The sequence below is a fragment of the Phoca vitulina genome, unplaced genomic scaffold (assembly GCF_004348235.1).
Source record: "Phoca vitulina isolate PV1807 unplaced genomic scaffold, GSC_HSeal_1.0 scaffold1, whole genome shotgun sequence".
NCBI lineage: Eukaryota > Metazoa > Chordata > Mammalia > Carnivora > Phocidae > Phoca > Phoca vitulina.
The window spans coordinates 37,334,505-37,478,683 of record NW_022589704.1 but is presented as its reverse complement, the minus strand read 5'-3'; the positions used below and the strand labels follow the sequence as shown (position 1 = coordinate 37,478,683).

At 39.4% G+C, this 144,179-nt stretch overlaps 4 protein-coding genes across 14 annotated transcripts in view; 2 read left to right on the top strand and 2 right to left on the bottom strand.

Annotated features, from left to right (window-relative positions):
• Positions 1-35,104: 35,104 nt before the first annotated feature.
• On the bottom strand, positions 35,105-96,539 carry SF3B1 (splicing factor 3b subunit 1). Of its 5 annotated transcripts, none has more exons than XR_004299579.1 (26): positions 73,884-74,012; positions 62,405-62,571; positions 60,281-60,385; positions 59,751-59,865; positions 57,837-57,916; positions 56,745-56,915; positions 52,295-52,532; positions 51,174-51,386; positions 50,583-50,704; positions 49,465-49,662; positions 49,265-49,366; positions 48,527-48,706; positions 47,503-47,589; positions 47,112-47,382; positions 46,696-46,841; positions 46,443-46,589; positions 46,173-46,298; positions 45,014-45,235; positions 44,556-44,738; positions 44,358-44,469; positions 43,269-43,338; positions 42,750-42,870; positions 42,271-42,402; positions 39,741-40,013; positions 37,796-38,012; positions 35,105-37,516 (listed from the first exon to the last, which is right to left on the bottom strand). XR_004299579.1 is itself a non-coding variant. In XM_032405570.1 (26 exons), exons 2-26 carry the CDS (start codon positions 73,909-73,911, stop codon positions 37,358-37,360), a joined length of 3,915 nt encoding a protein of 1,304 aa, XP_032261461.1. In that variant the 5' UTR covers positions 73,912-74,061; positions 96,426-96,539; the 3' UTR covers positions 37,037-37,357. The 5 variants fall into 5 exon arrangements, 4 of the variants coding, with proteins under 4 accessions (XP_032261461.1, XP_032261470.1, XP_032261493.1 ...); XM_032405570.1 differs by lacking the exon at positions 43,269-43,338 and adding an exon at positions 96,426-96,539 and having other exon boundaries at positions 37,037-37,516; positions 73,884-74,061; XM_032405579.1 differs by lacking the exons at positions 43,269-43,338; positions 59,751-59,865; positions 60,281-60,385; positions 62,405-62,571; positions 73,884-74,012 and adding an exon at positions 58,224-58,285 and having other exon boundaries at positions 37,037-37,516.
• A 374-nt stretch (positions 96,540-96,913) lies between these two features.
• Positions 96,914-120,869, top strand: COQ10B (coenzyme Q10B). 4 transcript variants are annotated; one of them, XM_032405529.1, is made up of 5 exons: positions 96,915-97,140; positions 103,187-103,336; positions 112,950-113,142; positions 117,607-117,708; positions 119,415-120,869. In XM_032405529.1, exons 1-5 carry the CDS (start codon positions 97,019-97,021, stop codon positions 119,580-119,582), a joined length of 735 nt encoding a protein of 244 aa, XP_032261420.1. In that variant the 5' UTR covers positions 96,915-97,018; the 3' UTR covers positions 119,583-120,869. The 4 variants fall into 4 exon arrangements, with proteins under 4 accessions (XP_032261436.1, XP_032261420.1, XP_032261428.1 ...); XM_032405537.1 differs by lacking the exon at positions 96,915-97,140 and adding an exon at positions 97,191-97,415 and having other exon boundaries at positions 119,415-120,077; XM_032405556.1 differs by lacking the exon at positions 96,915-97,140 and adding an exon at positions 97,438-97,537 and having other exon boundaries at positions 119,415-120,077.
• A 4,256-nt stretch (positions 120,870-125,125) lies between these two features.
• HSPD1 (heat shock protein family D (Hsp60) member 1) lies at positions 125,126-136,633 on the bottom strand. 3 transcript variants are annotated; one of them, XM_032405479.1, is made up of 12 exons: positions 136,546-136,633; positions 135,234-135,409; positions 133,794-134,046; positions 132,118-132,200; positions 131,460-131,555; positions 130,972-131,065; positions 130,545-130,713; positions 127,932-128,031; positions 127,122-127,367; positions 126,331-126,505; positions 125,857-126,035; positions 125,126-125,755 (listed from the first exon to the last, which is right to left on the bottom strand). In XM_032405479.1, the coding sequence occupies exons 2-12, from the start codon at positions 135,405-135,407 to the stop codon at positions 125,603-125,605; spliced, it is 1,722 nt and encodes a 573-aa protein (XP_032261370.1). In that variant the 5' UTR covers positions 135,408-135,409; positions 136,546-136,633; the 3' UTR covers positions 125,126-125,602. The 3 variants fall into 3 exon arrangements, with proteins under 3 accessions (XP_032261370.1, XP_032261359.1, XP_032261380.1); XM_032405468.1 differs by lacking the exon at positions 136,546-136,633 and adding an exon at positions 136,328-136,475; XM_032405489.1 differs by lacking the exon at positions 136,546-136,633 and adding an exon at positions 135,685-136,291.
• Positions 136,634-136,787: 154 nt separating this feature from the next.
• LOC116633125 (10 kDa heat shock protein, mitochondrial) overlaps positions 136,788-144,179 on the top strand; it is a 39,903-nt gene continuing 32,511 nt past the window's right edge. The window contains exons 1-4 of one of the 2 annotated variants that reach the window (XM_032405509.1): positions 136,788-136,986; positions 137,598-137,762; positions 138,820-138,909; positions 139,161-139,411. In XM_032405509.1, the coding sequence (XP_032261400.1) occupies positions 136,984-136,986; positions 137,598-137,762; positions 138,820-138,909; positions 139,161-139,211 (309 nt within the window). In that variant the 5' untranslated portion in view covers positions 136,788-136,983 and the 3' untranslated portion in view covers positions 139,212-139,411. Of the gene's footprint in view, positions 136,987-137,597; positions 137,763-138,819; positions 138,910-139,160; positions 139,412-144,179 lie in introns of those variants that run through there. The other variant, XM_032405518.1, reaches the window with a different exon arrangement.

Below are 144,179 nucleotides of genomic sequence, written 5' to 3'. Positions count from 1 at the left end.
TAATCTCAAGGTGATGGGATGGAGTGCTGTGTTTTTTAAAAATTTTAAATAATTAAAAATAGAGCTACCCTATGATCTAGTAATCTCACTACTAGGTATTTACATAAAGAATACAAAAACACTGGGGTGCCTGGGTGGCTCAGTCGTTAAGCATCTGCCTTCGGCTCAGGTGATGATCCCAGGGTCCTGGGATCGAGCCCTACATCGGGCTCCCTGCTTGGTGGGAAGCCTGCTTCTCCCTCTCCCACTCCCCCTGCTTGTGTTCCCTCTCTCGCTGTGTCTCCCTCTCTCTCTCAAATGAATAAATAAAATCTTAAAAAACAAAATAAAAAGAATACAAAAACACTAATTTGAAGGGATATGTATACCCTTATGTTTATTGCAGCACTATTTACATAGCCAAACTATGGAAGCAGCCCAAGTGTTTATCAATACATGAATGGATAAAGAAGATGTGGTGTATATATATACAACAGAATATTACTCAGCCATAAAAAATAGTGGAATTTTGCCATTTGCAACAACATGGATGAATCTAGAGAGTATAACGCTAAACAAAATAAGCCATTCAGTGAAAAACAAATACCATATGATTTCATTCATATGTGGAATTCAAGAAACAAAACAAATGAAAAAAAGGGAAAAAAGAGAGAGACAAACCAAAAAAAGGACCCTTCACTATAGAAATCAAACTGACGGTTACCAGAGGGAAGGTGGGTGGGGAGATGGGTGAAATAGATGAAGGGGATAAAGGAGTGCACTTGTCTTGATGAGCACTGAGGAATGTATGGAACTGTTGGATCACTATATTGTACACTTGAAACTAATAAAGCACTGTATGTTAAAAAATAAAAATAAATAAAAATGAATAGCGTAAGGATATCAATCTATCACAAATTTATAGGTTTAATATAATTACATTTTTTAAATCTCATGGAATTTTTCAGGGTTAATTACAGGACTCAAAAATTCGTCTAGAAAAATGAAAATGTCAAAGAAAATGCATTAAGTAATTTTTTTAAAACTTTAAAATCTTAGCGTGAGCCTACTAGAAACCTTTGGTGGTAAGAAATCTTTTAATGGGGTTCAGAAATCCCTTAGGTTTTACCAAAGCATTTCCTTCTGATAAATTCAGGTAAAATTAAACTCAATATTCTTTTTGTTTAATGGGAAAAAATATACTTCCATCCATTTTTAGAAAACTATGTGATTTGTCCATTTGTTGAACAAGCATGTCAGCACCCTGCTGTCTGCTGGACACTGTTCTAGATGTGCCGATAAGTGGTGAACAGAACAAACTAAATCCTTGCTCCATCTCTCTAGCCAGCCAGCTACCGAACTATCTTATGTCTACTTATATGCTAATGGGTGTTTTCAAACGGTACAATGTAGTTTGATTTGTCCTTTCTTGGCTGTATCTCTGGACTGCTTTATTATTTTTTTGCACTTTTTAAAGAAGATTTTATTTATTTATTTGACAGAGAGAGAGCACAAGCAGGGGGAGCGGCAGGCAGATGGAGAGGGAGAAGCAGGCTCCCCGCCAAGTAGAGAGCGTCTTGCGGGGCCGATCCCAACACCCTGGGATCATGACCTGAACTGAAGGCAGACGCTTAACTGACTGAACCACACAGGCGCCTCCGAACTGCTTTATTATTTAATAATAATTGTCACTTGTGTTCTCCAGGAAGCAGATGTCAAAATGAAGATAAAGGTGCCAGAGATTTGGGGCTGCCTGGGTGGCTCAGTCAGTTAAGCGTCTTCCTTCGGCTCAGGTCATGATCCCAGGGTCCTGGGATGGAGCCCTGTGTCGGGCTCCCTGCTCAGCAGGGAGTCTGCTTCTCCCTCTCCCTCTCTCTGACCCTCCTCCCCGCTTGTGCTCTCTCTCTGTCTCAAATAAATAAATAAAATCTTAAAAAAAAAAATAAAGGTGCCAGAGATTTGTTGTGGCTAATGCCTATGGGAGCGGGAGCAGAGTAGGCAGGGAAAACCTGCAGACCTCCATGTCAGTCTGACACCTGTGAGGAGAGAAGGAAGGAAGACAAGGGGAAAGAGCTCCAGACTGCACTACAGCTCTGAGGACATTTCCCTTAGCACACAGACTGCTCATACAGGGGCCCTGTGTTGGGCACAAATGGCCAGGCCTAGTGGCCCTGCCATGCTCAGTTATTGGCTGGTTGCTGCCTGGAAGGGGACTGGTCTCCACTCAAATGCTGTGGCAGATCCTGAGGGCATTGCTGCTAGAGAGCCAGCTCACGGAGCCCCTCACCGCTGAAAGGTGAGCTCTTTCTTGAAGCAAGGTCCAGGCAGAGTCTCCACGGCTGCCACACTAATGATGGAAGATTTCCATTTTTAAAAGCCATTTCTTCAAAATATTTTTTGTAGCCAACTTATAAAGACAAAAGAGCAGAGTGGCCTTATTTCCTGCTAAATTTAAGAGCTGTGAAAGAAAGCACAAATTCAACTGCATAACGTTTTATAATTTTTGTATCTCCAAAAGCACAATAAACAGAGTTAAGAACAAGCAACCAAGCTGGGGAAAACATTTGAAATAGATAGGACAGGCAAATTAACAGTCTTTCGTTAGAGAAAATTCATACAAACTGATTTTTAAAAATTGATTAGATCCCAATAAGGATAATAGGTAAAGGGCATAACTAGAAAATTTACCAAAAAAGAAGATATAAAACAAGGGTGCTTGGGTGGCTCGGTTGGTTGAGTGTCTGATTCTTGATCTCAGCTCAGGTCTTGATCTCAGGGTTGTGAGTTCAGGCCCTGCGTTGGGCTCCACACTGGGTGTGGAGCCTACTTAAAAAAAAAAGATATAAAACAAATAGAATTGGAATATTTTCAACCTTACCAGTAATTAAAAATAAGTACTTTTAAACAAGATTTTTTTTTAACTTAAGAAACTAACAAAGGTTTAAAAAATGTATTACAAGTATGTACACCATACTTGTAAGAGTATGGTGAGTTATTCTTATACATTCTTATACATTCTTTTTTTTTTTGTAATTTTTTTATTGTTATGTTAATCCCCATACATTACATCATTAGTTTTAGATATAGTGTTCCATGATTCATTGTTTGTGCATAACACCCAGTGCTCCATGCAGAACGTGCCCTCCTCAATACCCATCACCAGGCTAACCCACCCTCCCCCCCCCCCACATTCTTATACATTCTTATACATTTCTGGGGATGGTGTAAATTGGTGATAATCTTGGACCCAATATTTTCCCTTAAAAGAATATGTGTTGGAAAAAATAAAGTAGGAAAAAAGCTTTAGGCACAAAGATGTTGTTTTAGTTAAGACTCTTGTGAGAAACTCAAGTGGTTTAAGCCAAAAAGGGGAAATTACATGTTCATATAAACAAACCATCAAGCCATGGAAAGTAGGGTTTAAAACAGGCTTCAGAGTAGACTAGATACAGGAACTCCACAGCATTAAGTCGTTCTCTCTCTCTGTCTCTCTCTCAGTTTCTCTCTCAGTATCTCTCTCTCTCTCTCTCTGTTTCTCTCTCAGTATCTCTCTCTCTCTCTCTGTTTCTCTCTCAGTATCTCTCTCTCTGTCTTTCTCTCTCTCTCTCTCTCTCTCTCACACACACACACACACCCCACACACATACTCCATACCCCTTGTTCTCCAAGCTCTGAGAGAAAAACAAAATGAAAACAATGGTGTACATTAACAGTTAGGTATTGAAAGATGGTCTTTCTCAGCAATAATCAAAGTGTTTAAAAGGAGCCCATGTACAGTCTCTCCACATGGTGGAGAACAAGGGAGGCACTCACTTTGGGATCACATTTTTACATCTTGTGTTCAAAGAGAAGGAGACTCTGCTCTACTCAGCCTGGGTCACAAGCCCATCACTGAACCAGTTCATGGCCATGTTTCCTTGTTCCATCTCTCTTTCAATAACCCCACCTGCCACAGTCTTATTTTAGATCTTCATATTCTCTCACCTAGACTGTCTGTGTTATCTCCTAAAAGGTCTCACCACCCTTCCCCTCACATGCTATGCACACCCCATTAATCCATCCTTTGCCCTGTGACTGGTGTTGTTTGCTTTTTTCCCTAAAGCACAAATCTGACTGGGTTCACTCTTTTGCAGTAACTTTTCACTGGCTCCCTATTGCTTTCAGGATAAAGTCCATAAGGCTGCACAATCTCACTCGACATTCTTTTCTCCCTCTGTTCTCTTGGACATCCACCATCCAGGCAGACACACGGCCATTTCCCAGGAATCTCTGCTCTTTGGCACGCTCTGTTTTACTCGCCAGTCGGGGCAACCTGCTCTGAGCAAGTGACAGCCCAAGGCCATCTTGTTTCTGTTCCACACCAGGAGCCTTTTGCTTTATGCCCTGTGGCTGCTCTAAACTCACAAGGTAGGACATCCATGAGAACCTGCTGTTAAGTTAATTAAACAAGGAGGCCATTAGACTGAAATGACTCTAACGTGTGGCAGCCTGGTAAGCAAACCAAAATCTAAACCTATAAATGCTCAAGGTTAAGAAATGGAAACCTAAGGACAGCCAATCGCAAACAGCCAACTAGGCTTTAAGCTACAGTCAAATAATTTCCTTGCTTTGCAGCCACATCTTCTCTATAAATACCTTTCCACAGTGCCTGGTAGCACAACGCTCCTAGTCACTTCTGGTTTGGTGCTGCGTAACTGGAATCAATTTTTGCGCATATAAACTCTTAAAAGTGTTAATATGCTTCAGTTTATCTTTTTACACTGCTCAACTGTCAGATGAACACATGCCAAAAAGCCCAGAATAATGACAGCCTCTGAGACCACCCTTGACCCACTAGAAGACTGGAGCCAATGAAGAAATGCTTTCCCTTTTTGTTCCCTAAGAGGATAATTTTGAGAAACATTTCATAAAGCTCCTCAGAAGATCCCACGGGACTGAACACCAGTCACCATACCAGCACCAGCCTCAGTGGCCACAGCCATGTACTGGCTGATTCTTCCCTGCTTCACTTCCTCTGGAAGCACAATCCCAATTAATCTACCTGAACTCAAATCTTTGCCTCAGGATCTGCTTTGGGAGAATCCAGGCTAACACACTAAGCTACTTCCAGGCCAACAACTTCCTGGAAGATCATACCCTGACCAAATCAGGATGGAATCCCCAAAGTCTGAGGCAAGAAGAAAGACTATGGGGAGACAACTGCCTTGTTCCAATATCAGACTTGAACTTAGAACTGGGGTCCCAACAAGCCCAATCTCAGAGCAGTCTGGCACTCAAAGAAACAGGTCAGCACACAAACTTAAGTAAATAAAATCATTACTATTATCTCTCTCAAAAAAGCATCAAGGATATGAAAGTATATTTCTGATACAAAACAAAATACTATTGGGCACTTGGGTGGCTCAGTCAGTTAAGCGTCTGCCTTTGGCTCAGGTCATGATCTCAGGGTCCTGGGATCGAGCCATGCGTCAGGCTCCCTGCTCCGTGGGGAATCTATTTCTCCCTCTCCCTCTTTTTAAAAATCCTCTCTCACTGCCACACTTTCTGTGACCTCCCCATGGAAAAGATCTGCCCCTCCAGGCCATATTCTCTCTCCTGACCTTCAGCTCTGAATTACAAAACTCTTTAGTAGGACACGATGTAGTTCTGGACTTTTCCTTTCTCCTCCTGCCCCCTTGCTCCTCCCTCTTTCTCCTCTGCAGTCAATAAATCTTGCCCTTTTTCCATGAAACTACCCCACCCCATCTCCTCTTCTCTGTTCCATCGATTTTCTACCATTGTCCCAGTTCTGCCTCACAAGGGCAAGAAACCAATCTAGCAAAGACAGAATCTCCCTTAGCACTCAGGGGAAAGGAAAGGTGGAGACTGCTAGACTCAGAATTCTCCTTTGTGGGCAAAAGAGGCTGCGAACACTTGACTTTGATACATTTGTTCCTAGTCACCCAATATATTAGCTAAACACAGAGGTAGGTGCATCTCAAGGTTCCTTATTCCTTTACAAGGAAAAGAATAAAGATGAGTGAAGAAAACAGTCTTTAGAGATTGAAGTTAACAGAGGAATTATCATGGTCGATGGGCAATCTACCTACCTATAGTTTTGGGTTATGTGTTAAGTATTTTTTATATTCATTAAATCCCTTAATATATCTTTGTGACTGAAAAATTGTCTGGTAATTCAGATATTCCCAGAATTGCTGGAGTAGGGACTACCTTATGCTGCAATATTCCCATAATGCTAAATGGGAGGTGGGGGATTAATAGAAGATGACCTGTATCAGCCTGCCAGCACTAGAAGTCAGATTATAATCACATGCTGTCTAGAGAACTCAAAAACTCAGGGCCATGTGAGCATCATGGAGCTATGATCACTAGACACTTCCAACTCAACTCTAGGGCTTGATCTGCCATACAGGTGAGATGGGTGTCCCAGGTCAAGGTGTATGCTGTGCAGGAGAGAACTTGCCAGGGTCTACCTCCCTATTTCTCCTTTTCCAAGGCTAGTAAATCTCTTTCTACTTCGCTCTTTCTTTTGATAGATGAATACCTTTAGTCAGGCCTTGTCCTATCAACGGGTGGGGGTAGCCAGGAGGGGATGTGGCTTAGGCATCGCTTTCACAAAGGGCCTCAAGTGGAGGAGGCTATTCAGACAGCCAAGGAATACTCGGGCTGAAGAAAGACATCTATTATATGCCTTATGCTTGAACCCCAATACCATTCCACACTGCGTGAGTGTACCATGAAAGAATAATTTAATAAATCCTATAATTATCTTGTGAATAGCAAATTATATTGTATTATATGTTAAAGTGTTAATTGTCTCAATGTAAACATTTAAAATAGCACAATTTTTTTACGTCTGTTTTGCATATCTTTGTTTCTTTTTAATGAGTGGGAGTAACTTAGGCCTCAGATTCTAAGCCGTTCTGGGTCAAGTAGCTCTTGTCTGGACATTATGTCTTTAAAGATGGACTTTGGGGGTGCCTGGGTGGCTCAGTTGGTTAACCATCTGTTTTCAGCTCAGGTCATGATCCTGGAGTCCCAGAATCGAGCCCCACATTGGGCTCCCTGCTCAGCGGGAAGTCTGCTTCTCCCTGTGTCTCTCCCCCTGCTTGTGTCTCTCTCTCAAATAAATAAATAAAATCTTTAAAAAAAGATAAAGATGGACTTTGCAGATCTATACACTGCTCAGCTATATGTTAACTAATTAGCAAAAGAGAGAAATTAAACAATTACTACCTGAGTGCCTACTCTTTGTAAGACGGTGGGCAAAATGAAAAAGTAAAGGACATAGTTCCTGTCCTCAAAAAGTTTACATTCCAGAGAGAGAGATAGACATTAATCATGGAATCACATAATTAATGTAAAATTATATTCATGGTAAGTTACAATAGGGGAATTTGACCTTTGGTGGGAATCAGAAAATTATTCATGAAGAAAGAACAGATACCTGAGAGGAGAACAGAAATAAAGTAGGAAAAGTGGCAAGGATGGGGAAGAGCACCCTGGGGAAGGGAAGAACATGTTCAAAGGCCCTGAGGTAAGAGGGAGCAACACAGATTTGAGATTTTTTTTAAAAGATTTTATTTATTTATTTGACAGAGAGAGACAGAGTGAGAGAGGGAACACAAGCAGGGGGAGTAGGGGAGGGAGAAGCAGGCTTCCCACTGAGCAGGGAGCCCGATGCGGGGCTCGATCCCAGGACCCTGGGACCATGACCTGAGCTGAAGGCAGAGGTTTAATGACTGAGCCACCCAGGCACCCCACAGATTTGAGATATTGAAAGATGGTCTGAGCCACCGGAGCAGAAAGCCAAAGAGAACAGGGTCTAGATGAGGCTGGTTGAGGGATATTACTTTGAATCTCCAGGGTTTTGATCGGGGTGAGTCATCTCACTGCTGTCCACACATACCGCCTTCAAAGCCCTACCCAGAAAACCACTGCTCCCTACCCCATATCCAAATCCTCATCATCTTTCAGAGCTCAACTTGAGCCTGAGCTTTCCAGAATAAACCAATCACTTGAAAGTCCTGAAGCAGGACTTTATCCCTGTGTTTCAGGCTTTGAACAGCAATAAAACTGAGAAGTAATGTAACTGAGGAAAGTGTTGTCCAAAGGAAGAGAATTCAAACAATATTAAACGAGTTTACAGAAGCAGACAGAAAATAAGGAAATACACCCACACAGGAAATTTTTTAAAGTTTTTCCAGATAAGGGGACTTTTTATTCATTCAGAGCAACAGTTTTGAGTTAAGAGGGGAGTTTTCACATATAAATTTTGCAATGCGTGCCAAGGGATGTGGTGTAAAGAGGGATTATAAAAAAGCTAAAGTAGAGAATCAACAAAACCAAAATTTGTCTCTTTTAGAAGACATTTTAAAAAATAGACAAAACTCTGGCAAATTGGTAAAGAAAGAGAGCATAAATAGGCAATATTAGGAATAAAAAGGGAACATGACATAAATACAAGGATTTTTAAAGATAAGAGAATACTAAGAACATCTTTCTGGCAATAAACCTGAAAACAGATTAAGTGCATAAGTGACTAGGAAAAAATATAATTCTTCAAAACTAATTCAATAAAAAAAATAAGTAGAGACTGTATAACTGGAATTAGGCAGAGAAAGTAGACTTGACCTCAAATAATACAGTGCCAGGGACGCCTGGGTGGCTCAGTCGTTAAAGCGTCTGCCTTCGGCTCAGGTCATGATCCCAGGGTCCTGGGATCGAGCCCCACATCGGGCTCCCTGCTCCGTGGGGAGCCTGCTTCTCCCTCTCCCTCTGCTGCTCCCCCTGCTTGTGCTCTCTCTCTCTGACAAATAAATAAATAAAAATCTTTAAAAAAAAAAAAAAATAATAATACAGGGCCAGTTTAGCACAAATGACAGAAAAGGCATTCAGGAATTCCTTTAAGAAGCAAAATGGGTCTTTTTTCCCCCATGCCTATCTGTAATGCACAAAAAGAAGACTTAGTAACTAGGATTATCAATGATGAGGCAGCTTTTTTTCTCACATTAATATCTTGTTGGCCTGCAAGTTTCCAGAAATTTCCACTAATAATATTACCCGTAAGGCCCTCTATTTTAAGCAGGTGTGGGCATTGTCAGTGGCCTCAAGAATTATGTTGGCATTCTGAAACTTTTTGGTCTGCAGGACATTTCTGAATAGCAGTGGCTCTCTTGAAAGGAGTCTCAGACGATACTAGACAAATTAGCAATAATTACAATTATGCTCCAGTGTAACAATGTCATGTTACTATTTGAACACACCCTCTTACTGCCTAACCATGCTCTGTTATATATTTTTGAGGCAATGACCTTATGTCTCACATCCAAGCAACAGAAGAGCTTCCTTTACACCTGTCTTACCCATGGCAAGTTCTATGCCGTTATGCGCCGTGTCACACAATCCCCTCAGCCCACTCCAGTTGACAGATGTCAGATAAATATATGTATGCTGAATCCCAGGAAGAATTACCATTACACATTAGTCAAAGTTTGACAATTCCACCTACCCTTTTATGACAATACCTTACACCTTACATAGCTGAGAACTGCCAGGAGCTCCCAGCAAGCCAACCTGCCACAGAGACTTGTTCCCAGAACCTGGCATACACCTTATCGGGGGTCAATGAGATGACCGTAGACAGCATTTTCCCCCATTTTAATAGTTTTTTTTTTTTTTTTTAAAGATTTTATTTATTTGAGAGAGAGAGCATGAGAGACAGAGAGCATGAGAGGGAGGAGGGTCAGAGGGAGAAACAGACTCCCTACTGAGCAGGGAGCCCGATGCGGGACTTGATCCCGGGACTCCAGGATCATGACCTGAGCCGAAGGCAGTCGCTTAACCAACTGAGCCACCCAGGCGCCCCATTTTAATAGTTATTAAATGTATCTTTAATATGTATTAGGAAGAAATGTAACTAGCACCTCCAATTTGGATTTTCGCAGATATTAATTCAATAGAACCAGCACAGCAGAAAATGGAAACAGCAGTAGAATGTGAATTTGGTATTAAAGATGCACGCACGTTCTTAGGAAGAATGAGGACGTTTACATATTTTTAGCAAAGCAGTAAACCAAGCACAGCCTTCACACAACCTGGGAAGGGAAGAGGCATACTCACAGCAGATGAATCTGTGTTCCATTTTGTTACAGAGACATGTGCAGAAGGACTGCCTATCACGGCAACCGGAGGCAGGAGAAATTGCCAAATCCTGCAGAAGAGTTGAAAGAAATCTCAAAGCACCAAGATGCTGGTGCGACTGATCCATGATGGCACGGCACTGTCATGCGTCACAGGGCTTTCTTTCTTGCTGGGATGTACAGGAATGGTGAACCTCAGTCACGATGTCTTTGATTTGATCAAATTGCCCCAAATTCCAAAAGCCACAGTCACGTCTGGCTGTCCCGTGGAGCTGCCGATGCTGACCGAGCAGGATGGGAGGAAATGCTGCCACGAGGGGAGAGGAGGCAGTACAGTGAGGACAGGCCTCATGCACCTGCCCTGGGTGACAGCAGAGGGCGAACACTGGAAGCGCCTTACGACTGATGTGGAGGAAACCTCTAAGTATAAAACAGAGTAGTTAGAGATGGAATATAGCAAACAAAGCCGTGAATTCTAGAACGAGCAGCCCTGCCTCTGCCCTACGCTCACTAGGTGTTTCTTCTCCTCAGGGATGATATACAGAGAATTAGTAATCCCTAACACTGCCCAAAAAGAAGGCCCTGGAAGGGCTCCTGAGGGGCCCTGCTAGACCAGGGGTGGCCCTCTCGTTGCTAAATGAGGGGCCCCGGGGTCCTGGAGAAGGGCAATGGAAAAGCACTGGGGAGGAAGGGAGAGACTATGGGCAACACTGTTTACAAATTAGTGTGGAAATATTTTAGTATTTAGAAAATCACTGTGGCCACACTGGTGCTTACGAAGTGAAGAGACCCGTCCGTGCTAATACGCTTTCTTCCCACCTTTCTCTTCTCTGTACAACATGGAGAGACCGTACTACAATGTGCAAAGTAAGAGCCAGGCTGTGGGCTCTGCTGTGGGCCGGAATCCCTGCTGCATGACCTTAAGCAAGTCATTAACTTCTCAGAGTCTCAACTGTTTGATTTATGTAATGGAGAAAGCACTTGATTCTATAGGTTTCTTGGAATTAAATGAGATAAGGTGGGTATAATGCTTAAGCATGGTGCCCAGCACATAGTAAGTTCTCCACAAACTGCAGCTATGGCATAGTTATCTGTTTCTCCCGCACAGAGGAACCCAGGTACCTTACCCAGGCATGGGTGGGTGACTCACATTAGCTGGGCCACATTGGAGATTTGGGTTTTTGGGTTTGACTGCTGATAGCCGTTAAATACAATCACAACGAGAACATCTGGTTTCAATTGAAATTCTAGTCCCTGTGTTCTGTGAATCAGTTTAGGGTTTCTTCCCCCACCCACCCAAAAAAAACATTGAAAGCTTTGTACTAAATTTACCATTTCTAAGTGGGTTAAAGTATGTTCTTTATTTAAAAACAAATAGGCCCCAGGACAGTATGGGAGTAAGCTATCTATTTTGGCAAGTTGCCTTTCCATTAAGTGCATATTACACAGTCAACTCACCACGGCAAAGCAGTTGAGACGTTTCTCACTGACCTTTCTGGCCCCAATTATCTAATGCTCAGCAAAGCTTTTATGGAAAATATCACAATTTATAGCTAATGGGTGAGCTGGGCACTGTTTGTGTCTTTAAAATATGCCTCCTCATCTTATATAATGCTCACTTAGTACTATTTTGTACTATTATACATACTATTACAGTGAACATGCTTGTAGTTTTGTCTTTGTGCCTTTGTCTAATTATTTCCTTAGAAATTCTTAGAAATAGGATGCCTAGCATAAATGGTATACAGATTTTTTTTAATTAAGTATATACTGCCTTCCACAAAGTTTTTACCAATCTACACTTTCAGCAATAGTATATGAGAGTATCTTTCCTCATGCTTTCATCAATATTTAAATCTTTACCAAACTGGTAGGTGAAAATATCATCTTACTGTTTCAATTCACATTTTTTCAGTTACTCATTAGTTAAGCATCTTTATGCTTGCTTATTAACCACATGGATTACTTACTCTGAGTCCTTTGCTTATTTTTCTATAGACCCTGGCATTTTTATTGTTATAAACATTTTAAAATATAGATAATAAATATATATAAATATTATTTATGTAGATATAAATACAAATGAAGAACTCATATTATTATATAGAGAGGGTATTTTAAGTTTTAAGCTACTATAATCTTGCCTGGTAGAAAGAAATTTAGAGTCATTCTTACATTTTAGTTTCAAATATATTGTTTATAGTAAAATATATATATATTATTTATAGTAACCTAGTCAACAAGACCTGGCCACAATATATTAGTTAGTACTTTAGGAATCAAGACAAGCCAAGAAGCTATTATTAGTTAATCTTAGTTCCTCTGAGCAGGTCTAGGAGTAGTTAAGGCCCTGCTTTTGATGTAACAACCTCAGGGAAGGGAGAAGGGAAAGACTTGCTAGTATTTCTCTGCTCTTAATTGATGAGGACATAAAATTAGTGACTATTATTCTATGGCATGAGACCCTTCAGTACTTGTTACTGGGGGGTGGGGATGGGCATAGTGGCATTCATCCACCACCTGGTTTTCTCTTGAGTGAGAATGTGCATGTAAGACCGGGAAGAGAGGACAGTTAGGATCCTCTTTGGGGAGACAAGAGGTTGAGAGCAGGAATAGCCATGAACGGAAGAGGGCTAAGGTGAGCATCCTTCACAACTGGCCAGCTTCCTCCAGCTGTGTGGTAGAGGCGGCAATGAGCCTCCTTTGGGGGTTCTGGTGGGGCCGTAGTGCTAGGAAATGTGTCTCGTTCTCCATTGATTAAGTCACCTCAGGAGTAAATCCATGTATGTGCTAAGGTCATGGGTCCTTCTCTGGTCTTGTTTCTGTGCAGTGATGAAATTATACTTTTGGTTTCGTTTTTATTGCTCACCATTTTATTGATCAGTTTATATGTGAATCTTCATTCTTTTCCAGACGAATTATAAACTCCTTCAAGGTGGAATTTCTTTTTTAGAATTCTTAATATTTAGCAAAGTTTTAAGTACACAATATATACTCAAATATTTATATCTACATATCACACAGCCTACTAATAGAAAAGAATTTTTAAAAGATTAAATAATACAATGTAAATTAAATATTTTATTACTGAACTATCATTAGTTTCCAAGTCTGTGAAATGGGAAGAAAGAAGAGACCACATAGGAAGCCAAAAGGAAAACAAGGTATTTTTTCTAGGTCACAGAATTTTATGATTAGAAGGAACTGTAAAAATTAATAAAAGGAGGGGCACCTGGCTGGTTCAGTCAGTGGACCCCACCACTCTTGGTCTCAGGGTTGTTTGAGCCCCACATTGGGTGTAGAGACTACTTAAAAATAAAAAATAAAATTAATAAAAGGAAACCTCATTTAGAATGGAGCCAAGAGGCTGGAAAGGGGAGCTCTCATGCCCTACCACTCATCAACTGCAAATCCAACAGGAAGAGAAAGATCTTCACAAGGATATTACTTTACTATCCCAGCAGGAGGAAGGAAGGCTTTCCTCCTCCCCCAGCAACAGCTGAGCCAATGAGAGACTGTCACAACCCAGCCAGTGAGAAGCTACCATACTCCAAACTCCCAATTTACTCCAATGGTTATTTTATTTATAAGGGTCAACCCAACCCCCACCCTTTCCTCTATAAAAGTGTTCCTCTCCTTTGTTCCCTGGACATGCGGGTGGTGTTGCTACAGCTTGCTTGTTCTGGGTTACAATTCTCTGCTATTCTGAATAAACCCATCTTTTTCTGGTAAAATAACTGGTAGTTTTATTTTATTTTTTTTAAGATTTATTTGTTTATTTCAGAGAGAAAGCAAGTGAGTGGGGGCAGGGGCAGAGGGAGAGAGAGAATCCTGAAGCAGACTCCCCACTGAGCATGGAGCCCAAGGAGGGGGCAGGAAGGGCCCTCCATCCCAGGGCCTGAGATCACAGCCTGAGCTGAAACCAAGAGTTTGGCCACTTAACCTACTGAACCGCCCAGGCTGGCAGTTTTATATTTAAGGTTAACAGAGTCTTTGACATCATTAATCTAATACCTTTATTTATTTGTATGGACTCTGGATTATGTTGGCATCCTTTAAAGGTACTAAATTTTTTCTGGCAAGTGGTTAAATAACTGTCAATTCCTCTTGGTCAGGGCAAATTTAAAAATTTTAGGTGTTGTTAGTGTTGGGTTATTTTGGTACTTTTTTGTCCTGAATCTAGTGTGATTCTTATTCCTATGGCATGGCATTTCTGGGGTCTTAACTGAATCCCTGAGGTTTTCGGAGAGGTCTCTCCACTCTGGCTTAGCTAGAGCTCAGCATCTCCAAACCCTGCACATCCCTATGTCCGGTCAGTTGTGCTTTTTCCACCCTCACCCCCAGAATCCTCTCTCCACCAGGCGCTGTGGAGTCTGTGGAGTCTGGCCTGTGGGTGATCAGCCAGCACTAGCTAAGAATCCTAGGAGAATGCTCCTGCAGACCTCAGGGGCCCTCTCCTGTGCCCAGCTCCCTCTTCTTCAGTTTTCTGCTGCACAAAGTCTCCCTCAGCAACTCTGGATGCTGATCTCTGACTTCTCAACTCACTAAACTGCCACTTAGTGAGACAACCACTCTGCTTGGTCTCCAGCTCTGCACCACAGTCCAGAACATGTTCTCAGACAGAAAGCTGGGGTGAATGGGGACTTGTCTTTCGTGTTTCTCTTAAGCACATTATCTGAAGGGTAATCCAATGGCTGAAAACAGTTGTTTCATGTATTTTATCCACTTTTATCACTATTTATGGTAGGGGAATAAACCCATTATCTAATATTTTATTTTACTGAAGAGGAAAATGAAACTCAGAAAAAAGGAATGACTAATCTTTTACTTCGGTTTGTTTTTCTTTTTTAAAAAATAAGATCATAGGGGTGCCTGGGTGGCTCAGTTGGTTAAGCGTCTGCCTTCAGCTCAGGTGGTAATCTCCAGGTCCTGGGATGGAGCCCTGCATTGGGCTTCCTGCTCAGCGGGGAGCCTGCTTCTCTCCCTCTGCCCCTCCCCACCGCTCATTCTCTCTCTCTCTCTCTCTCTCAAATAAGTAAAATCTTTAAAAATAAATAAATTTTAAAAATAAATAAGATCATTGATATTGTTTTGTAGTACCTTTTCTCCGCCCCGCCCCACCACTTATACAAAATGAGCTATTCCCCATATCATCATATATTCTTCCATGGCATCATTTTTAATGACTGTGGTATTTTAGTGTAGGAATATGCCACAATTTATTTAACCGATCCTGGGAAAGCATTTTTAATAAACAATAGAAATATTACCAATTCTAAGTAGTAAAAAAAAACACAAAAAACTATAAATCACGAAAGATTATTTTCAAGAAAATGAGCATTTTGTCACCTTAATATAAAGACTTAAACTAGGTCCACCAGTGTTTCCTAGCAGAGGCCACTGGACTTTTGCTTTTATAGCAGATGATCAGTATGTAGATGATTATCTGTGCATAAAAGAAAACCATGTGTTCCCCCCAGTTTTGCTTTGCCTTCTCTCAGTCCCTCCACAATCTCATTCATTCCTGCAACTTGATTTACCCTTAAAAAATTACCCTAAAAAGGGGCACCTGTGTGGCTCAGTTGGTTAAGCATCTGATTCTTGGTTTCAGCTCCGATCATGATCTCAGGGTCATGAGATCCAGCCCCATGTTGGGCTCAGCCCGGAGTCTCCTTGAGATTCTCTCCCTCTCACTCTGCCCCTACCACCCCCAGCCCCCACTCTCACTCTCTCTAAAACAATTTTTTTAAAAAGCTTTCAAAAAATTACCCTAAAAAATAACAGCAAATACCCATTTGCTACTATTGGTATTACGTAAGTGCTTTCTTCACCTGGCTGGGACCACCTCTTACCCACACCTGTCCCCTCACCTACCCTCCAGAGTCCTGCACTCCAGTTTCCATGACCTTCCTTCCAATTCTCCCATGACCCCCACTTATTCTCCAGGTCACTCTGTAGGTGCTGATCACTTTGCAAGCAAGCCTATCCCCCAAACCTCACATGCCTGTCTTTCAAAACTCAGTTCACATATTTCTTTGCCTGAGGCATTCTGTGGCATCACACCAACCCCCACCTGGAGTGGAGCCAAACACACCCAACCCTTTTGTGCACTACATGCAGCCTGTGCTTTCTCTCCATGACTTATCACATGGAATTATAATGTTTCCTTATCTTTCTCACCCATTTACTTGTAACTCTTCTGGGTACTGGGGTCCTCAGCATCTTGGGCATGCCTGGTGTGAAGTAAAGTGCTCAATAAATGTTTAGTGAATGAACTGGAAACTGCTCTTTTAAATTTCTCACGTCATTTCATTCTTTAGCTCCTTACTGCGACTGCAAATATCCCTGCCTGGTTTTCAGTGTCACAATGGGTCCATCCAATAATTGTATCCCCTCCACTCCTGGCATGCACCCTCCCTCAGCTGGACAATCTGCTTGTCATCCCTGATCCCTACCCACCTCATTCCCACCTCAGCTGCTCTCCAGCCTTGTTTGTTCTCCTCATAGCCAACATTCAAGGGCAAACTCAAGATCTTCCTCCTACTTAAGTTTGTCTATGATGATTCTTTTCAATTTGTTTAATGATTATACAGACTTTCTTTTTCTAACACAGTCTGGGTTCAAATACTTGGTTAGTAATCTTTTATTTGTGTTCTGATATTTTGTATGTAAACCACGCTTTCACTGTATTCACTAGGGCCCCCTTTTACTGAGTTTTCCTGACAATTAGCACATTGTTTTCTAATTTCACTCTATTTTGTAAATACATAAGATACAAATAAACATAACTTCTGGTTCACTTATTGCCTCATGGGTTTATCAGATTGTCCCATATAAACTGTGACTACTCCTGGGAGAATGTATTTTCCTTCGACATTCTGTTCTTCCAATTTATGATTGTGAAATATCTTCCCATTTATTTGTGTCTTTTTCAATTTCTTTTATTAATTTCTTATACTTTTCAGTGTACAGGTCTTTCACTTCCTTTTTATTTTATTTTATTAAATAAATAGGCATTTTATTCTTTTTGATGCATCTACATTCTGTTACTGCTCCATAAAACTTCTGGAATAGTGTTATACATGACCAACAATAAATTATCTTATTAATTGGTTTTATGTAGTTAAAACCTAAAATGTTTTAGAAAAGTTTATAAAATGCTATAAAATCATAATATTATATTATAAAATGTTAAAAAGGAAAAATTCTTCCACCCCACTAACAGGATTTATACTCATTCTAAATCAGTGGAGGCCAAAATAATGGGGTTATATTTTATTTCACAAAATCAGAGTCTTACAGTAGGAAGGGAACTTCAAAAGTACTTAATCCAACACACCCACTCAATAGTTAGATCCCCTCCTGCAGCTCCATCATGAAGCTTTGCAGCAAAACATCTAGTGACAGGGAGATCCCTACTTTCCCAAGGCAGCTCAGTAAGAAAGGGCTTCCTTATGCTGGTACAAAATCTATTTCCCTGCAACATCCTCTCACTTGTCCTGGTACTACTCTTTTGGGACCAGCCAAGTCTAATTCTTCCAAATGGCAGCACTTCTAGTATTTGGAGACAGTCAGGGTGGGCTCTCTCATCCTTCCCCAGGCCCATCTTCTCTAGACTAAATCTCCAAACTCCTCATATGGTGGCATTGTTTCTCTTCTTTTGCCATCTGTGTTGTTTTTTCCTGAATATGATCCAGTTTGTCTACACTCCTCAAAGGGTGGGCCCATGATACTCTTGAGTAGGGGTTGCAAATTCAGACACTTCCAGAGGCCAGATCCCAATGAAAGGTAAATGTGTGGCTATAGTGCAGTATAAAGACAGGAGCAGTAGAAGCTGGACTTAAGCCCTGACTCCAGGCTTTCATATTCAAGACTTTAAACCCATGGGCTGGCCAAATAATAGTGAGGCCTGGGAGCCGCAGTTGCTCTTCTGAGCCAGCAGTTATCTGACTAAGATAAAGCTAACTGTCACCTCCCCAAGACTAAAGGGGCAGCTGACATTACACTATACCAGCTGTTATGTGTGTGTGTATATAACATGTTATATACATATTTTATATATAACAGCTATATATTATAATTAAAATTGGTACACTATGCATTATATAATTTATACATTATATAAATGTTGAATTTTATCTGAATCCTGTGATCCTGGAAAACAATGAAGGTTAAGAAACCTCTCTGTGTTTTGAAGAATGGTTTACGGCAAAGAACCACCTTTCCCCATATGACTTTGATAAGACTCATGGATGTCCCCTTATTTAAAGGCCAAACACAGACCCTCAAAATTCTCTTTGCCTCATAAATGATTAGCTAAACTGCTCTTCCCAACTACACTTTGGTTCTCTCCTTCCTCCAGGTTCCTGAACTTCAGCCCATCTCCACCCGAGTCAACATATGACCCCTCCTGAGAAGGGACTGGCCTCAGGGTAAAACATTTTTCTGCTCCACTACCCACCATATCACCCTTTTATCCTGCTTCCCCACACCTGGTTCTTTGTTTACCTCTGTGTGTAAAAGAAAACTCTCTTCACTGGATTCTGGAGGCACTTGCAGGTCTTAAGGTCAAAGCAGTCTCCCTGTTGCAGCAGTGGTCTCCCTCCCCTTATACTGCAGTTGTCTCTTTCCCCTCCTTGCAATAATCCTTTCCAATACAGTGTCCCCTTACTAAGTCTGGATTTGTTTTTTATTTGACCATCGTCATGAAAATATATTAGCTATTAATAATATAGCAATATTATTAGATTAGCATTTCTAAGTGTACTTTCATCTTAGTAATAAATATGGCATACTATTGAGTCACAGTGATTGTAATTCTAAATCTTTCCCAATATGTTACTAATCAACGTCAGTTCCCTTCTTGGAGCATGTCTTCTTACCAAATGATTTTTTCTCTTTGGTGGGATATCTCATTACTACAGGCTGGTAAAGACATTTTAGGATCCCGATTCTATAATACCACTGAGTTAAGTGGTTCCCTATCATTTACTAAACTGGTCAAAGAGTTTCCTATAAGCGTCATTCATGTCATCAATAAAACATGTTCATGAAACGGGCCAAAAACTGAGTCCTAAGGAATGTTTAGAAACCTTTCTCCTGGTCCCTGGTCCCTTTTATTAATAGTTAATGTAGAGTTAACTCTATAGGGAAATATAGCTAGAACACATTAAATATGGAAAATCACTGACAACTTCCTTAAGGCAGAAGCACTTCATAAATATTTGTTAAATAGTTTAAGGAAGGACCACATTTCAATGTAACATTGTTTGATTTAATTGAGAATTTTTATTTTTATTCTCATAAATTAAATAAAGTACCAGTATACTCATGGGAAAAAATAAACAACTGCCCAACTAGCTCTGATCCACTTATTAGTCTTCTGAATAGATGATAGTTGAACCAGTTTTTTTGAAATTCTTATTCATCCATCCAACAAATACTTATTAATATTTATTGTGTAGCTACTGATACCAGACACCATTCTAAGCACTAAGGATAAAGTGAACAAACCCAAGTTCCTGCCCTTGTTGAGCTCATATTCTAGAAGGGAACACATAATAAACAAGTCAACCAATAAATATATAACATAATGTCAGCTTAAAATAAGGGCCTTGTAAAAAAAAAATAAAGCAAGTTAGAGGACACAGAAGGATGGCGTGCAGGCAGGGGTGATACTTTACACAGAGGTCGTCAGGAAAAACTCACTGAGAAGGTGACACGTGAGCAGAGACCTGCATAAAGGTGGGAGCAAGACACATAAGTACCTGAGAACAGAGAATCCCAGGCCAAAAGAAAGGCAAGGGCAAAGGCCTGAGATGGAAACATGGTTGACTTATTTAAGGGACATAAAAGAAGGCCAGTGTGGCCACAGCAGAGTGAAGAGGGCTAGAAAAATGTGAGAGACAGGCAGGGTCCGGGTCACCTAGGGCCCCGAAACCCATCGTAAGGGGGTGACTAGAAGCCACCAGAGGACTGAGAACAGAAGCATGACACAGTCTCCTTTTAGCTGTTGCATAGAGACTAGACTGAATATACCAAGAGGGACAAGACATGATTTTTTTTTCTTTGTGCCTTTCTTGTATCTCTTTTACAACTCTGGTAAGGACCCTTTTGGAGTTTTTAAATATTTAAGCACCAATGAAATGGATGGGATTAGCCAAGTGTCCAAAGATGCATGAGCTTTTAAAATAGTTCCTTCAAAAGTGATTGTAAAGTTCACCCATCCATGAAATGTGAACGACTTAGATTGAAAATTACTTCCAGCTGTTCATGAAGATATATGTACCAGGAAACTAATGTAGTTCTGACAAGCACATGTCAGAACCCTGGAGGCAAACAGCTGGGATCGGTCTTAACAATGCTTTCTTTTTTTAAGTAAGCTCTATGCCCAGTGTGAAGTTTGAACTCACGGAGTCACATGCTCTACTGACCGAGCCAGCCAGCACTCCATTAACAATGCTTCTTTTAAGAAAGTAGGTGCCAGTGGCCATTTCAAAGAAAACTGTATGGAAACTATAAGGCTATCAAGAGAGAGGTAAAGAAGCAAGGGGAAATAATGTAAAAGTCTCTGCATTTTAAATATGCAGTGCTAACAGTAACAATCACACTTGTAAATGTATGAAATTGGAACTCCATTGTGTGATGCACAGTGCTAGTGATTACTCAAATCCACCGCTATCCTCCACCTTCTACCTTGTTGATAGAACAATGATTTGGTTTAGAGAAGCAATGCCACCCAGTCTCAGGTGGATCAAAACTGGTCTAAACTAATCATGATAATCTTTCCTTGCTTTCCCACCTTCCCATGTAGGTGGAAGTAGCCGTATGACCCACTAATGGCCAAAGAGGCACAAGCAGAAATCTGCTTGGGAGCATGGTCTGAGAAAGGTTTAGCTTTCCTAATAAAAAGGATTGGTCTCAGCTGGCCTCCTCTTGGTCCCCTTATTCCTGTCTTCTATTTAGGCATGTTGGTCACTATTTGATGTATGCAACTATAAGGGAAAGGCCAAGACATTTACCAGGACACTGGCCACCATCTTTAGCTAGCAAACCACCACCATCAAACTCCTACTTCGGACTTCTAGTTAAGTGAGAAATTGAAACACACGTGTTTAAGCTTCTATAAACTGGGTTTTCTGTTATGTGTGGCCAAATAGATTTTTAATTGAGATACTTTAAATCACCAATATTCTAGGGAAATAAAATATCCATCATTATCACTTATAATCTAAAATGAACAAAATATACCTGTTCATGTTCAGCAATAATTGAAAAATCTCACTCACACGAACTAAATCTCTTCAGAATATCATCAAAGAATATCTATCCTCATCTTCCAGGCTTCTCTTAGATTTATTCTGGTTTAATTTTTTTTTAAATGCCCAGTGGGCTCTCTTTCTAAAAATAAATAAATAAATCTTTAAAAAAGAAAGAAAGAAAGAAAGAAAGAAAGAAAGAAAGAAAGAAAGAAAGAAAAGAAAAAGAAAGAAAGAAAGAAAGAAAGAAAGAAAGAAAGGTGGGGGGGCGGTGGCAGTGGCTGGGTGGCTCAGTCAGTTGAACGTCCAACTCTTGGTTTCAGCTCAGGTCATGATCTCAGGGCTGTGAGATCGAGCCCCGCGTTGGGCTCCATGCTCAGTGTGCAGTATACTTAAGACTCCCTCTCCCTCTGCCCCTACCCCTACCCCCACCCCGTTCTCGCTCTCTCTCCAAATAAATCTTTTTTTTTTTTTTTTAATGTCCAGTGGGGAAGGTAGCTAACTATAGGGGGAGTTTACTGCCAGGCTGAATAGGGAGTGGGTACCTGGTGTAAAGAGATGGGCAATCCCAAGAATAGACCTGCATCTGCTCTGACTAGCTTGACAAGTTCAAGTCCTAGTCCTTTCACAGCAACTAGTCATACACCAGCCCTTCACTCTGCTTGGGATTCTGAGTCTGATTCTAGATTTGTGAAGAAAGAACCTGCAGGACAAGAACATCCACTTTGATTAGCTCAGAACTAGGATGAAGAGGTGCAGAAGTCTTCTGAACACAAAGCATGTGTCATATATACTCTACTGTCACTTGTGCCAAGTGAATAAATACTCAAGAAGGATTCTAGTGGGCATGTTATTTATTAGCATTTGATTTCTTTTACCTGGTTGATATGGAAGGTAGAAAGGTGTACCCTGATTCAAGACTGCCTTTTCCTCTGTTTTCTTTCTTTCCTTTTTTTTTTTTTTTTTTTTTGTGGCATCTGTAAAGCATTTCACTTTCTAATTGTGGATCACACAGTGTTTTCATGGCTCATGTTACTGTCTTTCAACTTCCAGCCCTTCTTTCCACCCCCACTCTTAAATGAGAAATAAAATAAAATGAAAAAGGAGGCCAGTTGGAATTTATTTTCCTCCCTCTGTAGCAGAGATTAAATGCAAACTTTTTAAATGAGGGAATATTAAAAGAGCCTTCTTTTTATCCCAGAGCAACTGCCCTGCATCCTAAGTCTCAGGCTCAGGAGGGAACCTCACTGATCTTCTTATCCAGGGTGCAGACAGAGAACACTGGAGCTCAAAGCCGGCTCAGCCCCCTTCCCATCGAGGGCCTTGGGCAAGACTTTGAATCTCTCTGGTCTCAGTTTACTCATCTGAGGGGGGTTGGATGAAAGAATCTTTGAAGTTATTCCAGCTCCTAAGAGTCAATGAATTGTCTCCAAAATTCAAATGTAAAACTACTGACCATTTTTATGAGAAAAATCACTTTCCCTTTTTTTCCCAGTTCCTTCTCTCAGTAACCAGGGATCATCTCATTAATTTGGTTTTATGAGGGATTTGTAGCTAATCTCAGTCACTTGGGGTGAAAGTTCTCCGTTAAAGTAGATGTTTGAGAAGCTGCCTCTTTAATTCGGGTATGTGGTTTTAATCTGTTTAGAGAGCTTCACATGACAAATATCAATACATCTCTGCCCTGCTTCAATACTTTTGGTGTGAGAACTATTAATTATTTATATTTGACCAAAGCACCTGTATGTTATTAAATTCTAACCCCTTCTCTTTTTCTCTCTCCCCCCACTCCCCATATACACCCACACATTTGTTATGGTACTTCTGGCTAATTCCATTTTCCAAATTGAGGTCAAGAATCTTTTGATTTCCCTCCTGCCTAGCAGCTCCACCTGATTCACAAGTGTCTGTCCTGTTTTCTTCATTCACACTCTCTGATAAATGCCATTACCTTACAACCCTTAGACAACAGATCCATATGGATGAAACTATTTGTCAGAGAGAGAAAGAGCACAAGCAGGGGGAGCAGCAGGCAGAGGGAGAGGGAGAAGCAGGCTCCCCACTGAGCAAGGAGCCCGATGTGGGACCTGATCCCAGGACCCTGGGATCACAACCTGAGCCGAAGGCTTAACTCACCAAGCCACCCAGGTGCCCCTGCAATTCTTATTTTTAATCTAGAAAGTGCCTAAGGCCAATTCACTTAAGACTTATTTAAATTTTATAGCTCATTTTTACTATAGCATCCTGAGCCTCTGATTCTGCCCAATTTTGTCACATTTCAACAAATGAAATGTGATTTTGCTGTTAAGCTGCCTAAAGAACAGAAACATTTGCTTAAGAGAAATACAAGAAGTCAGGGAACATAGGCTTGGTTCATATTTCTCATCATCATCACCCAATAACATCTAGCACATTTTCTTCTTCCTTGTGGGGAAGTTTAAAGCTTCAAGGCCCAACTCAGAGCCACATGGTTTTCCTTTCGTGGCCTCCCCCCTCAGCCCCTGCAGCCCCCCCGGCACACACAGAGGCCTCATCCTCTATTTGAAGACTCAAGATACCATCACTTGTACAGAGACATAAAAAGTCAATACTCTGCATACATATCAGCCCAAATAATAAATAGCTGCCTGCTGGCTCCACTTGTTCCCTTGATTTGTACTAATCCTTACGTTTGTTCAGACCTTCACAGCCTACAAAGCACTTTCACATTCATTAATCTCACAGAGTCCTCACCCTAAGCCTGAAAGAAGAGTATACCCTTCTCCTCATGTTACAGACACGAATGGCTATGAGAAGAGGTGTGATGACTGGCCAAGGTCGCGCACGTCAGGGGCAGACCCAGGACTCAAACCTCAGGCTCACTCATTTTTTCTACCCCACCACCATAAACCGTGTCATGTTTTTTCCTGTTGGATTGAAGACATAGATGAACAGGGCCTGACTGGGCAATGTTAGGGTCCAGAAAAGTTGTCTTGGGAAATGCAGTAGGAAGGGGTGCTAAGAACCTGGACTGCAGGCCAAGCAGCCTAGGCGTGAATCTGGACTCTGCCTCGTAGTAGCTGTGTGACATTGCATCATTCCAGGGGGCTTCATTCACATGGTGTTTCATGTGGATGGTGTCCCAAGAGGTCTTCAGTGCAGCTAGCCTGGGAGTTACTTGGTTGCCCTGTGATTCAGTAGTCCCATCTCAGAAATGGGAGTAATGATACCTACTTCCAAGGCTGTGGTGGCAACTGAATAATATAAAATACATAAATCAGGGCACCTGGGTGGCTCAGTCAGTTAAGCATCTGCCTTCGGCTCAGGTCATGATCCTAGGGCCCTTGGGTCAAGCCCCACATCAGGCTCCCTGCTTGGCAAGAATTTTTGCTTCTCCCTCTTCCTCTGCCTGCTACTCCCCCTGCTTGTGCTCTCTCTCTATCAAATAAAGAAAATCTTTAAAAAAAAATCACATAAATCCTGGCCCAGTAAAAGATACCCCAAAATGCTCTGTGCCTCTGAAAGACTATTCTCCTGATCGCTGCCTTCTTGGGTATGTCTCTACCCATATCCCTTTCTGTGAATATCCTCTATGCTCTCTACTAATCCCATGGCTGGGACACCCCATGGCAGTCTGCCACGTATTGAAGACAGCACTGAGCCAGGCACTGTGCTAAGCCCAAACATGCACACCTTCCCTCCATCCCGTATTTCAGAATCTCCCCCACCCTACTGCTAAACCAGGTCCCACTGATGAGTGAGCATCATGAGCTGCTCCAGAGGAGTCTGGATAAGGGTATTCTCATCCCAGTTCTACCATTAACAATCCAGGTGACCAATAGGCCCAGAACATCCCCTCTCTGAGTCTCATCTAACTCATCCACTAGGAGAAACTTCTAATACCTTTTCTGTCCCTTAAGAGAATCATTGTCTCTACAAACAGGATGAATCATATGAAGCTGTTAAGCAAATGGAAAAAAAAAAAAAAAAGGTGAAGTCAGTATAAGAGTGATTATTAAAAGAAATGGCCAGGCTCTTATTAATTAGCAAGAACCCAGTTTTGAAATCTGCCTCTGAAAATTATGAAGAGAACCTAACAGGGATGGGGGACAAAGGTCTAATCGTTAACATAATAAAAAGATGGAAAGCCCCTGTGTAACAAAGATACAGCAACAAAGATACAGCTGGAAGGAGGGAGAGTTGAAAATTAGAGCTGATTTCTAGACTAAGAGGGAGAAGGACATCAGAGGACTTAATGACACCTTGCTAATTTCTTTTGTTATTCCTGATTTCAGGCTGTGTGGCTGTGGGACAAAGTTCTGCCAGCTAGACCCAGCTCACCTGCATGTCTCTTACCTGTGCAAACCCACCAGGCAACCACGTGGAATCTTGCCCATTTTCCATCCCCTGTTCATCTTTGCATCTTTTTAGATATGACACATTGGGGCCCCCATCTGGCTCAGTCAGTAGAGCATGTGACTCTTGATCTCAGGGTTGTGAGTTTGAGCCCCATGTTGGGCATAGAGATTACTTAAAATTAATAAAGAAAGGAAGGAAAGAAGGGAGGGAGGGAGGGAAGGAAGGAGGAAAAAACAAAACAAAACACATTAACAGAGTCTCTAAAATTAGACCTGGGATAGTATATGCCTACAGTGATCATGTTTCTGAGTGCAAATTCCTCACCCATATGTATTTATGGGACAACTAGATGTGGTATACAGCTCAGGAACTCCCCTGGAGAAGTTACATATGATCAGGCCAGAGTGTCTGTTCAACCATACAAGTTTGCTGAGCCTGCTACATGCCAGGCCATGCACTGGTTACTGCACAGAAAGGTGTGAGCGACATGGGACCGACACCAAAGGACTCATTTCACAATGGGCAGGGGAGGGACAATTTAGGCTCTGGCTTTTTGGGGTAGTTATCTCAATTGCTTTCATTACATTGTGTTTTTTCTTATTTACTTTGTCTTTTTTTCCCCAAGGTGGGGTGAGGGGAGGATTAGCCACAGAATCAGGTAATAATTTACCAATGCTGACATTCTCCCTAATACCAACTAGAAATATCTCATGCCTTAGCATTATAAGTCACTGGCAAAAATAGGCACCCATCTTTTTTAAGACCTTATAATTGTGAAAAAAAAAATATGTATATATATTGGCCTCTGCCCCTTGTTCCTGGCACAGAGCTCCTAAACTTCCTAAATGATAAGAGCACTAGGAACACCTTTTGCTGTAATATTTGGTCTTTGACACCAGTTCCTAACACAGAGTTCCTATATCCTTTGGCATGTCCTAGGTGATAGAAGCATCTTTTGTTCTAATGAGGAAATGTTTGTAGGGCTCCTGGGTGGGAACTGGTCATCAGAAAGACCAAGTCACGACTAGATGCTTAGAACTTTCAGCCCCATCCCCTATCCTCCAGGAAGGCGAGAGGGGCTGGAAATGGAGATAATGATCGATCATGGCTACATGATGAAGCCTACATAAAAATCCCAAAGGCACAGGGCTTGGGGAGCTTCCAGGTTGGTGAATCCGTAGAGATGCTGAGAGAGTGGTGTTCTGGGAGAGGGTACAGAAGCTCTGTGCCCTTTCCCACATACCTTGCCCCTTGCATCTCTTCCATCTGGATGTTCATCTGTATCCTTTAGCACATCCTTTTATCACAAACCAGTAAATGTAAGTAAGCATTTCCCTGAGTTCTGCAAGCCATTCTAGCAAATTACTGATCTCAATAAGGGGTGTGTGGGTACGTCGATTTATAGCCAGTAGGTCAGAAATATGGTAACAATCTAGGACTTGAATCTGACATCTGAAGGGGGGGGGGGGGGGGGGAGTGTCTTGTGGGACTGAATCCTTAACCTGTGGGATCTATGCTAACTCCTGGTAGATAGTGTCGGAACTGAACTGAATTATAGGACACCCAGCTGGTCTTGCAGAGAATTGCTTGGTGGGGGAAAAAATCCATACACATCTGGTGATCAGGAGTGTCCGAAGTGAAATGTTCTGTGTGAGTAGTAAAGGAGAAACACACAGAAAGAAGAGTTTTTCCTACTCAGCAATAAAGTGAGGGAGATGGCTATTTGCATTAAAAAATGATAAAGTGTTTTTCCTTTAAAAAAAAAATAAACCATTTGTAGTGCCTTCAAAGAATATTGAATTAATAAAAGCTAGCCTTTACCTTAAAGTCTTTATTCCACAGTGAGGTTTGTCAGATATCAAGGGCTGATTTCTGCTGATAATTGTTAAAGGTCTTACTCCAAAGTTTTTCAAACCACCAGTAAAAAGCAGCCAACTTTAGTTTTCATGGGCTCTGCTGCCCCCTGTCAGAAGCTAAGAAGGTTGCAGGAAATAGAATTTTTTGAACAAAGCTTTTCATAGAACAGCAGTTTTATATGATTTCCTCAATCGCATGACGACATGGGATATTTTCACATCTTGTCAATTAATACCAAAGAAGTATTTGCTTAGAAATGTGCCTGCCTGCTTTACTGCCTAGAAGTACTTGCACAACTGTCTGAAATAATTCCAGAGAGCTCTCACTCACTCAGTCCCTCGGCACACATGCCCCGAGCAGCAGACAGGTGCTGGGCCCCCCATCCATGGGCTCACGTCTTTCACAGACCACTCGGGAAGACACATGAGCAAATGGGCAACTTCGACACAGAGGGAGAAGATGCGTGTGGGCACCAGGGGCTGGGAGAGCATTATCAGGGCAGCACCTTAGCCAGTGGGTTCCAAATGAAGTAAAAGGAGACTGTTTCCAAAGACAGAGCAGGAGCCAGCCAAGTGAAGAAGGAAGTAAAGGGCTTTACCAGACAGCAGCGACTCTCTGTGCCAGGGCAGGGAGGCCCAGAAGAGAGTGGCAAGGCATGAGGGGAACTGAATTATGTGGTGAGCTTACTCCCAGCAGCCCAGCCGCCACTCCTCTGCCTGAGGGCTGCTCAGCTGGGGGCCACTTCACCTCACTGCCTCAGGGTATAGCTGGGCCAGAGGTCAAGACCAAGGAGAGCAAAAGGAATTCCTGAGGTGGCCATTTGGGCAGAAAAGCCCACTAAGCTACCAGCAGTTGCCCTGTGCTCAGCAAGCATTCCATTTACACCCACAAAAAGGAAATATTGTGCTAGCTAACTTAGGACACTATCTTAAGACCTGAATGGGGAGAGGGAGCCATTAAATTGTCAATAAAGATTTGCACATCATCAAATCTACTGTTCACAAGACAACAGAAAGAAATACCAAGGGAAAAGAAACCCAGTGATCGTCTATGGTATTTGAAAACTCAACCTATGGCAGATACTTAAAATCTAGTGCTCATTTCCCCTTTTTTCCCTCAGTGCTAGGCATATTGCTTCACCTCATGAAAGCAGTTTTGTCTTTGTCAGAATACACATGCACCAAGACATTAATCATTTACAGGTTTCCATTATTTATCTCATTTCCATGTAGTGCTTCATCTTTCAATAAGTCATGTTTTCCTTTTGAACAGCCTTTTGGCAAAAGTTTTCCATTATTTTTTTCTTTCCTTTTAGTTCACTCTCTATCAAACATTAAATATGCATTTATTTCTATACTCTATAATAAGGTTTTCCATTCTCCTGGTCTCCTGGTAACTTCTTTGACTTTATCAGTCCTAAAGGATTTTGTAAGAACATAACACCCCTCAAAAAAAAAATGACATATTTCTCATTAGTCCAGAACAACAGGATCAAAACTAATTTCAATAGTTAAAATAGTTAAAAAATAACACCGAACAGATGCATCAGTGGAAAGAAAGCATCCATCGGCTTGGAGTCAGACCAGCCAGGGTTCAAATGATGGCACTGCCACTTAACCTCACCGAGCCTTAATTTGCTCCTGTGTACAATGGGCATAATAAATGTCTACCTCACATTTGTTGTAAGGAACAAACAAGCAAATAGGGGTTTGGGAAATTATAAAGCACTAATCAAATGTAAGGCATGTTGCTAAATTGCTCATTGAATGAATGAAGATTTCATAATTTTTCCTTTTGAACACCAAGGTTCTAATCGTGACAACATTCTTTATTTGCCCATACCTCACTGTTTTAGAATCTTATCAGAATCAGGAATGATTCTCTCTTCTCTACTAGGGCCCTGTTAATTAAGTGATTCTTGTTAAAACTAGCAAGAGAAAAATTTCAGCACACAAGAGAACAGTATTGCATTCAAACAGAGTTTTAATTTTCAGCCCCTTTTATTTTTTACCCAAGATAATGTCAAGTAATACTAAGCTAGCATCCATCCCTAATCAGGCCACTTTTTTTCCTCTAGAAATCCAAATCATTTGAAACGTTGAAGGGAGAGACTGACCCCAGGTATGCTATGGTAAACTTCCAAGGACTGAACTCAGTAACTGCATCAAAGGGACTAGACAGCTTGACCCCCTTTAATAGCCTTTCTTGGACAGAGATGAATGACATTAGCATCTAATTACAAACTTCTTTTTCTTATTAGAGCAAAAAGAGGATTTCTTTTCCTCTAAGAGAAATATTAAAAGTAGGCTCCATATATAATTTGGAGTGAAGACAGAGCAATGGCATTGATTTGCGGAGCATTAACCGCTTCTGTTTCCTTACCTTGTCACGACATGTCTATGGGATCTCCTGGGGCGGGTGGCCAGAGAGCTGTAGTGCCACGCTCCACGAACACACCAGCTCATCCATCCCAACTTTTCACGTGGAAAATGTCCAGGAAGCCCCTCAGTCTGCAAGTCAGATTAGCCATGATCTTTGGAGGGTTCACTATTTAAACCATTTCCCCCTGAAAATGACAGAATATTCTAGATCTCTTTGTGATATTAAAAATATCATTTTTCTAGCACCCTCCAGACCCCCCAAATGTTAGACTTTTAGGGAAAGAAGCAAACAAGCAAGTAATTTGAAGAACACAAAACCAGGTTGATAACAATTCCTTCCATGACTGGCCTATATCCTGCAGTGGTGGGCTACTGTTGAGGCATGACCAACACAAGGGGCCACAGTGTCCCAGTGAAGGAGATGAAAGAAGGGTGTTTGGTAGGGGGCATGATTTAATCAGTCTGAGTGTCTTCTTGGAACTAATTCTGCTCTGACAACACTTGCTGGATAAACTCTTTATGTAAATCTATGCTCTGGATCAAGGAAATGAACCTAGGGATATTAATCTCCCTGTAACACGATTCAATTCATGCCATTTCCCTTTAAAACCTTCAAAAAATATCTGTTGAATAAATGAATGCTGAACTGTTAGTGGTTACTCATTGCCTATAAAGTTTAAAAAGTGGCCTTGGAAGATTTCCATAAACTGAAGCCAAAATATATCTCATTCATTCATTTGTTCAGTAAAGATGTACTGGGTACCCAATAAGGAAGGGAACTTTTTTCTTGGTGGTGGAAATTCAGGTATGAACAGATATACCACCTACTTGGACCTAACTTCTTGGGAATACATCTGATCTTCCACTATTTATTATCACTAAGGGCTGCCCACCCGCCCACACCTTCTTAGACACAATCCAAGCTACTTTGTTAAAGTTCTCTATCCTTCCCTTGCAGCACCATATGGGCAAGTCTGACTTTTCCCTCAAAAATTAAGTTCAAGTGTGCCTTCTTCCTCAAGCTCCCTCCTGACCACACTCTCTTTCCTCCTCTGACATGAAGGAAGCACTGTCCTCTGCACTCACCAAGAACTTGACCTGCAGCTTTGTTTTGGCATTATCTTCTCTATTACTGTTACTTCAATATTTTCTCCTCTATCTTTTCAACTGTACTTACAGCAGCTAGCCTACTAATAGTTGGCACTTAGTAAATAAATGTCAAATAAACGAATGAACTAATGAAGTCCTTGTGACTTAAGTTGTAGATACTCTGTTTACACGCTTGAGAATACATTTCTCAAATCCCCTTAAAGGTATGAGTTCATCAACTCAAAAGCCAAATAGGTCATTTGTTCAAGATTATTCAGTGCAATGAAAATGTAAAAATGCCTGTAAGAAAATAAAAATGTGTTGGACTGCATAGCTCGTTAAAGTATTTGACGCAGAATCATGCACTATCTCCAGAGAAATGAAATTTGAAGGGTGTGCTTCTAACCACTGAGTGACACCAGTTCTTTCTAAAATGATTTGAAGATTTGAACAGCAAATCTATACTTTCAAGACTTCAATTGCACTCACATCAATCCCCTAATCCTCTTGCTTCTTCTGCTGATCAGTCCAGCTGATCAATCCAACTGAACACATTCTCCATCTACCTGGGCTGTTGAACAATACGAGAGAATATCCCGCAATTCCTTGGGACATCATTTTTTTTTTTCCCTTTAAGTATTTTATTTATTTATTTGAGAGAGAGAGGGAGAGAACAAGCTGGGGAGAGGGGCAGAGGGAGAAGCAGACTCCCCACCGAGCAAGGAGCCTGACGTGAGGCTCGATTCCAGGACCCTGGGATTATGACCTGGGCAGAAGGCAGACGCTTAAATAACAGAGCCACCCAGACGCCCCTCCCTTGGGACATCTTAAATGTCCCTGATGAGTTCCTTCTTATTCCCTCAAGAGTTATTTCCAAACTACTTCTTCTCAAGCCACCTACCAATCTCCATCCCCTCTAATTTCAGTAATGACAACAGAGCTCTCCTCATGATAATAACAATAATAAACTGTATCAGCAGCATTTGCTAAGCCCTATGCTTACTTAGGCATTTTACCTCTGGGGCATTATCTCAGTTAATCTTCACAAGGAGCACCACTTATTGAAGTAGGTACTATTGTCCCCATTCACAAATTAGGAAACCCAAGCGGAGGTCAAATAACTTGCCCAAGGCCACACAGTCACTAAGTGTAATATCCAGTTATGAATCCAGGACTTGGATTTATAACCTGGATATGACAAACTCTAGAACCAACTGGTAAGCCTATACTATGTTGACTCCCTGTTCTCATCTTCCCTCGGGACATGGTAAAGGCAGGGAGAGGATTTTTAATAGGCTGTGTGGCTCTGGCCCCAAGCCAGCTCACACTGGCCTCTAGAGAACCAGCCTCTATCTCTTCAGTCCACAGTTCTACAACCAGTGTCAACTAGTCTGGAGGAGAGGCAATGTGGATATACATCTGAGTTCTATTAACTGCATTGACCTAACCAGCCTTAATTCAGGTTGCCATAGCAGAATATAACAGACAATATAGACTGGGTGACTTAAACAACATTTATTCCTCACAGTTTTGGAGGTTGAGAAGTCCAAGATCAAGGTGCCAGCAAGATCCAGCATCTGGAGAGGGTGGGCTCATGGGCTTCCTGGTTTACAGGTGGCCATCTTTTCCTGACAAGGCAGAGAGTAGAGAGAAAGGGTTAGCTCTCATATCTCTTTTTATAAGGGCACTAATCCCATTCAAGAGGGCTCCATCCCGAGGACCTAATCACTTCCCAAAGGCTCCATCTCCTAATACATCACATTAGGGATTAGTTTCAACATATGAGTTTTGGGGGACACAAGCATTCAGTCCACAGCACAGCCTTACTAGAAAAAGCAATTGATTTTACACAAAAACAAAATGTCTCCTTCTTTTGTTCCCTCCCTTTTGGTTTCACCTAGGTTTCAATAAAGTACCATCCTAGGGGTGTTCTGACTACCTCTTGTCTGTCATTAGGCCTACTTCCACACCTCCATAGACACTTCCATCCCTCTTATTAATCATAGAAGTTACCTTACCACATTGGGATGGAGTGGTGCCCTAGACGATCACTTCTCAAACTTTAATACACATATAAATCACCTGAGGATCTTACTAAAATGTAGATGCTCATGCAGTAGGTCTGGGGTGACACCTAAGGGTCTGTATTTCTAAAAAACACCCAAGTGACACCCATGCTGCTCATCTCCAGCCCACACTCTTGAGTAGCAATGCCCTAGATATTGGCACATGAAGAGTTAGCTCTTCCTTGGTGATCCTGTTCGTGCTAAGTGATTTTCTTCCCAAATGTGTAAATTACATTCTGCTCTGGTGATTAAAACTACAGAGTATGCAGTTGCATATTATACATTATACATGTTACACACTATGCATACAAATTATTAAACTTCACCAGGTTTTTAAACTTTGAATTTTTTGCACAAGTTTGATTTTCCTCATTTATGTCTACTTGTTTCTGAAGTAGCAGTAGAACTGTTTTTCTTTTTTTGCTACTCGCTGATACACCATGGGCAATTTTTCATGCCTACAACCCACCACACTGACTTCCTACGGATTCAGGGAAAGGTTTTTCTTCCTGTTCAAGAAAATCCATGTGTCCTGACTTCACCTCTTTCTACCTCACAAGAAACTCATTCAGTTACCTGCTTTCTCTTGCTCATCAGCCTCCTTCTGTTTTATATAGTCTCAAATTTCTCTACAGTAATACTGACAGAAAACTTTCATAAAAATACAGTATTTTAAAAAATATGGAGAACAATTTAGCAAAATTTTAATTGCTAAATTTAGGTGGAGGATACAGACAGGTGTTCATTGTACTAGTCTTGCAACTTTTTTCAGTATTTGAAAAAATTTTGAAGTTTAGGGTATAGTTAGACATAGGAACAATTAACAATTTTTCCTATTTGCGAGTTTCTCCCCAGTACAAACATATTCCAGGAAAGGACTTCAGTCTAAATCTCCTCCAGAGCTTCTCATTCACTAACTTGTTACAAATCTCCTTCCAAAAAAATGTATTAGGCCATTTTTAAAAAGTCTGTGTCCAGTATGATATACAAGCATGTCCTTTCAGTCTTTTTAGATTATAAAATAATAAACAACAAAATTTTGAAACTTAGTTTTTCTAGCATGAACGCTAGAAATGTCACCAACCTACTCTCTCTAGATTACTTACTTCCGCTTGCCTACTATAAACCTTGACTATCCCTGCAAATCTAAATTCTCTATCAGATCACTTTAAATTCTATGGCTTCCTATCCATTTTTTTTTTAAAAAGCGGGGGAGCTCTCCGTGCCCTGTCTGCCTCCCACCGTATCACACACCTCACCTCCCACAGGTGACAACCAGGGCCTTGAACAACTGCATTCCAAGAGGAACACCGAGCCACTGGCACTCCTGTCCCTGCACTACACACTTGCCTCCAACTGGGCCACAAGACTGAGGACCAGAGAGATGTCAGTCAGCATCTTACACGCTTTCAGCTTGCCTTCCCCAAGACTAATGTGGCACTTTATCCAAGGTAGGTGTTTAAGTATTTGCAAAATAGTATTTCTAGTTACTTCCCAGGCAAATGCTGCCCAAAATGAAATGCTTTATACATGATGCTTTAATTTTATCAGACGGGAGTCCTGTCTGAACAAGTCTCAATGGTTATCAACCTAGGGAAATTTTGCCCTCCAAAAGACATGAGGCACAATCTAGAGGCATTTTTAGTTGTCATTAACTAGGGTGGGTGCTAGTGGCATCTAGTGGGTTGAGGTCACGGATGCTGCTCAACACCTTACAATGCCCAGGATAGTGCCCCCACAACAAAACGGTTAATGCCAAGGTTGAAAAACCCTGCAATAGCTGTAGCTTCTATTTCTTTTAAACTATGGGATTTAAGGGGCACTAGAAACCAAAGAATCAAACGATTAAACCTATATGGCTGCAACTGAATTTTCCAGTTCCTTTCTTATTTAAAGAAAGTTTTTTGGTTTTTCAAATACGAAGTTCCCTCGTCTGGAAAACCCAAAGAGCTCAATATTATTTAAACGGCACAACCACAACAGTGTAGTGCAACAACAATACAGTCAACTAAGATTAAAAACTGGTCTAAGACTTTAGACAGAGTAAGTTTTATTCATCTGGTGGTACTTGATGCTCACAGGGCACCGTACAACAAATTTTAAAAATACAATAGGAAAAAATTGAACAGCCAGAGATCAATTCCATTAGAGGGCCCACAGAAAAACCAACAAAAGCCCACAGAAAAACCCACCCACTGTCACCCCTTAAGAACATTTTCTTCCTGCTTAAGTTTGGCTTTAAGAAACACCAAAAGAAAGTGCGAAAGAAAAAGTCTTCTGAAAGATAGTTAAAACTTCACATAGCGTCTTTCACATGGGTATGTCACAAAATGCTTTCCTTATTCAATAAGCATATAAAATTATCCAAACGTCTATGAGCCTCTATTTGGTCCCATCCTTTAAAGTCATTGCTGTATTTCCCTCACCTGTCTTCAAATTACTCGCATCAGTAAGTCATATAAGGCGGTCTCCTTTGTTCCACATTGCCACTACAAAGCAGATATATTTTCCATTAATAGCCAGGGCCCAAGCAAACTGAAGTTACCCAAGTACTTGAAGTGAAAATACAACTAAATTTTTCCAAGACTGGTTTAAAACCAAATTTTGGCTTTGAAACCTAATCGTTTTCTTCAATTCTCATGATTAGAAATTACTGAAGGTCATCTGACATAAACTACAGGGAACAGCAAGATGTAAAGTTACATGGGGGCTACTATTACAAAAATTTCAAGAATAAAAAGATTATTTGGGCAATTTGTTTTAGTACACACTGACATGTTTTCACAAAGTTATGTTACACAAGGAACAATAAGGAGTTATAAATTCTGCCTGAAGAGTCAGCTAATGCTCAGTATTAATTTTGTAAAAGTCAGCCAATTACAAACTGTCACGTAAGCCTCCAAAACAGGAGGCCCTAAGTGTTAACAGTTGGAGGAACAAACCTCCTTGTCCCAGCGGAACAGTTTTACTTACAATGGCAGAGTCACCCCATGCTGACCCTGCTACAGAATCTCATTTCCCATTAAAGTTCACCAAAGTACTAACCAAAGGAGACAAAACTGCTATGGGTAGTAAAAGGACTAAAACGAAGAAATTTTTGGTCAGGAAATTAGGAAAAGCTGAAAATATATTTAAAGTTGTTGCCAAAACAGTAAGTACTGCCTTAATGCTTGGTTCCTCGAGAATTAAATGGTTTCAATTTATGCTTGACACCTACAGATCAACGTAAGCAAACCTAGAGATTTTAGCCGCTGCCATTGTGTATCACAGTACATAAGTAATAGCACATAAGTCACTAGCTGTGTCTCCTCTTTTTCAGTATACTGAATTTCTTAAGGGCAAGGGGCAGGTCAAAAGCACCTTTGCATCCCCTACACTAAGCACAGTGACTGGTATACAGCAGGTGTTCAACAAGTATTTACTGAATACATTGTTGAGTAGTGGCTTATGACATGGGAAAGAGCCCAAAGATTGTCTTATTCTATTAGCAATACTTAGGTAGAAAGCAGATCTGAAGTAAAGATACCTTCCCCACCTTCTAACCACAGACTCAAGAGTTAGACTTGAATCACTTCTCTTAAACATGTTCATAAAGCATTTTGAGAAATCAAGAGATGAAAGGCGCTATGTAAGTGCAAAATAGTATATGCAAGACAGGTTAGCAAAGGTGCTATATTTTCTATGGTGATGGAACGGTTGTGCTAGTTTGAGGTGAACACCCCCAAAGCTACTCTTCTTGATGTCATTATCAACAGAACAATGGAATTTGACAAAGATGCCATCACTTTATATAGTTTATATTCTAGCTACTTTCTATAAACCAGGTAACAGAAAATAAAATTAAGCCACTTATTCTACACAAACCAATACTTTATCAAAGTTCCGCATTTTACAAGTCATGTTCAAAAAACACACACAAGTTAGCATTTTGTACACAAATGTTTATTTCTCAATTAAACATTCCCTTTAAACATAAGGAATGAATTCTAAATTTTCATAAAGATGAATTAAAAATGAAATCCCTCCAGTATAGCATGTGTAATCACTGTGTTCTTGGTCACTACTGGCGTTTACTATTTAACATCAAAAACAAAGACAGGTTATTTAAAAATCATGCTACTGATTTCTAGCTCTTCCTCTATGACCAGTTCTACCTGATCTGCAATGTTTAAAAGTTTACATCACCAAATCGAAGCAAGTTTAAGAGGTGAAACAGCTGTGCATTAAACACAAAATAAACAATAAAGTTATAAGATATAGTCAAGTTCGTAACGAATATAGGTGTTCTTATCATCGTTGTAGATTCTTGGGTAATGTGCTATGAGAGCATCCTGTGAACCAATGTAGATGGAGTTGTAAATTTTCCAATACACGTCTCTGACTTTCCGGGCCGGGTGAAACAAACCCTAGAATAATTAAAAGTTATATATTATTTCAATTTTCAATAACATACATAACCTTAGCACAACTAACCAAAAAACCCACAAAGATATAGGATTCCAAACATTTCCCTTTAAGAGGAAAAAAAAACCTGACAAATGCACAAAATTGCAACAAGCAAAGACAAAATGTAATCTCTCCTCCCCCCACAAATGTCTTCCCTATACCCTATTCATAATTAGGAATAGTGACTTAATTCAACTAAATTATTTTTCTGAGTAAGCCCTTAAAAATCTTAACCTTACCTGTAAACAATACTGCAACATTCTACATGGTCCAATGGCAACTCTCAGGCCCTCCAGGGCTCCCATAACTGCCTGAATTACATGGGGAGAGGTCTCAAACACATTGGGCCATACATAGTTCAACAAGTGATTCAGGGAATCTTCACAACCAAATCCATAAACCCCAAGTGACATGTGCTGCACCACTGCGCTAGCCGTCTGCCTGTGCACAAGGTCCCTGTAACAGGGTGGGGAAAAAAGCTCTTTGTTAAGATATAGTCTTAGTTTTACAAATATTTGCCTGCCCTAATTAGAAACTAAATCACAAATTCAGTGCAGTCATCTCATACCTTATGTATCTGATATAGAATGCCTTTAGAATGACATAATTCTACTTGAGCACATTCACTTTAATGATTCAAACCTCACTGTGGTTCAAAAATAAACCATATTTCCTAATCAACCTGTGAAAGAAGTATGAGCAAAAGCGCCGTGTGCAGCGTACATTTTAGTATGATACTAAAGAGGGGACACATGACTCTTCGATATGAGTAACAGTAATATCTCATTTTGAATTCTATAAACGTAACAGACTTGAAAAAATAATTCAATCCTGGTATGTAAGAGATAACTAAAATTAAATCCTTTTCCTTGTAAATTTTAAGTTTCATCCAAAAATGCAATTTAGGGAGAAGGAACAAATTTTTTTTCAAACCTAGAGTAAGAATTCTATCATCTCCCATGTTAACTGCATTTATGTTTATGACAAATCACTGAGCTATTTATTCAACAATTACTTAACTGAGTACAAACATCAGATAACAAGTTTGTGGTGGGTATAAATAACAAGTTCACACTCTTAGACTTCAGAGGAAGTAACAACACCTTAAAGGTATTAAGAAAACACACTGAACTTACTAGTATCTTTTCTTATTATCACTATAATAATGCTTCATCTATTAGACCTCACAGCAAAGCAGTATTCCTCCATTAATAAATTTCCCAAATATTATTTCTTCTCATTTAGTAATCTTCAATGAGCTGCACCTCAACTTAATAGTACCGAATATAATTTTTAACTTCAGGTCACATACTTCAAAGGCTGCACACTATGATGCTCAGGCACCCCTCACTGAGGAATATGAACAATTTGCTTCTAGTTTACTGGGCCCCAGGTGACCAGGCTTTTACAGAGCACGATATCTGTTCTGTCTCTGTCTTGCATTTATACCTTCTGGTAATTTGTTGAGTCCCATTAAGTCTCCCTTTTGGAAGGTCATGAATGAGTAACTTTAATCTGTACACAAAAGTAACTGGACTGGCTCTAATTTGAATAGCTTATCTTTCCTGAAAAATAAAGAGCCAAAACAGTCATTTCCACTACCTGGACCTTGACCTTCCCTTTACATTCTCCAGTTACTTTTGTGTTTAAAGTTGTAGGTCAATCTAGACAGTTAAAGGCATCAGGAATCTGTCAAACAGCTCAAGCAGTACTGTATCAATGGCCACTGTCTGCACAACTGGGGCCTGAAACGGGAATAGTGTGGCTACGTTCAGAAGTTCAAAAGCCTAATGGAAATCTTTGCTTCACATCCAGTAACGTAAAGCTAAAAAGACAATCTCTTTGTCACATCAATAAGCTCATGCTTATCACTTCCTCTATATTTGACTTTAATTTTTAAAACAAAAGTTTATCAAATTACTGCTTTCAAAATGTATTTGGTCTAAGATATGAAAGGGGGATTAAAAAGGAGAGGGGGCACTTGGAAGAGAAAATGTGGGGAACCACTATAGCATTTATATTATTTGAAGAGAATAGTCATGTTCAGTTTCATAAAAATCTAGGCCAGTATTCCCTATCTTTAACTGCATCATATCAAATAGGTCATACAATAATTATTCCAGTAAGTTCTAAAATAAAGGAAGAATTATAACTACTTCCTTGCATTTAATTCAGGTCACTTACCTATCCATTAAAGCATCTTCAAGTAATGGTGTTACAGCATAAATGTAGTCCTTTCCCATTTCACCAATATATTCAAACAAGAAGGAAAGTGATTTTAACACTCCATTTTGAACATTCAGCTCAGGAACTCTGTATTCATTCATTAAGGCAGGTAGTACTGTGAAGGGTGAACACGTTTCGGCGACGATAGCTATTGCTACAGTGGTACAAACTCTGTTCTGCCTTTCCTGAACTTTGAGGTTGTTTAAAAGTGTAGCCAATACATCATGAGGGCTGAAAAAAAGGCAATGTGTCAGCAAACTGTCAGATTATAAGTCAATTTTTTTTGGGGGGGGGAAAGAAAAGAAAAAAGTGCAAAGGAATAAAACTTTATGGTAAATATTGGGAACTTTATAATTTAATGATAAAATATACTTTAAAGTCATTTGGCACTGACACTTGTTTCTACTTAAGAACTTCACTTATTTTTTTGTTAAGATTTTATTTATTTATTTATTTGAGAGCGAGAGAAAGGAGAGCACAGAGGAAGAGTGAGAGGAAAAAGCAGACTCCCTGCTGAGCAGAGAGCCTGACCCAGGGCTCGATTCCAGGACCCTGAGATCATGACCTGAGCTGAAGACAGACACTTAAAATGAATAATTCTAGAGTGGTCAAAACGTGGCCACTAGAGCTAGGCAGTATCCAAACTGCGGTCTCTCATGCCCCAACACACAAGATCTACTTTCCTTTTCTTATCTTCCCTCCCACATAACTTTATTACATCTATACTTCTTCAAGCATTTATTTTACCACAAACTTAGAAAGACACGAGAGCTTTTAAAAAAAAAAAAAAAAGGCACAAAAGTGGGGCGCCTGGGTGGCTCAGTCGTTAAGCGTCTGCCCTCGGCTCAGGTCATGATCCCAGGGTCCTGGAATCGAGCCCCACATTGGGATCCCTGCTCGGCAGGGAGCCTGCTTCTCCCTCTCCCACCTCCCTGCTTGTGTTTCCTCTCTCGCTGTGTCTGTCAAATAAATAAATAAATAAAATCTTTAAAAAAAAAAAAAAAAAGCACAAAAGCTATTCACTGCAAATATCTTGAATGTATCACTGCTGAAATAAATTATTACTGCTACCAAAAAGAGGGTGAGGAGATTCCATCTAATTAATCTTTTATGCTTTATTGCTTGAAAATATTTTCTGTTACTAAGCCCCATGTATGCATGGTATCTCATTTTCTAAAATGACTATTCCTTTATTTCTTCTAGTTTGGTTCTGATGAAGTAAAAGCAAATAACCATAGATTATCTAATAGTTATAATTTTGGTTGTTTGTGGATTCATTTTAGAAAATTATTTTTATTTTATTTGACAGACAGTGAGAGAGAGAGAACGAGTAGTGGGGAGAGGCAGAGGCAGAGGGAGAAGCAGGTTCCCTGCTTAGCAAGGAGCCTGATGAGGAACTCAATCCCAGGGTCTAGGATCATGACCTGAGCTGAAAGAAGATGCTTAACCGACTGAGCCACCCAGGCGTCCCTAGAAAATTATTTTTAAAACACAAAGCACTGAGGGGTGCCTGGGTGGCTCAGTCGTTAAGCGTCTGCCTTCGGCTCAGGTCGTGATCCCAGGGTCCTGGGATTGAGCCCCGCATCGGGCTCCCTGCTCCGCAGGAGGCCTGCTTCTCCATCTCCCACTCCACCTGCGTATGTTCCCTCTCTCTCGCTGTCTCTGTCAAAATGAATAAATAAAAAATCTTAAAAAAAAAAACAAAAAAACACAAAGCACTGAAGTGCCTGGGTGGCTCAGTCAGGTAAGCATCTGCCTTCAGCCCGGGTCATGGTCTGAGGGTCCTGGGATCGAGACCTATGGTGGGCTCCCTGCTCAGTGGGGAGTCTGCTTCTCCTCCCTCTACCCCTCCCCATGCTCATGCTTGCTCACTCTCTCAAAATAAAATGTTAAAAAAAAACACACACATACAAAGCATTAATATGAGAATTAAATTATGCTGATTGTTTTATTAAGAACTGGCTCTAACATTTTAAACAATATCCTGAAAAAGACCAACAAAAATTTGGAATTATTCTAAAGATGGTACTATTTTCCTCTCTGAAAATATCTGAGGTGTGAGTAAATTTTAAAACTCTCCATCTAGGGGCGCCTGGGGGGCTCAGTCAGTTAAGTGTCTGACTCTTGATTTCGGCTCAGGTCATGATCTCAGGGTCATGAGATCTAGCCCCGCAGCGGGTTCCACACTCAGTGCGGGAGTTCGCTTACGACTCTCCCCCTCCCTTTATCCCTCCCCCTTGCCCTTGCTCTCTAAAAATAAATAAATAAATCTTTAATTTAAAAAAAAAAAAAACTGTTTTAAAACTATTTTAATTTGAAATTTAAGAAAACATCTCAAAAATTGAAGGTCAGTGGTTAAATGATGTGCTTTCTCAATTGTATTACTCATACCATGCCTTTAGAGATTACTACAGAAACAGAAGCTTCTCCAACACGATGGGTTTATTACAAAGTTAAAAATACATATATAAAAATAAATAATACTCACCCAATGGCCTTTGCAATGTAGCCAAATGTGTTGACTGTGGCTCTACGAATAGCTTTTTTGTGAGCTTTTAAGAGCTCCAAAAGCTCAAAGCAAATCCTCATCCATTCTCTTGCAGACACATATTCAGCTCCCCTAATTTAAGAAAAAAGTTATTTGTTTTGATAATAAGAAATTTTAGAAGGTAAACAAATTAATTCTCAAAACATGATCGCCTACTCAGTTTAAGCATTAAATAAAAATATTACTCTTCAGAAAGGATGGTTTAATCTTAAAACTATATTGCCACCTCTCATCACCATCTAAACTGAAATTTCACTGAAAATTTCACTGGATAATCTTACTATATGTATTTGCAACATTAAGCAAATTTGCAGTACATGTGCTGCCGAAGCAAGCACTAAGCAAATTTGCAGTAAATGAAAAGTAGCTAAATGTGAAAACCAATACACCTCATAAAAATATTTAGGTAATCTGCTTACCTGTCAGCAATACGTCCAACAAGATCAATACAATTTTCTTGTACTTTTTCATGCCTGTTCTTTAAGATGGGGGTGAGTCTAGGCAGGAGATCTTTAATTGGTGGGGTCATCTTATGCATACCTATTTAACAGAAGTCAACACACTATCAATAAACATTTGAACTATATTCTTTGTTCATTTTACCTTTTACTTAGCAATGTAATATACATAACCAGGCATAAATATAAACTTACAGCTGCCTATGGAAAGAAAAAGTCCCAGATTCTGACCAGACTCAGAATTGTTTTTAACTTTTTATTAAAACTTCCGATTATGCATAGAAATGAAAGAAATTAGTGAAGTGATTTAAAGAATGATGGATACTCAACAACAAAAAAAAGTTTTATCTGGTTCTGAAATGTATTTGTACACTCACATTTAAATATGGGGACAGTTTATGTTTCCGGCCATACACAACAATATAAGCCAGAGGTAGACATGTAAATTAAAGCAAAATTTTCCAGAAAGGGCCCCCTTACCCTTTAACTGCAAAACAAACAGATCTCCAGTCTCCCTGCAATGCAGGGCATACTTGGATGGTATTTACACCTATGAAGAGAGAAAAAAGGAGGCAGCTGGCAGGGGCTCTTGCTCTAACTAGAATTGCTTGTTCTGATTCTCTCTCCATTGCTTTTCCCATGTTACCCTGATCAACAATATGGTTTAAAATTCCCTGCAAACCAGAGCCCCACAAGTGGCCAAGTAACTGATTTTTGGCAAACAGCTATCTTCAATAGAAGACAAGGCTAAATTGGGGATTATATGTAAATGCAATGGTTTGAAGATCTCCTATATTGCATAAAAACCCCTTACTAAATAAAATGAGAAAAACAGTGGCTATCACAGCCAGCTATTCTGACCTCCTGCTAGGTTATTTTGGCTCCTCTAAACCATACAGAAGTTACTTTCCCAACAGTCATGTTCAGCTGCAATGAAAGAGTCAACATAAGAGACCATTTGTTTGCTTCATCATAACGTCCTTAAATAATAAAATCTTTGCTCTCCATACCCAAGAGCATTTGTAATATACTTGTGTCTTTACTTTGGGTTAGAAAACTGAATGGATAAAGAATTAGACATAAATAAAACGAGACAACTTGAAAAATTCACTTTTCTCCCTGGTTATATTCCTGCAACACGACAGGAAAAACCTGCCATAATCATTTACTAATTCAAGGTTAGATAAATATATAATACTTTGTCCTAAAACTAAATTAAAATTTCAGTATTGTCTCCTCCCACCCCCTGAATACATTTCAGGTGAGACACTATTTTTATTAGGATTCTCTAGTCCATTGGACTTCAAAGTTTTTTGAGTTGTAACTATTCCCACCTCTCTTACAGGTCCTAAACTTGCCCTCTTTTCTCTTTTTAAAGTACAATATAAATGAGTTTAAGGAAACAAGACTTTTGTGACATCCCGACTTCACTGTAATTCTGAAGTGCTTAAAAAACAAAGTATCAGAAACCATTACTCAACTCCTAAATATGATTCTGTATTTTACTTTTAACAAAAAAAGAAAGTTAAAAGAACAAAACAATTCTTATATGACCAGCAAATTCCATACCTATTACATTTACAATGGCCTTCAGTGCTCCAAGAATGCTGCCCAATACTTCAGGGTACTCTTCACCCAAATATTCATACAAAACAACACCCAAGTGCCCCATCAATTTTTCCTGTAATAAAAAAAATAATGTTAAAATGGTACTAATTCACATGAAACTATTTGGTGAAGAAATAAGAATATGATACAAAAGTTTACCTCTTGACAAGTCTTCATGACAACAGCAGTTCGAGAGATCAAGTCAGCTGCCTGTTGCCTAACTTTAGCTGATTTGTTATTTAAACGCCACAAAACTGTACCACAGATCTGAGGCAAGTAAGGTTTGACTCGTTTGCCAAGAGCATTGACCACTGTGCCAAAGCCATTCAACATTACTGAGTCCTAAAACAAGAAAAGCTAAGTTACATTTTAGAACTACATTCACTGGGAACTAGAATTCAGTTTGTGACTGAACAGTTTAAAAATGCTAATATTGTTTTAACAAAATGAAATCTAAAAATTTAAAGAGTATTTCCTCCCAGACAACTGGAATGAGACCATGAGCATTTCTAAAATTTTAAATTCAATTACTTTTTAGTGATAATTATTTGCTTGAAATGTGTTTTACAAACATGAAAGTCAGCAGCAATTTGCCATAATATAATTAGTATCATTACCTCTGTAGTCTGTTCTTGGAAAGCATAAAGAATACCATCAATCAGCTGTTCTTCAAGTTTATGATCAATATCTGCTGCTCCCAAGTTGCCCATAATTTTCTCAATTGTCTCCATCACCATTTTTCTGTACTGTTCAGCTTCATCTTTCAGATCATCCACAATCCTGGATATAATTTCTGCCGCTCCTACTTTGTTTGCCAACTCCACGGTAGTATCAACTAACTAAAAAGGAAAAAAAACCCTTTAGATATAATCAGGCCAGCAAGCATGTTGAGAACAGTTAATTCCTGTTTTAAAACCTTTAAGAGAGGGGCGCCTGGGTGGCTCAGTCGGTTGAGCATCTGCCTTCGGCTCAGGTCATGATCCCAGGGTCCTGGGATCAAGCCCCACATCCAGCTCCCTGCTCAGCGGGGAGCCTGCTTCTCCCTCTCCCTCTGCCCCTCCCCCTGCTTGTGTGCTCTCTCTCTCTTGCTCTCGCTCTCTCTCAAATAAATAAAATCCTTTAAAAAAAAAAAAATAGGGGCGCCTGGGTGGCTCAGTTGGTTAAGCGACTGCCTTCGGCTCAGGTCATGATCCTGGAGTCCTGGGATCGAGTCCCGCATCAGGCTCCCTGCTAGGCGGGGAGTCTGCTTCTCCCTCTGACCCTATCCCCTCTCATGCTCTCTCTATCTCATTGTCTCTCTCAAATAAATAAATAAAATCTTTAAATTAAAAAAAAAAAAAAAAAAAACCTTTAAGAGAAAGGTGACCAAAAAACCCAAATGTGGGTATTAATCAAAGTGATTTAAAGTAAGACTATAGTCATGTTTTACCTAGCCAGATGAAGCATTTCATTTAACTAGACAAAGATATTAATTCCTACTTGGGAATTTATTGTAGGATGCAAAATCAAAATGGAAGTTAACTGGCTGACTAAAATCCATTTCCTTTCACAATCAAGCACATACTGTGAGGTAACTAGGGCAAAAAACAATACGTAACATTTATTCGAAATGACTTAAAAATTAGTTGAAAAGATTTTTGAAAATATTCTTTTTTAAAGTAGACTCCACAACCAATGTGGGGCTTGAACTCACAACCCTGAGATCAAGAGTCACATGCTCTACCAAGTGAGCCAGTCAGGAATCCCTTGAAAATATTTTTTACAATAAAAGTTTACCTGTCGGTAATTTCTTCTATCCAAAGCCATTCTGTGTTGCCAGAAGTGTTTAAAAAAAGGAGGAAGAATCTCTGTTTTAATGTAGTTTGCTTCTACACCATCTGTTCCACAACACTGCTTTACCACCTAAAAAGTTAAAAGATAATAGTAAAATCGGCCTGGCTTAACCCACAACAGTTGTTTTTTTAACATTCTTTAACATTCTCTTTGAACCATGAAACACACCCAATTTAGATAAACAAATGTGGGATAAAAATTTCGAACAATTACCTTCAGCACAATTTTCTTCATTTCTTCATCAGGAGATTGAAATTCTCGAATAAGGATTAACATCACTTCTCTAGTATAGTAGTTGGCATATTCTGCATCCATAAGAGGAATAAGATACCCAATAGCTTTTAAGAAAGCAGCCAGACCCTATTTTAAAATAAAAAATACGTATACTTAATAAATTAGATTTAAGTTGCCTTAACTTCAATGAGCAGAAATCAAACGAAAAACAAAATCTATTTGGTGAACCTACCTTTCCTCTGTGTTGGCGGATACCCTTCCACAGAGGCTTTAACACAGAATCAAAAGATTCGATACCATATGGAGTTGCGGCTTCAGCCAAGGCAGCAATGGCCAAAGCACTAATGGTCCGAACTTTCTGTTGCTCATCCACAAGACCTAAAAAACCAAACACAAGTTGTAACTAGTGACATTTCCTATAATTTCCACAACCCCATCATTTAGTCAAACTGCAGAATCCGTTCACATTGGACAAAATGAGGCAAAAGCCAGTATGAACCACAGCCTATAAGCAGATAATGTGCCAAAGCCCATCATAAACTATATTGTGTTGATACAGATAAAGTCCTTCCATCTATCTCCCCAAATCCAGTAGCCCAAATTTCAGGACATCTGTCTTATAAAAGACAAAGTTATATTACAACTTACCATGCTCAATGATTTCAACTAGACTTCTGAGATGTGGCAAGATGGCACAGCCCATAAGAATAGCTATCTGCTGTACAATCTTAATACCAGTATGTCTTGCTTGCCAGGACTTCTTGCTTTTACACACAGCTTTTAAGAAGGGCAACAATGAAGGAATGCCCAGGGCAGAGGCTACAACAGCAAAAGCTCTAGCTGTTGTGTTACGGACGTACTCATCCATGTTATCAATATCAGGTCTCATGGTAGAGATCATGGTAGCCAGACCAGCAGCCTAAAAAGTCAAGAAAAAAGGACAGTCATCAGTTGATAACATTAACCCTGAACTCTTTCTATAATCAAATAATCCTATTGATGGATACAAAACTTTCTTCTCAAAAATAAATATAAATACCTTTGCCAAATTAGAAATAATCTCTCGACCTTCCACTCTAGCATAGTAATCTTCATCAATCAATAATGGTTCAATGACTACAAGGATCTGAAAAAGAAAAAGAGCTACATTTTCACAATTACTAATGCCATACTCGTAAAATTACAGAGAAAAAATTTATTATAGGCCATTTATGTAATTTAAACACACAAGCATACAAAACATATTTTACCAGGAAATTTATAATTACCAGGACTCTGTTAATCAAGGACGAATTAAAAATTTTAATTATGCAAATTCAAGACATATAAAGACAAATATAAAGATAAAAACTGGGGGGAGCTATTAATCACATAGATTAACAGTCAACATTTTAAAAGATAATAACTTAAACATCAATCTTCATTTTACAATTCTACGGCATTATCATCACCAGCAGAAAGATGGGTCCTTAACACTAAATGGTGTACTACAGACACACATCTTTTCTCGTCCTAATGTTATACCAATAAAAGCAAACGAAAAAATATAAATAATATGAATCCAGTGTAAAAATGACAAAAAGTTCCTTCTACATATACACACATATATTTGTATATGTGTGATGTATGCTTATGCAAAGAAAAGGGTCTAAGAGGACATGTAAATTTAGTATTGGTTAACTCAGTGTCTTGCTGGGGGCTGAAATTTCTCTTTATACTGTGAATGCATGCATCAGCTACTACTTTAGAATTTTTTAAATTTTGCAAATGTAATAAGCTGGTTTTAAAAATCCATGAATTCCTTTTATATTAAAAAAATATTCAACCAGGGGGTGCCTGGGTGGCTCAGTCGTTAAGCGTCTGCCTTCAGCTCAGGTCATGATCCCAGGGTTCTGGGATCGAGCCCCGCATCGGGCTCCCTGCTCAGCGGGAAGCCTGCTTCTCCGTTCCCACTCCCCCTGCTTGTGTTCCTCTCTTTCACTGTGTCTCTGTCAAATAAATAAATAAAATTAAAAAAAAAAAAAAAATTCAACCAGTAGAAACACTACTTGAAGAGAACAAACCTTGTGCACATATGGTCGAACTAAGTCATCAAGTTTGTATAATATTCGATCAATAACTTTGACAAGTAAATGACGCTCTTGATCCTCAAGTGTAGGAGACATCAGGAGAGGAAGAATCTGATTAAACAAAGGACCAGCTCCAAATTCACGAGCTTTATCAGTAATCTGACGCAATGCAGCCTAGCGGGGAAAAAAAGAGTAAAAGGTGTGTTCCTTTATAATTAAGCATTCAGAACATGCAAATTATTCCATGATTTTCTATAACAGTATTTTTAGTGTAAACATCACAGACATCTTACACAGTGTAGCCTGAGTGCATTCCCATCAAATTATTCTGAAGTCTGAACTCCTGTAACTGAAGTTCATTGTTTTCGGTTAATTCAAAAAAGGGTAATTTAGTAGAATAATGGAGCCACAGGATACAATATAAAACTCCTTAACTTCTGCTAAAGCAATGCCCATTTTCAAATTACATATGATACTAATGTAATTCCTCACATAATTCTACTAATTACCTTAGTGTCTTCAGCATGTTTTAAAGGCCCTGAGAACAAAAAGGAGAATCCCATTTTTCAACATCCTTATTAGCATAAAACTGTTTGATTAAAAAGCTAAATCCCTCATAGTACACACCTTTCTTTCTCTTACACTATGCCGTTGGTAAAGATGAAGAGATTAATTATAAATTCCTAACATAAAATTATAATGAACCTGATGATTTAGTGAAGTGGTACTTACCTTTCTCATTGGAGGTGTTCCATTCTTAATTTTTAAAAGCAGCTTCATTATTTTTCTCTCTTTTTGCTCTTCTGGACTAAGTGTTGATTCATCAACATCAACCTATTAGTAAAAAGAGAAAATGTAAAGGTAGATTAAGATATTGCAATTTGTAAGTCCTAAATAAAAAGCAGTATTTTAGTTCTGTTATTACTACTCACCAAAAGTTTATCAAAGTACTGAATATCATCGGGTTTTAAAAATGGAAGATTTCCAGATGGCTGGTCATTAACACTTTTCATTGTTCTATCTTCAGTTTGCATGTGGAAACCAGTCATGCCGCCCAAAGGTGTTGGAGTTGCTGTCAGCTTTCGAGCTGGAGTTCGAATAGGAACATAACCAGCTGGAGGGGGAAGTACCTAGTACAGTTAAAAGATAGTTTAGGATTTTCTTAACTTTATAAAGTTTCATTATGTTATATAATAACAATGAATTAATATTTGCACTTAAAATATCTTAGTTTATTAGCTAGAAGCTTTTTGCTCGGAAACAAGCATTAACATTGATACCATCCTTCTATCTTATGTTTAAAATCTGTATGACAACCATTCATATTTCTCATCTAATTAAAATATAAATTAAGAATATTAGGAATGTGGGAAAATGAGATACCTGAAGCAGGCTTATGAAATTCTGATCACTTTCAAACATTAACCTATATAAACATGTTGATGAGCCGATAGGTCATAAATGGAAATAAGCTCACAAAGTACACATAATAAAGGGTTAATTTTAATAAAATGAAACCCATTCAAATAAATCTCTGCAGTTTTATAAAAGCAAAGAATCTTAATATTTAAGTTGTTTGACAAAAATGAGTTGTGTATAAAACTAAATTCATAAAAACCAAAAGTAAAATATTTACCAAAGCCCTATAAAATACACCATTTGATTAAACCAAAAACTTCACCTAAGATTCACTAAGAAAGATTTTTCTCTCCTATTGATATTAAGGAAATCAATGACTGCAATTAAGAAGACAACAGTAAGTTGTAGAATGTCTATTCCCACAGCATTCTGTGGAGGCTATAAGAAGTTTAAAGCAGAAATTCATGCACACTTAAAACACTCTAATATAAACCTAACAAGGGGAAAAACATACAAACTCTTAAAAAGCAGTAGGCACTGGCAATATAAGGCTCTGTAAAGGCCCTCTAGATGTCCTAGGTTCCAGCTAACTTCAGGCAGGGCCAATACAAACTTGACCAATTAATTTCTTCACAGAACATTTAAATAAAATTCACATCCTAAATATCACCACACTGGTATTTGTTATTACCTTATATCCTTCTGGGAACATAGCATCTAATTCTTCATCAGAAAGTGGGCGGTTTCTCTCATCAATTTCTCTTTCCCACCGCCAAGCCTGAAGCTGTTCAGGAGTCATACTCATTATGTGACCTACCAAAAGAGCAAATTTCTGTTAACAACAATCTATAGTGCAAGTCTTTTTTTTTAAATATTTTATTTATTTGACAAAGAGAGAGACAGCGAGAGAGGGAACAGAAGTAGGGGGAGTGGGAGAGGGAGAAGAGGCCTCCCGCCGAGCATGGAGCCCGATGTGGGGCTCGATCCCAGGACCTTGGGATCATGACCTGAGCTGAAGGCAGCTGCCCAACTGACTGAGCCACCCAGGCGCCCCTATAGTGCAAGTCTTAACATTACATAGGCCCTTGGGATATAAGACAATTAACATCAATTTTTAATTTTAATTTTAATTTTAATTGCTTTGTTATTATAAATTCAACCAAAACTTTTAATCCAGTTATTCTTGCTAAAAATAGGCATTAATAGCACACACAATACCTGAGAGAAAAAAAATTCAAAATATTTCCAGGAAAAAAATTATTTCCAATGGAAGATTTTCTACCTGGAGTAGGGGTAGCCATGTTCATTGCTGGTGTGCCAATTGGTGTCTTTCCAGGGGTCAGAACAGGAGTGCTTCCACCCATCTGACTAGCCGGTGTTTCATCCCAACGTGACTTTCTTTTACTGGCTCCAGGAGTTGGTGTTTCACCAATTGAATCTCCACCTCGATCTGTTCGAGGAGTCTCAGCCCATCCACTTCCATGCCCAGGAGTATCTTTTTTAAAAAAAAAGTAAATAAATAAAAAATTTTAACCACTGTCAAAAAAATCACTGTTTATTCTCAAAGAGCTAACATATTAAAACTGGTCAAGTTCAAAAACAGGATATTCTTAAAATGGAGACCCATTTAAAGTTTAAATTTTCATTTCGTATTTATCCTCCCACATTATTTTTTGTTTCTTTCCCACTGATTACAAAAATGTACAAGCCACTGAGGAATAGAAAAACAAAAGTATTTTTTTAACCAGGCATAATAGCACAACCCAGAGACAGCCACTTTATGCATCTTGAGCTACTTCTGATTTCTCTGTACAGTTGGATTACTCCACGTGTACAACTCAACTGCTTCTTTCATCCACCATATGTTGAGCATTCTCCCATATCATTAGAAATCCTTTATAAAATTTTAATGTAACAGATGTACTATTAAGCCTTCTCATGAAGAATTAACAAACCATAGCTTTAAAGAGTTTACACACACACACACACACACACACACACAAACAAGAGATTTAGACAAATTTATACAGGGAAAATAGAGGTTACCAGGGGTTGGGAGGAGGAGGGAATGGTAAGTTATTGTTTAACGGGTACAGAGTTTCTGTTCAGGATGATGAAAAAGTTCTAGAAATGAATAGTGGTGATGGTTGCCCAATACTACAAATGTACCTAACACCATGAACTGTACACTTAAAATGGTTAAAATGGTAAATTTTATGTTTTCAAGAAGGGAAAAGAATTCAAGCATATGATCTCCTTCGTTCTTTATCTATCCCCCAAAGCGACTGATTATTTACCTTTCTACCCAGGACTAGAGATGTGAACAGATTTCCTCCTATAAACATACCATTCATCAAATCAATTATTTCACCTAAACACACACCAAGATTCCACCAGAAATACCTCTTTCTGTTTTGGGGGTCTCATCCCATCTGTTTTTACGAGCACTGGAAGTTGCGCCCCCATGGCCTGGTGTTGCATGGCCTGGTGTATCCCCACGTCCAGGAGTAGCAGCTCCCGCTGGTGTGTGACTAGGTGTAGGATCCCATATTTTTGAGCCTGGGGTTGCTCCAGGAGTCTCACTTCCCTTTGCACGACCTGGTGTCTCGTCCCATCTTAAGGAAGGGGTATGTCCAGGGGTCTTAACAAAGCAAAAAAACACTTTATTTCACATACCTACACAGCCACATAAAAATAACTAGAAAATTTCTATCAAAAAAATTGTTAACAAATATTTTAGTCTTATTCTGTATTAATGAGAGTAAATTACCCTGCTTAAGAAACACCTACTTTATAGCAAGTATGTTTGACTAAAAACAATGTGAAGTTTTAATTTGGAGCAGTAAAAAAGACCTAGCTTAAAAAAAGAAAATGGATTTTTGGGTATGAGTCTTGTATATACCACTATTAGCTCCACAACTTTGAGAAAATCACTAAGCCTTCTTTGTCTATATGTGCAATAAAAAAATTTCAGCTTTAATTATAGCAATACTTCCCAAACTGTGCTTAGAGACATGTATCTATGAGTTCTCACTAAGAAATACTATTTTTGTGTTTTTTTCAGTTTCATGTGCGTGTTTAATCTAAGTATGTTTTGGACCACCTGGGTAATTATCTTGTAACTAGATACTGCCACATGATTTCAAACCCTGAGATTTACAACCACATTTGTAATATTACTCTAACTAATGCTGGTAAGATTAGTGAAAAAAAGATTAGAAGTAGAGTGAAGTAATCAAAGTTTCCATTATAGTTCAAACACACAAGGAATAGGTGATGTAAGGTATCAGACAGCCCATGGTAACAGAATATTGTGCCTTACTTTGATACTATATTGTCTGCACTCTGCAGGTTCTTCTGTTGGCTTCAGTGTAAGCCAAACAAAATTTGTACTTAAGACGCATAAATATTCCACCGGTTTTATAATATACTTTTATATATTTAAAATTGGATGGGGGCACCTGGGTGGCTCAGTCGTTAAGCATCTGCCTTCAGCTCAGGTCATGATCCCAGGGTCCTGGGATCGAGCCCCGCATTGGGTTCCCTGCGCGGCAGGGAGCCTGCTTCTCCCTCTCCCACTCCCCTTGCTTGTGTTCCCTCTCTGTCTCTCTCTCTGTCAAATAAATAAATAAAATCTTAAAAAAAAAAAAAATTGGATGCTCTATCCAACACAAGAATTCTGTTTAGCTTTATACTCGCAAATTTGCATAAATACCATAACAAATTTAAGGCACAGTATTTGTTTTCCTTTAAAAAGATTCTATGCGGGCGCCTGGGTGGCTCAGTTGTTAGGAGTCTGCCTTCAGCTCAGGTCATGATCCCGGGGTCCTGGGATCGAGCCCCGCATCAGGCTCCCTGCTCAGTGGGAGGCCTGCTTCTCCCTCTCTCACCCACCCCTGCTTGTGTTCCTGCTCTCACTCACTCTGTCAAATAAATAAAATCTTTAAAAAAAAAAAAGATTTTACGTATCACTCAGGGTTGAGAAATTTTCAATTAGGTGAGTGAAGCACATAAATTGTTCAAAATTTCATTTTTGGCAACTGCTCCTCCTCCTGATCAGGTAGGAGATAAACTTTTTCTACTATCCACTGTAATTCCCACAGTCCTGATTAGGATGGAGCTGTGTTAAACAAGCAGAATGAAAGAAAACATCATCTGAAACTCTACAGTTTTATAAGACAGACATCGACTCTTTTTTTTTTTAAAGATTTTATTTATTTGACAGAGAGAGAGACAGCGAGAGAGGGAACACAAGCAGGGGGAGTGGGAGAGGGAGAAGCAGGTTCCCGCTGAGCAGGGAGCCCGATACGGGGCTCGATCCCAGGACCCTGGGATCATGACCTGAGCCGAAGGCAGACACCCAACCGACTGAGCCACCCAGGCGCCCCCAGACATCAACTCTTTTGTCTAGTTTTCATGAGCATACAAATACACAGCAGCACAAATTTCTCCTTCCCAGTTTTTAAAATTAGCATTATCAACCACAGAATTAAATTTAGTAATAATTAGGAGCGCCTGGGTGGCTCATTCTGTTAGGTGTCTGCCTTTGGCTCAGGTCATAATCCCAGGGTCCTGGGATCAAGCCCTGCATCGGGCTCCCTGCTCAGCAGGGGAGTCTGCTTCTCCCTCTCCCTCTGCCCCTGCTTGTGCTCACTCTCTCTCTCTAATAAATAAATAAAATCTTCAAAATAAATAAATAATAAATAAATTTAGTAATAATTTATATTCTAAAGAGCCAAATCCTCTCATATGCCAGCAAGCAAATGGGAACTCCTCACGCTCTACCTTAAACTCAAGTGTTTGGAAATTATTAGGTTTATTATATCCCAATTCTGGGTTTGGGAATAAACTGCCATGGTCTATAAATAAATCTGCAGAAGTCTATGCTAAAACAGTGACTTAGGGGGCACCTAGCTGGCTCAGTTGGAAGAGTATATAACTCTTGATCTCGGGGTCATGAGTTCAAGCCCCACGCTGGGTACAGAGATTACTAAAATAAATAAACTTTAAAAAAAAGTTAGTGATTTAGACTAGGGTGGTGGAGACAGAGGTCATGAATGGTGGTTAGATCCCAAATATATTTAAAGGTGGGGCCAACAAAATTTATTTATGGATAAAATTTGGGACAAGAGAGTAACTATTGGATGACACTGACGTGACTCTTTAACATGGGAACAGGCTGGAAGGGGTGAGTGAATAGAGAAAATCGGTAATTTTATTTTAGAAAAACTCATTTTGAAATATCTATTAAACATTCAAATAGAAGTGTCAAGTCTGAGAACCCAGGACATGTAGGGGATAGATTTGTACATTTGGGAGTAGTCTTATAGAGATGGTATATGAAGACAGGAATGAGATCTTAGGGAGTGCATTTAGATAGAAAAGAGGTCCAAGGACTGAGAACTAGAAAACCCCAAAGTTAAAGGAAGCTGAGGAAGATCGAGCAAACAAGACTGAGGAACAGGAGTCAGTGAGGAGAGCATTAAGAGAATCAAGAGAGACTGAAGTCCAGAACCTAAGAAAAGCGAATCAAGTAATGGCAAATGCCACTGATATATGACAGGATCTATGATATGATGATATAGGATATGAGGATTGAGACTTGATCTTTTGGGATCTACCAAAAGGAGGTCAAGTGACTTTGACAAGAGATGTTTTGGTGGAGTGGTGCAAGCAAAAGACTAGATAAGCAGAGACTGCAGGTATAGACAACTCATTGAAAGCATTCTGCAGTAAAGACACAGAAATGAGATGGTAGCTGGAAGGGGATGTGAGATCAAGGGATGGTTTCCTGCAGTTTGTTTTTTAAAGAGGAAAATGGGTACAAAGTGTTTGCTGATAATAGCCTGAAGTACAGAGAAAAAACTGATGTTACACAAAAGTCTCTGAGGGGATGGGAAATAGTATATAAGAAGCTGTTCAACCTGCATTGACAACCCAGAAAAGAGTAAATGAGAACAGACACAGGCATACTGGTAGATTTCACAGTGGGAACCGTGTAAGTTTTTTTATTGTTTCTACTTTGGAAAGGAAAAATAGGAAACAAAGTCATCAGCTAAAAAGCTGTTAAGGAGGTATTATGTTTGAAATTTTCTCTGGGGGTAAGGGGGATAGAGAATTACTGCTTAATGATTACTGTTTGCTCAAGGTAATGAAAAAATTTCAAAATTAGTGGAGATAGTTGTACAACATTGTGAGTGTAATTAATGCCACTAAATTGTACACTTTAAAATGGTTAAAATGGCAAATTTTATTATTTTACAATTTTTAAAAATTTTAAACAAATGAAACAATAAAAACAACCCCTAAAGACGTTCTCTAAGAAAATAAACTGACCAAGGAAATGCAATAGCACTACCCATGTGACACCAGTGGTCAGATGCTTAAATTATCCATCTAGAAAATGAAGAAGATCACTATATTGTACTCAACCTCCACAATGTGACATACTGAAATGTTTTAATATTCCAAAAGGGACGTTCCTTTATTCCAGGCTATGGACTGAACTGTGTCTTCCCCCAAAAAACTTATGTTGAAGCCCTCAACCACCAATGTGACTATTATCTAGAGATTAGGCCTTTAGTGAGGTAATTTAATGCGGTCATAAGGTTAGGGCCATAACCTGGTAACACTGGTGTCCTTAGGAGAGACACAAGAGCTCGCTTGCTCTCTCCATGCACACACACCTTGATATTGACTTCAAGCCTCCAGAACTATGAAGAAATAAAAGTCTGTTGTTTGAGCCACCTGGTCTGTGCTCACCTGATGTCAACAAGAGTAGGCTAATACACTCCATGTGAGAGGGAAAATCTAAAAACAATAATAATCATCATTAAAAATAAAAATAAATTACCTCTGCTTGATCCCAACTTGACAGCTTTTTGGGAGTGGCACCAGGAGTCTGATCGGCTGTTTGATCCCAACGCCGTTTTCGTTTTGAGGGAGGCTGGGATGCTGCTGCTCCATTGACAACTTTTAGTTCTCCAGCTTTAGCTTTTTCTGCTAGCTGCTGCCTAATTTCTCTCTACAAATATTTCAAAAATCACGGAGTATTGCTAAAACCTTTTCAACATATTTTCATATATAATCAGCACAGTCATTTCAATTTAATGTCATTGTCTTCACTCATTCTGCTTTCTATGCCACTGGGAAGTGTGCCTTTCCTCATTTCCCTTTCTTTTCTGTATTTCTAGTTTTATACAATGTCTTTCTGCGCAAAAGATGAGCAACTATGGAATTTATAACACAGAGCACCCTACTTTAAAAACAGTGAAGTAAAATCTTCAATAGTGGAAAACCAAAATGCTTTCATTGAAAAAGTTTTATTTAAAACTCACATAAACTGCAATGCAGACTATGTAGTAAGATAGAAAAGTGGCAAAAAGTGGAAACTTAAAAATTGTAACTATGTAAATATACTTATTCCATGTAACAAATTATATATTCGTAATAAACTTAGAGAGGCTTACTGTTAGTACAAAACGGAGCAATCACTGCAGGCCAGTAAGAACCCTTCAGAATTCTCCACCCATATCCAAACTGAATCTTATGGAAGATTTAGAGGTTTTTCAAGGAATGATTTAACTATCTGACTTTTCCCTTAGCCATCTGTTTCAGACACACACCACCAATCCTCCCCACAGATACAGCCACCATAAGATACATGTCTCTGGGTGTGTATATATACACATACATACACATATATGTGTACACACCCAGACAGATAGCCAAGGGGCCAAGGACTAGAAAAAGATAAAGAAATAAGAAAAGTTTAATTTGGGAGGCAGCAGAATTTTGGGTAAAGTTTCTTTCTCAACTTAGTTTTTATTAATACTATTAAAATATTACTTGTGCAGCAAATAAAAAGGAAACATAAAAGTCTCTCAATTTGAACTTTCTATTACATTCTTTCACAACCACCAAAATAAAAATCAGGCTCACACACCTCTTCTTTAGTTAAATGCTGTTCTCGCATTACATCCATGTAAGTCCTAGCGTTCATTTTAGGATCAGGGGTCTTCCCTCCTGCAGAAAAGAACAGCAACAGGACAAGAGTACAATAAATAAAAGATAATTAGGTTAAATTGATTTATCTGCCCTGCTCTAATATTATGTTATTCCATAATCATTTAATTTATTTTTTGATGGAAAACTTTAATAATTATACATCTTACTTTTTATTGAGTTTGCTGATCAATTTAACCTGTTTGAACACAAACATATCTACAGCAGTTTAAAACAAATATTTTAATGCATATAAAAACAAAATGACAGCACAGTTTAGAGTCTTCAGAAGTGATGGGTTCCTGGGTTGCTAATCCGGAATACGTACACTTTCGTGCCTTTGTCTCCATCAGCAGTTCTGACTTCAAGCAGCAGAATAGAAGCCTAGAAAATTATCTCTTTACCATTAGTAACACTTTGGAAAGATATTTATATTCAAAACATTACCTGTTGCAAGCTGTTAAAATCCTGACTACAAATAACTATAACTAGATAAGTTCTCCATACAATGTTCTAAAACAGTTATAGTTTAGAAAATCTGACTTTTAAAATACACCTATAATCTTACTCTGATGTCATGTTACTAAAAAGGGCTTCATTCTTTTTAAGTTTTGTTGACCCAAAAACATTTTTATTTTCTTAGAAAGTAAAAATTACAACTGGAAACATATTACTTGAAATATATTACTTCTACCGGTTATGTTTCACACAGAAGAAAAGTGGTGTACAAAGAGATGTGTTAGTCTCTTGGTTCAAGTTTCAGTATTTGCTTTCAAACTTCAAAATATTTTAAAGAAGCCCAAACAGTACAGAACAAGATTCACAGAGGCACACTATGTTTTAGAAATGTGATAATCAGCTATACCAGTAGTATAGCATCACAATTTAGGAAAAAATAATAAAATTCTAAGACATTTCCTATGCTGAAGATCATGCCCAATTGATAGTGTCATTCTTTCTGACACTAGCTCTGATAAGACTTCCTTTGGAATACTTTTTCACCATAATCTAGAGAGGATGTGTTGAACTGCACCCTTAAGAATGCAGACAGGACTGGCATATAGCAGTACTGCTGTAGGAAAGAAATTAAGGACAGTTAGTATGGGCCTGTGAATTCTGACATACATGTTTAAATCAATTACAATTATGCAAGTAAAAAAAGAATATCCCTACTAATTCATGCAGGCTGAAAGTCTAATTTGTAAACCTGCAGCAGAATCTAATTCTAAGAAACAGGCACCTAATTTTGATTTTGAAACTCACCTGAGGAAAGCTTCCATCAGGCTCACTCACTATGCCCCTTGTGCTGACCTGCACACTAAAATTAGCAAAACAGACTCCAACTATTAAAAATATCAAAGTCCTTGTATACATACTTTTGTTTTAACTTTAAGTATGCTTAGAGCAAAGTAGGTGCATTTACTAAACTATATTTAGAGCAATATGGGGGGAGCTCTAATGTGAGAAACAGTTTCTCAAAAGTAACAAGCCCAAAAGTCTAGGATTTGGAATGAAAACTTTCAATAGCTTGAAAGTATTTTGAGCAGAAAAACATATTTGTTCAAAGTATAGAAAGCGTACCCAAAACAAAAGTAAAAGAAAAACCTTTAACCCTTTGCGTTTCTATGGCATTGGCTCATTATTTTCTTGTCCTTCTACCTGGAAAGAAAACTTGCATTATAAAGATGAAGAATATGGCATCTGTGACTTCAACCAAATCTATACAAATCTATAATAAGGGGGATTTTAAAAAAGAAAAGCAAATTCATAAGCATGCCAAAAAAAATCAAAGGGCTAAAGACAACTTAAGACAAATAAATTCCTGAAAACTTATAGAAAAATGGGAAAGAATTACCATCTGCAAAAGGATCAAGACGCTCTGGGGATATTATCATGGTCCGCCTGTGCTTTTTGTATTCATCCTCCCGGTCAGCAATCTTCGGAGGTCGGTGCTCAGCGAATGGATCATACTGAAAAGAGGTAGGTCTCATTTAATAACTACTTTATTAAATAACCAAAGAGAATATCATATACAAAACCCAGAACATTAGAAAACATGTAAAAATGTTTAATACCTACTAATGAAAGAAATATCTTCTATCATTTTATGGATGTTAACATGAAAAAATAAGACATAGGGAAATGAGACAATATACACTGTCAACATTTTCATACTTCATTTCTTCATGAAATGATTACCTTAACAAATAAACTATTACTTCTAATCCTCCCCAATCAACTCTCCTCAAGACATTCTAATAACTTGATTTCTAAAATATGGGGGCTTCCACAGGAATTGAGACATTCAGTTTTCCTTAGCTGAATAAACTCTGGTTTTAATTTTTAAAAAGGGCTGCGAGGGGAGAAGAACAAGAGGAGAGTCACCTGTTCTGTTGATTGCGGTATATCATTAAGCAATGCCACAGGGGCATGATATCCCGGCTTCTTCTGACCAAGCAAACTTGTAGATGATGAGTAGTCATCGTCATCCTGCAATGAAATGCCCCCAAAAAACCACCAACAAAATGTCAGAACGTAAAAATTAAAAAGCATATACAGATTCAACATGGTATCAAAAGATTTACTGGCAAAGTGGTGTCTAAACCTTTGTTCATAAAACTTGTAAACACCTAGGTTTTCTTTCAAATCACAAACGTTTTAAAGAAATTAAATTTAGTTCTCTTTACTTTTAAAAACATTAAACAAGGAATGATTTCTATGGAAGCTAACTAAAATAAGGTAGGTATGGACTAAAAAAAGCCTGAGCATTTTGTTTTCTCACAGCATAATGAAATTTTTCAGGACATCTGGGTGGCTCAGTCGGTTAAGCATCTGCCTTCAACTCAGGTCATGATCCCAGGGTCCTGGCATCAAGTCCCACATCAGGCTCCTTGTTCAGCGGGGAGCCTCCTTCTCCCTCTCCCTGCTCTGCCTGCCGCTCCCCTCCTTGTGCGCTCTTTCTCTCTGACAAATAAATAAATAAAAATCTTTTTTTTTTTTTAAGATTTATTTATTTATTTATTTAAGAGAGAGAGAGAGAGAGAGAGCACATGGGGGGGAGCGTCAGAGGGAGAAGCAGACTCCCCGCCTAGGAGGGAACCCGATACGGGACTCGATCCAGGGACTCCAGGATCATCACCTGAGCCGAAGGCAGTCGCTTAACCAACTGAGCCACCCAGGCGCCCATAAATAAAAATCTTCAAAGAAAAAGAAATTTGTTTTTCAAATTTGGAAACTACAAACAGCTTATTTAGAACTCTCCAGTTTCCTTTTTGTTGTTTTAAAGATTTTATTTTTAAGTAATCTCTACACTCACAACCCCAAGAGTCTCATGCTCTACTGACTCAGGCAGCCAGGTGCCCCTCATTTTTTTAACTCATGTTTTTTTAACCATTTTTAACCACACAAATAAAATATAATTAATTTTAAATGTTATTTGTTTCCCTAGTAGTATGTTTAAACAGACCAATGTTATACTGTTACTTTACTACCATAAGAAATACAACAATGGATTAACTCCCAAGATTTTAACACCTCATTTATTTTATTCAAAAATGAAATCAAAATATCCCCCTTAGCTTCTGGAAATTGTACCTTTGGAACTTGAAAATTTTTCTTAAAAGAAAAATGTGCCAACTATAAAATAAAATGTGGTTTGCATTTCATAAAAACAAGTCTGATAAAATCTATATACATAAAACGTTTATTACTGAATCACGCAAAAAATGAACAGCCACTTCACCAAATCTGGATGTTTGGAATGGTCTGACAAAATAAGCTATGTGGACTATATAAAAACACTTTGAGGGATGCACTTCAAAACAAGACGCGGTCATCCTCCAGAGTAATTAAAAAAGGCTATTAGCATCAGTAACAAGAAACATTCCATTCTTATTAAGATGCCAAGGGGATGGAACGCCCGGGTGGCTGAGTCAGTAAGGCGTCCGCCTTTGGCTCAGGTCGTGATCCTGGGGTTCTGGGATCGAGTCCCACATCGGGATCGCTGCTCAACAGGAAGCCTGCTTCTCCCTCTGCCTGCTGGTCCCCTTGCTTGTGCGCACTTGCTCTCTCTGACAAATAAAATCTTAAAAAAAAAAAAGATGCCAAGGGGAAAAACACAGCATCAAACACAAATCGGAAGTCAAAAGTGGCAAGGACAGATGGCTATCTACAATAAAGTAACGTCTCATGCTGGCTACTCTAGATAGAGCTTAGGAGGTAACAAGCAGGATTTATTTTACAATAGTTAATGATTTGCAGGTTCTTTGCTGGATAAACAAACTAGTTTTAACATAAAGATTCATAAAGTTTTAACATAAAGAAGTGATCACTTCCGGAAGTTTCTGGACCTTAGAGAGAAAGGACACCTTCAATAGTTTTATCCTCCAAAAGAACGATTTCCCAATCCCCCAAATCTTCCCAGATTAAGTAAGATGAGTAAAACAGAAAATTCCCTTATATTTTTGTTCATCAAAGAAATGCTTGACTCTTGTATACTCGATAACTCACATCTTCAAGTTCAGTTGCAGCAATTGATGTCACATATCCAGCAAATCGGCTGTCACTTCCACCATAAATTTCCTGGTCATAATAACCTGTAGAATCAAGGCCCACTCCTTGAGCTTCATCAAGAGCTGCCTTCTTGCCTTGAATTTCTCGAATCTGTGCTTCAATATCTGTAAGAAAGTTAATATAGGCTTTAATTTTCCAAAGAGACCCAAAACAATGCATTTCTCTAGTAGGAATTATCAAAGTACTCTTCTAAACACATAAACTTTAAAATAACTATAATACACAAGGAGTTAGTAGAACTATACCTAGTACTGATTTACTTAATACATCTACACCTCAACAGACAATACTTGTACATAGAAGAGATGCTTACCATTGCATCAACTACAAATTAGAACAGGTTACCAAAGTTTAAATTGTTGAATTCCAAACCTTTCCCCAAATGAAAAAATAATACTGTCAATGTTCATTAGGGACCAAGAACAATACTCAAGATCATTTCAACTCAACAATACCAGAAATGCAAAAACAACAGTACTATGGAAAGTGGTTCTCAAACTAGAATGTGCAACAAATTGTCTATAGATTTTGTTAAAATGCAGTAGGCCTGGATCAGACCCAAGTTTCTGCATTCCTAACAAGTTCTCAGGCGATGTCCTAAACACCTAGGATCACACTCTGAAAAGTAAAATAATAAAGGATAAAGTCTAAATTCTTTATAGCCTAGAAATTCAGAGCCCTACCCTGTTTGGCTGCAACCCCCATGACATTAGTTTTATGATTAAGAGTCTGAAGAAAAAAAAAGTCTGAGCTCTGGAATCAAAATGTCTGCCTTCAAATAAAGGCTTTCTCTACTAATTAATATGTTATTTCACCTCTGTGTCCCAGTTTCCTACAACGTGTTTTTTTAAAAGGATTAAATGAGATAATGAACATGAAGCACTTAAGCATTCCATGAATGAATTAACTCTTGCCAGCTCGTTCCCTTCAACTGAATTAAAACGCTTTGACACTAGGCACTTTAAAAAAGCTCATTTACTAGTTTGCAAGGACCAAAAGGAAAAAGATTCAAATGGCACAATGCAAATAACCAACCCACACCCTCAGCAAAGGGAGAAAACCCTCTGTAGTTCAAGATGGGTGTGGTTTAAAGCAGAAAATGTAATAACATTATCTAGTCCAAAGCGCAGCTGGACCACATTTCCCCAGTAAGTGGGAGCAAGTCTCAGAAACTCAAAATAACGGAACAGGTTTACCACTGAACTTTAGCAGCTCCAGTTTGTAACCACATCTCAAAATTCTTATCATGTATCCAGAGCACCACCATCTCCACAGTTACTACTTTTTCCGGAATCTCTTCCCTCAAAACTGTTACAGCAGCCCAGGCAGCCAGGGGCCCCCACCATGATCAATCACAAACAGAAATATCCTGATGTAAGCTGGGTTATTTTACTATTCTACTTTTGTTTCTGTTTGAAGTATATTTTTTTTAAAGTTTTAAATCCACATTTGGTCCCTTCCCTCACCCCAAGAATTTTTTGCCCTGAAATTCAGAAGAAACCAGAGTGGTTAGCATGACTGGCTAAGGGGTGAGTGGAGATTAAAAGCCTTCATTTTTTTTCTTTCTGAACATTTGCATTTCTGAAATGTTTGAGGCTTAAAAACGAACACTAGATGCATGGATCACTTTTAAGTAAATAGGTTCTTTCATTGGACCACAAATGCTACTGCCATCAGGATCCAGACAGGACACACTAATGGGTAAATCAGGCCAGCCAAATAATCTGCCATCTCCCCTCTACAGCATCAGTCTAGTCTACTAACAACCTACACTGAAATCACCTGGGGCCCCTGTTACAAGGACTGAATCCAGGCCTCAGATACATTAAGTTGGAACCACCCACTGAAGAGCCCAGGCTTCTACATTAGCAACAAACACCCCAGGAAACTCTCCACTTCCAGCCCCGGCCTGCCCTTACCAAAATTTCCAATTTAGGACATGTTTATACTTTTTTCTAGCTCATATAGAACAACAACCCCCACCACCACCACCAAAAATAGGAAAGGGGTGTTGTTTCAAAAAAACTGCATCATACCATACATATTGTGCAGTTTGCTCTCCTCCTCCACACACATATTAATACATCACAGTTTTATTTTCCTTTGAAAGGATTTTTCCAGTCCAATTTATTTGGATAATACATTTATTCAGGAACTGCTTTAATCTACTGAATCTTACCTACTGATTTTATGTAAGGACTGGCAACGAGAGTTTTCTAATTACAAAAGTACTCAAAATATCGAATTCGTTTGTATAAAAAGCCTTGTATCATGACTGGATTCCTATTAAATAAAATTCAGCAACAAAATTACCTAGGGGCTAGGCAGCTCTTTGTAGTCAATTAATTCTGAAGGGAGTTCATTACTAAATTTCTACAAGTTGTATAGTTCAATGTTTACATGCAAACCAGGTGCTATGTATCTGCTTGAAACTATGGATAAAAAGCCTAAAAGCTTGTTTGTGCACTGTAAACTGCAGCACATTTACACAAACGTCACATTACCCACAAAACTGAGACAACAGTTTCCACAACACTCAGCAGTTACACAAATGACAGAATTAAAAACTAGAAAACTCAATAATTATTTAATAAACTGTGCCAAAATATGAAACGTAATAAACTCAAATATTTATAAGCAAACAAATGTATCATTACATTTATAAACAAGGTAACTGTGATATTTTGTTTACAAAATAAATAAAATCTGTGGCACAAATACGGCAAAATATTAAGAACCAGTATATCTGAGCAATGGGATTACATTGGGTTCATTATACATTATATTTTTTCCTGTACTCTTCTGTATGTTACACTATTTCATAATTAAAAAGTAACTTTCAGGGCACATTCTGCATGGAGCACTGGGTGTTATGCACAAACAATGAATCATGGAACACTACATCTAAAACTAATGATGTAATGTATGGTGATTAACATAACAATAAAAAATAATAGAAAAAAGTAACTTTCAATCTGTAGAAGTCATTAAAAGTAATTTTTCCAAATTTTATAAACATTTTGCATCTCTGGGAAAGGCTAAGCTGTCTCTAATTTCTTATTTTCAAAGCTGTCTCACACAAATTATAGCTACGGTATGCAGGTATTCCTGCACTTTCTGAAATACGAACTAAAGATCATTTCTGACAACAAATGTGTAAGATTTGTTAGCAACAACAGAAAAAAAAAAATGAGGGAAGACACCAAAAAGAATAACCAGAGGTCCAAAATGTTAAATAAAAGACTTGAGGAGACAGAGAAAGGAGGAAATGTTTATGCTAATCTCTTCCTACTTCAATTATAACCAACATGAATAAATCCTCTGTTCCTGCCTAATCCCTTTCCAATTCAGACTCCCTGTAGTTGAGACATTCAGATGTGAAGATAAAGAAAAATGGATACTGTCTCCTAGTGACTGGACAAGAAGAGACTAGGACCTCCTCATGGCCACACATAAGACTGCCAAGAGCTGGCACTCTAATCCATGTGAACCCATAAATATTCTAGTCTTCTTGATGCGTGTATCAATATTTCTCATTATCAAGTAGTATTCCATGTACTACAGCATCCAGGTTGCTTGCAGTTTGTAAAGATTACAAATAAGGCTGCTAAAGAACATTCATGTACAGGTTTTTATGTAAACATGGGATTTAATAGTACTTGTGTAAATACCTAGTCTTATAGATTAGTATCTAGTCTGCTGGGTCTTAAAGGAGTGTATGGTTAATTTTATAAAAAACTTACAAAGTCCTTTTGGTGGGTTTACTTACGTAAGTTTGAGAACAGAAGACAGCTGAATTATTCCATATAACAGAGGAAGAATCATTTGAGAGATGAAATGGAGGAAATTAAAAGAACAAGTAAAATGAAGAAAAGCTGGGAGCTAAATGAGATTAATAAAATTCCAGCTTTATGGTGTTAAAAGGGGAGTTATCAGGAGACAGATATATCTAATGTGAATTTCTAAATTATCTGAATTTCCAGATGAAAGCTTCACTTCTGTTCCCCACACAACCCTCCCATCTTCAGTAAAATCTATGGAGTGGGAGCATATATAGGACTCTCGGTTACTGATGCTGAAAACTTAAAAACAAAGCAGGAATTCCCTATCTTGAGAGCAGATTTGGAATCTTAAAACTGAAGTTATGGGTTGTCCTTCAAATCCCCAGAGTTGGCAGTCTAGTACTGATTTAATTAAAAAAAAAAAAAGATGTCTTAGACAAGAAATCAAAGCACTAGTTAAGTATTAGACTTGTATTTAGGGGCACCTGGTTGGCTCAGTTGGTTAAGCCTCCGACTCTTGGTTTCCACTCAGATCGCAACTGGGGTCGTGGCATCAAGCCCCTAGTGGGGCATGCTCAGCACAGAGTCTGCTTAGGACTCTATCTCCCTCCCTCTCCCTTTCCCCTCCCCACTGCTTGCATATGCGCACATGTGTGTACGTGTGCGCTAAAAAAAAAAAGTATCTGACTTGTATTTATGAGAGTCTGCAAGAGCCTCACTAAAGGAGGAGCCTTGAGGGTAAACTGTCGAGAATGAGGTTTTTCTCAAGTTGGTATTCCTATTTTAAGGTACGAATATCACAAGGACTCAAGCAAAACTATTTCAGATAGGAATATCTTTGTAAGAACTGTGACAGTACATTCATTGCCATTAAAATTATAGGGGGAGAGGCACCTGATTTTGCAAATCCTTTGTTAAGATTTCCTTGCCATGGCTGGTCCAACCTAACCCTGAAGTATGATTTCAGAACCGTGTTCATTCCTAAAGCCAATAATTTTCTTGGCGCTTCCCTTGCTTGTGGGCCTCCAGACATCTTAATTGCAGCAGTAGTTGTGGGAGAGTCTAAGAAGGTGTTGTGGGTATTTTCTCTGCCCTCTTCCCCTGTTCCTGCAGACTATAGGAAACTCTACAGGACAAAGCTGCTGCAACAAATAAACTGCAAGGAAAAAGAAAGATGGAGGAGGAAGATAAAGATTATACTTTATTTGGAACTTGATTCAAACAAACTGGAAAAAAATTTTTTATAAGGCAATCAATAAAATTGAACACGATATTTTGTATTAATTTTAGGTGCAATAATAGTATTTTTTTTTTTTTTTTAAAGATTTTATTTATTTATTTGAGAGAGAGAATGAGAGACAGAGAGCATGAGAGGGAGGAGGGTCAGAGGGAGAAGCAGACTCCCCGCCGAGCAGGGAGCCCGATGCGGGACTCGATCCCGGGACTCCAGGATCATGACCTGATCCGAAGGCAGTCGCTTAACCAACTGAGCCACCCAGGCGCCCCTATTTTTTAAAAGTTTTTACGTTTTAGAGATACACACTGAAAAATATATGGATAAAATAATATGCCTGGTATTTGCCTCAAAATAATGGGAAGGGTGAAGGGACCAAACAAAAGTGGGCCCATGTTTATAACTTTGAAGCTAGGTGATAGGTGCAACATGGGGGGGTTCATTTCACTATTCTATTTTTGTATGTCTGCAGTTTTCAATAGAGAGTTAAAAAAAGAGGCGCCTGGGTGGCTCACTCGGTTAAGCATCTGTCTTCGGTTCAGGTCATGATCCGTGTCCTGGGTTCGAGCTCTGCATCAGGCTCTCTGCTCAGTGGGGAGCCTGCTTCTCCCTCTCCCTCTGCCTGCTACTCCCCCTGCTTCTGCTCTCTCTCTCTCTTTCTGTCAAATAAACAAATAAAATCTTAAAAAAAAAAAGTTTAAAAAAATATATAAGCATGGCTCTCCTAAGTTTTGCCCTTTTTCCTCATTCTTGGTTCTTCTTCTAGCCCCTTGAAACCAAGGCCTCTGATCCCATGCAACAGAAAAATAAAAGCTCTCTCTCCTCTGAAATGGAGTCCTCTGCTGGATGTAAACAGAATTTTTTTTTAGCCCTTTTACGAAATATCTTCAATCTTAAAAGTCCCAATTCTTCTCAATCTTCGTCATTACTTTTCTTTTTCTAGTTTTATTTATTTTGCTAACTGATGGTAAGGTAAAATCCTAATAAACGTTTAAGATATAAACACACATTTCAAAACTAAATTTGCTCCAATGACCTACAGAAAATAAATGTCATCATTCCACTGAAATTCCTCTCTTTTTGAAGGGGATTTCTGATCCTAGGAATGCTATCAACTATCAGAGAACAAATCCTTCCCTAGAAGATTAATATTAATTAACAGTGTGAATTAATAAAATTTGTGAGCTAGTCCACTCGGTATCTCAAGTCATTCAAAAATGATTTCCATTCTTCATTTTCTTAAAAATTACATTCCTTTTATAATCAGAAAAAAATGTGATAAATATTAAAATTACAAACTTTTTTTAAAAAGATTTTATTTACTCATTTGAGACAGAGAGAGAGAGTGAGTAGGGGGAGAGACAGAGGGAGAGGGAAAAGCAGGCTCCCTGCTGAGTCAGGAGCCCGATGTGGGGCTCGATCCCAGGACCCTGGGATCATAACCTAAGCTGAAGGCAGACGCTTAACCATCTGAGCCACCCAGGTGCCCCTAAAATTACAAACATTTTTGACATAAATACATCAAATGTTTTAACTGGGAGTTGAGTGTGACTTCAAAAGAATACTGCAGAATTGGGGGTCTTTTAAAAGATGGGCAACATCTACTGTTTATTTTTTTTTAAGATTTTATTTATTTATTTGACACACAGAGAGCACAAGGAGGCAGAGCAGCAGGCAGAGGGAGAGGGAGAAGCAGGCTCCCCTCTGAGCAGGGAGCCCAATGCAGGGCTTGATCCCAGGACCCTGAGATCACGACCCGAGCCGAAGGCAGTCGCTCAACCAACTAAGCCACTCAGGCGCCGCAACCTACTGTTTATAATTTACACTAAGACCTAAATATCAAACTCTGATACAAAACACCACTGGTCACATCTGATGCAACTGTTTAACTGCTCCCCACCGATTCTGTCTCTCTACTGGTTTCCACTTCCATGCCTTTTCTTTTTTCCATGCCCCAGATAATGCTAATCCAGCATGCAGCATTTTCTCCTCCTTGATGTGTCTTATTCCTCATTTTTAATTTGGATTGTTTTGAATGTTCTAATCACCATTCATTACATGTTACAGAGGCACAGCCCCTGGATGTTACTTACTGACACCTTAGTCTGGTTCATAAGTGTTATCTATTCTCCAACAGGCAGAATCAAGTTGTGAGCAAGGATTTCTCACATATGACACCTCTAAAAGACATCCAGAAAATAGCAAGTATACTGTGTATCCCAACTTTCATCCTTTTCCTTAAACAAAGCCCCAAAACTAACTATGGTGGTAAATTATTTTACTGAACACTATAGCTATCAATTCCTAAGTTATTAATCCCTAATTAGCACTACTTAAATCAATTCTTAAATAATTACACAGAAAAATCATTTTCAGAATCTTTAAGCAATTTGCTTTCCTTTTTATTTTTACTAGCAACATTCATGCTAGAAGTCTACAAACCAAAACAGTAAGTATTCTGAGCACAGAAAAATAAAAATCTCAGAAAATGAAGAATACGATGACTATTCCAGACATTCTAAAAGCAAAAATTTAGGGAAACCTTTTTCAGCTTTGTGATCCCCCCAAAAATCCATTCAAGAGACAGTGGCAAAACAAGCCAATATATGACATTTTAGGATAATGCATTTTCCCCATTCCAAGAGGAAAAAGAGTGTGTTTCCTTGTTTGTCAAAGTCAACAATATGTGAACTGCTGGACAGCAAGATTATGCACATTAATAATTGTATACACTTGACACAACTTAATATGCAGAAAGGTCCAAAAGATTTTACTGATGTGAACCAGTCTAGCTCTTTTTAGATTTCAATACTGGAAAATATAAGCCACCAGGGTAATAAACAACCAGGCTGCTTAAAGAGGATGTTAAGGGCTGATCCTAACAGAAATATTCAAAAAAGGGACGCTTGGGTGGCTCAGTCGTTAAGTGTCTGCCTTTGGCTCAGGTCACGTTCCCGGGGTCCTGGGATCGAGCCCCACCCCATCGGGCTCTCTGCTCTGCGGGAAGCCTGCTTCTCTCTCACCCTCTCCGCGTTTGTGTTCCCTCTCTCGCTGTGTCTCTGTCAAATAAATTTTAAAAAATCTTAAAAAAAAAAAAAATATTCAAAAGGAGTAAGACAGCATAAAAAAAAAACAGTTATCAGTTTGGCTCAATGATGGAAACTAATAACCTGTGAAAAGAACATATAGGATGGAACAGTAACCTACTTCAGTTTGAATACAGCATTTAATTCACAAAATTCAAGTAAAAATTACTGATGCACCCATTACTTTAAAAATAAATTACAAAACACAATAAAGTCTTTACGAGCAACATTACTTAGGATAAAAAGATTATATAATCTTCTTTACTTAAAAAAGCAACATGATGGGGGCGCCTGGGTGGTTCAGTCGGTTGAGCATCAGCCTTCTGCTCAGGTCATGAGTTCAGGATCCTGGGATCGAGCCCCACATCAAGCCCCACATCGGGCTCCCTGCTTAGCAAGGAATCGGCTTCTCCCCCTCCCTCTGCCCCTCCCCCTGCTCGTGCTCCCTCTGTCTCTCGCTCTCTCTAATAAATAAAATCTTAAAAAATATATATAGCTTAAAAAAAAAAAGCAACGTGATGATGGACAACTCTAAAACAAAAATAAAACAAATACTATACATTTTTAAAAGTCACTCCAGTGAGGTTCAAACTCAAGTCCTCCTATCAACTACTTCACTAGCTTAAAAGAATTGTTGGTCTTACTGTCATTCTTCACACTGCAAACAATGACTTTCCTAAAATGCAGAAGTAACTTGCCACCTGGGAGAAGGAGTAAGGCACTTTATTCTGTAGTCACTGGAAAGCCAAGTCATATCTAGCTCAGTGTTCAAAGCCTTCTTTAATTTGATGCTAACCTAATATTTCTTCCTCTCAGTTCAGAAGGTCCCCAATATATTAATAAGTCCTACTTCCCACCTATCTCAGCCAAACAATGTATCCAAACCTACCCAATCACTCAAAAGTCAGTTTAAGCGACCCCTTCCTGTGAAACTTTTAATATTTCCAATATAATCTCTCAATAAATGTTAATATTCAGTACCCATTAGCCACTAGGTACCGGGGATACCAAGATATAGTTCCTATACACAACAATCTCAAAGTGGATGAGAAAACCTTAACACAATAGAATAGTCTAATATAGTATTTATAAAGAGCTACAGTAGCACCAAAAAGAAAAAAAAAAAAAAAACCCCACCAAGAATTCTGCTCCAGGTTATCAGAGACGACTTATTAAGTGAAACAGAGATGCACCATAAAGGACTACAGTTCTTTAGAAAAATATCATGAGGGGGAGCCCGGGTGGCTCAGTCCTTTAAGCGTCTGCCTTCGGCTCAGGTCATGATCCCAGAGTCCTGGGATCAAGCCCCACATCCGGCTCCCTGCTCCTCGAAAAGCCTTGATTCTCCCTCTCCCACTCCCCCTGCTGTGTTCCCTCTCTCGCTGTGTCTGTCAAATAAATAAAATCTTTAAAAAAAAAAAAAAAGAAAAGAAAAATATCATGAGGGAGTAAGAAACTATGTAAATATTACAGTGTACTTCCACTGAACATTTATCATCTTCTATCTTATATTCACAATGATGGACAGTGTCTTGTACACAGCATGCTGATATTAACTGAATACTCCTAGGCTTTCTTTACAGCATAATTCATATTGACAGCATGATTCCAAATAAAATAGCAAATCTGGCCAGTGAATTTCAATATTCCATAGACCAAAGCTTTTAACTGGGCTTCAAAAAAAGCAGGAAAACTGATCCAAACTTTGATTTTCCTGTCCAAAAGTATCTTATGATAAAAGTAACAACAAACAAGTAATCAAAGCCACAGAATGCCCCAAATGAACAATCTACTCCTGAACAAACAAGAATAGCAACATCTTTACATTTTCTAACTATTTTGTAAAAGGTACGTCTGAGTTAGTCTAATGACAGAAGAGTAAGTGCCTAAAAAAACCTATAGGGTTAAAACAGTGTTTAAATCTAAATACCTGCCAAGAATAAGAAGAATATTAAAGTCATTGCCAATTAATTAGCATGTTTCAGAAGTTGCAGAAAGCTGGACTTCAGTTCTAGTGGGTAACACAATTATTTGATGTCATTCACATTCTGGTCCCAATCAATGTTTCCAGATTCGTCTACATTTTCCCTCCTTGCAGTGCCACAGTTCACTACTCAAACACACTTTTCACGACTCCCTGCCTCTTACAAGATGTTCTCTCAGGCTCAAATGTGCTCCCCTAATTTAAAACGGACTGATCCTTTTAGGCAGGGACACGTCATCTCCTCTATGAAATAGTCCTAAGCATAAATTAATCACTCCGTTACCCAGGATCCCAACATACTGCTTGTATTTCTATTTAAGCACTAATTTGCCTCATAAAAGAATGAAAAACGTATACACATCTGTTTCCCCATTAGCCTGTAAAACTTTTGACGGCCTTACTCTTTGTTACTTCACAGACTCATACTGAGCCAGGCACTTGGAAACGAGTGAAATAAAAGTGACTCTTGGAAGCCTCGCGTTTGATGAACACTTCACATTCCACGTCAGAAATCAAGGAATGCACCTCCAAATTCCCATGCTTCATCTTTTCTGAAGTGACCCTATTTCCTGCCATTTCTGGGTACTGGATACTCCCTAAAAGACTCCGGCCTATTCTCAACATTTCCCTAATTTTGTATTCTCCGTATTCCACAAAACGATCAAGTACCTCGAAAGCTTTGGCCACTAATAAAACTCATGTGCCTTTCCTTCTTCCACCAATAATCAGTCTCCAAAGGAAAAAACCAATATACTACAACTGATCAACGGAAGAAAAGCCACTAGACTTTATTCCCAAATCACTTCGTATAAAAAACAACAAAACGAAGTATTTTAGATGCCTGAAGACACATAAATTAACCAAGATTAAGAGGAATGGGCCTCGGTTAGGCTAAACTCGATCCGGGGCTGCCTGAAAAGCGGCTGCCGTATTTCAGTGATTTCCTGACTCTGCTATGCACAAACTGTGCGGACAACAGTTCCGAGAGGCGAGTGAGACTTTTGGCTTCCACGCCCGTTTCCCCGATCCCTTGCCCTGGACTCCTCGTTGGCGAGCCGTTTGAACGAGGCCTTCTGGTCAGAAAAGAGAAGCAACTCTGAAGGAACAAGACCCAAACACGGAACAAAGCGCCTGCCAGCGATGTATGAGTAGGACGCCATTACGTGGGGCAGTGGCCTGCGCCGCTAGCGCGGAGGAGACGACCGGGACCCCCAAGCGCGGGCGCAGCACCCCACAAAAGAAACCACAGACCGAGGCAAAAACCTAGGAAAATAGAGTCTTGGCAGGCTACGCAGCAGAGAAGACACATAACCATAGGAAGAGGGCTTACCTTCGTGAGTCTTGGCGATCTTCGCCATTTTGTCCACTCGAACACACAGACGGAACTGGCGCTCCCAAGAACTTCCGCTCGCCGCCGCTGCCACGGAGAAAAATAGCTGGGGAATGCTCTCTGCGCATGCGCCAAGCGGGAGCGCGCTCCGTCGGGTGACACGTGACAGAGGAGCCACCTAGATGGAACAGAGAGATGCATTGTGGGGGAGGGGGAGGAGCCAGGACTGGGCCCGGAGGCGGTTTTCCTGGTGGCTCGAGAAAATGCCTAGGCCAATCTTGGTGCCTTTAAAGTGAGTAATTTTGCCCTGGAGGAAAGTGGATTGTGCGAGGACGTTAATAGTTACTGTAAGAAACACTACGGGTTTCAGGGCTGGAAGAAACCTCAGACCGTCAATTCCATTTTCCCAAATCGACCGGAAGGTGTCTTGGTGCCCGACGAAAGCTTGCCTTAGCATCTGTCTCAGCTGTTCCAGTGGTTAGTTGTGGAAACAGTCATATAACAGTCACATCCTTCGCACAGAAATTCAAGGTCATTTTTCTTTCTTTTTAATAATTACCATTTGGGTAGGAGTTTTGTTTACAACGTTATTTCCAAACACTGTTGCACTTCACAAATAACCAGTAAAGTGGACAAGTTGTTGCTAATCCCACTTAAGAAATTAGAGAAAAATTAGGGCGGGGATATATATATATATATATATATATTATAAAATTTAATATAAGTTATTAAACAGGAGGAGCTTTGCCACCCTTTTAAAGCCTTTTAATTTTATAGGTTCTTAGAAAACCACTGATCGTCAGCATTAACAATGATGAAATGCCTCTCTTAATCCTAATGTCGTTCTTAAATCAGGAATTTGTAAAAGGTCCGAATATGGCTGTCTTTTTTTCTATGCATCAATTAACACTAGCGTAATTTTGAATTGTCACACTGGCCTTGGACTTTAGAAATGAAAAAGAACATAACTTAGAAGGGAAGTTGGTACAGGAAGCAGCCTAGGAAAACAGATTAAACAGGATTAAGGTTAGAGCTATCACAAAGAAAACAGTTCATCTGGCTGTGTGATAGAGTCACAACACAAATACTTAGAAACTTCAGTAACAAAAATGGAATTTTTATTAGCATCAATGAAAAAAATCAATTTGATGGGATAAAATTTTCAATTTTTAATTTAATTGTTTTAATTTAGGTTAAACAATAGTTGGGGGAGGAAGGGGATGAGAGAGAAGAACATGTAGATTATTATACAAATTATTGGTAAACTCTAGTTCTTGGATTAGCAGAGGGCCCACAGATATTCCTTACATGGTTTATAACCTACACATAGATTACATATATTCTTTTATATATACAAAATAGCATATTTTAAAATAATGAAAGGAAAAAAGGATGAATGGGAAATAAGGAATTACAGAAGGGTGTTATTATCCACCAATAATCAACATTATAAAAAAATCCATCCATGGGGCGCCTGGGCATGTTTCAGGGCATGTCTCTATCTCATCCAACATGAAGTTTACAGTATCTTTGGCATCTTTAATATTCTTTTGCTTTAGAACCATCTTTGCAGGGGCGCCTGGGTGGCTCAGTCAGTTAAGCATCTGCCTTCGGCTCAGATCATGGTCCCAGGGTCCTGGGATCGAGCCCACATCGGGCTCTGTGCTCAGCAGGGAGCCTGCTTCTCCCTCTCCCTCTGCCTGCCTGTTTGCCTACTTGTGATCTCTCTCTCTGTCAAATAAATAAATAAAATCTTAAAAAAAAAAAAAAATCCACCCATGTTGACAAAAAGAATCACAAGGACATTGCATCTCTTGGCTCTATTTAAAAAAAAAAAAAAGATAAATTTGTATATACAAGGCAATCACTGTCCTGTAAAAATATATGCAAAGGAAATTCACTAAAGTGTTAATAGTGGATGTTTATGAATGATGAAATTATTAACTTTTAAAATAATTTTTAGTATTTTCCTGATACTTTGCTATGAACACATATTTTTATAAACACACAAAAAAAGAATGTATTAAAGATGGAGTGCCTGGTCGGCTCAGTTGGAAGAGTATGCAACTCTTGATCTCAGGGTCATAAGTTTGAGCCCCACATTGGGTGTAGAGATTTCTTTTTTTTTTTTTTTAAAGATTTTATTTATTTATTTATTTGAGAGAGAGAGAGAGAGAAACAGCATGAGAGGGGATAGGGTCAGAGGGAGAAGCAGGCTCCCTGCCGAGCTGGGAGCCCGATGTGGGACTCGATCCCAGGACTCCGGGATCATGACCTGAGCCGAAGGCAGTCGCTTAACCAACTGAGCCACCCAGGCGCCCGAGATTTCTAAAAATAAACTAAAAAAAAAAGGAAATGAAATGAAAAGCATGTGCAAAGCATGTACAAAGCATGTCCTTTGTCTTTCTCTAGGTTACTAGGTATTAAGTTAACTTTTGTAGGGCAAAGGCATATATGGGATAGTGAGATATGAAAAAATTTGCCTAAGATCAATGGAGATTTCCTTCTTTTAGTCTTCTTCTAAAGACTAATTTGTCTTTAATAAAACAATGACTTGGACTTTCAGACAATAAGTAACAAGGGTTTTTCAATAAGTACCTTTTACTTTCCACTTTCAATATTAATAAATAATATTCAGATACCACTTAAAATACATTTCCTGCCCTTTTCTGGTGAAATTTTTTGTTTCAAAAATTAGAAAAGGTGATCTGATCTTTTTATAACCTAGACAATTGAGAGTGATATAACCCAATTAAAAGGACAATTCCTTTCTTTTCTTTTCAAATAAGCTCTACACCCAATGTGGGGCTTGAACTCATGACCCTGAGATCAAGAGTCACATGCTCTACTGACTGAGCCATCCAAGCACCCCCATTCCTTTTCTTATCAGGGGTACATGGAGGCTGGCTTTTCTGAGTCTCAAAAAAATATTGCAAAGTAGCAAGCATACATAATTTTTCTGGACAAAAAACAAGATATAATAATTTTGCAGATTGTTAAATGCTAGCTGTAACTTGCTCAAATCACCTTTGGGGATGAAACTATAAAATAGGCCTTAAAGTTCTGTGCTATAGGAAAACCACTGACAGTTTTATCAAGCCCATCATTTCTTTTTTTTTTTTTTAGATTTTATTTCTTTATTTCTTTATTTGAGAGGGAGAGAGAAAGCAAGAGCACAAGAGCAGAAGGAGGGAGAAGCAGACTCCCCACTGAGCAGGGAGCCCAATGCGGGGCTCCATCTCAAGATGCTGGGATCATGACTGGAGCCGAAGGCAGCCACTTAACCAACTGAGCCACCCAGGTGCCCACAAGCCCATCTTTTCTGAGGTAAAAGAAGGATTAATGGCTCACAATCTTGATGTGTAATGTTTCCTAGAAGCCTCCTATATCAAAGGAATATCAGACTCTACCTACCCAAGGCCAAAATCCAAAACTTTCTATCTCCCGTTCAGTTATGCCTTAAGTTCTAAAACTACAGAATCTTATTTCTGAAAATTTAATGCATTACTCAGTTAAATAAAAGATAACCTTGAGACAATGTTCTAAATATGTCAGTCAGTGTGACTGTCATGCCTGACTTTCCCTTCTAGCTTCAACCTACCTGACCAAACTCTCTGCTCAGGGAAACAGCACTGGGTTGTTCTCCTGGAAGAGATAGGCACTTAGTCAGCTACCTAGAACCTGGTCTGGAATACAGGACATTTCTACCCATAGAAATAGAAGTTATTGGCTAAGCCAAGATTCCTTCTCTTGGAAATTTGAACTGGAAGTATGAAAGGAACTTGTTGGTTTCTATTGAAACAGAAAGAATCAAAGAAAAATGTCACTTTAATGACATAAGACTGAGGGATCACAAATTCCTGCTGCTCAAGTCCCCACAGCTACCCTAAATCCAGAACTTTCTCCAGCCCTAACCTTCTAGTGACCCATTCTTTAAATTGTACTGTTTTTCAGGTGCCTGGGTGGCTCAGTCGGTTAAGCATCCGCCTTTGGCTCAGGTCATGATCCCAGGGCCCTGGGATCAAGTCCTGATTCGGGCTCCCTGCCTAGCAGGGAGTCTGCTTCTCCCTCTACCCTCCCCTCCTGCTCCTGCTTTCTCTCTCTCTCTCTCAAATAAATAAAATCTTTTAAAAAATAAATAAATAGTACTGCTTTTCTTGAACTAACTTGGGTAGATTTCTCTTCCTTCCAACTATTCCAGGCCTAACCAGAACAGAACAGCAGTATATTAACATCTTAGTGTGAATTCATTAACTAGCTTCTTTTTCTAGTTAAAAGTCAACTAAGAGCTCTCTCTGATTCATAATGGTGAAATATGGAGATTCAAAGCACATATAAATCAAGTCTGAGTAGGTGTCCCAGACAACTAAGGGATTGTGGCACAGAAAGAAGCATTAGGTGTCTGGAATGCTGTGATGTCTTCTAATGTGTCAACTGGGCTAAGCTACAGTCCCTAGTTATTCAAACAAATACCAACCTAGGTATTTGTAGATGTGCTTTAAGTCCACAATAATTGACTTTAAGTAAAGGAGATTGTCCTAGATAAGCTGCTGGGTAGATCTAATTCAATCAGTTGAAATACCTTAACATCAGAATTTAGGCTTCCCTGATGCAGAAGAAATTCTACCTGTGGATAGCAACTTCATCCTGTGCTGGAGAATTCCAACCTGCCCCTACTGATGGTCTGCCCTTTAGATTTTGGACTTCCTTAGCCAGTGTCCACAACCGCATAAACCAATTCCCTGCAATAAATCTCTTAATATGTATCTCCTGGTGGTCTGTTTCTTCAGTTAAAACCTGATTGATATAAGTGCCAAAGGCAGGGGCACCTGGGTGGCTCAGTTGGTTAAGCGTCTGCCTTTGGCTCAGGTCCCAGAGTCCTGGGATCGAGCTCTACATCGGGCACCCTGCAGAGTGGGGAGTCTGCTTCTCCCTCTCCCTCTGACCCTCCCCCTGCCCGTGCTCTCGCTCTGTCTCTCTCAAATGAAGAAAAAAAATCTTAAAAAAAAAATAAATGCCAAAGGTAAATTTCACCATTCATTCATTCAAAAAATATTTATTGAGGACCTATTAATAAATATTTAATGAGGACCTATTGTATACCAGACATTATTTTTTAAGTTTAATTATGGAGCACATTGTATACACAAAGAGTATATACATTACAATTTCCCATGCAGCTGCTACCTGAGAGCATTATCAATCTTTTGTGTGCTGATTCCATTATGCCTTGCCTCAATTATAGCTCTATCAGTCATACTAGAAATATCCACTGTTTGGAATATTGTGTTAATTATTCCCTCGTACTTCTTTATACTTTTACTACATATGTATGTAATCATCAAGTATGTTGTTTGATTTTGCTTGTTTTTTAAACATTTATGTAAACAGAATCATCCTAGTTATAATCTTCTATAACTTGTGATTAGCTATCACTTATTCTTTTTTATTCCAGTATAATTAACATAGAGTGTTATATTAGTTTCAGTGCACCGATTCAACAATCTATACATTATTCAGTGCTCATCACGATAAGTGTACTCTTAATCCCCTTCACCTATTTCACCTATCACCCACCCACCTCACCTCTGATAACCACCAGTTTGTTCTCCATATTTAAGAGTCTGGGGTTTTTTTGTTCATCTTTTTTTCTTTGTTCATTTGTTTCTTAAATTCCACACATGAATGAAATATGGCATTTGTCTTTTTCTGACTGACTTATTTCACTTAGCATTATACCCTCTAGATCCATTCATGTTGTTGCAAATGGCAATATTTCATTCTTTTTATGGCTAAGTAATATTCCATTGTATATATACAACACATCTTTATCCATTCATCTACTTTTTTAATCCATTCATCTATTGATGGACACTTGGGTTGCTTCCATATTTTGGCTATTGTAAATAATGCTGCAGTGAACATAGGGGTGCATATATTTTTTAGAATTAGTGTTTTTGTACTCTTTGGGTAAGTACCCAGTAGTAGAATTACCAAACATTATTTTAGATGCTGGGAATACAATGGTGAACAAGACACTGTCCTCGTGGAGTTTGGATTCTTTGAGGGAGAGAGATTAAGAAGTGTGTGTGTGTGTGTGTGTGTGTGTGTGTGTAATTTCAGGTACTATCAAATACTATGAAGAAAAAGCAGAATAAGGGGAGAGGGGGCAGGATGGAAGGATAATATGAACAGAAAAGGTGAGATCTCTGAGGGGATGACATTTGAACAGATACTTAAATGAAATAAGGGAATGAGGATTGGGGAGAAGAGTATTCCAGACATAGTAAGTGCAAATGTGCCAAGGTGGGAATGAGCTTGAGGTCTGTATGTGTCCAGAGTGACATAAGGAGTGGTGTGAGACAAGATGGTACCTGCAGTACTACTACATGGTCGAATGAATGAATGAATGAATGTTGAATGAAGATATCTTCCAAACTTTCCTGCTCTATACTGCCTCTGTTAGCTAATACAGGGGGAGCAACCACATAATTTTTGCTACTGGATTCTCCATGATAGATGTACATAAAAGCAGAAACATTGTCATTAATGATTCACCTTAGGCTAACTGTTGTCACTACCTGAATTAAGAAATTGGTAGGAGGTAGAGGAAGGTGGTATATAAGAATCAGAGAAATAGTAGGATTTATGAAGGAGGGTAAGGAATGTTGGGCAGACTAGGGTCCTTGGTCAATGACAGGTGCTCTGTTGTCAGCAGGTACCAGAGTCAACAAGTTGGCAATAACAGTGACAACAGCTACAGCACAAAGCCAGCAATTTTTGAGGGCACCCAGAACCCAAAGAGACCTACTAAGCATAGTGCCTCCTTCTTAGTGATAGGAGATACAAGATGCATTAGTTTGTCCTTTACTTTGGAGGGGATGTCCAGGCATGCCCCAAGCCACTATTCCCCTAAAACAGTGGTTCTCAGCTGGAAATGATTTTGTCTCCTAGGGATACCTGGCAAAGTCTAGAGACATTTTTGTTTGTCACAACTCTATCCTCTGCCTAGAGGGTCCTCCTTCCTATTTCCACCCCCATTTCCTCTACCCTCTTTCACTTGGCCAACTTCTCCTCATCCTGTCAGACTGGCCCAGTGTCACTCCACCCAGGAATCTCACCCTAGGAGTGAGATTTAGATTGCATGCTTTGCCATGCTCCTGAAATGCCACAGACCTCTAAGTAATAACTTTGTATTACCACTGTTTCTATGTGTCTGTCTCTCTAAACTGGACTGTAATGCCTAGAGCAACTTAAAGGGAGAAATTACTGGCATCTAGAGGTCAGGGATACTGCACAACATCCTATATTGCACAGCTCCCCAAAACTAGAAATTTTCTGGCACAGGTTGTCAATAGTGCCACAGTTGAGAAATCCTGCCCTAAAAATATCACGAATGGAGCAGACTCTTTATTCTCTTTGGGTTTATCTCCCACCCTCTGGAGTATATTTCCAAGGCCTCCAAATACCATTTCCTGGTCATCTAGTCTTATTAACAAGATTAACACAATGCATCAATATAGTGGACTAATATAATGTGCTGTATGTCCAGCTGTCTATATTGCTTAAGGTTATATTATGATAGAGTTGGAGCACCTGGGTGGCTCAGTCAAACATCTGCCTTCGGCTCAGGTCATGATCCTGGGGTCCTGGGATCAAGCCCCACACCGGGCTTCCTGCTCAGCAGGGAGTCTGCTTCTCTCTCTCCCTCTGCAGCTCCCCCTGTCTCGTGCTCTCTCTCTCTCTCTGTTACATAAATAAAATCTTTTTTAAAAAAGACTATATTATGATAGAGTTATTTTGATAGACTATGTTATAGAGGAGTTAACATAATCCAGGGGTAAAACTTAAAACATACACTGATGTCCAGCCCAGGAGAATGCACACTGTTTTAAATCCTCTGTATTATTACGGATGGAAAACAATTCTTTTTTTTTTTAAGATTTATTTATTTATTTATTTAAGAAACAGTGAGTGTGGGGGAGGGGCGGAGGGAGGGAATCTTCAAGCACGCTCCCCACTGAGTGTAGAGCCTGAAGCAGGGCTCGATCCTACAACTCGTGAGATCATGACCAGAGCCGAAACCAAGAGTCAGACACTCAACTGACTGAGCCACCCAGGTGCTCCAGAAAACAATTCTTTCATCAGATCAATACTGGCCTACTATGTACTTGAGGTCGTGTTAATCTGTTAATCTGCTCTAGATACCACGTTTGGTATCTAGCAACTTCAATTGAGGATACTACTTGGTTGAATGTGATAATTCACTGTCATCCTCCAGGATATGTGTAGGCTTTGTAAGGGCCTGACTTAAGTGTAAATATAATGTGGACCACTATCCTTGCATGCTTTAGGTCTTTAAGGCACTAATCTCTGCCATATTTCCTAGAATATAATAACGTTTTTTATTTACTATCTTGGCAGGGTGTGGGGGGAGCTATTCAGTAGCCTTCCGCATATGTTCTTATTCTACAGGCTATGGAACCTACATGGAGGTTTGGCCAAACCTCCATTTCTAAGTATGTTCATTACATTTACACATTTAGGAACTTGGAAAATGACACTTGACACTATGAGCCAGACCTGGGCCAGGACTCCATTTGTGACCCAATCTACCACCACTCTAACAGGCCACCATGACACTTTGGGTATAAAGGTCAACTTGGACTCTGTGTCCATGGCCCTCAAAATGTTAGATTATTCCACTTTTCCCAATGTATAGTTACCAGAGCAAATGATAGGTGCCTTTGGAGAAGTACTAGGGGATTCATTAACACATACTTTGATGTTACATGGTCTTTCCTGAGGACCTAGCTTCTCTTTCAATCAAATGGTCTACAATCAAATCATTCTAAGTTTGAAAACTAGCTCAGGTCTGAAAACTAAAGAATCACCTTTTTTTTTTTTTCCCTAACTGGAATAGCTGCCTTCAGCTTCCTGAACATCCATCCTTGATTTCTCCTGGTTCTAATAGATTGACCAATACCCTTGTACGCTGCCCATCAATTTGCTTCTAAGGAAATCCTACTGTATTAACCATCTAAATATCGCTCTGCAGGTCAGGACCCCCAAGGCAGCCATTCCAACCCTGTGCTAATTATAATTGTGCCCACCTTGCTTCTGATGGTTAAGCATCACCACTTGGCCTCTATTTTGGGATTCCATCATCCCCATTGCTATCATGGAGCTCAGCTCTGTAACTTTATCGGCTACTATCACCTGAGGCCTATAAAGGACAGCCACCATGACTAACAGTGCTTTCTCTGGGCCATATTGGAGTCTGGGGCAAAAGGAAAAATCAGTAATATTGATCCTGTCTTTATTTCAGATTTTGATATCTTGTTCATATGGATTTTTCTCCATTAATTTTGATTTTTAAAAATATATTAAAAGATTATATTGGTTACTGTGCTTTTTGGTACCTTCTTAAATTTTGCACCTGAGGCAAGTACCTTATTCACTTCACCCTAATCTCAGTCCTGTTCAGTGATGCTGGTGCCTCTCTCACATTCCTTATTGCTTTAGGAAACAAAGCTAAAAAAAACTGCTAAGTTCTTTGGCCTTTGCATTGAATATATATTCTAGCATAGCCACTTATTGACTCTTTTGATCATCCCTTCTTCCACCATCTTCCACAGTAGTCCTGCCATTCCTGCCACTTAGTATGGGCCATTGCTTTCTCTGAGTTTCTAAGAGCCATCCTAGTAGTTAGTGTTAGCACTGCCTTCCCAGATCCTTGTCAGCGTACTTCATATCATGAGATAGTGCTTTCATAGTGATAAACCCTTCCTATCCAATGTTGTTCTGCTACCCACCCCTGCCCCTTGATCTAGGACCCTCAGAATTTAGCTCCTGTTGGTACATATTGGCTCAGTCCTTCAGCTCCTTTGAGGTGTCCCTTTCCTCCCTCAGCAGGTCCAACATTTTCCTGGCTAGGTGGGACCCAGTTATTGGTCTGGTGTTCAGGAGGGAACGTAAGGAAAATTCCTGAGCAGGACACCTGTTGTCTTATGAGTCAGAGGTCTCTGTATGTTCTTCAAGCAAAGAAGGAGTACTAGCTTTTTAACAGGGACAATTAGGCCACTTCTGTAAGTCTAGAGGATTCAGGGAAATCTAAGATTTCAAGATTCTTGAGTGCACTGACCCAGATGTCCTTGTCCTATTTCTTAGGATTGCAATCCTTCCCAATCAGGGCCCTCACTTTGTGTAAGAGAAATGCTGAGGCTGAAAATTCTGTCCACTTTTGGAGATCTGCTACTCTTAAGACGTAAGGCTGACCATCAGCTTTTTTTTTGTTCTCTACCTGCAACCAATGAGACTCTTTATATAATACCAAGAATGCCCTCCAGCTTTTACACTTAACATTTAATAAGTGATTAATCACTCTCAACCTTTCAGTGGCTTTCCCCCCAATATGTCAGTAGAACCTATTTGTGCTTCACTTATCACCAGTGAGAGGGTCCTCATTGCAAGCCAGAATGCAAGTGAGTCAGATCTAAAAGTCTTATTTTAGAGTCTGCTTTCTTGGATCACAGGTTGGGTTCCCTATAGGGAGCTTTGGAGATGAGATGGTCCTTCAGAGTTGTCCTAAATTGAGGCAAGGGAGTTGGGCCTTTATACTCCCATATCAATAAGATTTGGGATGTGAATTTCCCCAGGAAGAGGGCATGACCTTGGGAGAAGCAGCTCTCTTTTAACTACAAGCAAAACCCAGAGAGGGATGCATCAGAGAGCTGCCACAGACAGAATTCTCAACAGTTCCAGTTATGAGGGGAGAAAGGAAGGAAACTGGGTAGTCCACCACAACGTCCGCTATAATGTATAAAAGTGTCTTCCATCAGATGACAGTGATGCAGCCAGACAGAGGATAACACTATCCCCTAAGGATATGAGCTTCAAAAAGCTTGAGCTTTCACCAAAAGGTGGGTAAATAATGGTCTGAAAGCAGTAGGGAGGAATGAGAGACACAATGGTCCTATTCTCTTGAAGTACATGTGTAGTACATAGACAGTACACGGGTGAGCAAATTCCCCTTCCAAAATTCTCATTTTTTCTTTCTGGGAATGGTGACTAATTTAAAATAACTTTTAAAGCCTCTTTTTCTAATTCATGGCAACTTATCAATGGTTATGCTTCTCCAGGGGTCTCCATGTGTGGAAGTTAGCAGAGGCAGGGGGCACATGCATGTGCCCAGTTCTGAAACCTCCTTTCTCTCCCACTAATGCACTGATTCTCAAATTCTAACAGCACTCAAATCCTCTGAGAAGCTTTTTTTTTTTTTTAATATTTTATTTATTTGAGAGAGAGAGAGAGCATGAGCCGGGGCTTGGGGGTGTTGAGGGGGAGACAGAGGGAGAGGGAGAAGCAAACTCCCCGCCAAGCAGGGAGCCCGATGCGGGGCTCAGTCCCAGGACCTTGAGATCATGACCTGAGCCCAAGGCAGAGGCTTAACCAACTCCCCCCCTCCCCGAGAAGCTTCTCAAAAGTGTTGGTTGTGAACCCAAACTTCAGAGTGATGTAGTAGATTTGAGGTGGAGCCCAAGAGCTGATAATTCTTTACAGGTGGCCTACTACCATGCATTGAGAAACACTGCCTATCAAAGTCTCTTTTCTCATCTACATCTGAATTCTGGGAGAAGACAGACAGATCTCCAGTATACCATGGTCAGAAAAAGAAATAAATGTACCCAAATGTTCAACAATATATGTGGTCTGTCACCCACCCCCACTTTTAGATAAAATGTGCCTATGGGTGAGAAAAAAAATAAGCAGCCTCCATATGAGAGAGAAAGCACAGGAAAGCTTCACGGGGAAGCCAAGATGCAGTTAAGACCATTGTTCTCAACCCTATACAACACCTCCTATACTCTCCTGAAATAAAAATCATAGCCAGTATGACCTGATCACACAGATAATTTTGAAAAATATTGCGGAGCAGGGAGCCCGATGTGGGACTCAATCCCAGGACCCTGGGATCATGACCTGAGCCGAAGGCAGATGCTTAACCGACTGAGCCACCCAGGCGTCCCTGCTCTGTGAGGAGCCTGCTTCTCCCTCTGCCTCTGTCTCTCTCTCTGTCTCTCATGAATAAATAAATAAAATCTTTAAAAAAAAAAAAAAAGAAAAGAAAAATATCAATAAAATACCCTAACTGAAATATAAAAGAAATGAAAGAAAAGGTGCTTATAATAAAAGATGTATTGAGAGGGAAGCTTATGAAGCACAGATTACAGTTTCCAGAAGGCATAATGGAAAAGTTTAAGAGAGAAAATCAGCTGAGAAGGAGCACTGAGGTGTATAATGAGGATATAGGAGAGGATGATTACTAGAGGGACTTTTAACTCAGACACTGAGCAAGGGTAACAAGTAGGGATATCTTGCTATTAGGCTGTCAACATAAATGGTCCCACGGATCCTCAGGTGAGTGAGAAAGGGTTAAGTGGCCCACTAAGGTCACTATCTCCTATAGAAGGAACAGCAAACTCTGGCCCATGGGCCATATCTGGCAGGCATTCTTTTATTTATTTATGTTGGTAGTAAAATATATATAACTACCATTTGAACCATTTTTTTTTTTTTTTAAAGATTTTATTTATTTATTTGACAGAGAGAGAGAGAGCAAGAGCAGGAACACAAGCAGGGGGAGTGGGAGAGGGAGAAGCAGGCTTCCTGCCGAGCAGGGAGCCCGATGTGGGACTCGATCCCAGGACCCTGGGATCATGACCTGAGCCGAAGGCAGACGCTTAACGACTGAGCCACCCAGGCGCCCTGAACCATTTTAATGTATGCAATTCAGGGACACTAAGTACAAACTGTTGTGCAACTATCACAACTATCTATATCCAAACTTTTTTATCACCTCAAACAAACTCTGTAAGCATTAAGCAATAATTGCCCCTTCTCCCCAGCTCCTGGTAATGTCTAACCTTTCTGTCTCTATGAATTGGCTTTTTCAAGACCCTTCATAAAAGTGGAATTATACAATATTTGTCCTTTTGTGTCTCACTTATTTGACTTAGCACAATATTTTCAAGGTTCATCCAAGTTGTAGCATATATCAGAACTTCATTCCTGTTTAAGGCTGAGTAATTCTGCATTGTATGTATATACCACATTTTGTTTATCTATTCATTCACTGATGAGCACTTAGGTCATTTCCACCGATTGGATATTGTGAATAATGCTGCAATGAACAACAGGCATATAAATATCTGTTTGAATCTTTGCTTTAAATAATTCTTTTGGGTATATCTATACCTAGAAGTTGGATTGCTGAGTAATACAATAAGGAACCACCAAACTGTTTTACACGGCAGCTAAGCCATTTTACATTCCCATTGGCAATGTATGAGGAATCCAATTTCTCCACAACCTCAGCAACACTTATTTTCTGTGTGTATCATTTTTCATAGCCATCCTAGTAGGTATGAAGTGGTATTTCATTATAATTTTGATTTGCATTTCCCTATTGGCTAAGGATGTTGAGCATCTTTTCATATACCTATTGGCCATTAGTACATCTTTTAGAGAAATGTCTATCCAAGTCTTTGCCCATTTTCTAATGTTTATTTTATTTTTTTTTAAGTAATCTCTACACCCAGCGTGGGGCCCAAAATCATGACCTGGAGATCAAGAGTCACATGCTCTACCAACTGAGCTGGCCAGGCGCCCCCCCCCCTTTGCCCATTTTTAAATTTAGGTGGGTTTTGTTTGTCTTGTTAAATTCTAGGAATTCTTATATGTTCTGGATCTTAATTCCTTATCAGATGTATGATTTGCAAATATCTCCCATTCTATATGTGAGATAATAGAAAATTTATACATTGGTCTGTGCCTCCAGTTCCTAGCACAGATCTCCTAAAATCCTTGTAAATTCCTAAGTGATAAGAGCACTAGGAATATCTCTTTTTCTAATATTTGGCCTTTGATCCTGTCCCTGACACATGGCTCCTAAAACCCTTGAGAATTCCTAAGTGATAAGAGCGATATGAGTATCTTTTGTTCCATTGAGGAGACTCTGATGGGCTCCTAGACACAGGCTGGTCACCAGAAAGACCAAGCCATAATTAGAAGCTTGGAATTTTCAGCCCTACTCCCCCAATTTGTCTGAAGAAGGAGAGGGGCCAGAAATAGAGTTAATAATTGATCATGCCTGTGTGAGGAAACACCATCAAATCCCATCAGTACAGGGTTCAGAGAGTTTCCAGGCTAGGGAACACATCCACACTGAGAGGGTAACACACCCCAGCTCCACACGACAGAAGCTCCTGCACTTGGGACACTCCTAGACCTTGCCTTATGTATCTCTTCATCTGGCTGTTCATCTGTATCCTTTATCATATCCTTTAATAAACTGGTGAGCCTCAAACTCGAGAGGGTTGTAGGAACCTCTGATTTCTAGCCAAATGAGAAAGAGGTTGTGGGCAACCCGGGGATGTACTACTTGCAATTGGCATCTGAAATCGGATGGGAACAGTCTTGTGGGACTAAGCCCTTAATCTGTGGGATCTGATACTATCTCCAGGTAGAGATAGTATAGGAATTGAGCTAAATGGTAATAACGCCTAGCTGGTATTGCCCAGAATTACTTGGTGTGGGAAAAACTTTCATACATTTGGTAACCAGAAGTGAAGTGTTTTGTGTGTGTAGTAAAGGAGACACACAGGAGTTTTTCTAATTCACTAAGGGTTGACTTCTTACTTGGTTGACAATATCCTTTGATGCACAAAATTTTTAATTTTGATGAAGTCCATTTTTTTTTCTTTTGTTGTTTGTGCATTTGGTGTCCTATTCAACAAACTGTTGACAAATCCAGTGTCATGGGTAATTTACTTTTGTTTCCAAAAAAAGTATGTTACAAATTATTCAAAAGTATCCCCCCACACACACACTCCCAGGGGCGCCTGGGTGGCTCAGTGAGTTATGCATCTGACTTCGGCTCAGGTCATGACCCCAGGGCCCTGGGATCAGGTCCCGATTCAGGCTCTGTGCTCAGTGGGGAACCTGTTTCTCCCTCTTTCTCTCCATCTGCCCCTCCTCCCTGCTCATGCTCTGTCAAATGAGTAAATAAAATCTTTAAAAAAAAAAAAAAGACTAGGGGCACGCGGGTGGGTCAGTCGGTTAAGCAGCTGCCTGTGGCTCAGGTCGTGATCCCAGGGTCCTGGGATCGAGCCCTGCATCAGGCTCCCTGCTCATTAGGGAAGTCTGCTTCTCCCTTTCCCTCTGCCCCTGCTCATGTGCTCTCTCTTGCTCACTCTCTCTTTCAAATAAACAAATAAAATATTTTTACAAAGTATCTCCCCAAAGATATTAAATGAAAAGTAAAAACCTTTCCTCACCTGTCTTATTGCTCAAAGGTTGAGTGTTTTATGTATTCACTGATTGTTATGTATATACAAGCACATTCAGTATACATATTTTCTAATTATTACACCAGAGATTCTTAAAGAGAAGACTGTTTAAGAAGGTGGGTGTTGGCAAAAATTACACACTATAATAATTACAGATTATTCCAAAAAAGAAGGAAAGAGTTCAAGCATAAAGATGCTATTATGAATAAATAAGGAGCTTCCTGATAAAATTAGACTTTAACAAAAAGGCCAAAAGATGAAAGGAGGCCTACATAAAAGAAGAAAGAAAGAAAGAAAGAAAGAAAAAGAAAGAAAGAAAGAAAGAAAGAAAGAAAGAAAGAAAGAAAGAAAGAAAGAAAGAGAGAGAAAGAGAGAAAGAGAGAAAGAAAAAGAAAGAAAGAAAGAAACCTCTGGGTTGGTAAACATGTGGCCCCTAGGGAGAGTGGCACGCTCAGAGAGCGTGGAAGCTCTGATTCCCCATCCTGCATACCCTGCCCTGTGCATTGCTTTCTTATGGGTGTTCCTGAGATATCCTTTCATAATGAACAGCTAATCTAAGGATGTACTGATGCTGGCGAATGTGCAATATGCCTTGAAGAACTGCAGCAGGGCATTATTGTAACATGACTGTCTTATCTATATCTATCTCGTTTATATATCATAAAGGCTGCACTGATGGTTTGAGATAAACAGATCTTGCCCTGAGCACCCTTCAGATTAAACATCAGATTCCTCTTTTTTTTCTTTTCTTTTTCCAGATTCCTCTTTTATAAGTTTTCTTGTCTTTTGAAGATGCTTGAAAAAGTGAGAGGATATGAAGATCTGTTATTAGAAAAACAACAACAGGGCTCCTGGGTGGCTCAGTCAGTTAAGCGACTGCCTTCGGCTCAGGTCATGATCCCAGGGTCCTAGGATCGAGTCCCGCATCGGGCTCCCTGCTCTGCGGGTAGCCTGCTTCTCCCTCTCCCACTCCCCCTGCTTGTGTTCCCTCTCTCGCTGTGTCTCTCTCTGTCAAATAAATAAATAAAATCTTAAAAAAAAAAAAAAAACAACAACAAAAATGAAGGCATACTCAGTCAGAAACCTGAGTTCTCTAAGATTTGGTAATATAGAGATGGATAATCACAGAGAACTCAGTAACATGCATTTTAAAGACGTGGAGATTTAGAAAATTCTGCACATCCCTTGATAGTCATCTATATAGGTAATACTAATAAATATTTTGTATTCAGATGCCAACATTAACTGACTTAAAAGTTCATTTATTATTAAGTTCCCTAAAGCTGTGCAACTAGCTGTGTTTTGATTCATTTTTTAAATTTGAAATCTCTTTATTTTCCCTGACATGATGTTTCTGCAATCATCTCCTGTTAAATTGAAGACCACATAATTTGCTTCTTATAAAGTCCTAAATGTGAAACCAAGAAATGTAATTAAGCAGTAAAACATTCTCTGAATGTAGACCATAATCTCAAGTTTTTATTTTTTCCCCATGAATGGAAAATAGATTTCTACATAAGAAAGTTAAAATGTTAATTTCTTAAAGCTTTAATAATATCAGAATGCAGTCCAAAGAGTAAATCAAATTATATAATTATTTTATAATTAATTAAATCTAGGATTATCTACTAAATTGCAACCTATTAAATAGTTTCCACTTAAAATTGCTAAACAGTAATCAGTAATGAATCACTTTGCAGCTATGTAACTTTTTCTAAGCTATGCAACTTTTTAAAAAATACAAATTACAGGGATGCCTGGGTGGCTCAGTCCATTAGCATCTGCCTTCGGCTCAGGTCATGATCCCAGGGTCCTGGGATCGAGTCCCGCATTGGGCTCCCTGCTCAGCCAGGAGCCTGCTTCTCCCTCTCCCTCTGCCCCTCCTCCCCGCTGTGCTCTCTCTCTCAAATAAATAGATATATTTTTTTTAAAATCTTTAAAAATAAATAAATAATACAAATTACCAATTTTAAGTATTGCCAGCTACAGTAACTTTGTTTTGACTGGTTATTTTTGTTTTTTTCTTTTCATATAATTATTTTATTGTGCTTTGCATCTCCAGGCCGTTCCCACATTTGGGTAAAATGTTTAGCATGTTGTAAACTTAATAACTTATAAAAAGGGTTTGAGATTTTCTTGAGTGGAAAAAAAAGTAAAAGAAATTTTAAAGTGGCAAAAACCTATAAAAACAGTGTAAGAAAGGCTAAAATCTCAATGAGCTGATGCTTATGACAAAATGCTAAGGAAAATACGAAGGCTTTTGTTTGAAGCAAGAATAATGAGTTAGTTCTGTTACCTGAGGTAGATGGCTCAATATAACAGAAGACAGAGTGCACTCTCCAATTCATTTGTTTCTTTCTTTTCTGTTAAGAAAAATAATCCCGAAAGTAAAAGGAAAATATATAAGAAGGAAATAGGCTTAATTGAAAATGAAGTGAGGTATCAATAAGAGAGTAACTAAGAGCTCCAAGTGAGGGCAGGTGTCCTGGCCTAAACCAACCACATCCCAGGTGCCAATACAATTTGCTAATGTAACAAAAGCACCTTTAGGAGTAATCTCAAAAAATGTGCTACTTGTGGAGGACACAAGGGCTCAAAGATCTGAAACTCATAACATATGCAAACTGACTAAAGAAATAACATTGCACACCAAAAAGAGAAGACAGGTGAATTGAAACTATGTCTCAGATTTTTTTTTTTTGATATGTCTCAGATTTTTAAAATGGTAATCCTAATATAACATATTTTGCCTACTGTTTTCATATATTATAGAAATACCACCAAAACCCTAGTATTTCAGCCTCTTTATAGTCCAATGCTGGGAGAAAGACATAGAAACAATTATAATACAAAGTGGTTAGAATAGTTAAATATATTTGTGGGATTTTAGGACTGTACAGAAATATCAAACCATGCTATCTATAGCTATATATAATTCCTAGGGTGAGATTTTCTGGGTGGGGTGACATTGGATCAGTTTCATAGGATGGAGGAGGAATCAACCAGGTGAAAGGGAGTAGAGGAGATAGAAGATGGGAATAGGAAGGAGGACCCTCTAGGAAAAGAGGACAGTTTAGGCAACAAACACTACAGTGTCTGTAGCATCTAGAAGCAATTCTGTGACTAGAAGCCACAGTGTGTGACAGGGAGTTGCAAAAGGGGAATTCTAGGATTGGATAAGAAGCTGGTTATGTAACCAGGAAGACCCATTTTCTTGATAAACTCCGAATGCCCTGAACTAAAAATGTCTGAATCTGGAAAACTGAGAAGAACCCCTAAACTATATTGTTATCCTTTGTGGCCCTTCCTGGGTAGTCAATTAGCCTCTTTTCTCTTGTTCACATTTCTGGTTTGAATCACTACCTCAAGTTTTGAGTTTTGACTGGCTCTAATTGAGCTGTTTTAAAAAACAGTTCTAATATTTTAGTATCACAAAGTTGCTGCTTCATCTTTCAAGGAGTCATAGAGTACAAAGCAGCATTCTGATGCAAGGTCAGAAGACAAGTGTTCACGTGCTGGCTGTGCTGCTTTCTAGTTTGTGCAAGTTACTTATTTTTAAACCTGTTTCCTACGTTCTTAGCGTGTGAAGGACTGGATCAAAAGGGCCTCATTGCACCCCCTCAGATGCACCAATATCAGCCCACACTTCCTCCTCAGATACCTGAGACCCAGCTCTGTGGGGCTTGGGAGTAGGGGATGTGTCACCTTTATGCTTCTTAGGCACTAGCACCAGCCAAGCAGTGGCCTCCCCTTAGAGATCTGGGTCCCAGCATTTTGGGACTGTTTTTAAGTTTTGATAACCCTGAATTCTTCCTTGTTCCCTCAGCAGGAGGGGAGTGTGCACGAAAGTCAGGCCTGCCTGCTATTCTTTGAAACACTTGCTTATAAGGTTGGCCTTTGGCTGGCATTTGGAGACCTGTATTTCAGGTAAGTTTTCACCATTCCCAGAACTGATAAGACTTGGGGCGCCTGGGTGGCTCAGTCGTTAAGTGTCTGCCTTCGGCTCAGGTCATGATCCCAGGGTCCTGGGATCGAGCCCCACATTGGGCTCCCTGCTTGGCGGGAAGCCTGCTTCTCCCGCTCCCACTCCCTCTGCTTGTGTTCCTGCTCTCGCTCTCTCTTTCTCTGTCAAATAAATAAATAAAATCTTTGAAAAAAAAAAAGAACTGATAAGACTTGCTGTTCTTATATGATCAGCCCCCAATAAAAACCCTGGACACTGAGTCTCTAATGAGCTTATCTGGTTGGCAGCATTTCACACACGTGGTCAGAATTGTCAGAAGAATTAAGCATGTCCTGTATGATTTTATTTCATAGGTAAAGGACCCTTGGAAGTTTCACCCAGTTCCCCCAGACATCCCACATGCTCCTTTTCCCTTTACTCATTTTGCTTTATATCCTTTTGCTGTAGTAAATTATAGCTGTGAGTACAACTATATGTTGAGTCCCATGAGTCTTCTCAGCAGATCATCAAACCCACCAGTTACGTAATTAACACCCAGAACCTCAACATGCAGTGGTACCTACTGCTTTCTTATATCAGCATCCACTTTTTGTCACCATGGTTCTGTAATCCCTGTTTAACAACATCCTTATATTAAATATTATATATATAGAAAGATTTCAAACATCCATTAACACTAGATATATTATTATAAACTTGCCATTTACCCATCATCCAGATCAATAATTGTCAACAAATGATCAGTTTTGTTTTATCCACTCTATTTCTTCACCCTCCATTGGATTATTTTAAAGCATATCACAGACATCTTATTTCACTTGTAAAAGCTTCAGTATAAATCTTTACTGAAGTAGAGATTTCACTTGAATTTCTTAGTCTTGTATATGTCTTTTTATATTTAGTTTGTTCAAAACAAAATCCAAAAAAATGCCTCTTAAATCTTTTAAATGTAATCAGTATGGATGGTAGCTATACTTATGGTGAACATAGCATAATGTATAAACTTATCCAATCACTGTTGTACACCTAAACTAATGTAATATTGTATATCAATAATACTGAAAGGAAAAAAAAATAGGGGCACTTGAGTAGCTCGGTCTGTTAAGCCTCTGAGACTTTTGATTTCATCTCAGGTCATGATCTCAGGGTCGTGAGTCCATGTGGGGCTCTGCGCTGGGAGTGGAGTCTGCTTAAGATTCTCTCTCTCCCTCTGCCCCTCCCCTTCTCCCTATTTTAAAAAAAAAATAAATAAATCTACCACAGTCCCTGCCTCCTTTCTCCTTTTTTTTTTTTTGAGAGAGAGAGAGAGCACAAGCAGGGGGGAAGGAGGGAGGGACAGAGAGAGAGGGAGAGAGAGAATCCCAAGCAGGCTCCATGCTCAGCCCATAGCCCAATGGAGGGCTTGATCCCAAGACCTCAAGACCATGACCTGAACCAAAATCAAGAGTCAGACACTCAATCAACTGAGCCACCCAGGCATCCCATCATTCCTCCTTCTGTATTTGACATTTGTTGAAGAAATGGGTCATTCGTCCTATAAAATTTCCCATATTATTTGGCAGATTGAATTTCCTTTGGTGTCATTTAACTTGTTCTTCTATCCCCTGTATAAACTGGCTTATCTAAAAGCTTTACCAGATTCAGATTCAATTATTTTGGCAAGAATATTTAATATGTGGTATTGTGTCAAATGTATTTTTGACAGCATAGTTGGTTTGGACTCTAAGAGACTGACTCTCACAGGTCTCTGCTGAATTTTAATTTACAACCAATCTTTTTATGTTGATAGACCTTTTAACCCCCAATTTATGAAAGCACTGTCATCTACTGAAACTGAACCAGAGTTTATTATCACCTTTAAGCTTATGACATTATTTCCTTTGCTGAGAAGTCAAATGAGGACCATGTACTGTCATCTACTACAAAGATTCTTTTATTTGCTTTAAAAAATGTTTTTTATTGGGAAACTCTATTTCATATGTCTTGGAAGAGTTGAATGAGAAAATGTTTGGCAAATTTAATAAAAGGCCTTCTATTAAGTACATAAGCATATCATGTGTTGTACCAAAAAATTATGTTTTACAGGCCATCTAGTTAACAATACCAATGGTTTGAAATAGAACTTAGTGGGAGGTGGCATTGTATTTTCTAGACAACTGGTAACGACTGGTTTTTGAGCAGGAGAGTAATATGATAAAAATGTGTTTTAAGGAAAACATTACTGAAAATATTTAAGTCAGGAAGAGCATGGATTCTGTATTTGAAGGTAATCTAATATAGAATTGCTTGGATGCAGCTACAGAACCACCTCAATTAACAAGTACATCCTGTGTTATATTGAAAAGTGTTTGACAAACTTTGTAGCTCGTGATTTCAACTCACTTCACAAAGCATGACTGCAATGAACAAAGCAAGAGTAGAAAAATAATAAAAAATAACAAATTCCCTGTATCATTATTTATATCACCCCCCCCAAATAATCATACATATACACAGCAGCTAGAATATTTCTGTGAATGTAAATTAGATCAAGTCACTATTCTGACCTCTAAACTTGCATGACTTCCCTTCACACTTAGAATAAAATCCAAAGTTGGTACCATGGCCTCCCAGGCACTATGATAAAGTCCTCAGTACCTCTGACCTCATTTCCTACCTCTCTCCTCCTCACTCACTGTGATTCAAATACCTTGCTCTTCATAAAACAGGGTAAAATTGTTTCTGTTTGGGGCCTTTGCACTTGGAATTCCACCGGAAGTTACTTCCCCCCCCAAATACATAATTCCTCACTTCATTTAGGCCTTTGTTCAGTATCACCTCCTCAGAGGCCCACCTGACCACCCTGTACAGAATAGCACCCTACCTTACCCCTCTCCACCTCATTACCCTGCTTTATTTTTTTTTCTGTAACAAGTGCCCAATATTTGTTGGCTATGTTTAATCAACCATCTCATTGACTCCTCAAAACTGTATTCAGTAGGTAGTACTGCTATCCAGTTTACAGAAAACGTACAAAGGTTAAATAAGCACCTGGGAACAAACGGAGGAGAAAAGGATGTCAGGATTTGATGACTTGATTCCTGAAATGGGTAAATTAAAGCAAAGTTGTCTGGTTTGTCTGGACTATGGGAAACCCACACTATCCACGAACACCACTTAAAATGTCGGCCACACAAGAGGAAGGCAAATAGAATGAGTCTGTTCCCCAAGGACATGACCTTATGTTACCCTCGCAACAATCTCCTGGGGTAAGCACAGCCGGTCCTGTGTTTGACAATCATTAAACAGCAAGAGTCCGACGGCCAGACTTCGCAGCCAGTAGCGATGGCGGTCCGGCTCAGCACTCACTGGTTTGGACAGTTACGTAATTAACACCCAGAACCTCGAGCTCCCTCCCACCCCTGGGCTGGGCTCACGTGCCGAGCCTCGCGACCTCAAACAGCACCCAAGAGAACGGTGGCGGTTGGCGAATCCGGGGAAGAGTTCCAGCGCGGGAGGTGGGGAGAGTGGTCCCCGTGAGTCTCCTGTAAAAAGCTCCTGAGCGCGCGGCGGGAACTAGAGGCCGGCCATGCAGAGGGGTGTGTCCGGGAGGCCCTGAGCCCCTGATTGGCCGGTAGGATGACGAAAGCGTTTACAGTAGGCCTGACAAGCAGTGGGAGCTTGCGTCAGCTCTGCGCTTTCAGGGTGGGAAGAGGGGGCGTGTCTGGCGGCTCAAGGGGCCCGCCGATTGGCTGGAAGGCGCCGGAGCCGGGTGGCTCCGCGGGCCGCAGGAGGGCGGTGCCGTGGGTCTGGTCCCGGAGGTGGTGACCGGCTTTAGTGAGATGATCATGGCAGCTCGGACCGGTCAGAGGGCTCTAAGAAAGGTGGTTTCGGGATGCCGTCCAAAGTCGACGGCAGCGGCCGGAACCCCGGCTCCGGCGCAGGGAGCTGCGCGGTACGTCAGGTAATAACAGGGGTGCTGCGACGGGGGTAGCTTTCGGCCTGGGCTTGCCGAGTGGAGGGCCCGAGGAATTTTGGGGTGAGGCGGGGCCGGACCGGACGCATTTCCGCGTCTCTAAAGAGACAAAGTCCTGAGATCGGCATTTGAGGTACTTAGGCTTTGCGCACGTCACCCCGGGCGGGAGGCTCGTCGGGTTAGTGGCTCGCTACCCTCGCGAGAGGTGGTGAGTCCTCGGCCGAGCGACTTTAGGAGCCACTGATAAAGCAACTCGACAACGGGTAACTTGGGGTTCTTCCGGTCTCCTCCCCTACGGCCTGCTGCTGTTGCTGCTCTCGGGAAGTTTTAACTTTGCGGCCCAAGAGTTGCTGGCTGCCGGGCTGTGGGAGCTTGTGGCCCGGCGGTGAGCCCTCTTCTGTTCCTCCAGCGTGCCTGCTGGCCCGATGTCCTTTCCCAGTTTGGGGTAGGGGGTCTTTGACTCTGCCCTTTGGTGCTTGCAAAACTGAACGTAGCCAATACGATTTTTTTCCACTCGACTGTAACTTAGAGGTCCTGTAACCTTGAACCAGTCTTCGATTTTCCTGGTTGGTTCCTTTTTGTGGGTGGAGGCGGAGACAGGAATGATTACATACTTCGACCACTTAGTTTCTTTTTACAAATGACTTTGTAATAAAGTATGCTCGAAAATTATAGTGTTTAAAATGTATTCAGTTGTAAACAGTACAGAATGAAGGGAGAAAGCACAAATGTTGAACTCCAGGAATTTAGATTTAATGAGGAATTTTTCAATTACCCGAAACAGCCAACTCTAAATCCTTTTAGAGAAATAGTGGTTGAAATAGAAATAAAATAATCTCATATCGTTTAGTCCTGCTGAAGGAAACAGCCTGAAAGAGGACTTCTAAGCAGAACATAGCCTATCATGCTTTAGATCTGTTTGTGTTACCCTTATAAAATGTTGGCTTGCAAATAAACCAAACTGTACTTCTAAGAAAAAAATAAGATTGTTTTAATGATCAAATTAAGGCGTAAATTCCAAGACAAATATTTATTGTTTATAATAATGAAGAGGGAGGAAGTTTATGAGCTCATTTTTGGGCAGAAGCACTAACATACGTTCTGGCCTTTATTATAGTAGAGTATTTGAGATGTAGTATTGGAAAGTTAGTGACAAAAAGCTGTCCTTCATCTGATTCAGTTTTAATTTCATGGTTTAACAATACATATGACTGTATGGCTCCTCATTGCAGTTGAAGATATTATATTATTCTTGATGATGTGTGAAACTAGATGTGCTGTCCAGTGCTTTTAACCATAGTATGGGAATTCATCAGGAAAACTATTAGCTTGCTCTAAACACAGCTATTTCCTTTATGATTGTAATCAGATTGTGTAAGGGTTTTTTGTGGGGGTTTTTTTGGGCAGGAAGAAGGGGAGATTGGGGCGATGGTATTACATAAACTTGGTACAAAATTCAAAACCATGTACAGTGAAAAGTAAGTTTCCTGGTCAACCAGTTCACCTCTTCAGAAGCAACGGTCTTAGCTTTTTTAAATAAAGGTTTTCAGAGATGCTGCCTTTTCTGATACTGACTTATCAGAAAATTATTAGGTGTGCTCAATATTTGTCACATAATTGGCTTCCAATAATAGGTAATAAGGTAACTATACAAGAAGTGGGGAAATAGGTAAAACTGTTATAACAAAGTATGTTTTAGAAGGGAAACGTGATTAGGTATTTTGTACACCAGATTTGGTTTTTGTGATCAATACAATTAACAGAGATCCTAAATTATGTTATGTGACTTTCTAAAGGGGGAAGCTAAATTAACTGCCTAATTTTTTATTTCTGCTGTTCTGCTTCATTTAGCAGAGTAACTCATTCCTTTTTATTAGTATAATCCAACTTCTAAGCAAACTCTATAGGTTAACTCTAAAGAAAATTCACACCACTTATTTTAATATTATCTCTGCCTTTAAAATAAGATGCACATAACAAATCATATTTTTAAAGATTTTTGGGAACACTAACACTTTTATTCTCTCTAGGAGATGAATCTATCTAAAATAGGAACAAATTTTTCTCTCTAGAAGATGAATCTATCTAAAATCTCTTTTGACTAAAAAAGAATATCATAGATATCTTTAAAATATGCTGTTATCATCATTATAAAATCAAATACTACTTGTTATAGCCTAGAAAACCTAGAATTCTGAAAGCTATCTTGTTTTACTATATTTTCCCCATCGTTCATTTTTTTGAAGTGTTATTTAGAGCTGGATACATAAATATCCTAAAGTCTTAAAGGGGCCAGTAAGTTCATCCATACAGTTCATATGTTTTATTCTTTTCCTTTACATTTTATTTAATAGTTGTGCAGCGTTTAGCTTAACCATTTTCATTGACCTCTATTTCATTGACTCTGGAAGAAGCCCATCTAATTTTTATAAAGAATGTTAATTGTTCAAAAGTTCTTGTATTATGGAGCCCAAATTTGTCTCCATCCAATTGGACTTTTGTCTTACATTTTGGAACCATATCCTCAGGTATCATCCCTATCTTCTGGCTGAATATTCCCAATTTCTTCAACCATTCTTTGTTTGACTTGATTGGCTCTTCCACCCCGGCCAAACTGTAGGGTGTCTATGTCCTTAAAGAAATTTTGTTTATATGTAAATCCTATTTCATAAGGCAGATTTTATGTAGGACATAAGGAGATTTGACGAGGCCATCCATTCCCCTTTTAAGAAATAATTTGGGTCTGCTAGGGAGTGTGTAACAGCTCACCTGCCAAATCAACTAGCCCTGAAAATGGATGGAGCTGGAGGGTCGGCCCATACCTGGGCATCAGTGGCAGTTGGTGACCCGTAAGGGGGATGGGAGTGGGGGGCGGGGAGCCACAGCGATTCCCTCCCAACCCCCAAACTGTTTTAAAAAACAAAAAATAAGAAATATTTAAAAAATAATTTGGGGGCACCTGGGTGGCTTAATTGATGAGCCGCTGACTCTTGATTTTGGCTCGGGTTATGATCTCAGTGTCCTGGGATCAAGCCCCACCTTGGGCTCTACCCTCAGCAGGGAATCTGCTTCAGGATTCTCCCTCTGCCCCTCCAGTGCACATGCTCTCTCTAATAAATAAATAAAATCTTTTAAAAAAATGTTTAAAAAAATAATTTGAAGATTTGATTTAATGAAATAGCACTCTTTTGCTTTGAATTCTTCAGCAGCTTCTCACTGAGGATAAATTCCAAATTGCTTTATCCTGGTTAATAATTCCCAGCATGATCCCACTCCAACCCATCTAACACTATTTCATGGTACTCTCCTGGCTTGCTATACTGCTGCTACACTGTTAGTCTTTCTCAGTCTCTCGATACTGCCAAGCTCTTTCCCTACTACCTGGAATGCCCCCCATCTACCTCGCCTCCTTCCATATATGTACACTGTATGTACACACACACACACATTTTTTATGTACATACATACCTATTGCTCTCTTTACATGGCTAACTTCTCCATTATGTTTCAGCTGAAATATAACCTCAGAGGACTTCCTAGACTGCCCTAACTAAAGGAGCTCCCAATTACATGTCTCCACCCCCATTTCTTTCTTAGCACTTTTTTTGAATCCTCAACTACAAAGTAATCCTCATAAAGTTTATTTTTACCATTATATCCCTAGTGCCTAGCACAGAACAAAAGCTCAATAAGTATGTGAACTAATACATGAATAGTATGAAATAGTTATGCAATAATCTTACTAGGGAAAGGAAAAAATATTCAGATGAATAAAAGTATATCAGGCATCTATATTTAGAAGTACCCAAAACAAGTAACACTCTAATTTCCTTGACATGTGTTTTTACATATGTGCATTGAAATGGAGATTGGAAGGGAAAGGAGAACAGAGCAACAGTTCTTTTTTTATTTTATTTTATTTTATTATGTTACGTTAGTCATTATACATTACATCATTATTTTGATGTAGTGTTCCATGATTCATTGTTTGCATATAACACCCAGTGCTCCATGCAATATGTGCCGTCCTTAATACCCATCACCGGGCTAACCCATCGCCTCACCCCCTCCCTGTCTAAAACCTTCAGTTTGTTTCTCAGAGTCCATAGTCTCTCATGGTTTGTCTCCCCCTCTGATTCCCCCTCTTCATTTTTCCCTTCCTGCTATCTTCTTTTTTTTTTTTAACATATAATGTATTATTTGTTTCAGAGATACAGGTCTGTGATTCATTAGTCTTAACACAATTCACAGTGCTCAGCATAGCACATACCCTCCCCAATGTCTATCACCCAGCCACCCCATCCCTCCCACCCCCACCACTCCAGCAACCCTCAGTTTGTTTCCTGAGATTAAGAATTCCTCTATCAATGAGATCATATGATACTTGTCTTTCTCTGATTGACTTATTTCGCTTAGCATAATACCCTCTAGTTCCATCCACATTGTTGCAAATGGCAAGATTTTGTTATTTTTTTGATGGCTGCATAATATTCCATTGTGTATATATATATATATACATATATATATATATATATATATATATATATACCACATCTTCTTTATCCATTCATCTGTTGATGGACATCTTGGCTCTTTCCATAGTTTGGCTATTGTGGACATTGCTGCTATAAACATTGGGGTACATATACCCCTTTGGATCACTACATTTGTATCTTTGGGGTAAACGCCCAGTAGTGCAATTGTTGGGTTGTAGGGTAGCTCTATTTTCAAATTTTTGAGGAACCTCCATACTGTTTTCCAGAGTGGCTGCACCAGCTTGCATTCCCACCAACAGTGTAGGAGGGTTCCCCTTTCTCCACATCCTTGCCAACATCTGTCGTTTCCTGACTTATTAATTTTAGCCATTCTGACTGGTGTGAGGTGGTATCTCATTGAGGTTTTGATTTGGATTTCCCTGATGTTGAGTGATGTTGAACACTTTTTCATGTGTCTGTTGGCCATTTGGATGTCTTCTTTGTTTGGAAAAATGTCTGTTCATGTCTTCTGCCCATTTCTTGATTGGATTATTTGTTCTTTGGGTGTTGAGTTTGGTAAGTTCTTTATAGATTTTGGATATTAGCTCTTTATCTGATATGTCATTCAGAGCAGCAGTTCTAACAGGACCACTAGATCTCCAATCTGAAGTCTCAGAGTAGATCAAGAATTAAGGAGCCTCTGTGGATCCAGCTGGGAAGACAACCTGGATAGATGAGTTAGAAAATAGATGATGAAGGGTTCCTGGCTGGCTCAGTCAGTAGAGCATGTGACTCTTGGTCTCAGGGTTATGAGTTCGAGCCCCACATTGGGGGTAGAGTTTACTTAAAAAAAAAAAAAGAAAGAAAGAAAATAGATGATGAATATTCTAGCAAGTGTATGGGAAGAATATGTTGTAATATGTGACTATAGACTGAAAGCCAACTTTCTGGGAAAGACACCATTTGTGCCAGAAATTTCTAACCCTAACTATAAACTGTTATTTTTAGTTTTCTTTATGGTACTTAAGAAACTTATTTTTTTCCGTGTGCCTATGCATGCATGTGTGCACAACTGTGTGTGTGTGTGTGTGTGTGTGTGTGTGTGTATTTTCAGGAATAGTCTAAAGTTGCAAAGCCTTCTAAAGTGTGATAGTTACTGGGGTGCCAGGCTGGCTCAGTTGGTGGAGCATGTAACTCTTGATCTTGGGATCATGTCGAGCCCCATGTTGGGTGTAGAGTTTACATTAAAAAAAATAACGTGTGGGGGCGCCTGGGTGGCTCAGTCCGTTAAGCGTCTGCCTTCGGCTCAGGTCATGATCCCAGGGTCCTGGGATCGGGCCCTGCATCGGGCTCCCTGCTCCGCGGGAGGCCTGCTTCTTCCTCTCCCACTCCCCCTGCTTGTGTTCTCTCTCTCGCTGTCTCTATCAAATAAATAAATAAAATCTTTAAAAAAAAATAAAAAATAAAAAAATAACGTGTGATAGTATTTTACAATCTATAATTTGTGTTCCTTTTAATTTTCAGTGCTACGCTAAATCAAGTACTTTTTGTCTTTTTAGATATTTAGCTTCCTGTGGTATACTGATGAGCAGAACTCTTCCACTACATACCTCAGTTTTGCCTAAGGAGATATATGCAAGAACCTTCTTCAGAATTGCTGCACCATTAATAAACAAAAGAAAAGAATATTCAGAGAGGAGAATTATAGGGTTTGTATATAATAATAGTTCTGCTAAAAGAGTATGTTCACAATTTTCTGTAGAGTATTCATGACTTTTTTTCTGGATTTTTCTTCTTACAGAATATGCTTTGGTTTTTCTAGATTGGCCTTTCCACAGCTTTTGCTGTTTTATAAATATTTGTTGAATGAACATAATTATATGGTAACTTTATAGGATAGATTTAAACCTTGATGTGTAAAGGAAATAATTGAACTGTTTAGACCTACATTTTTGTACACTGTTTGTTTCTATAGTGGCAACATTAGTGATATGTTGGGCCCAATATGTTTATTTATTTATTTATTTTTAAAGATTTTATTTATTTATTTGACAGAGACACAGCGAGAGAGGGAACACAAGCAGGGGGAGCGGGAGAGGGAGAAGCAGGCTTCCCGCCGAGCAGGGAGACCGATGCAGGGCTCAATCCCAGGACCCTGGGATCATGACCTGAGCTGAAGGCAGATGCTTAATGACTGAGCCACCCAGGTGCCCCCACACCAATATGTTTAAATAGCTCCCTCACATATAGACATAGATAGATAAGTAACATACAGATGTGCTAAGAGGCTCCTACCACCTGGAGTGTAGGTTGGCAAACTTTTTCTGTAAAGGACCAGATAGTAAATATGTTAGGTTTTGTGGACCATACTGTCTCTGTAGCAGCTACTCAACTCTGTCATTGTAATTGTAGCCCAAACAACATATTGCTGTGGACAGTATGTAATAAATGGGTGTGACTGTGTGCTAATAAAACTTTATTTACAGAACCAGGCTTTGGGCCAGGTTTGGCCCCTGATCTAGGGGTATATATAGAAGAGAATAGAGAGACTGCAGTTCTGCTAAGCCAGAAATGCAGCATCTGTTCATATGGGAATTTCTACAAGGGGATCTTAATTCTCAACAGGCCATTAAGTATTACATGAATTCTTGTAAAAGTGCATTTCAATAATTTTTTCAGTTGCTTTTTCCGTTCTGATTTTTCTGTAGTAAAGGACTTTCAGCAGACTCAGCTTTTGTCACTAAAATTACCTTTATTACTGGCTAAATCACTGTATTGGTTAAGGTAATGCTAGCAGCTATACAGGTAAAACCCCAAAGTTTATTTCTTTCTTATGTAAAGTTCAAGTGGGTATTCCCCATCCATGGGCAGCAGTTTAGGAACCTAAGCTCCATCTAAACTTGTGCCTTTTGTAATTCCTTAGTCTTTTAAGAAGATATACTTGATTCTAAACCATATTGGTCTGGAAGGGATTATTGGCAAGAACTAGTCATGTAATCCCATCTAAATGCAAGAGGGGAATTGGGAATAGTAGCCTCCGGGTGGGCAGCTTCTTCCCAGCAATAGCACCGTGTAAAGAGAGTCTAAATAATTGGACAGGTAGACGTCTTTGCCAGAGCTGGTATCTGTCAAAAAGAGAAATGGCAATGAAAAGATAAATAGTGAATTGGTCTGTTTTACTTTTTTTTTTTTTTAAAGATTTTATTTATGTATTTGACAGAGAGAGAGAGAGACAGTGAGAGAGGGAACACAAGCAGGGGGAGTGGGAGAGGGAGAAGCAGGCTTCCCACCAAGCAGGGAGCTGGAGGCGGGGCTCAATCCCAGGACCCTGGGATCATGACCTGAGCCAAAGGCAGATGCTTAATGACTGAGCCACCCAGGCGCCCAGTCTGTTTTACTTTTGAATCACTACCAATATCTTTTTTTTACTATGTACCTGTCATTTGACAGGTATTACTGGGTGCTTTATATTTATAGTTTCGTTTAATTCTCACAATAGCCATGGAAACTAGGTGTTGTTATTCCCATTTTAGAGATGAGGAAACTGAAGCTCATGGAGATAATGTACATTAAGTGTCATGCATGATTCCTAAGATTATTTTTCCGCCATATTTACTTATTGTTACTTACTTCCTTATTCTTTCTCATGCTGGAATTCTTTTTATTACAAATTGGTCTTATCCAGTGATCATCTTATCTTTTTCCCCCGTATTTGACATAAATATATAATATTAGCTACTATTTATTAAGTGCTTTTTTTTTTTAATATTTTATTTATTTATTTGACAGAGAGAGAGACCAAGTGAGAGAGGGAACACAAGCAGGGGGAGGGGGAGAGGGAGAAGCAGGCTACCCGCGGAGCAGGGAGCCCGATGCGGGGCTCGATCCCAGGACCCTGGGATCATGACCTGAGCTGAAGGCAGACGTTTAACGACTGAGCCACCCAGGCGCCCCTATTAAGTGCTTTTTTTTTTAATTAAAGATTTTTTAAATTTATTTAAGAGAGAGAGACAGCACGCACACAAGCAGGGGAGGGGCAGAGGGACAAGCAGACTCCCCGCTGAGTGAGGAGCCTAATTTGGGCTCCATCCCAGGACCCTGAGATCATGACCTGAGCCGAAGTCAGATGCTTAACCGACTGAGCCATCCAGGAGCCCCTTTATTAATTGCTTATTAAGCATTGTGCACTATGCCAAAACTATTTCACTTAACCCTCAAAGGAACCCTGTAGAGGTACTTTTCAGTTATGGATGAAGAAAATAAAATTGAGAAGTTAAAACAACCTACCCTGGGTCATGTGGCTTAGTTTTAGGGTTAGTATTTGAGTGTAGTCCTTTCTGACTACAAAGTCCATACCCTTGACCACTGTGCCATACTGCTTTCTTAGTTGTTGTAGACTACTTTTATAACAGCTTCCAGGCTGCAAGATTTCATACTTCTTCATGGGACTTATTTTAGCATTTATTTCAAAGTGACTAAAACCTAGGAGGTTTAGGAGGTAGGGTTTTTTTCCGTCCCCTCTACTGTGGACCTCATTTCATGATAATACTTTGAAAACAATGTTTTATTTTGTTTTCATCTTGAATTACTTAATTTTTTAAATTTAAATTCAATTAATTAACATATAATGTATTATTAGTTTCAGAGGTACAGGTCAGTGATTCATCAGTCTTAAATGATAACCAGTGCTCATTACATCATGTGCCCTCCTTAATGTCCATCACCCAATTACACCATCCCCCAACTCCCCTCCCCTCCAGCAGCCCTCAGTTTGTTTCCTATAATTAAGAGTCTCTTGGGGCGCCTGGATGGCTCAGTCATTAAGCGTCTGCCTTCGGCTCAGGTCATGATCCCAGGGTCTTGGGATCAAGCCCCGCATCGGGCTCCCTGCTCGGCAGGAAGCCTGCTTCTCCCTCTCCCACTCCCCCTACTTGTGTTCCCTCTCTCGCTGTGTCTCTCTCTGTCATATAAGTAAAATCTTAAAAAAAAAAAAGTCTCTTACTGTTTGTCTCCCTCTCAGATTTCGTCTCATTTATTTTTTCCTCTCTTCTGTGATTCTCTGTGTTGTTTCTTAAATTCCACATATTAGTGAGATCATATGAAAATTGTCTTTCTCTGATTGACTTATTTCGCTCAGTATAATACCCTCTAGTTCCAGCCACGTTGTTCCAAATGGCAAGATTTCATTTTGATGGCTGAGTAGTATTCCATTATATGTATTTGTGTGTGTGTGTGTGTGTATATATATATATTTATCTTGATGAAGTCCCAATAGTTCACTTTTGCCTTTGTTTCCCTTGCCTTGGAGACGTGCCTAGCAAGAAGTTGCTACAGCCGAGATCACAGACGTTGCTGCCTGTGTTCTCTAGGATTTTGATGGATTCCTGTCTCACATTTAAGTCTTTCATCCATTTTGAGTCTATTTTTGTGTGTGGTATAAGGAAATGGTCCAGTTTCATTCTTCTGCATGTGGCTGTCCAATTTTCCCAACACCATTTGTTGAAGAGACTGTCTTTTTTCCATTGGATATTCTTTCCTGCTTTGTGGAAGATTAGTTGACCTTAGAGTTGAGGGTCGATTTCTGGCTTCTCTCTTCTGTTCCATTGATCTGTGTGTCTGTTTTTGTGCCAGTACCATACTGTCTTGATGATTACAGCTTTGTAATAGAGCTTGAAGTCTGGCATTGTGATCCCACCAGCTTTGGGTTTTTTTTTTTTTTTCCCAACATTCCTTTGGCTATTTGGGGTCTTTTCTGGTTCCACATAAATTTTAGGATTATTTATTCCAGCTCTGTGAAAAAAGTTGATGGTATTGTGATAGGGATTGCATTGAATGTGTAGATTGCTCTAGGTAGCATTGACATCTTCACAATATTTGTTCTCCCAATCCATGAGCATGGAACGTTTTTCCATTTCTTTGTGTCTTCCTCAGTTTCTTTCATGAGTATTCTATAGTTTTCTGCGTACAGATCCTTTGCTTCTTTGGTTAGGTTTGTTCCTAGGTATTTTATGGTTTTGGGTGCAATTGTAAATGGGATCGACTCCTTAATTTCTCTTTCTTCTGTCTCATTGTTAATGTATAGAAATGCAACAGATTTCTGTGCATTGATTATATATCCTGACGCTTTGTTGAATTCCAGTATGAGTTCTAGAAATTTTGGGGTGGAGTCTTTTAGGTTTTCCACAGTATCATATCATCTGTGAAGAGTGAGAGTTTGACTTCTTTACTGATTCAGATGCCCTTCATTTCTTTTTGTCACCTGATTACTGAGGCTAGGACTTCTAGTACTATGTTGGACAACAGTGGTGATAGTGGACATCCCTGTTGTATTCCTGACTTTAGGGGAAAAGCGCTCAGTTTTTCCCCATTGAGAATGATATTATCTGTGGGCTTTTTGTATGTAGCTTTTATGATATTGAGGTATGTTCCCTCCAGCCCTGCACTGTGCAGAGTTTTAATAAAGAAAGGATGCTGTACTTCGTCAGATGCTTTTTCTGCACCTATTGTCCTTTCTTTTATTAATGTAATGTATTACATTGACTGGTTTGTGGATGTTGAACCACCCTTGCAGCCCAGGAATAAATCCCACTTGGTCGTGGCTAATAGTCCTTTTAATGCACTGTTGGATCCTATTGGCAAGCATCTTGGTGAGAATTTTTGTACCCATGTTCATCAGGGATATTGGTCTGTATTTCTCCTTTTTGGTGGGGTCTTTGTATGGTTTTGGGATCAAGGTCATACTGGCCTCATAGAAATTGTTGGGAAGTTTTCCTTCCATTTCTGTTTTTTGAAACAGCTTCAGAAGAATATATTAATTCTTTTTTTAAAGATTTTATTTATTTATTTGACACAGAGAGAGAGAGAGTGAGAGAGAGAGCATAAGCAGGGGGAGTGGCAGGCAGATGAAGAGGGAGAAGCAGGCTCCCCACTGAGCAAGGAGCCTGCTCTGGAACTCAAACCCAGGACCCTGGGATCATGACCTGAGCCAAAGGCAGATGCTTAACTGACTGAGCCACCCAGGCACCCCAGTATTAATTCTTCTTTAAATGTTTGGTAGAATTCCCCTGGGAAGCCATCCAGCCCTGGGCTCTTTTTTGTTGGGAGATTTTTGATTACTGCTTCAATTTCCTTGCTGGTTATGGGTCTGTTCAGGTTTTCTGTGTCTTCCTGTTTCAGTTTTGGTAGTTTATGTGTCTCTAGGAATGCATCCATTTCTTCTAGGTTGCCTAATTTGTTGGCATATAGTTGCTCATCATATGTTCTTATAATTGTTTGTATTTCTTCGGTGTTGGTTGTGATCTCCTCTTTCATTCATGATTTTATATATTTGGGTCCTTTCTCTTTTCTTTTTGATAAGTCTGGCCAGGGGCTTATCAATCTTATTAATTCTTTTCAACGGACCAGCTCCTAGTTTTATTGAACCTGGTTTCTATTTCATTGATTTCTTCTCTAATCTGTATTATTTCTCTTCTCTTGCTGGGTTTAGGCTTTATTTGCTCTTCTTTCTCCAGCTCCTTTAGGTGTAAGTTTAGGTTGTGTATTTGAGACCTTTCTTGTTTCTTGAGGAAGGCTTGTATTGCTATATACTTCCCTCCTAGGACCACCTTTGCTGTATCCCAAAGATTTTGAACAGTTGTGTTTTTATTTTCATTTGTTTCCATGAATTTTTTAAATTCTTCTTTAATTTCCTGGTTGACCATTCATTCTTTAGTAGGATGCTCTTTAGCCTCCTTGTATTTGAGTTCTTTCCAAATTTCCTCTTGTGATTGAGTTCCAGTTTCAAAGCATTGTGGTCCAAAAATATGCAGGGAATGATCCCAGTCTTTTGGTACCTGATTTGTGACCCAGTATGTGATCTGTTCTGGAGAATGTTCCATGTGCACCTTAGAAGAATGTGTATTCTGTTGCTTTCGGATGGAAATGCTCTGAATGTAGCTGTGAAGTCCATCTGGTCCAGAGTGTCATTCAAAACCCTTGTTTCCTTGTTGATCTTCTGCTTAGATGTTCTGTCCATTGCAGTGAGGGGTGTGTTCAAGTCCCCTACTATTATTGTATTATTACTGATGTGTTTCTTTAATTTTGTTATTAATTGGCTTATATAATTGGCTGCTCCAATGTTAGGGGCATAAATATTTACAATTGTTGTATCTTCTTATTGGATAGACCCTTTAATTATGACATAGTGTCCTTCCTCATCTCTTATTACCATCTTTGGTTTAAAATCGAATTTTTCTGATAGAAGGATTGCCATCCCAGCTTTCTTTTGATGTCCATTAGCATGATAAATGGTTTTCCACCCCCTCACTTTCAATCTGGAGATGTCTTTGGGTCTAAAATGAGTCTCTTGCAGACAGCATATCAGTGGGTCTTGCTTTTTTGTCCCATCTGATACCCTGTGTCTTTTGATTGGGGCATTTAGCCCATTTACTTTCAGAGTAACTATTGAAAGATATGAATTTAGTGCCATTGTATTACCTGTAAAGTCACTGTTTCTGTAGATTATCTCTGTTCCTTTCTGGTCTATGTTACTTTTGGACTCTCTTTTTGCTTAAAAGATCCCTTTTAATATTTCTTGCAGGGCTGGTTTGGTGATCACAAATTCTTTTAGTTTCTGTTTGTCCTGGAAGATTTTTATCTTTCCTTCTATTTTGAATGACATCCTAGCTGGGTAAGGTATTCTTGGCTGCATAGTTTTCTCATTTAGCACCCTGAATATATCATGCCAGTCGTTTCTGGCCTGCCAGGTTTCTGTGGATAGGTCTGCTGCCAGTGTAATGTTTCTTCCATTGTAGTTTACAGATCTCTTCTCCCGAGCTGCTTTCAGGATTTTCTTTTTGTCTCTGAGATTTGCAAGCTTTACTATTAGATGTCAGGATGTTGCCCTATTTTTATTGATTTTGAGGGGGGCTCTCTGTGCCTTCTGGATTTTGATGCCTGTTCCCTTCCCCAGATAAGGGAAGTTCTCCGCTTTAATTTGCTCCAGTATACCTTCTGCCCCCCCACTTCTTCTGGGATCCCAATTATTCTAATATTGTTTTCACTTAATGGTATCACTTATCTCTCGAATTCTCCCCTCATGATCCAGTAATTGTTCCTCTTTTTCTCAGCTTCTTTATTCTCCATCATTTGGTCTTCTATATCACTAATTCCCTCTTCTGCCTTATTTATCCTAGCAGTTAGAGCCTCCATTTTTTATTGCATCTCATTAATAGCCTTTTTGATTTTGACTTGGTTAGATTTTAGTTCTTTTATTTCTCCAGAAAGGGATTCTCTAGTGTCTTCTATGCTTTTCTCAAGCCCACCTAGTATCTTTATAATTGTTATTCTGAACTCTAGTTCTGACCTCTTACTTATGTCCATACTGATTAGGTCCCTGGCAGTCAGTACTGCCTCTTGTTCTCTTTTTTGAGGTGATTTTTTCCATCTTGTCATTCTCCTACCTTGCAGAAAGTGGTTGCTTTTCTATTTGTAGAGTTGCAGCTAATCTTTTCTTAGCTCTCCAGTTGAGTTCACAGATATTCAGAATGATTTGATAGCTATCTAGCTGAATTCCTGGGACCAGATGAAACTAAGGTCTCCTACTCCTCCACTGTCTTGTACTCCTCCCCAAAACAACGTTATATGACTGTAATAACTAACATCTTTGTCTTACTTATAACTCTAATGGGAGTGCTTTTGGTATTTGACCATTTATGGAGGGAATTATACAGTTTTTCTTCTTCTGGTTCATATGGTTATAATGTTATAATTCTTAGTATTAAGCCATCCATGAATCTTTAAAAGAGTTGAATTTGATTGCTAATTTTTTTAATGCATTGCTGGATTTTATTTGCTGATATTTAGAATTTTTGCTTCAGTAATCACAGGTGATATTGGTCTACAGGTTTTATTTTTTATGTTCTTTGTCACATTCAGGTTGGCAGGGTGTTATGGTGGCTCATAAAAAGAATGAGAGGTTCCTTTCTTTGTGTTCTAGAATGGTTTCTTTTTTTTTTAATTTTAAAAATACTACATACTTGTATAAAAATCTAACAATATAGAAGTATATGTACTATTTTTACTCCTACTTCTTTTTCTTGAGTTAAAAACTATTGATGTTGGAGTGCTTGGGTGGCTCAGTCAGTTAAGCATCTGCCGTCAGCTCAGGTCATGGTCTTGGGGTCCTGGGATCAAGCCCCATGTTGGTTTCCCTGCTGAGTGGGCAGTCTGCTTCTCTCTCTCCCTCTCCCTTTGCCCCCTCCCCTCTGCTCGTGTTCTCTCTCTCTCAAATAAATAAAATCTTTAAAAAAATCTATTTAATCTGTGTCCTTCCAGGGCTTTTAAAATATATTTTCATTACAGTTATTATGTTGATATAACAATTAGTTTCAGGAAAAAATAAATATCAAGTGTTTAAAAGTGAGAAATGCAGTATTTATTTATAATTTTTCCTAAATGGATAATAGAATCGTCCATATCCTGTCTGCTTTGTAAAGTGTTTTTTTCACATAAGAATATATTGTAAACCTCTTTGCTCTAAAGTATATATTTGATCTTAAAACAAATAAACTTAAAAACAAAGTGGGAGGCGCCTGGCTGGCTAAGTCAGAAGGGCATGCAATTCTTGATCTCAGGGTCATGAGTTTGAGCCCCATTTTGGGTGTGGAGATTACTAAAATAAATAAATAAACAAACTTTAAAATATTTGATTCTAATTCTTATAAATAACTGGTACGGAGTTCCACAGTATGGATATGCCATAATTTTTAACAATTTTTATTATATTAAGCATTTATTAACATCTATTGACTGATAAGTAAGTTGCTTCCAGTTGAGTTTTTTTCCTCTCTTTTTTTAAGATTTTATTCATTCGAGAGTGAGCACACGAGCAGGGGGAGGGGTGGGGAGGCAGAGGGTGAAGCAGATTCCTCACTGAGCAGGGAGCCCGATGCGGGACTCTATCCCAGGACCCTGAGGTCAGGATCTGAGCCAAAGGCAGATGCTTAACCATCTGAGCCACCCAGGTGCCCTGTTTTTTTTTTTTTTTCTCAAGCCCTCAATTTTTAAATGCTGGCTGCTAATTAAAATTTCAAAAACCACATGTGTAAGCCAGATTCAACCTGTGGTATGCTAAATTATGACCTCTGCTTTATGCAAATATTTAGCTCCCTTTTATCTTTTTGTATTGCTTTGAAGTCATTCATTTCTATGTGTGGTTTAGCATAATTACCAAATGATTTATTGCCTTGTACACACTAAGCTTTATTTATATTCAATTTAAAGTATATATATGCCTTATAAATAGGTGTAGTTAACACCTCTCTCTTTTTTGTTTTTTTCAAGATATTCTATGCAGGAAATGTATGATGTGGTATCAGGAATGGAGGATTACAAGCATTTTGTTCCTTGGTGCAAAAAATCAGATATAATATCAAAGAGAACCGGATACTGCAAAACACGATTAGAAATTGGGTTTCCACCTGTGTTGGAGCGCTACACATCAGTAGTAACCTTGGTGAAACCACATTTGGTAAAGGTAATAGTTTTGGTTTTCATTGTTTTTAAATATTTCCCAAGTGTTGATTATATCAAATAATTTAAAGTATAATAGCTTAAAAGTATTTCCCTAAACTAATCAGAGATGGAGGGGGAAAAAACAAATGATTTCTTATGTCTCCTAACTGTGCTGTTTTATACAATATTAGCATTATTCTTTCCAAACAGAAATTTGACTAGAATATGTAAATAAGAAGCTTTTTCTTTTTTTCTTCAGTTGAGGATTACTGATCCTTAGGAAAGATTGGACCACACAAGTGAAAAGTGTTTAAAGTTAATTTTTGCGCTAGTTGTTTTAGAAGTTAAGGCAGGAAAAGTGAGAGGATGAAGAAAGGTAGAAAAGATACAAATGTGGATAACATAAACATTGTTGAGGTCATCCTGCCATGCGGTGGGTACTGAAATGCCAGGTACTGTTACAAGTATTGTATTGATCATCTTATCCTTGTCAAAAGAGGGGACATGTATAGACAGATACCCAGGCTTAAACACACAAAAAAGGCAGAATTCCATAGAATTCTTTTGAATTCCTAGAGTTTGGTGACCAAAGACTTAAAGCTTAGTTGTGTTTTATGCCCATAGGATATCATTTCTTGGTAATTAGCCAGAGCTAAATGCCTTTGTCAGCTCCTTGTTAGGCATTGAAGGAGGTGGCATCTCTCATACCAGAGAGAGTCTACTGTCCAGTGAAGCTAAGACTTGGAGTCCACACTCATCTTACTCTCAAACTTGAACTCCACTTAAAAGGCCGTGCCTCACGGGACTTTGCCATTATGAATGTTTCCACCTGTTTGTCTCATAGTTTTGGAGTTCTGTACTGCACTGTCTCTCTTACAATAGCTAATATTTATCGAGCTCTTTGTAGTGCTTTACTTGAATTATTCATTTAGTCTTCGCTACAGCCCTTTGAGATTCAAATGTTACCGTTCTCCATCTTACAGTTGAGCGAATTAAGGCTTAGAAGAGTTAGATAACTTGCCCAAGATTACAGAGCCAGGACTCTGGTTCAGTCTTTCTGACACCAGTGAGTATCTCTATAATCTTTAAATGTTTTTCTGTTTCCTGACCTCAGTCTCTTAAAACTTTAAATCTTCATGTATTATGCTGCATCTAACTAAAATAACTCTTGGGGGAAAAAAAAGAAAAACAACCTGCTTCTGGTTACATGTTCAGCGTGGCGTCTACTTGGAATTTCTCTCTCTCTCTCCCTCTGCCCCTGTGTGCACATACTCTCTCTCTCTCAGATGAATAAGTAAATCTTTAAAAAGAAAGAAAGAAAAAAATCTTCATAATAACATGTATGAAATGATCATTGCTATCTCAGTTTATGAGGATTAGAAAAATTACAAACCTTATGCAAATTCTTACTATATGTCAGATCCCAAAGCTATTTTTCCAATAAAATAAGCTGCTTCACTTAATGTGCTAATTTATTGTTTGAAGATGTATTTGAGAGTAACACACAACTATGTATGCTCAGCTTTCAGTTGTCCCTGGGTTCACATTTTGGATTTTAATACTTAATACAAGCATGTGGCATAGAACACAAATCATTAAAACCAAGGGAACAGCAGAAGCCATGTGACTTTTTTCTGCAAATTATTACTTGCCCCAAATGTGCCTGTGACATGTCAGTAATTCTATTGTACATGAATATGTAATGGCCAGAAGCCCTTGAAAGTTTTCAGCAGATTTAATAGAGGCATTGGTTCCATGAATCTTACTACCTGAGTCACAGTACAAACATTTTACATGCCATAGTTTGTATGGTCTGGGTCAGTTCAGTCAGAACAACCAGTTGTAGGTCATCATCATAATACCTCCTATTGTGGTCAGTATCTGTGCTGTTAGGAATGAGGCCTTTAGCAATATCTAAACATACCAGTAAAAATCTGTGGGTCCTTGGGCTAGATTATTGGTATGAATACAGCACTGCCACATTTTGTGAAAAAGTAGTCAGAAGAAGTTGGTATATTATAGTGATTATTCCCAATAACTGTTTCTCCTTCACTGTTAAATTTCCTATAAGCTGCCTTTTTTTTTTTTTTTTTTTGAGAGAGAGAAAATCTTAAGCAGGCTCCACTCTCAGTGTGGAGCCTGATATGGGGCTCAATCTCATGACCCTGAGACCATGACCTGAGCTGAAATCAAGAGTCGGATGATTAACTGACTGAGCCACCTAGGCACCCTCTTATAAGCTTCTTATGTGATTGTAAAGAAGGGTAGAACATATTACCTGAAAGTTGGGTAACTGAAATAATAAGATTTTATAATAGATTGTTGATGCTTTTAAAAATTAGATGGTCTTTATTGAACTATATATAAAACCGAACCGTTTGAAGAAAATTTTCACTTTTCCCCAGTGACTTAGCATAATGTGACTAAATTTAGCTATTAGTTAGCATTTTGATGACTACTATTTTATCATGTCTAAATAAATTTTTAAACATTCATTGTTTTCCATTTTAACAACTAAAATATTTTCTTTTATGAATGTGAAATAGAGCATTTCTTTGTAAATGCTTTTTAGTATTGATGCGGTTGGATTTTCTTTATAATGATTCTACCATGTTTTCATCTGATAATTGACTCAAAAGAGTTTAGATGAAGAGGAAGTGAGGAATCAACTGTAAATATATTTTAAGCTCTTTGGCTTCCAGTTTAAACTATCTGTGGAGAGATCCAGATATAGTCAGAATTAATCCCGCATTCTGTGTTTAGGGAAGCAATAGCTGGGGAAGAAGAAGTACACTTTGGGGGAAAAGAGTTTATCTGTACAAGTCCTTTTTGCTAATCTGTAGTGTATACGCTCAGGGAGGGATGTCTAAACTGTTAAGAGGAATAAGTTATCAAAGAAAAAAGGGACAGAGGCTCCTGGATTCTCTCTCTGCCTCTCCTGCTCCCTCCCCCGCCCACTTGTGAGTGCTCTCGCTCTCTATAAAAAAAAAAAAAAGAAAAGAGAAAAGGGTAGAGGGACTTGATTATTTATTGGCCCCAGGATATACCAAAAGAGCTGGAAGCTTAAGGCTTAATTGGGGAGGGGGGTGTTGAGTTTTTTTGGGGGGTGGTTTAAAATATTTTATTTATTTGAGAGAGAGAGCACTCGCACATGTACACAAGTGAGGGGGGGAGCAGAGGGAAAGGGAGAAGCAGACTCCCCACTGAGCAGGGACCCTGACTGACATGGGGCTTGATCCCAGGACCCTGAGATCATGACCTGAGCCAAAGGCAGAGGCTTAACCGACTGAGCCACCCAGGCGTCCCAGGTGTTGACTTTGAAACAAGAATTTAAAAGGTGGTTTGCTGCTGAGGGAAGGTGATAGTTTTCTTGAGATCATTTGTCTACTAGTACTAAGGCCCAGATAGCATCTTAGGATAGTAAGTAAAGAAGCTGAACTTCTTTCAAAGTCATAACCAGTCCTGACAATCTACTAGTGACTGTGATTCTGGCCACCATTTTTCACACTGCAGGAGGCAACTCTTAGTGGGTCTCAATCAGCCTTCTTTTAATGATATAGAATGGGAAATATCAAGATGCACTGTACATAATATCTCTACTGTGTTTCAGTGTGTACATACACATATAAAATAAACATGAGCACCGAAGAGATTAGAGATTAAAGAAAGCAATGGATCAGGGACATGGGTCAGGGCCAGACTCAGGAAAACTAGAACCACAGTTGCCCTTAGAAATAGAGAATAATGAGTGAAGGAAAGACTAAATGTGAAAGACAAGAGAAAAATCTTTGGGTAGGAAAGGAGAATTCTAGAACCCTACTTAGGATCTGTTCCAGATACCTTATAAATATTTTAGACATATCATAGTAATGGTATAAAATAGGTATTATACTCATTTTATAGATTTAAGGAAATATGGTACAGGGAATTAACTTGTTCAGGATTACTTATAAATGGCAGGGCCGGAAATAAACTTCCAGAAAAATCACTTTCTGTTTTGCTGCTGGAGGGGAAAACTCTAAGCACCCTGAGTGACAGCAGTGAAAAGGGGAACTGACAATCTTAGGGATCCCAGGAGAAAAGAAAATGGCTTATATTGGCAAGAGGTCACTTCCTAGTACCAAACTGAAAATGAGATTTTTTTTTTTATCACCTGTGGTCTGACCTACAAACATATTTTAAAAAAGAAATCATCCTCAGGGCGCCTGGGTGTCTCAGTTGGTTAAGCGACTGACTCTTGTTTTCTGCTCAGGTCATGATCTCAGGGTCATGAGGTCGAGCCCTGCATCGCCCATGCTCAGCACGGAGTCTGCTTAAGACTCTCTCCCTCTGCCCCTCACCCCCCCATGCTCTCTCTTGCTCTCTCTCTCTAAAATAAATAAATCTTTAAAAATTAAAAAATTTTAAAAAAAGAAATAATTCTCAGTTGTAGATTCTGGACAGTCTAAATGGTATTTTACTGCAATCTTGTTTTTTCATTTTCTAGGCATCCTGTACTGATGGAAGGCTTTTCAATCATTTGGAGACTGTTTGGCGTTTTAGCCCAGGTCTTCCTGGCTACCCAAGAACTTGTACCTTGGATTTTTCAGTAAGTGTCTCATACAGCCCTTGGTTTGTTCCAAGTATCAGGTGAAGTTGATAAAAAAGGAATAATCCATTGATTAGAATCCAGCTGCTGTAATTAATCTTAATGTGCATAGTGATTACTGAAAGATGCTTTCAGAAAATCTCAAATTTCTGAATTTTGAATTCATATTTCTGAATTCAGAAAATCTCAAATCTCAGATTTCTTTTTTAAAATATGTAGGTCAGACCACAGGTGATAAAAAAAACCATCTCATTTTCAGTTTGGTACTAGGAAGTGACCTCTTGCCAATATAAGCCATTTTCTTTTCTCCTGGGATCCCTAAGATTGTCAGTTCCCCTTTTCACTGCTGTCACTCAGGGTGATTTTTCTATGCTAACTTTATAAGAAGGAATACTAATGAATCTTTCTCTTTCTCTATTTCTTGAAACCTTGAATAGTCATTCCTTCTCTATTTTCTGATTTTTATAGGTCCATAGATTATAAGACATATGACTTCACTAAGAGCTTAATAACAGTTTATTAACACCAAATAAAATCTACACATTGATTTATGATGCAGAAGTAAAGTGCAGAAGGGGAAAATACGTTTTTAAAATCTAGGGACTATGGTATTTCCTTGTTCTCACATCACCTTGGTTATAGAAACTTAAAGCCACTTGTGGCTTTTCTTTGAACAGATAATACATGAGTTATTCTCTGTATTTGCAACTCAGGCATTGCATTTCAAGAAATAGTCATAATTTTGATTACATTGCTATATGCTGATGTTCTCAGCTCCTGAGTTATTTTCATTCAAAAATTAGTGGACATTAATGGAGCCGTTGGGGAAATTTGAATAAGGCATGTGTAGATTAGATATTAGTGTTATTATCTAGTAGCATTAACTCTTAATTTCCTGGCTTTAATAATTGCATTGTGGTTATATAAGACATTAAAAAGGGGAAATCTGGGTGATGGGTATATGAGAAGTCTTTGTACTATTTTTGTAACTTTTTTTATAAATTTGAAATTACTTCAAAATGAAAAATTACCAAAGAAATGAAAATTAAAGCAGTTTTAAAGGTTAATGGATATTTGGTCCTTAAGATACTATTTCTCAAACCACCTGCCTTGACTTATATCTTGAGGAGATATAAATGAAGTTATAAATCATTATTAACTTTAAGATTGTAGCACCTACCCTATCTGTTTTGTGGATCAATCTCCTCTTCCTGCTGCTACTTCTCCTAGGAATACCTATCAGAAGGATTAGTTCCCTTCTTTATTTTCTTTTGAGAGATAGGTTAGATCTAAAAGGGGCACATTAAAAAGAAGCCAGAATAATATGGTATTCATTCAGTAAAGCTTTTTTCCAGTTTTCTTTAACTAGAAATAATAAAAGCAGATTATTTGTCTTGAAATGAAGTTCAGGTCTTGTTTACTTAAGCTTACGGTGTCAGCAGTAGTTGTGCTTACTGTGGAAACTAAGTCTCCGTCTTCTGAGGGGTGTTAAAAAATTTCATCTAGGTACACCCATACAGCTCTGCCTTAGATACTGGCCAAGCAGCCCATTTCACAGTGTGAGTAAGTAGAGATTGAGTAAAAGAAAGATCTTCCTAAAATAATTAAGCTTTTCCTACAGATTTCTTTTGAATTGGTTACCACTACCCTAAGTAGAGACTGAGTAAAAGAAAGATCTTCCTAAAATAATTATCCTTTTCCTACAGATTTCTTTTGAATTTCGCTCCCTTCTACACTCTCAGCTTGCCACACTGTTTTTCGATGAAGTTGTAAAGCAGATGGTAGCTGCCTTTGAAAGAAGAGCATGTAAGCTGTATGGTCCAGAAACAAATATACCTCGGGAATTAATGCTTCATGAAGTTCATCACACGTAAAGGGAAAAAGAACTGGTCACTTACTTGTAACTTTAGTTTATTTACTTTTAGGAAGTGCTTTTATCATTTGCTTTCAGAAGTCAGAAAGCATTTGTTAAACCCAGATTTGACTATAAACCTGCACCATTGAGAATTTGCACTTGGAATATGGAACCACATGTATATAGAATTCAATCAAGTGTAATTCAAAGTAATGTGTATATTAGCATATTTACGATAATGGGATGTCATCACTATTGCTAGAATATGGACATCACTCTTACCAGAAATTGAAACTGTAAATTTAAGCCTTTTAATTATCACCTTATTTGAAAGAGGTCAGTTGAGATACTCACATAGTATGTATTATATTAACCATATCACCTTTAAGTTATTAAATTCAGACTATTTATAACTTATTGTCATAGGACCCTGCCTCTTAGCTTAGGATATTTGGATAATCATCAGATATTTAAAGTAAACTTTGACTTAAAAATACTGTTAATGAAGGTTCCTCAGCTACTTTCCTTATTTTTAAATTGTTCTTATGGGTGGTAGGTAAATTCAGTGCCATATATAGTGAGATTAACTCCCAGATAAACAATGAATATTTTTTTTGGTGAGTGGTCCAGAGCTTTAAGCTAGTTCTCTTGTAGTTTGCAACCCTCTCCCAGGTACTTTCACTACTCTTTCAATAATGCTGATTGTTTGTCAGATTTTGTCTACAGTAGTGGGTAATGGATGAAGATAAGTTGGTTGATGCGTTTCCAGCACCATGTATCCCTATTTTCTATTTATTGTGTGTACTCACTTTCAATAATATATTTCAAACTGATATTTTTATAGACAAATCAATGTCAAAGGACTGAAGTGGTAACTTAATAAAGTTAATTTGTTTATTTTTTGTACAGTTATTTTGGTTATTGAAATCCTCCTATATTATTTCCATGTGTATTTTAACTAGACATAGTAAAGTTTAATTGTAGCATTTTATGAAACAAATCTGGGCAAAATTGTCTTCCTTTAATTAATACTGATCTTCCCTCCTTTCACTCCATACACAACAACCCTCTTGCATTACCTTTCTAGTCAGAGTGCTATTTGTTTCCTCAGATAAACAAGGTACCTCAGTAATTAGCTCCCTACATAAAAGCATGTTTCCAAAATTCTGTTTTGAGTGCCTGCTGTGTGCCACTTGCTGGTGTATACGGTGGTGAAGGACTCCTGCAGTCTGCTCACATGCAACTGGTTGGAGCTTCACACAGGGGAAGCAGTATCTTTCCACTTACCAATGAGGTATCCCCTCAGAGTATCCGTAGTTTGTATATAATTACCTTTTATTTATTTCTTCTAAAGATTTTGTTGATTTATTAGAGAGAGCATGAGCGGGGGTGGGGGGGAAGTGAAGAGGGACAAGCCAATGCTCTGCTGAGCAGGGAGCCCAGTGCGGGGCTTGATCCCAAGACCCTGAGATCATGATCTGAGCCGAAGGCAGACGCTTAACCGTCTGAGACACCCAGGCGCCCCTATAATTACTTACTTACTTATTTATTTATTTATTTATTAAAGGGAGGTTTTTTTTGTTTTTGTTTTTAAAGATTTTATTTATTTATTTGACAGAGAGAGACAGAGAGGAGAGAGGGAACACAAGCAGGGGGAGTGGGAGAGAGAGAAGCAGGCTTCCTGCAGAGCAGGGAGCCCGATGCGGGGCTGGATCCCAGGACCCTGGGATCATGACCTGAGCGGAAGGCAGATGCTTAACGACTGAGCCACCCAGGCACCCCCCTATGATTACTTTTTAAATAACAAAATTTTTTTCAAATGGCAGAGATAAGACCCAGATAATTTTTTATCCCTGTATATATTACTTTTCTTTTGATGGATATAAGAACCTGTACTTTACCACTGTTCTTGTAAATGCCATAGATAAGCTCTCAGGTTCAGAATCTAACTTAGCGGTTGGGATCTAACTGGGCTGCTATTATGAGAGTATGTAGATAGTATTTTGGTGAGGGATCCCAGGAATACACACCTATCACCTTGATCTAGCCATCCATCTTAGTCAACCATGAGGTTCCCTAAGTATGGTGAGAACCCAGGTTACAGTAAGTAGAGACAGGATACAATATACCCAGGCATTCTGGCTCCAGTACCTATGCTCTTTGCTTTATCTAGTACAACACTCTGGAGGCCATGACCTGTGGACTTAAGTGTGGCGTCAGTGCTTTCTGTATCGGAAGAGGGAAAAAAACACCTTTATAAACTTTCCTTTAAGTGACTTCTGGTCATTGGAATCTTAGGGGAAGACTGATGGGATACGACTGCTACTAGGTAAGGTTTTTCTCTCTGTGGAAAGCAGGAGAAACTTTTCCTTGGTGTTTGCCTGATGTGTTTTCCTTGGACACGGTTTGCAGCTACATCTGTCACCTTGTCACAGAGGGAAGAGGCAGTAATTCCAGAGAAGCCAACTGGGACATCAAGGGCTGAAGGAACCAACCTTGTAGCTGTCAACTTTGTCTTCCTGGTTATGTGCAAGAACAGCATTGTAGTGTGTTTAACCCACTTCAAGTTCAGTCATTCAGTTCCTTGCAGCCACCCCTTTATCATGCAGTCTGCACTGGTTGCTCTCTAGGCTGTTGTGCAGCTGTCCTCCTGGGGCTCCCCTGCAGTCATCCCAGCATTGCCCTTCACTTCTCTTTTGGGGGCTCCCTGTATCCTGAATCTTGGCCTCTGATTTTTAATTTACTTTCAAAATGCTGGGGAAATCCTTTAGCGGTTTCCTGAGAAAAGGCAAGTGGGAGCTAAGTTTTTAGAATCCCCAAGTGTCTGAATGTCATTGTTTTATATTCACACTTGAGTATAGAACTCTAAAGATAATATCCTCTCCCTCCTCTCATCCCAATTTGAAGATCTGACTTCATTGTATTCTGGCGTCCAGTGCTGTTCTTGAGAAGTCTTATGCCATTGTTATTCCCAGTCCGTTGTATAGCATCCAGTTTTTGGTCTCTGGAAGCTTTTAAAATCAACTTTGTCTCCTGGGTAGTCTGAAATTGCATGCTGATCTGCCCTGTTGCCTTGTCCTAATTAATTGTGCTGGGCCCCTTGTGGGCCCTGTCAGTCACAGACTCGGTGACTTGAATCCTGAGGAATTTGAATTATTTGTTGGTTAATTTCCTCCCCTCCATATTCTCTGGGTCTATCATTCAGGTATTCCTAAGTAATTAGATATTTGACCTCTTATATTAAATCTTTATCATTTTTCCTATTTTCCATTTTTTTGTTCTGCTTTTTAGATTTCCCCAGTTCTATTTTCCAGCCCTTCTGTTAACTTTATATTGGCCAAGAATGTTTTCTAATTGTTCCTTTTTGTTACGGCTTCCTTGGTTTATGGCAACAAGATCTCATCTTTTAAATTATGATTTTTTAAATTTCCCCTAGATCCCTTCTGGTTTTTGCTATTCTTCATGCTTAGGCTTGTCTGATGGTTCTTGTTTGCCCATTGATATTTGAAAGTAAGGGACTAAAAAGCTTATTGGCATTAAGGTAGGGCATACTGACTAGTGAGTTCCACTGTACAGTGATAAGGTGAGCCAGCCTTTTCATTGGAGGGACTCTCAAATGTCAGAATCTGGAAGTCTTTTGTTTTTCTACATGATTCTCTTGTCCTAGAGAAATATGGGGGTGGGGAGAGGGAGAGGGAGTAGAAATGCCTACCTGCTGGCATTCTGTAAGATTAGTGACAGAGGGGAAATACAATTTCCCAATTAAATGATTTCTCTGGCTACAGCTTTCAAAGGGTTTTACAATTGCCTAGATCCTGGCTTAGGGGGTTCATTCCAGCCAGGCTGGCTCTTTAAGAGTGTAAGCTCTTCAAACCCAGGTTCAAATCTGAGGTCTACCACTTAATAGCTCCGAGACTTTGTATAAGCTACTTAACCTTTCACAGCCTGTTTACAGTGTGGTATAGGTTTAGTAAGGAGTCCCTAATCCAAGATTGTTGAGAGTTAATTCAAGTATGTAATTCAGTGTCTAGCACTGACACTCATATTTTCCTCTGCTCATCTCTTTAGGCTGGTCATGCTCTAATAATTTTTTAAAGTCCAGGTGTTTTTCATCTCTTTTCTTATCACCTAGCTTGGCCTGGGTGGCTCACTCAGTTGAGTGTCTGCCTTCGGCTCAGGTCATGATCCCGGGGTCCTGGGATTGAGCCCCGCATCGGGCTCCCTGCTCAGCGGAGAGCCTGCGTCTCCCTCTCCCACTCCCCCTGCTTGTGTTCCCTCTCTTGCTGTGTCTGTCAAATAAAATCTTTAAAGAAATAAAAAACCCTTTCTCGAAGGTTTCTTTTGATACTGGTTTGCCTTTTGCTACTTCTATAGCCCAAACTACATTCTAGGCACATTTTGTTCACTTAAAATGCCTTTTATTTAGCCCCCTTTAATCTCGTCATTCTGTTTCTAATCCAAGCAAAGCACAGATATTTCTAGGTGCAGATTTCAAGCGACTTTGGCTTTTGATCTGTGATGGACTTTATTTTTCCTTCTCGTTCTGCCCAAGCTTTGTACACAAGAGCATTTACCTCAGTGCCTAGCTTCTACCAGTCTCAAGGAAGCAGCTCCAAGGCCAAACGGAGGAGCAGACTAGGTCTTTTGGCACAGGTGAAAGCAGTATGTAACAATTATGTTATTACGCAAGATCTTGTGCCTTGTAAATCTTTCTGTCCCCAACATGCACACATCCAGGTACTGTCATAAAAATAAGCCACATTTCCATTGTTTCCATTTTTTTTTTTTTTAATATTTTATTTATTTGAGAGAGAGAGAGAGTGAGAAAGAGAGTGCAAGAGGGGGTAGGGTTAGAGGGAGAAGCAGACTCCCCACCAAGCAGGGAGCCCGATGTGGGACTCGATCCCGGGACTCCGGGATCATGACCTGAGCCGAAGGCAGTCGCTTAACCAACTGAGCCACCCAGGCGCCCCTCCATTGTTTCCATTTCTAATAAAGACCAAGTGCACTGAGCCAGAATCTGCTTTGAATTCTTAATAAAGGTGAAGACACTAGGCTATTATGTAAGGATGCCCTTCCCCACTATTCATTATGCTTGAATGGCACACCTCTCTCCTTTCCACTGAAGTACACTCCTACAATACAAACCCTGCCCTTCTCATCTAACAGGAATCCATTTTTTTTCTTGTAATCTCTACACGCAATGTGGGGCTCAAACTCACAAACCCAAGATCGAGAGAGCTCCGTGCTCTTCCAAATGAGCCAACCAGGCACCCCAGGAATCCATTTATTATTCCGAGGCTTTAGAGCATCTCTGTACCTCCACAAGAAATGACAGATTGCCCCTTTATGACGAGACCTCAACACATAAAATACTGTCTCCACAGGAATGAGTTGTCACCTTTAAAACCTTCCATTACCTTTGTAGTAATGTAATTGTCTTTAGCAAAGAGAAACAGGAGAGTACTACAGGTGGAATAATGTTTTACACGCTTGTGCCAAACCCTACCCCTCATCTATTGGCTTTCATTTCTCTTCTACATCATGGAAAGGCTAACACAATTAATTTTAAACAAATTTTTATTACACAAAGGTTGTCACATAATTGGATATTTCTCTACTTTGTACACAATTATTCTTACTCTCCACAGAAAGGCTGCTTCTTAACTTTTCATCTGGTGATGGCAAACACTAAAATCCTGACTTTAACAGAATAGTAGTAAAAATGCCTCAATGATTTAAGTTGAAAGCAGTACATTGGTACATGGCTCTTGCACTCAGTTATCGGGAATGTACAAATGTCTTTTTATTCAAAAATACAAAATAAATTATCTGTAGGCATGGACAATGACAACAGTAACCCATTATATGTTGTCAACTGAAACCAGTAACTGATGGTTATAGTGATTTTCTTAAACATCAGCCAGCCTTTTCTTCGGTCATTTCCTTCAACTGACTTCTCTGAAGTTATGGTTGAGGAGCACAGCCTTGAGCTTCCTCTCACAGTTCATTAATAATGGTAAAGCACTATTCTAGGAATCAGAACATGCCGCCTCCCATGCCACCTCCCATACCACCCATTCCACCCATTGCTGGGTCCTTCTCTTCTTTAGGAATTTCGGTGACTACAACTTCTGCTGTAGTTAACAGAGAGGCCACTCCAGCAGCATCCAATAAAGCAGTTCGTACAACCTGAGAAAAAAGTTTGATAAAATATTACCTTTTTTCTTAGTGAAAAAATGAACAAGACTTAAAAGAGTTCTTGAATTTTTAGAAAACGGTCAACTTTTTACCTTAGTTGGATCAATGATTCCTTTTTCCACCATATTCACAAAATCTCCCAGCATAGCGTCATAACCAATTTCTGAGGAACTCTGCATAATTTTCTCAACTATCAGTGATCCTTCAACACCTGCATTCTTAGCAATGGTCATTGCAGGAATTTTGAGTGTTCTCTTAATAATTTCTATACCTAAAGATAACAAATTTTAGCAAATTTAATTTCATTCTTTTGTAAGAATTACAACACAATTCTATTTGTGAGACTATTGATACAGGAAAACCCCAACTGGGAAATTCCACAAGTCAAATCATTCCCCTGAAAGACGTGATTACATCTTTCATCTATTCTCTGATTATCAGTGCTATTCTATCTTTGTTATTCTGGAAATTGCTTTGTGATGTATTGTTCTATTTGACGGGCAGCAACAATATTCTAACAGACTAAAATGAGGCTGCAAATCAACTCATTTGTCAGGCAATTTTACCAATTTTTTGATCTTCGTTAGCTGGAGTTATTGAGTCCAGGGCTGGAATGCAGCGGAGCAGGGCACAGCCCCCTCCCAGGACAATGCCTTCTTCAACAGCAGCGCGCGTAGCATTGAGGGCGTCTGTAACTCGGTCTTTCTTTTCATTCACTTCAACATCACTTGTCCCACCAACCTAAAGATTAAAAGAATTCCAGTTAGTATGGGCTTCTCCCATTCAAGATGCTGACTGTCAAGAATCACTAAAAAGCACTGGGTTTACTTTAAAAAAAAAAAAAAGTAGAAAAGGTTGCCTATTTGTTAAAAATGACTGCATGATTAAACAACTAATAGGAGGCGCCTGGGTGGCTCAGTTGGTTAAGTGACTTGCCTTTGGCTCGGGTCATGATCCTGGAGTCCCTGGATCGAGTCCCGCATCGGGCTTCCTGCTCAGCAGGGAGTCTGCTTCTCCCTCTGGCCCTCCCCCCTCTCATACACTTTCTCTCAAATAAATAAATAAAATCTTAAAAAAAAAAAAACAAACAGCTAATAGGGTGAGTGCAGGGTGCCACATCAGTCCAATACCAAAGTGCTTATTAAGAAAACACTTTTTCCACAGGAACACTCCTAAGTTCAATTCTGGTTTTAAGGAAGGACAGTATTCCAGCAAAGAAATTTTTATATAATATATATATAAATATATCCATTTCCCAAAACATTTTGGTTACACAGCACTGTTAGGGAATACCACAGAAACAAAATCATTCTTGGGATCAGAACTCAAGAAGCTCATTCACAACAATGAATTTTACCTTCAACACAGCTACTCCATCTGAGAGTTTTGCCAGACGTTCATTCAGCTTTTCCTTTTCATATTCACTAGTTGTGATATCTAACTGCTCAATGATTTCTTGAATACGTTTTTCAATTTGAGCCTTGTCACCTTTTCCTTTTAAGAGCATGGCATCATCTTTGGTCACAATGACCTCTCCAACTTTTCCTAAGTCATGAGGCTGAACATCTTCGAGATTTAGCGTCAATCCTTCTTCCCCAAACACCTACACAAAAACATTTAAGAATGAACCAGTTGGCAAGTTTTTCATTATACCAAGTTTATCAGTAATATATCATGCAGGTGTTTTGATGAGAGAAACATCTTGTAATACTGTATTTCTTTGAAATGTGAGATTTTAAAACAACTGCTCGTCCAGATAAGACTCGATCAAGTTTTTCACTACATTTTCCACTTCACTTAATCCTCAATATTAATTAGCTTTATTTGAGAAAAGTATAAACTCAACTTCTCCAAGGGTCACTTTTGGTGGACCCGGGACTAGGCCTTATACTTAAACTCTTAAGTTCTATATCTTTTCTACTGTATTCTTGAAAACAGATTGGTCAAATAACCCTATTCCGGGGCTAGACTCATGGCAAGTTAGAGAAGGGACCTTAGCACTATTTAATCGAAGCTTCACCTCGCAGACACCTAACAGAAACACAGAGTAAGTAAACAGTTGAGATAGTAATATCTGACATATCTGTGACAATAAAATCTACCTATAAATTTTAGGCCCGGAAGTATAAAAGATTGAGTAAACCAACATCACATATATTTTACTTACTGCACCACCAGTAGCAATAGCCATGTCTTTAAGCTGGTTCTTTCTATTGTCACCAAAACCTGGAGCTTTGACTGCCACAACCTGAAGACCAACTTTTAGCCTGTTAAGAACAGTTATTAGTAAGAATGAGATTTAAATCTAATAAAAATGCTTGTCTAGTTCTTAAGTACTAAGATTACTTAGGAAACCTTTTTTTTTTAAGATTTTATTAATTTTTTTGAGAGTGAGAGAGAGCATGAAGAGGGAGGCAAAGAGGGAGAGGGAGAAGCAGGCTCCCGGCTGAGCAGGGAGCCCAATGTGGGGCTAAATCCCAGGACCCAGGGACTATGATGTGAGCCAAAGGCAGACATATAACGGACTGAGCCACCCAGGCACCCCTGGAAACCTCACTTTTTACAATTTTTTGCTTCCTAACAACTTTTGGTCAGACAAGATGAGCAACTCCCATTCATCCATATTTGCCAATATCCAATCACCTTCTTCACTAACTGTTGACCTTACTTTCCAGTTAAACTGAACCCAGGAACATAAATGTTAATGTAAGCAAAAAACTTTTAAGTTAAATACAGTGATAACCATTTTATAGATTGTGAAAATCAGAACAACTACTAATTATTAAATTTGGGGGATCTAATAAGCATTTATCCCTATCCTATGGGTTCTATTTAGTATTAGATCAAGTTACTACTGAAGTTTGAGCAAGTAATGTTCTTAATTCACTTCCTTTATAAATGTAAGAAGCTGATAATAACATTAAGGTCACATGCAATTTTATTAGGTAATGAATACCTAGAATATACAAAGACATGTCCACTCAAGACTAGATTGTGAAAGAGAAGGAGGGGGCACCTGGGTGGCTCAGTCAGTTAAGCGTTTGCCTTTGGCTCAGGTCATGATCCCAGAGTCCTGGGTCAAGCCCCACATCGGGGTCCCTGCTCAGTGGGGAACTGGCTTCTCCCTCTCCTCCCTTCTCATTCTAATAAAATCTTAAAAAAAAAAAAAAGAGGAGTATTTATTTTTTTAAAGATTTTAGTTATTTATTTGACAGAGAGACAGTGAGAGGGAACACAAGCAGGTGGAGTGGGAGAGGGAGAAGCAGGCTTCCGCAGAGCAGGGAGCTCAATGTGGGGCTTAATCCCAGGACCCCAGGATCATGACCTGAGCCGAAGGCAGATGCTTAACAACTGAGCCACACAGGCGCCCCAAGGAGTATTTAAAATTCAAGACAAAGTGGGTCTATTTTATTAAAAGCCAAATAAAAATCAGAAGGATAAACTCTGATAGTATGCCAAATAAATCAGCCATCCAATATTACAGATACCAGTAAAATGGCTCAATGAAACTCTGTTGGTCTGTAGGTCTACGTTTGTTTTTTATTTTGGCTTCAAATCCCACAATCTCATAAGGTTTTTCATAACCCAAAAAGCAAATCCAAGCTAATGAACATTCCAGGATATAGCAACTCACTCAGAGCTTTTGTGTCAAGGTATGCACACAATCTCTCATACATACCTATTTCATTTGTGCATTTCCATTATAATGAAATTGGAAAGTATTTCTTTTTTTTTTTAATATTTTATTTATTTATTTGAAAGAGAGAACACAACCAAGGGGAGAGACAGCAGGAGAGGGAGAAGCAGACTCCCCACTGAGCAGGGAGCCCAACATGGGGCTTGATCCCAGGACCCCGGGATCATGACCTGAACTAAAGGCAGACGCTTAACCATCTGAGTCACCTCAATTCTAAGAGTAGGAAGAATATGTACTTTAATAATGCCCTAATATTCTTCTTTGTAAGCCTTTTTTTAAATTTAAGTAATCTCCACACCCCATTGGGACTCGAACTCAACCTGAGATCAAGAGTCACATGCTCTTCTGACTGAGCCAACTAGGCACCCCAATAACGCCCTAAAATTCTGTTTATAACATTAACTACCTGTCTTAAAAGTCAAAAGTAATACATTATAGATTAAGAAAGTGAATAGACCTCAATTTATCTTAGACTGTCAATTTCTCTATTTCAGATCATTAATTAAAAATTTTTTTTCAATAGATTATATAACATACTGACAAATAAACTTTGATCTAGAATTGAAAAAACAGGTGCCTGGGTGGCTCAGTCGGTTAAGCATCTGCCTTCAGCTCAGTAGGGAGCCTGCTTCTTCCTCTGCCTGCTTTTCCCCCCTGCTTGCGTGCGCTCTCTGACAAATAAATAAAATCTTAAAATAAGATAAAAATAAAAAATAAAATAGAAAAAATATTTTAACTTACTTCTTCCCATGCAAAATTAATCGTGAGAATATTTGTCCAGAAAAAAGTCATTTCTTCAAAACAACTGTAAACATTTATAATAAAAAATAGACACCACATACAAAATTAGGCTATCTTATGAAAAAGTCACACAAAATATTAAGGGCTTTCAAATAGAACCCATTCAAAAAGAAAGAACCATTGTAACTGGACCAAGAGTTTATGAAGCACACCTATATTACACACAACGCTAGATACTAACACAAGTGGTTCGATGTGGGGGTACATAACGGAGATTTCAAACATTAAAATAAAAAACTGCTTTTCATTTGGAAATGTAAACCAAATACCATGGCCTATTACCTATTCAAAACGAGTGTACTCAGAGCTTCTCCATCAACATCTTCAGCAATTATGACCAAGGGCTTACGGTGAGCATTGGCAATTTCAAGAGCGGGTACAATGGACTGGACACTAGAAATTTTCTTTTCACTCAAAAGAACATAGGCATCTTGGAATTCACATTTCTGACCTGCAAAAACAAGGAACATTTCAAAACTTAAAAAATTAACAATATTCTGAAAACAGCTGCAATTTATTTAAATGAAAAAGCTATAAACCATAGTTTGAGTACATTTCAAGTGACTAATGAGTTCATGTTTTCCCTTTCATTTCTCATTTACATAACTTTTGGAATATATAAATTTTTTTTCTTAGAGATATGACCTGATAAATGCTTACAGTCTGACACATGGCAAGCTGTATTTTTTTTTAAATTTCACTGACTTACCTTTTGATGTATTAATAAAGTATGGAGAAATATAACCTCGATCAAACTTCATGCCTTCAATAATTTCTAATTCATCATTTAGTGTTTTCCCATCCTATAAAAAAATTAGTTATATGAATTTCATTAAAGAAACACAAAAAATTATTATGATAGACCAGATTAAGAGACCCCACTGATCACGAGGGATCCCAACCCCTAAGTATGCAAATGCTCTAGGGCATCCAACTCCCAATTCTGCAAAAATTTCCAAAATGCATATTTGAATTTTTACATCTAGAAGACAGTATCATTTAAGTTAGAACGCGTTCATTCCTGACAGCAAAGGCTAAAAATTCACACAAAATGCTGTTAATTACTCTAGTGTACATAAATGCTAACGTTATGCATAAAGGAATCAAATATATGAAACATACAGTTTAAATTTTTGTATTTAAAAACTGTTTTGATCATCAGACAACTCATTCCAAGCTATTATTAAAAACACTTGCCTTTACTGTGATGACACCCTTTCTTCCAACCTTTTTCATTGCATCGGAAATGATGTTGCCAATTTCTTTGTCTCCATTTGCAGAAATCGTAGCAACCTACAACAATCAAGTCACTCTTCCAAGTTAAAAAGATAAGGCCTGCATCCCCAATCAGCTCCCCTCCGTTTCCTAGTAACTTCCAAACTGATACATGGGGGCAGGGGGTGGGGTGTGGGAGGAGGAATATGGACAAGGATGATATGGTCTAATAGTTCTAAGCAAGTGTTGGTTCTGTTTTCAGTTATTTTTAAATTCATCATTTGGCTACATTGTTATTAAAAGATATGAAATAAACACAACTATTCTTTTTTTAAAAAGGGAGGCTTCACCACCTGGAAAAAGTGGCAATATTCTAACATAACAAAAAATTATGCACCTTTTGACAAATGGCTGAAGAACATTTTCTGTAACAAACAAATGAGTTTTACTCACAGCCATGTAGAACTAAAGTGACAGCCCACTAAGACTCTAGTTATGGTCACTGCATTATTTTCAAATGTTTTGTAGCAGTAAGAAGAAATGTGTTCAATGTTAGTGACTGGTTGGTATCATTATTCTGACACTGGTATGTGATTATGAAATAAAATCATATTTATCATAAAATATGAAAAATCCTTACCTGAGCAATTTCTTCAGGGGTTGTCACAGGTTTAGACTGCTTCTTAAGTTCAGCAATTACAGCATCAACAGCTAACATCACACCTGATTAAGAATAAATGCCATTACAATGCTTATTCTCTCATGGTTCCTCGTCAAGTAAAAATTTCAATTCATGTTAAATGTTTTAATGTGTTAATAAGCCTATACAATGCTTCTGTGACAGCACTTTTCTTAATCTCATGGAGTTGAATGGCATGCACTGAAACAGGAACTTTAATAAATGAAGACTCACAGAACAAAATTATTTTGAAAACTGGACTAAGAAAAAAAAACTGTATAATTTCAAGAATCTCACCATTCAACTCATTCTGTATAAACTATTCCCAATCCAATCATGTTGCATGTTTCCAACAGGGTCACCCAATACTTCCCTCAATTGAATGACAGTTATGCCCCTACACGTTTTAATTATCTGAAATTTCCTCATTTAACATGTAATTATAAGCAAAATATTTGTTCTAACAGTCAACAGCATCACAACATGGATTTAGGATCACCCAATTTTGTTCAGTCGGGATAGTGCTGGCTCTTCCCTTATTTTGAGAAATGTAACTTCAAGAAAAAAATCCAAAAAAAGGCATGTAGTAACAATCATTTCTTTGGAGAAGTAATCTTAATAACCTCAATTAATACTTGTCCATGATTTACACTCAGACTGCTTTTTTTTTTCCGAGAGAAGGAAGAGAAGAGCAAGGGGGAGGGGCAGGCAGAGAGGGAGAGAGAATCTCAAGCAGGCTCCATGCCCAGCAGAGCCTGATGTGGGGCTTACCCTGAGATCATGACTTGAGCAGAAATCAAGAGTCGGACGCTTAACCGACTGAGCCACCCAGATGCCCCTCAAACTGCTTTTTAATGTAACATTATTTGGACCTCAAACATGGAAATAGATGGAATGCTGATACATCAGTGTGCTGGGATGCCAATTCTGACAAAACTTGTTAATAGCATCCCCCTTTACTCTCAAGTCTCCTAATATGGACAATAATATACCCTAGAAATAAGTAGCAATTACATTTTCAAGATAGAAAAACCAAGTTTGAGTACATAGCTAAAAAAAAAAATGGCAGTGACAGGAATTAAGTCTATATCACTATGGAGCTCATGCTGAGGAGCAGATCTTTAAATTGTGGCCTAGTTCCCCAAAGCAAGCAATAATAAACAAAATGAAGACCACTTATGTACTATGTGCTCTTAAGAGGTAAAAACAAACAAACAAAACCCCCTGCTTTTCTATATATATTAAAAAAATTTGATATCCTGAGTGACTTAGTTTAGCCCTACTTTGTAATATACCAAAACTGTATAATCTCTCCATGTGCTAATCCCCAAAAGTTTACTATTTTCAAGGTACACAGTATATGCTGTATCTTTCAATAAACTTCCCTTATGTGCTGGGGGGGGAGGGGGGTTGGGGGCTCAAGACACGGAGGAGAGAAGGACAAGGAATGTCTTAGTTATATTTCCCTCCTTAACACCTAGCATAGGACACACTACATAAACCAGGCATCCAATCACTTTCTGCTGAAGGAAAACTCAGGTTTTTTTTTGTTTTTTGTTTTTTTGAGTGAGAGGAGAAACAAGAATCAACTTAAGACACTTCAAAACACTGTGGTGACAATGAAGAGACTTTCCTACCTCTTCTGATTTCCACAGGATTAGCACCTTTGCTAATCTTCTCGAAGCCCTCCTTGGCAATAGAGCGTGCCAAGACAGTAGCAGTCGTGGTGCCATCCCCAGCCTCTTCATTTGTGTTATTGGCGACATCTTGAACAAGTTTAGCGCCAATATTTTTATATTTATCTTTTAAGTCAATTGACTTTGCTACAGTCACACCATCTTTTGTTACTTTGGGACTTCCCCAACTCTGTTCAATAATCACTGTTCTTCCCTATAATTAGAGAAAAAAAAAATGTGACAGAACATAAGTGCTATTTAGCTTAAAACACAATGAGCAGTTTTGAATAATAGGATAATTACTTGAAAGTCCCAACACAAATTGTCAACTTTTATTAGATCTGCAGCATGAACCTCAAAGGCAAATTCATCAGTGTTCTTAGCTTATAGACAAAATGACCTCCTCTGCCAAGTGCTTAACTTTGCAAGAGATTTTATGATAGATAAAAATCCTAGAGACTACAAGATGTCATCTCATTAAAAAAATAAAACCAAAAAAACCCCCCCAAAAATAAACCAAAACAATCTGGTACATCATAATAAAATTCCAGAATATTCTTCACATAATTTATAGTTTTGTCCGGTGCCTGCTATCTTTGAAAGTAATGTGAAAACTTACTTTTAAACTGGCTTTAAAATTTCACTACTAAAATACTAACAGCAAGGCAAGTACAAGTCACTCTTCCAGGGAGGGCTGCTTCAATGTTAAATCTCAATCATGGTGCAAATAGTATTGGCAGCTTCTGGATTTGAACCAAAGCTGCTACTTGTGAGGCATGCCATATTTTATACAGTATATATCAATACTTTGACACTGGAACTGTCAGCCTGAAATCAAGCATCACTCCACTGTGCATCACCTTCAAAGGCCTTCTCAAATTATTTGTTACCCCTCACTCACCACCTCTTCACCTTAAATGAGACTTAAAATTTTAAATGTGCTTTGGAACAGAATGGACAACATAAAAACACTAAGTAAAACTAGCACCTACAAGCACATGCTTTAAGTACTACATACTAAATTACATACTTCCAGTACGAACTACTGGGAAAAAATCTAAAATTTAGGCAAGCAAGAGTAAGTCTACCTTCCATTAATTCTACCTTCCGTTTGCGAATCCACTTTGATCTGTGAGTTACCACTCTGTTACATCATACATTATAGGAAAGAAAGTTCCGCAAATTTTAAAGAAACAATTTAAGTTTTAAGACCACTGTATCTAAGTAAAAGAAAAAAAAGATTAAGCAGTAACTGGGAACTCTTATGGGTATATTGAGGTTTCTCAACAATGGATACTGAAGTACTTACTATTCAGTAGCTCCGTGTGACTATCTGGTATCATTAAAATATTATTCCTTAACTCACAATACTATAAATTACAACAAAATAAAAACAGATACCTTTGGCCCCATAGTAACGGCTACAGCATCGGCTAAAAGGTCTACACCTTGAAGCATTAAGGCTCGGGCATCCGCACCAAATTTTACGTCTTTGGCATAGGCCCGAGTGAGATGAGGAGCCAGTGCTCTGGACACTGGCCTAATTTGGCGAAGGACTGCGGGTAATCGAAGCATTTCTGTGGAGAGGGGGGCGGGGAATCAAATTAGCAGTACATCAATACTAGCAGTACCCCGGTGTATTACAGCAAACATGACATCTATACACCACAATAGAACAAGAAATGTTAGATGTAAGTTGGATTGACCTCTGCCAGTCACTACACCCAGGCCACGGAAACACAGGTTCAGAACACCAGCTACCTGCGTTAAGTCCCCACGTGAGGCCGTCCCCGCACCTAACCGAGAGCAATAGCACAAAGCACACACCATCCCCTTCCCCAAGGCCACCTACCCCAGCCGCTAAAAACGAGTTAATCTTTCACCGCTAAAATACCCTTAAGAGCAAATCCATTCCAAATGTCCTCCTGAAAAACCACGTCTGCAGGAAAGGAGTGGTCTATAAACTAGAGCGACCAAGGGAGAAAAAACATTTCTGACGATGCAAAAATCCGCTTAGCAAGATGTGTCTTCATGTATCCACTCGGGGCTACCGTATCAGAGCAGCCCGCAAGGCCGCGAGGCTGGGGGCTCTAGCCCGCCCCACGTGTCTTTCCATTAGGACGCCCTCAGCAAGGTCAAGGGTGGAGAGCTGTCCAGGGGGCCAAAGGCGGCTGCGACCACCCTGCCCGGCACTCTGCAGTCGACCAAGACAGGGCTACAACGGAAAGCCCACGTGAATACACTCCCCCGATTCCACACGAACTCCCGGGCAAGCCCTCCCTCCTGCGCCCTGCCCAGGCGAGCAATCCACGGCGCACGTGATGGGCACCGACATGGACCCGTGAGGCCTGGCCCGGTGGCCCAGGCCTGCGGCGCCGTAGAAATACCCTGGCTCTCGCCTCCCGGCCCAACGAGGCAAGACCGCAGGGAGTGGGGAAAGGGCCGGCTCAGGGATCCCGGGCGCCTGGAAGTGGCGGCGTGGGGCGGCCGTGTACCTGCGGGGCAGCGGCAGCGCGTACAGACCGTGAGGCAGGCCGTCGGAGGCGAGTGAGGGACAGAGTGCACGGCGCACACGGCAAAGAGCCCGTGTCCCCTCCCTCCGCCGCTTTCCCCCCGCCCCGCGGCACCGCGTGCGAGGGCGGCTCCCACCCCTTCCCGTCCGCCGGGGCCCGGCAATCGGCACGCTCCATGCGCCAGCTCCGCCCCTCCCTACCCGAGCAGTGCCAGGCCAGCGGGCTCAGCCCCTTCCGGGCCGGCTTAGGCTAGTTCCCGGGCTGCACTCGGTTCCAGAACTTTCCGGGAAGCGCCGCGCTCTCTGTGGGTCAAGGTTCAAAACGCGTCATTTCCGGAAGAGGGGCGAAGAGCTAGGACTTTCACCTCGGCGGGCGGCCTAGAAAAGCCTAGAAAGAACTCCTCTTTTCTTCCGCCTCCGCGTACTCGCGTCAGTGGCCGACGCACAGACCTCGGGACGAATCGCAGCGCGCGCTAGTGCGGCCACCCACTTTTGCGGGGAGGAGCGGGGGGCGGGAGTGAGCGCGCCTGCGCGCTGGGCGGTCTTTTCCCACGTTCACGTGGCCCGAGGGTCGTACTGCGGGTCTTCTTGCAGAGGCGGCAGCTCCAGAGCAGAGTACGAACTGCGGCGGTCGGCGTCATGGTGAGTTCCGCATGGACTGGAGGCCGGAGAGCCCGGCTCTGCTTGAAGCCCATGGGCAGCCGGACGCTTCTCTTTGGGCCTACCTGAAGGGTAGGGGTTATTGAGTGACCCGCGCCTGCAACAACCCTGGAGAGGCCGGGGCCCACGGACCCTTTTCTCCGCCAAGGGCTCTGCACGCCTGTGGCCCGCACGCCTGTGGACCTGGGGGCTGGAACCCCAACGCACGCGCCGCGGCGAACCCGAGTCTCCTGTGAGGGTTTTGTGGGTGTGTAATATTTTGAAAAGCGTGGCTCCAGGCGCAGGGGTTCACTGTTTTTGCTGAAAATTTCCAGAGAAATTTGAGGAAGGAAAATATTTGACCTTGAAATAAACTAAGGTTGCCCTTAATGCTCGTCTGATTGCTGACCAGAGGAGCCAACAACGACCCTTAACATATACGGAATGGGAAATTAAACTCAGAACGTAGAGCAAAACATTCAAGTAGTTTTCTTGAATGAATAATCTTGAGTTTTGGCGTTGATTTTGAAAGCCACACGTGCTTTTTGATGTGTAACGCTTATAAGGTAATCACATAACTTTTTGTTTCAAATTTAACATTTCTCTTTTTACAGGCAGGGCAGGCGTTTAGAAAGTTTCTTCCCCTCTTTGACCGAGTTTTAGTTGAAAGGAGCGCAGCTGAAACTGTAACCAAAGGAGGTATTATGCTTCCAGAAAAATCTCAAGGAAAAGTGTTGCAAGCAACAGTAGTAGCTGTTGGATCGGGCTCTAAAGGAAAGGTAAATGGGGCTAAGGTGGAACTATTTTAATGTGAAGTGGAGGGGGAAAAAATCGTTGGTGATTATTAAAAGTTAAATAGCTTTGTGTTATCTTCAGGATCATTTCCTAATTCAGTCACGTCTAATCTGCCTCTTCAACGAAAATGACTGTAGAATGAAGTTGCTTATTTTGTGTGATGGAGAGTTCCAGAGTATTAAAATCAGTAACCATTTGGTAGTCTAGTATGACCAGCGTTTTCTTCAAATTCTAATTTTTTGAAAAAAAAAAAATAATGCTTACGGGTGATCCATGGGTGCTTTTACGAGTTGAGGGGAAATTTAAACTCTAGATTTAACCTCTAGCACTAATTGCCCTAATCTTTTAACCATTTTTGGCCTTAGTTGGTATACTACTGAAAGGAATAGGTTGGACCTAGCCTTAGAGGCATTCTCCCAATTGATTAGACCTCAGATTTGAAAGTCAGCCAGAATACATAATAAATGCTTTTGGAGTCAAATACATTAATTGCATTGTTCCAGTTGCCTGTAAGAAAGAAAGTTCTAGCAAGGAGCTATCCTGGAGTCAGAATAGGAAGGCTTTGGGGAGGGGGCATTGTGCTGCAGTCTCTCTCCTTAAATCTGCACTTTGATTGAAGGAAATTGAATCATGAAAGAAGTATATGTTCCAAATTCTGTAAATACCTGTTGAGTTTTTGTGTATTAGAAGAAGTTAAACTTGACTACTATAATCTGGCTTTTAAAACTGATTGATTTCACGTAGTCTGGAGGTTATGTTAATATTTAACAATGAAAAAGTTAGCTTAAGTTAGCTTCACCATTATAACTGAACTTTACTCTGAAATTAGGTTTTAGTTGAAGCCTCCATGTATGCATTGTTTCAGAGTAATTCTACAGTGATATTTTTGAGCGAAGAACTGTGATTATAGTGTAAATCATATCACTTGGTCACCAAATCCTTTTTTAACAGTTGATTTGAATGAGCATATTTAATTAATAAAAGGTGTAAATATTTGGTGAACTAGGTGTTTTGCTGATAAATATCTTTATTTTTTTTAAGGGTGGAGAGATTCAACCAGTTAGTGTGAAAGTTGGAGATAAAGTTCTTCTCCCAGAATATGGAGGCACCAAAGTAGTTCTAGATGACAAGGTGTGTAAACTTATTATTTCTTAAAAGTTAAAATATTTGTGGGACTCAGTCAGTTAAGCGGCTGCCTTCGGCTTAGATGGTGATCCCAGGGTACTGGGGTTGAGTCCCACATTGGGCTCCCTGCTCAGTGGGGAGCCTGCTTCTCTGCCACTCCCCTGCTCGTGTTCTCTTTCTCTGTCAAATAAATAAAGTCTTTAAAAAGTTAAATATTTATTACTAGTTTTCTTAACTAATGGCTTGTCTATTTGCAGGATTATTTCTTATTTAGAGATGGTGACATTCTCGGAAAGTATGTGGACTGAAATCATTATTAAAATGGCATGAAGTGAAGCTGCCCATTCCAGTGAAGTTGTGAAATCTTTCATCATGTAAATAATTTTCATGTCTCTCTTTTATAATAAACTAATGGTATCCAAACTAATGATATCCAGTGTCTCCAAAATTTAGTTTTAGTGTACTGATATAAACATTAGCAAATAAAAATGCATAAATGAGTGGTTAATCTTTATTTGGTGATTTAAGATGGTTTTAGGGTTCTCCAGTGTTGTTGTTTTTTTTTAAGGAACCTGCAGAGAATTCTGGGAAACAGGCTTTCCAATCTTCACATTGAATTTAGCTTTATTGCACAGATTATTGATGCTGATACAAAGCCATGGATTTACACTTACATTTTTAAAAGCAGTATTTTAACCTCATGTATAACAAGCTTATATTGAAGTATAGTTCTTCATTTATGGAATCTAGCGTTAAATATCTTGTTTTGTAAGTATTTAGAAAAACTTAGTGAAGTTGCCCAGTTTTTAATACTTGATACTACTAAATAATTTACTTTGAAAAAAATCCATGGAAGGTTTAATAGCTACCACTGGTTGAATGCCTTTTATGTGCCAGGTGCTGTGTGCTAGTGATTACAGCTAACACCTCAGGAGCATTTTCTATCCACTGGCTACTGTTGTGGGTTCTTGGTGCATATCACTTGCTTTAATCTTTCAGCAACCCTCTGGGGTACAGTCATTCTCATCTTGCGAATGAGGAAGGTAAGGCACACACAGACACACACACCACACACACGTTGAGCAATAATCAAGCACAGTAGGAAGTGGCAAAGGCAGATTTGGCAGTCCACCTCCAGAGGCTGCTGTCTAAAACTTCGTCTGTGGCTACTTTGTCAGATAATTCTAAGCACTTGACACACATTATTTCAATCCTGGTTGATAACCACTGTGATCAGGGATGGGTAGTACCTGAGTGGTAATTATTGGTATCTAGTTCATAATTTGTTGAATTTAACAAATAGGAAACGGAGTTAGAGCTGGACAAATAGCTTGATTTAGCTATAGCAGCTAGAGAGAGAAGGTTTGGACCCAAACAGTCCTACACCAGACTTGATTACCAACCCCTAAACTGCCTCTCAGACCAGCTATTCTTGGTCAAATTTTCTAGTTTTGGTTACCTATAAATCAGTCTGGTGATATGTCTTTTAGAGTGTGCCCTATATTTGTCTTATGGAATTGAAATCTAAATGAAATTGTAAATGGCGGGCACCTGAGTGGCTCAGTTAAGCGTTTGCCTTTGGCTCAGGTCATGATCCCAGGGTCCCAGGATTGAGCCCCCATCAGGCTTCCTGCTCAGTAAGGAGCCTGCTTCTCCCTCTCTGCTGCTCCCCCTGCTGTGCTCTCTCAAAATCTTGAAAAAAAATTGTAAATGGCATGGAGTAAGTCTCAACTTTCGGTCATGTCTTATTTACGTTAATGTGTTGGTGCCATTTGGTATACTAAGGCTTAATCTTTGTTATCCTCAGTTACAAGAATTATTAAAAGTTTAATTTACAGCACCCTAGTGGGTCATCAGTTTCCTATTGTCCCCGAAGGACAGCTAGATAATCTGTTTTGCTCTTCAGAACCTTGTCAAGCATGGATTTCCCTGTTTTACCAATGAGAAAACTGACTCAATAGAGATGAGAAAACTTCTTCAAGGCTCCATGGCTGGTAAATTGTAGAGTTAGGCAACCAGTGCAGAGGCCATGTTCCCCAATTCTGTTTTTCAAACACCCAAGCAAATGAGTTTGAGATAAGGCAATAGTTTGCAAACCTTGGATCATCCAAGTATGTTTAAAATTTCAGGACTCCATTTATAATCTCCTAAATTAGAAGGATGGGGGGATTTTTGTTTTGGTACCATAGAAGTAGTCCCATGATGCTTGTCTAGCAGAATTTCTAAAGAAATAATTTTAGATTGTGAGATTATATGGGAATTAATAGGGAAAAAAATTTTGGCATGAGAAATTTAGGCCAAAAAAAGGGTGCTGAGGGTGTGGAACCACGTTTCACAACATTATGCTGTCATTTATCTTTTGGTCAATAAAAAAATAAGGTAAAATAGAATTACAACTGGAATTTTTGTGATTATACTACCATTTTTGAGCATTTGCCATGCACGGTTTTAGGCATTTAATATATAATCTTGCTTAATTACATGTAATCATAGCAACCCAGTGAGGTGGATATTCCTTGCCTTGTAGGTAAAGAATAACTTGCTCAAGGTGATACCCCTTTTAAGTCATAGCTTGGGATTGAACTCAGGTTTGTCTGACTCCAAAGTATGCTTCAAGGGGTGCATGGGTGGCTCAGTCGATTAAGGGTCCAACTCCTGATTTGGGCTTGGGTCATGATCTCAGGGTCATGAGTTTGGGCTCCACACGTGGCATGGAGTCTGAGATTCTCGCTCTACCCATCCCCCCTACATTCGATCTCTTTCTCAATGAATAACATCTTTAAAAAAGTGTGTCTTAAACTATTCTACACAAAAAATTGGGGAAATTGAGAAAATTACCCGGAAGCTATTGTGTTGCATGGGTATTACTGTTAACATGGTTTTCCCTCCTATTATTCCAGAAAGTGTATGCTTTACAAAAACTTTTATCTAAAAAGTTGATTATAAGATTTCATCTTTATTTTATTATAAGAACACAACATGAGATTTATCCTCTTAAGAGATTTTTAAGTGTACAATACGGTATTGTTAATTATAGGCACTGTTGTAACAGCACATCTTTAGAACTTTTTCATCTTGCTTATCTGGAACATTATGTCTTGATTAGCAGCTCACCATTTCCCCCTCCCCTAGTCCCTGGCACCTACATTCTACTCTGCTTCTATGAGTGACTATTTTAGATAAGTGGAATATTACAGTATTTATCCTGTGTTTGGCTATTTATAATGTCCTCAAAGTTCATTCATGTCACATATTGCAGTATTTCCTTGTTTAAAGCTGAATGTATATACCATGTTTCCTTTACTCATTCTTCTGGTAGATGGACATTTAGGTGGTTTCTACATCTTTAGCTCTTGTGAATAGTGCTGCAATTAACATGGAAGTGCTAATATCTTTTAGAGATTCCTGATTTCAGTTCTTTTGGATAAATATGCAGAAGTGGGATTGCTAGATAGAACTATGGTAGTTCTGGGTTGCCTGGGTGGCTCGGTTGATTAAGCGTCTGCGTTCGGCTCAGGTTGTGATCCTGGGGTCCGGGGATCCAGCCCCCCACCAAGCTCCCTGCTTAGCGGGGAGTCTGCCCCTCCCTCTCCCTCTGCCCCCCCACCCCCGCTCTTGTCCCATCCATCTCTCTCTCTCATAATAAAATCTTAAAACTATGGTAGTTCTATTTTTAATTTTTTTTAAGATTTTATTTTTTTTAAGTAATCTTTACACCCATCACAGGGCTCTAACTCAAAACCCCAAGAACAAGAGTTGCACGCTCCACCAACTGAGCTGGCCAAGTGCCGCTCTATTTTTAATTTTTTGAGGAACCTATGTACTGTTTTCCATAGTGGCTGCAGCCTTTTGCATTACCATCAACGAACATGGATCATAAGGTTTTATATATTAGAGGTACTAACTTGTCATATTTGTCCTAATTTGATGTGCAGTTTTTGTTTCTAGCTAGTCAAATCTCACTTCTCGTAGTTTTTAAAATTCTGAACATTTAATTAATCCGTAATTTATTTACTGTATGGTCTATGTGTCTTTTTTTTAAACCAATGATTGGCTTGTGTCAACTTTATCCATTTTACCCACCACCACTACCCCACCTTGAAATTTGAGGTATCACCTTTATTGTACATTAAATTTTTAAATACATCTACTTGTGGGTTTTATAGCCGTGTTCCATTGATTTCTCTATTCCACCACGTTGTATTCAATATAAATATAAACTTTTATATTTAAGTTTGATACCTGATAAGGCAAGTCTTCCCCCGCACTTACCTGGTTATGAACATTTTTAACCTTCTTGGTAAGAACTACCAGTTTGCTGCTCTCCAGAGTGATACCAAGTCATGCCTCTTCCAGCAAGTTGTTGTTTCACTGCACCCACACCAAAATGGAGTTTTGAACTTTTGATTCATTTATGTGAAGAGTATTTACATGGTTTCCTTTACCGTTAAGCAACCTTGTAGAGAAAGCCCAAACAAATCTAAGTTATGATCCTGTGTTGCTTACATTATAGTTATATGACATGGACAAATCACCTAACCCCTCTTAGTTTAAGAATTAACTGTAAAAGGAGGGGACTAGATGTCCCTTAACATTTTGAGTCAGGCCTGTTATTTTTTTCCTTAAACTTTGATTTTATTTAAAAATGGGTAGGGCGCCTGGGTGGCTCAGTCGTTAAGCGTCTGCCTTCGGCTCAGGTCATGATCCCAGGGTCCTGGGATTGAGCCCTGCATCAGGCTCCCTGCTCAGCAGGAAGCCTGCTTCTCCCTCTCCCACTCCCCCTGCTTGTGTTCCCTCTCTCGCTATCTGTCAACTAAATAAAGAAATAATCTTAAAAAAATAAAATAAAAATGGGTAACATTCACATAGTTAAAAATTCAAAAGGATATACACTGAGGTGCCTGGGGGGCTCAGTCGGTTAAACCTCTGTCTTCTAGTTTGGTCATGATCCCAGGGTCCTGGGATCGAGTGCAGCATCGGGCTCTCTGCTCAGCGGCGAGTTGGCTTCTCCTCGCTCTGTGATCTCTCTCACTTTCACTCTCTTTCAAATAAATAAATAAAATCTTAAAAAAAAGGGGGGGATATACACTAAAGAGATATACACTGAAAAGTATCCTTCCCTTCCCTATCCCCCAGCCACAGACTTCCATCCTTAGAGGCAACTAGTGTTACATTTTATATTTTCAGGGGTACCTTACGTATACATTTTGTGTGTGTGTGTGTGTGTGTATGTGTGCACACGTGTGCTAGGGCATGTATACATATATGTCTTATGT

Bases quoted from the DNA above. Each gene is read 5' to 3' on its own strand.
- SF3B1 (XM_032405570.1), bottom strand. From the start codon at position 73,911: ATGGCGAAGATCGCCAAGACTCACGAAG. The intron at 48,707-49,264 runs GTAAGTACCACT...TTTCCCCGCTAG, and splicing joins GAACACCTCCAATGAGAAAG to GCTGCATTGCGTCAGATTAC. The intron at 46,842-47,111 runs GTAAGTTGTAAT...TTGGTTTTTTAG, and splicing joins AGTTGAAATCATTGAGCATG to GTCTTGTGGATGAGCAACAG.
- COQ10B (XM_032405529.1), top strand. From the start codon at position 97,019: ATGATCATGGCAGCTCGGACCGGTCAGAGGGCTCTAAGAAAGGTGGTT. The intron at 97,141-103,186 runs GTAATAACAGGG...TTGTCTTTTTAG, and splicing joins GGAGCTGCGCGGTACGTCAG to ATATTTAGCTTCCTGTGGTA. The intron at 117,709-119,414 runs GTAAGTGTCTCA...CTTTTCCTACAG, and splicing joins CTTGTACCTTGGATTTTTCA to ATTTCTTTTGAATTTCGCTC.
- HSPD1 (XM_032405479.1), bottom strand. From the start codon at position 135,407: ATGCTTCGATTACCCGCAGTCCTTCGCCAAATTAGGCCAGTGTCCAGA. The intron at 131,556-132,117 runs GTAAGGATTTTT...TGATTGTTGTAG, and splicing joins CCCCTGAAGAAATTGCTCAG to GTTGCTACGATTTCTGCAAA. The intron at 131,066-131,459 runs GCAAGTGTTTTT...ATTTTTTTATAG, and splicing joins AGGGTGTCATCACAGTAAAG to GATGGGAAAACACTAAATGA.